Here is a 121896-nt window from a genome sequence, read left to right on the forward strand (position 1 = left end):
CTGAGCCTTAGCCTCTTAAAAGGAGGGGATTACATGGTCCCTGTAAGGATAAAATGATTTTAAGTTCTTTGTTCTTCTCCACACTACAAATATTATGACGGAGTTCCTTTTCCGTAGAGACGTTGTAGGTTGGTGCTGTCCAGTAGAAATAAACCACAAGCCGCATGTGTGGTTTTAGATTTTCTAGTAGCCACATTATAAGGTGAAATTAATTTCAGTAGTGTATTTTATTTAACCGATTATATTAACATATTATCATTTCTATGTGTAATCAATATAAAAGTCATGAATGAGGTAGTTTACATTCTTTCTGTGTACTAAGCCTTCAAAATCTGCTGTGGAGCCTTATGGCACGACTCCATTTGGACTAGCCACAGTGAAAGTGCCAGTCCCCACATGTGGCTATTCTATGGCAGGGGTATAGGCTAAATAAATCACTGAATCGATAAATAAGTAAATCTTAGAGAATTAGACAAGTTCAAAAGTGAGAAATCTGTAGTGGGTTATGGAGAGAACCTAGGCTATTGGGAAGCATGTTCCTAAGCCTTTGAAAGTTAATATACAGTTGATCCTTATTATTCATGGATTCCATATTTGTGAATTCACCTACTTGCTAAACTTTATTTGTAACCCCCAAATCAATTTTGGTGGCAGTTTTGTGGTCATTGGTGAACATGACTTGTGCATGGGGTGAACCCTTTGAGTGGCCCAGTGCACGTGTTCCCACCTGGGGTGGAACAAGGTGATGTTTTGCTTCCTTGTATCAGTTCTCATACCATACACAGAGCCCTTTTTGTGGTCTGCTTAGTGCCATGTTTTTTGCATTTTTGTGTGCCTTTTGTGGCTGATGTCGCTGTTTAAAAGGGCCCCGAAGCATAGCAGTGAAGTGCTTTCTCGTGTAAGAGGGCTGAGCTGTGCGTGCTGGAAAAAATATGTGTGTGAGATAAGCTTCTTCTGGGCATGAGCTAGAGTGCCATTTGCCATCAATTCAATGTTAATGAGTCAACTATATATTAAATGAGGCGGCTTTAAGCAGAAACACACATAAAAGAAGGTTATGTATTGATCCAAAAATGTTGTGACCAGAGGTTCACAGCCAGGGGTAATGGCTCCGTGTTCACCAGTTCGTGTTCGTGGAGATTTTATAGAACGCAATTACCACAAATAATGAGAATCAACTGTACTTCATTGCTCAGAAGAGTTGTAGATTTATAAAAAAGTTGAGCCGATAGTATAAAGATTTTCTGTATACTGTCCTTTCCCCCCGTCATGGACACGTTATGGTAGTATGGTTCGTTTGTTACAATTAATGAGCCAGTATCAATACATGAGTATTCAATGGTGTCCACAGTTCATTCAGATTTCCTTAGCTTTTACTTCATGCCACTTTTCTTGGACATCAGGATACCATACGACATTTAGTTGTCACATCTCCTTGGGCCCTTCTCGGCTGGGAGAGTTTCTCAGATGTCCCCTTGTTTTGGATGACCCTGATAGGTTTCAGGAGGACTGGTTAGGTATGTTGTAGAATGCTCCCGTACTGGGATGTGTCTGATGTTTTTCTCACGATTGGGCTGGAGTTATGGCTCTGGGGAGGCAGATCACGGGCGTAGAGTGACATTTTCATTGTGTCATATTAAGGGTACATATTATCAACATGATTGATGATATTGGCCTCGGTCACCTGGCTGCAGTAGTTTGCCAGATTTTTTCACTGTAAAGTTAGTCTTTTCCTCCCCTGGCCGTACTGTCGTCTTTAGAAGGAGGTCATTATGGGTAGCCCACACCTAAGGAGTAGGGCACTGTGTTCACCTCCTCGAGGGTGAATATTTACAGAATTTCTTTGGGATTCTCCTGCACGGGAGACTGTGTCTTCTCCATTTATTAAGATATTCAGTCATTTATTTATAGCAGTAGAAACTCAGGGATGTTTGTTTTATACTTTGGTTTGGAACCCAAGACAACTTTATATATTTACTGCTCGAATTGTTCCAGCTTTGGTGACTGGGAGCTTTTTCAGTTGATCCTGGTGACCACTCAACATAGTCCATCACTCCACCATTGTGTGTATGTGTGTGTGTGTGTGTGTGTGTGTGTGTGTGAGAGAGAGAGAGAGAGAGAGAGAGAGAGAGAGAGAAGGGGGAGAAGAAAGAGCATTTCCTTACTTTCTGGCTCTACAAGATACTCCAGGCTTATTTTGTATATTTTCTGCCCCAATCCTAGAATCAACCATTTCTCCAAGGAGCTGTGATTCCTTTTATTAGACCCTAGTACACTAGTATTAGAAATGAGTGTCTGGGGGGGTACCTGGGTGGTTCAGTGGGTTAAGCCTCTGCCTTCAGCTCAGGTCATGATCTCAGGGTCCTGGGATCGAGCCCCGCAACAGGCTCTCTGCTCAGCAGGGAGCCTGCTTCCTCTTCTTTCTCTCTGCCTGCCTCTCTGCCTACTTGTGATCTCTCTCTGTCAAATAAATAAATAAAATCTTTAAAAAAACAGAAATGAGTATCTTGGAGGTAGGTTTGCTCATTGTTACTGGGGTGTTGTTTCTTTTAGGACCTCCCAGCTGACAGAACAGAGAAATAGAGGTGTGTACACTAACCCATACATTCATACATCTCTATAAATATTTCTGTTTATATCCATCTGTGTCTATATTAAGCTAACCCTAAATTCATACTGATGTCTCCAACTAATCCCTGAACACGTGGGTCATTCTAGCCTCTTCCCCTTGCTGATCTGTAAATTTCCACTCCAACAGTGAGAAACCTGGCTCCCACCATCTGCCATCCATTTACTTAATTGTTCAATTCCAGCGTACATATAGAGGTATTAGCTCTGCAGAAGTACTGTAGACTTTTATGAGATAAGTTTGTTTCCATTATAAAGCTAACATACGTTTAACAAAGAAAATAGGAAAACTAGATACAAATTGGGAAGGAGCATCCTAAGTATGTCCCATCACCTGAGTACAACCTTTGCTGATGTTTAAGGTTATTTCCTTCCCGTCTGTCTTCTCACTGGCCCTTTAAAGCAGCCAGAGTCTCCCCACACCCCCTAAAGCTGCTAGTGGCCATCTCTCAGGACCCTTCCTGGCTCCCCCTCCATGGCCCCTATCTCCAGTCCCCACACCCCGAAGCCGAGCTGCTCTGCAGCCTTTGGACTTGATGCTTTCCTTGGCTTCCCTCCATTTGGCCGTCGGCCCCCTCAGGGGCACCATCCTATCCTTACTTCACCTCTTGAAATGAGACCCTGATTTGTCTGAGGCCCTAGTCCCAGCCTAGTCCTGTTTCTAGTCTCTTTCCTCCTATCACTTAGGGCTCATTTTTCATAGCTGTAGTCAGGTTTTAGATAAGATTTTGAATATTAATTTTTCCATCTTAATACTATATCATAAGTGTATTCCATGTTATTATAGTTTTCCCAATCCCCATTTTCCTGGGTTGGTTTCATCAACAGGATTTACTGTGAGTTTTTCTTTTTTTAAAACCATATCTTATTGAAAACCTGAGCAGTCCCGATTTCCTGCTATTTTCAGGCACCTGCAATGATATGTTAGAGCCTTCTAGTCTTTTCTGCATTTAGAACAAATAAGACACATTAGAATATATTCAGAGTCACTCCCAGAAACTGAGTTATTAAGTCAAAGAGTATTTCAAATTTTCAATGCACATCAGTAAATTTCTTCAACACGTGTGGTACTAATTCCACTTAGGGTTAGTGTCAGAAGACACGGCCTCGGGTTTCCCAGTCCCTATCCCCATAGGGCTGCCGCTGGGTGTTCTTGGGAGAAAGAGAAAGGGCCCCAGGTTGACCCAGTGAGGCAATTCTTTGTTTTTCTTTTTTATGTTATGACATGAATCCAGATATACTACAGACAAATCAGGGCCTCAAGCCATTGTAATAACAATAGTAGTATGTATCAAGGGCTTCCTGTGTGACAGACACTCTTCTGACAGTTTAAATAATGTGTTAAATAATGTCATTCTCACAACACTAAGAGGCAGGCATCTGCTGATCTCCATTTTACCGTTGGAGATGCTGCGCCATGGAGAAATTAAAGGACTTGCCCAAGGTCACTTGGTTTGTACGTGGTAGAGGCAGGATCTGAACTCAGGCACTCTCATGCCACAGGCCATTCTCTGGGTGCCTCTGTGTGAGATGATGAAAGCTCTTCATGAAACAGCCACCTCCGTTCTGTGTATTATTTACTGTCTCCTAAAACCAAACCCATAAAGAGGGCTCCTTTGTCATATTCTGTGTCTTTTTTTTTTTAAAATTTCCATTATAGAAAAACTTGTCTTATTTAAATGGGTCAAAGAACAGTATGAATAAAGGTCACTTTCTTTATTGGCAAGCATCCCAAAAGAGAAATTTGCATTTCCACTAATTAAAACTGTATCACAGATACAGGTGATGGTTCAGTGTTCTAGCCAATAAGGAAGTACAGGGTGCCGAGCTGAGCTCCGCAACTAACTCCGGGCTGTCCTTGCTCTTCCGGGACCGGTCTTGCCCCAGTGTCTGGGGGATTCCTAGAAACAATCCTGAAAAAGGTGCATGACTCTAGAAAATGTTTTCTTATGTATAAAAAAGACCAGTTCCTTACCTTTCTACATAGAATGTCTAAGATTTGTCGTTCCTATATGAGTAAGGGAATTGGGTTGTGGTGGTCTTCAGTAGCTGGAAAAAGCAAAAAGAGATGATTTGAAAGATGACCTTTGACAAGTTTAAGATTCCCTCCATCAACACTGCTCTGTGTTCGTTACAGTAATACCAGAATCGCAGTAGATGAATCCATTAGCTGTTTATTTCTGGCTGATGTCAAGTCCATCGCTGGGGCTCTCGCTCAGCAAGTGGCCTTCCCTGGCCTCCTTTGGGGGCCCATTTCCCCCCATCTTGAGCTAGGTCCAGAGCATCAGCGGATGTGGAAAGAGAGTCTGCAGAAGGCACCCTTCCTTCTTTACCACCTCTGCCCAGAAATGAAAAGCGTGTTTGCACTCACGTTCTGCTGGTCACCAGCCAGTCAAAGGGCCTCCCCCGCGACTATGGGAGATGGACTTGCTGGCTACGCAGCCGTTTTCCAGCCACACCTCAGCGTCACAGAGGCAAAGGCCAGTCCTGGTGGCTAGGTCGTCAGCTCTGCCATGAAAACTGCTGATGGACTGGGTTCAAGTTCCTCAGGACAGTGGAGGACACTGGACACCGAGGAGGAGGGCGCTCTGTGGAAGGGTAGAGCCCCAACGCCACACTCTCTGTGACCTGCGCCCGTGGCCCTGGGCTGCCCTGGCTACGGAAATGTGTGGAGAGCTGTCTTCCTGCGTGCTGGACACAGAGGGCCTGGAGAAATCACAGTCCTTGATGGTTTGACTCTAAAGTGAGCACAAAATAAGGAAAGTTAACGAGGCATGTGGAGCAACCCCATCGAAGTGGGGGTGTGGGGTGGTTTATGCATGGGCACTGACTTCGTTAAGCAACAGAAAAACTGCCTGATGCTTTAGAACAAAACCAAACAAAAAAACCCAGATGCTCTCTAACTGTGTGGCCGTGTGCCTGACATTTGGCCACTCTGGGGCTTAGTTTAGGCAAAAATGATGATGTGGCCTGATTGTTTCCAAAGCATCTTCTATGATCCTATGACCTATGAACTCTAGAATGGTAACGAGCACTTCCAGAGCCCTGAGAAAAGCCTCCTGTTACAGATCTTGATCTGGCTGGTGCTTACACAGATGTGTTTACTTTGTAAACATTCACTGAGCTGTACACTTATGATTTGTGCACTTGTCTTTATGTATGCTGTCCTTCAGTTTTAAAAGTTTACAAAGGAAAAAGAAAAAACAACCCTTGTCATTGTATCCACCCCTCTTCAAATAAGGAGTCTAACATGGTTTTCAAAGTCCAATCCAGGCCATGAAACGTGCACAGGATAGAGACATCCTTTGCTGGGCTTCTCCTCAGGATCTTTCCCCCTGTACTCTGTGTCTCTGGGACAGGGTAAAGGCAACTACCTATTGCAAATGCACTCAGACTTTTCTAGAATCTCTGATTCTCATAGATATAAATCCAGGGAAGGAAGAAATAAGGCAAAACGTGGCCATACTCTGTAAGCCCACTGACTGGTTTTCAATGACTCCTTGGAAGACTCTTTAGGGGGTGTCTCCTTTGGTGCTGGGCATGTCACATCTCTGGCCATCAGCCGCATGTTGTAGATCCCTCTGAATGGTCCCCATCTTCAGGCAGTTCCTTAGTCAGAGGTCATCCTTCTGCTACCATGTGACCTCATCTTCAGACCACACCAGATTGGGCAGAGATGGACACATGTCCGAACAGCAGCACATCGTGATCGAAAGCCCAGCGATAGCCTGGAGTAAAAGTTCCACATAAATAGAGATGACAGATTAACTGGTACAACCTGATCTTCCTGGGGAGCCTGGATGTGTTACAAATACAGAGTCGGGCAGGTGGGTGAGAGCCCCGGAGGAATGGTGCCTAAGAGAAGGCAGGCAGAAAAGCCTTGAGGAGGAAGGCTCATGAGTGGCCATGACCATGAACAAGCTTTGCATAGGCAGAAGCCAAGAGATTAGCAGGCTAGAAGGTGAGGTGGTTGATTGGCAGGAGCAGACACAGAAATCCCAAGGAGGAGGACACTGACTGAGAGAAATGGCAGAGCCCAGAGAAGGTGGCCATGGAGTGTGAGCTGCCCGTGAAGAGGCCCTACATCTCCACTCAGGCTCGCTTGAGGGCCCTTGTGCTGCTGTTCTTGCTTTCCTTCTTGGTGTAAGTACAAGAACAAGATTCCTGTCACCCTTTATTTCATCTCTCAGTTCCCACATCCATAAAATGGGGATAATAATGCCTATGTCTCAGCATTTTATGGAGTTTAAATCAGTTGATGCATATAAAACACTTAGAAGAGTGCTTCCCACATACTAGGTGCTCAAGAAGCATAAGTCATATTCACGGGGACAACGGTGATGATTTTCACGCATGTTCTTAACCCCACAAGACCCAAAGCGATCAGAGTGACTGTTACTTTCATACAAAAGGCCCCAATTATTTTACCTGATATTTTAAGTTCCAAAATATGTGGCTCAATATTAACTCAATTCTGGCCTTACCTCTACTCCTAATTTTGCTTCCAAACACAGTCTGCTTTCCTGTCTTGGGGCTGTCCTCTAAAACACTTGTTTTCTGTCATACTTGTTAGTGGCATCACCATCACCCGAAGGGAGCCTGTGGATGTTTTAGGCACTAGAGAAACTGTGGTTTTCTAGAAGCATCAGGAACCTTGCAGCAAGTCTGACCTGAGCAGTAAGGAAGGAAACCTGCTGAGTGTGCCAGTGTGAACTTGGAACGCAGAACTAACTTGTAAGACGAACGGTAAACCAGAAAAGGTGTGTTCCACCCGGCACAGTATGCCACTGGATGTCATCCTCCACAGAAGCCCTGACATCTCGAAACCTGCCAGAGCATTCAGTTGCAAGGACCTCTGGGAGAAAATAATTGTCTGAGCTTGAGTTCCTCCGGAGGCCGACTCAGAAACAAGGTCTCCCATACATGGAGCTGATCTGGAACTCTGAGGAAACACCGGAGGGGAGCAGGCAAGTGAAACAGGGAAGGGACGGCGGCGGAGAAGGAGTGTGCTATCTAGCCGATGGTCCCTGTGGGCAACCGGCTTCAGTTCCTCGGCACTTCTGGCCTGCCACAGAGAAGGGCCGTGCAGACGTCAGGGACCAGAAAGGGTAAAGAAATGCAGGTTCTGGCAAGTGGGAGTCAGGCTGGAGCGCCCCGAAGTGCTAAGGACCAGGGGTGGGGGATGGGCAAGGCACCTGTCCGTGCCTGCTCCAGCAGCCCAGCCTGCCCTGAAGACGGGGCTGCACGTGCACTTCTGGGGATCGGGTGCTTGTCTTACAAGCCATACTGACAGCCTGCACTTCGTCATTTTGCAAATCATTTGGGTTGAGACAAATGGAATGGTTCTCCTCAAATGGTAATTGCGTTTTCCTGGAACTCAGCACGGGTTTGTTTATCTGCCCCTTGCACGTTGCGGCACGTAGCACGTGTGGATGGGGAGCATGGTGAAACAGCCGCACAGAGCCCCAGCATGAGGCTGCTCACAGACCTGCCCAGAGGACACCAGATGCTCTGTTAGGTCCTCCTCCTGACTGCATGGCACCAACAAAGGAGCTCTCCATGCTGGAGGTGGTGCATTTCTGTGATCGCGCAGCAGGCTGCAGACACGAGATTTATGTCATTGCAAGGTCTGGCAGACGTTCTACAGCGCGTCAGTGGCACGGGTGAACACTCGGGATGGGGAAGGTTGCTATTTTAATTTACATGCTATTGCTACCCGTTTTGGCTGGCTTACCCAGAATGCCCCAGATACCTATTTGCATGGGAAGCGTTCCATATTTGTAAGACAGACCATCTTGTGGAAATTGGTGTTTTGTCACTCTCCCAAACAGTGTGAAGTTAGGAAAATGGCTTGTGTGTCTTGTTTGTGTTATAAAATTCTAGCATTTTGTTCTTCATCTTTCTTTCTTATCAACATTTTTGTCAAGGGAGCTCACAAAAGCCAAAAGGATCCTTTTTACCATTTTTGTAAAAAACCATCCAACATGAAAAATAAAGCCTTCTGTTATGCCTTAATTATTGTTTGCAAAAATTCTGAGTTGTTTCATGCCACGATTTTTGTATACTACTGAGATGGCCTGGTAGAAAATTGAAAGCTTCCAGAAATCATTTTGAGAATTTCTTCTTTTTATTTTTCTCTTGGAATATTGATGTATTAGACAAAATTTGCTACAGACATTTATTTTTAAAAGCTGTATGATTTCTTTTATATCCTAAACTATTATTTTGCAGCATATTTCTATGCATTATTGAATTATCACATTTTTCAGTTTCATTTTTATTTGATGAGTTTTGTTTGCAGAATGCTCAAAATGCCATATATAATATACATGCATATTTAAAATGATAGATGCATTCAGAATTCCAACAAGAGTCTCATATAATTGCAGTGACATAATAGAATATAATGCAATAAAAATGCAATTTATCCCAAGGACATATTTGGCAGAATGCGGAGGTCACTGTTTTCTGACCCTCATTTTCAAGCTTCTGTCTGACATTTACATTGTATATCATTAAGAGCATACACAAGTATATCATGTCTTTTTGAGACTAATTTTACATAAATTATGTGTCTCTTTGATTTGTTTGCATAATGGGGTCTTCAGTCTATATTAGGAATGTCACGTAGACCAGCTCCCTACCATCACAAGAATGCTGGAAGTAAATCAGAGAAAAGAGAAGTTGGAGATTTCTTCTGAGACATTCTAAAAACAATCAACAGCAGACTTCTTCCAGTAATATATATATATATATATATATATATATATATATATATATATATATATATCTCCAGAATTTAAGTACATACATGGGCTCAGAAAAGGATAAAGAAGTCCCCAAGAGCCAGACAGGAAGAAAGGAATCGAAGTCGGAGCACTAAGGCCAAACAGGTACTCTAGAACCACGAAGATTTCATCTCAGGTTCTGAAAAGGAGCATGGCAAGCTTACCAGGGAAGCAACCCTGGCCGAGGGAAGTTATGAGGACACTGGTGGCTGGGCCCCTGGGCTGAAAGAAGTCCTCTATAGGAGACGAAAAGCCCAGGACTACCCTGTACTTGGTGTATAATTTGAATTCACATTTCCTATATGGCACAGGAAACAAGCAAAAGAACTAACATAAAAATGGATCTAGAACATTTTGAAAGCTACAGAATTCCCAACTGAAACAAAGGCAGACCTACTCTGCAGGTCCATTTTCACAGGTAGTGACTCACAGGACTCCAGGGGAAAAAACCAACCTGCCAAAGAAGAATTCACAATAAAAGTTTGATTGTATAGAATAATGCTCCCATGGTGAGGGTCAGTTAGAAAGTTCAGCAGACCGGAGAATAAGCATCCCAAGTTGGATATTATAGAATCATCTTGAATATGCCGTAAGTATATTTTAAATAGTTGAAGATATAAAAAAGAGAACCAAAATGAAAACCCCAAATAGTATGAAAAAAGACCGGAGAGATTTGACTGAGAACCAGATAGAGTTTCTACTAATGAAAAATAGAGTCATAGAAATCAGTGGACAGGTTTGAACAGTCGTGTAGACAATGGCAAAAGGAAACTTAGTTAAATGGTACCTGTGAGGAAATTACTCCACAGGTGGCAGAATGGGAGAGGGAGAGAAAGAGAGAGAAGTAAAGAGAAATGAACTATGAAAGTAATTTGGAGCAAGTTCCAACATATGTCTAATCAAAGCTGCAGAATGAATAATCAACGGGAAATGAAATGGGGGAGAAGCAATATTCCAAGAGATAGCGGCTGAACATTTTCTGGGGCCAAAAAAAGACATGAGTTTTTAGACTAAACAAAGCATGTCTTTTCCCAAGCAAGATCAATTAAATCCACACCTTAAAAAAAAATGTGGTAAAACTACAGAGCGCTCCAGTAAAGGAGAAAATCTCAAAACCAGAGGGAAAAGGAAAAAAAAAATAGCCTGCAGAGGAACCATACAGGTTATAATTCAATCACATGGTCAAATCTGACTGCAAACATACCTGGGAAATGTAGTCAGGCCATGTGTCCAAGAAGATGGTAACATGGCTTTCAGAGACGAGATGCCATCTCTGCCACAGTGTAATTATCACCTTCTGAGTGGTGAGCTCAGACCTATGGAAGAAGAAGGGAAGACGAAGGATGCTCTTTGGAGATTGAAGCCTTTCTAACTATCCTCCAGTCACACTACACAAAGCACTGGAACTTTCTTCTCTGATATTATCTTGGCTTTACTGTTGTAAATGGCAGGGAAAGAATTCCCCCACCCAGATGGAATATAACATGTTCTAGAAATGAATCTTGTCCAACCTAAACTCAGAGAAGGGTAATCATTTGGGTTTGTTTCTCAAACGCAGAGCTAGCCACTCATAGAATAATAAACTTAAGAAGATCTCAGTGAATCACCCAGGTTAGCCTCTGCCAATGCACTGAGTCATGAGGGTCTCATTTGCATGTGGCACACAACAGACTCAGCGAAAGCTTGTTGAATCCATTCACTGATTCTTGCATTCAGCAAAAACTTATTGGATGGCTACACTGAACCATTGTTCTATATCTGCACCGTCCAGTACGTTAGCCATTAGTGACATGTGGCTTTTTCAATTTCAGTTAACTAAAATTAGAAATTCAGTTTCTCCGTCACACTAGTCACATTTCAAGTGCTCAGTAGACACATGTGGCTAGTGGCTGCCACATAGGACAGCATAGGTAGAGAATATCTCCACTGTCACAGCAGTTTCTATTGGCTAGATACTGAAAGTACAATAGTGAACACGACAGACACATTTCTCATCTTCATGAAGCCTAGATGCTATGTCAGATGGTGATAAGCCTATGGAGAAAAATTAAGCAAGAGTGCCAAATAGGGAGTGGGAGTACAGGAGTAGAGGGGAAGTAGTTGCAATTTTAAATACAGTAGTCTAGGAAGGTCTCCCTGAAAAGATGACTGTATTAGTTAACATTATGCTAGCTGATATAACAAATAAGCCCTCAGGCCTCAGTGACTAAACACAAGAGTTTATTTCTTGCTTTAATCACCGGGCTGTGGGGAGGGACTCTGGAATCACGAGGTAGAATCTGTTCTGTGTGGTCCTTCAGGGCCACAGGCTATCAGAGGCTCTGCCGGCCACAGTGCAGAGCTTCCCAAGGGGCTCTGGATGTTAACATCAAGTCAGCAGATGGGAGAAATGCAGAAATGGAGTATGGTTTAAGAGGTCTCTCTGGTCTGTGGGGCAGGCCTGGACATGATGTAATCATTTTCACCAGCATTCAGCTGGCCCAAACTCTGTTTGCCGGGTATAGAGTAGATTTGTGACAGAGAGCAAGGAGAACTCAAGACAGAGGACTTAACCGAATGTGGTTAGAATGCCTTATTTTTGCCGATTTTGCGAAAGCACATGACATGTGAACATGTTGCCTGGGCCCCTTTCAGGGCTGGTTAGGGGTCTGTGCAGGTGAGGGGCCTCTCAGCTTAGGCTTCATTAGCTTGTGCCAGTTAACCTTTTTGATAGCGCTATCAAATTATTCAGCCAGGGAAAGGCCACAGACTGTGTAACTGGGTTTTAGCGAAGGAGTTAGCCAAGATCTTCATCATTTTTTTATAAACAAATTATGGCCAGTTGGATGGAAGTGAACAACTCACACTTGGAGAGAGAACCTGAGAAGATAGCCCTGGAATATCCTACCTCACGTCCTTATTCCAACCACACTGGCCCCCTTGCTTTTCCTCCTTGATGCCAGATGCACTCCTGCCTCAGGGCCTTTGTATTTGCTAAACTGCTCCTCTCCCCTCCCCCCACATTGCACGCTGGCCCCCTCCGTTCTCTGAGGGACCTGTTACTATGGTAGACAGCAGCTCACCAAAATGTGTGCCCCCAACCATAGGGTAGAAGCATTAGCAGTGCAATAGATGCATCTAGGTAAGGATATGTGCTAAGGTGGCCAAGTCATCCCAGTAGGCCTGGAACTTCCACGGTTTGGGCACTGGCAGCCCCTCAGCTCAGGAGATCATCTCCTTGGTACCGGCAGACTAGCTCAGTTAGTCACCCTACTCGGCAAGGTGCAACTTGGGAAGCTCTGTGTTGTGGACAGCAGAGCATCCTTCACATCTGGTGGCCCTCAAGTGGCCAGAGATGAGATCGGGCTATGGGGAATTTGAGTTGGGGGTGCATTTAATTTATGCTTAGAGGGAAATATTTATGTGGTTCACAGTGACTTGTGTGTATAGTTAATTTATTGTTAGTTATCCCAATCCAAGAGTGGCTCTGGAATCCTTCTGCTTACTTTCTATGCCAAGACATGCGGCACTGTGACAAAGACTTCCCTAGTCGTATTGAGATGCCAACTGGACCTATGGCGCCAAGTACCAAAGATACGTGCAGAGTGGAGGAGGAAGAAGGTCTGGAAAGCATACAGCTTGATGTTGTGGAAAATTCTTCCATCAACAGACACAAGGGGAGGATTCAGTTCTCACTGATGCCTAATCAAAATGGACATGCTCCTGGCAACGATATACTTGGGGTGCTGGCTTGAATAGTGTCCTCCAAAACTCATGTCCACCTGGAACCTCATAACGCCGACCTTACTTGGAAATAGGTCCTTGAAGATGTAATTTAGGATGAAGTCATACTGGATTAAAGGGGGCCCTAATCCCAGGGCTGGTGTCCTTGTAGAGGAGAGGGCCCACGGAGACACAGAAGTAGCTATGTGAAGATCAAGATGGAGGCTGGGGTCGTGCTGCCACAGGCCAAGAGAGGCCAGGAGCCATGAAGAGCTGAAAGAAGCAAGGAATGAGTCTCCCTTCCAAACTTTGGAGGGAGCAAAGACCCCGATTTGGGACTTCTGGCCTCCGGAACGGTGAGAGAATGTTGTATGAAGCCACCCAGTTTGTGGTCATTTGTTTTGGCAGCAATAGGAAACTAATACACTTAATAAATGCAACATTTATCATTACAAGCATATAATATGGTTTTTTTTCCCTTGATGAATTGCAACAGATAGGAATAGGATTCCCGTGCTCGTATGCACAGACTTACCGCAGTACTCTAGGCAGTACGGACAGTGTGTGTAGTCATGTGTTACAGGTACCCCAGCTAGCAGTAATAAAAAGATGAATTTCAATCAGTCACGATGGAGCTAAGGCTGAATTATTTCTGTTGTTTCTGTAGACAATCATAAAATGATTGTCACATGAAGAGGTTATCAGAGTATCTAGAAAAAAAGGAAAAATTATTATAAGTATATTTCAGGAAGCTAATTCATACGAAATACTGTCACTTTAGGATTTTTGTTTGGGAGCTTTGTCGTTCTTTTCTTTGAAATTTATAATTTGTTGCATGTTTTGTTCTTATTCTAAGTAAATATTTATATTTGTACCTAATTTTCTTATTTTGTATTTTTAAAAAGATTTTTAATTATTTATTTGACAGAGAGAGAGACAAAGCATGAGCAGGGGGAGAGGCAGACTCCCTGCCGAGCAGGGACCCTCCTGTAGGGCTCAGTCCCAGGACCCTGGGATCATAACCTGAATGAAGGCAGAGACTTAACTGACTGAGCCACCCAGGCGCCCTGTATGATTTTTTTTTTAAGTGGGTTCTACACCCACCATGGAACCCAATGTAGGGCTTGAACTCATGACCCCGAGATCATGACCTGAGCCGAGATCAAGAGTTGGATGCTTAACCGACTGAGCCAGCCCGGCACCCCTATTTTGTATGATTTTTAAAAGGACCCTCTCCCACCAGATTCTGCAGAGCTTCAGGCCCCACAAAGCCTGATCTGTCCTTGGGCATGAAAAACTGACTCCAAGGGAATTTTCCATCAGCATCTGTTCACTGCATGATTTTCAGAAATCTATGCGCAAGTTAAGCCCTCTGGAAGCTTGTATCATAAGTGAACCCAGTAATCCTAGATTTACAGCTATCCTGCACGAATAGGATTTTCACGAGGTAGTGAACACAGCTCTAAATCTGCTTGTGCTTCTCGTGGTTTTGACACAGCAGTTCGAATGGCAGCTTGGGCAGAACAGAAGTCTGTTGTTCCAGACTGTCCTGTGTGCTGCACACTGTTTGGCATCCCTGGCTTCCACCCACGAGATGCCAGCAAGGGGCTCCAGTCTTTGACATTAGAATCATCGCCAAACTTCTCGGCATTTCCCCCAGGCTTCTTGATGGGGTCGGGTACTGCTCCCATGGAGAACCACCTCGGCAGCAGATGGCCCTGAGATGTTCTCTGTAAATCCCATTTTATCAGATTAAAATTCAATTAGAACTTAATGCGAGGGCGAGGCCCTTTGCTTTGTACCCCACCTACAGGGCAGACCCTCCTCAGCTTTTCCACATCAGCCCCTTTCCCCCACAGGGGAGCCTGGGAAACCAATTTTGGAAAAGTTCCCCGTGAGATTCTGACATCCATGGAGACCCTGGCTCTCAGATGAGAGTGGTTTTGTCCCCAGGGGATTCTGGGGACGTTTTGGTTGTGACAACTCAGGAGTGGGTGCTATAAGCATCTCGTAACTGGAGGCCAGGGTTGCTGCTGGATGTCCTACAGAGCACGGGATAGCTCCTATGGAGAAGAACGATCCCGTCCCAAGTGTCACAAACACCAAGGTTGAGAAGCCCTGATCTAGACATTAGATGGATCCCTGAAATAGTCCAAGTGACGCCCATTTTAAAAAAATCAAATTCTCTTTTAATGTAACCAAGACTTTGTGTCCACCAAGTCCTAAGGTTTTCAACCAGGCTGACTTGCCTGGGAGCCATAAGCAGTGCGCCTGCAAGGTCCAGTCCTCCCCTGAATTGTTGGGAGCCCTCTGGCTTTGCTCCCCATCCCTTTCCCTCATCTGTCAGCCTGTCCCCAGCCCTTCTCACATCCGACAGGGTTGGTCTGAGCCCTCAGGGAGTCCTGGTCTCACCTAGCCTCTCTAGACAATTATGGCACAACCAGTCTAGAAATACTCATCAGACCTTTTCTTCCTGGGTTCACGGGGATCACATTTCCCAGCCTCTCTTGCAGTTAGGTTGAGGGCCATGTGACAAAGTGCTGGCCCGTGAAATGGGTGCAGCAGGGTGCCCTTTTCCTGGCTGGCCTAACACTGGGGTCAGCAGGGAGGGCATCCAGAAGGGCCCTCTCCGGAGGGAAGCCAACAGTAACCACAGTGCTGGCTGGTGAGCCCACCAGAGGAGGGGCTACCGAGGGGCAGAGTGACCCCGGGGCTGAGGGCTGCAAGGTGAACCTGAGGCTGGGGGCCCTGGAGAGTCCCAGCTGGACTTCAGGAGGATACACAGCTTGTGTAAGAGGCAGGAGAGCGAAAGCGGGGCCCTGAGTAGCTGGGAGTCGCCAGCTGTATACACTGTCAGCAGAGACAGCAGGGTGAACGGGGGCAGATGGACAGGGACGCCACTGCTCCCGAGGCCTGCCAGGACCCAAAGAATGTCATGAGGACGTGGCAGGTCTCGGCCTTTCTGCCCACACCCCTGTCCCTTGAGCTGGGTGGAGCTCAGAAAGGGACTTTTCTCAGATATTCCCCTAGATTTTTATTTTTCAACTTGTCAAATAGTAAGAAAAGTTGAAAAAGTAATGTAGTCATCACCTGGAACCTCTTCACTCAGAGTCACCTAACACTTCTCCTGACGTCATTCCATTAGTCTCTCAGCTCTGTTCCCCCTCTGCCTCCTCCCTCCCTCTGTCTCTCTCTCTCTCCCTCCCCCATCTTTTTCCTCCCTCCCTCCCTTCCTCCCTCCCTCCTTTTGCCGAAACCTTTGCAAGTATCATAATGTGTGTTATAATCCATCCCTCGCATTAATCTTTGTGATGGTTAATTTTATGTGTCAAATTGACTGCGCTAAGGGATGTCCAGACGGCTGGTAAAACATTATTTCTGGGTGTGTTTGCGAAGGTGTTTCTGGAAGGGATTAGCACTTGAATCGGTAGACTGAGTGGAGAGGAGCTGTCTTCAGTAACGCGGTTCGGTTCACAGCTCGGCACCATCCAATCCCTTGAGCGCCTGGCTGAGCAAGGGTATTTGCTCTGTTTGAGGTGAGACATCCACATTCTCCTGCACTCAGACATTAGTGTTCCTGGTTCTGGCCTTTTAGACTCGGACCAGTACTTACTCCGTTGGGCCTCTGTGGTTCTCAGGCCTTCAGACCAGAACTGAATTACACCAGCTTTCCCGGGTCTCCAGCTCGTAGAGAGTAGGTTGTGAGGCTTCTCGGTCTCCGTAACTGCGTGAGCCAATTCCTATAATAAATTTCCTCTATCTTTCTATCTATCTATCTACCCTATTGGCTCTATTTCTCTGGAGAACCTTGACTAGTATGGATTTTGGTACCAAGTGTGATTCTAGAGGAACAGAATTTTAAGGGTGAATTTTCTGAATCGGTTCTGCGTTTCTGGAATTGGCTCTTTAACCTGATTAGATTTCAAGATGCTAATGACTCTGTTTCCAGCAGTAAACAGAGAGGGTGTAATTTTGTTACATCGTGCCAACCCCCCCTCCAGAGTGGCTTTGGCAGTTTCTGCTTCCACCAGCAGCATGGGAGAGTGCCTGTTTTCCCACAGCCATGCCAGCAAAGGTTTTTGTCAAGTCTGTGGGGTTTTGCCCAACAGATGGATGGGAAATGTAGTCTCACTGTAATTTTAGCTTATTATGAGTGAAGATGAGCAATATATATACATATATTCTTATATTTAAGAATCATTTGAGGGTGCCTGGGTGTCTCAGTCTGTTAATGTCCGACTCTTGATTCTGGCTCAGGTCACGATCTCAGGGTTATGAGCTTGAGCCCCGTATCAGGCTCAGCACTGGGCGTGTGGAGCCTGCTTAATATTCTCTCTCTCCCTCTCCCCTGCCCCCTAAAAAAAGAATCATTTGTTCATTTTTTTTCTCCAGACAACCTTTTTATATTTGTCCATCTTTTAATTTTGCTTTTGATCTTTTTCTTCTTGATCTTTAAGAGCTCTTTATATATGTGACGGAGATGGGCCCAGAAAGGGACCCTTTTAAATGGAAAGAGAAGTTTTAAAACTGGGAGACATGAAGATATGACTGATTGAAAAGTTGAATCTGCTTTGTTAGTAAGCAAGGGGGAACATGAAGATGATTAGGTCATACACAGAAAAATAAGATAGTTTTCTCTTCTCTTTTTTTATTCTCATAGAAGTCTAGTGCGAAGAGAACTGTGATGTACCACATATGGCTAACACTCCAGAAGGATTTCAAATCAAATGGGCTTCCCCCCCGGACTTCCTGAAAGTGAGACCAGCTGCCGATACATGTAGCCAATTTGCCAACCATCTCCTTTTTAAAGAACAAGATGATGATGTGATCTCAAGGAAAGTCTTAAAGAAGAGGCCATAGTTCTGGTTTTTAAATGCTGTAATGGGTGCCGTGATTAGAGGAGAGCCAGGTATCTCATAACTAACAGTAACACACTCTTGGCCCTAATTTGAATTTGGGCTTATGTTTAAAGTCGAAAATAGCAATAGAAAAATGTGGAACTCAAACCGCTGTCTCCAGATAAACATCTTGTAGTAACGATGACTTGAGAATGTTCTGAGTGCGGCGGGCTTGAACGTAGTCACAGAGCATCTGTGCGGCATTCTCTTTGATGAGAAACGAAGAGGAGAGAAAAAGCCACTAAGCGCCCTAAGGGAACACATCTTGGTTCTTCCCTTGCATCTTTGCAGGGGCTGAGATGTTCTCCAAGAAGAGAGGACTTGGGCCGGACAGGTCCTGGAGAGTTCATTTCAAGTCCCATTCTCAGACTTAGAGACAGAGAGAGAGAGAGAGAGAGACAGGCAGACAGACAGCAAGAGCCCTGGACAGCGACCCAGATGCAGAGGCGCAGTGCATGAAGCGACCCTTGCGGGGTACTGTGGCTGCCCCACAGGATACCATGGAGATACCCACGGAGAGCAGGCTGCCCCAGCTGACCGTCTGTAAGCGGCAAAGGTAAGCGGAGAACCCGGAGGGAGTGACAGCGGTGCTTATAATGGCGTGATCGATAAAACCTGATTGCGGTGGGCTGGGAAAAGAGGAGAGCAAACAATGATGGCCAACACAGATGGCTCATTCTAGAAGTTTGAGTGCAAAAGGGAGTGAATGCATTAGGGCAGTCTGTGGCATTGGATGTGGAATTGAGGGATGTGTGTGCATTGTGAAGTGTCGGAGCTTTTACTTATGGCATGTTTGCACACCGGTCCAGCTTTCTCCAGTACGCACGGGGAAATTGAGGAGATAGTTGCTGGGCTTGGTCCTTGAGGAAGGCAAGTGATTGGGACTGGCTTCACGGGCCTGCGACCTGTGGAGGCACCCGGGGCCCCACGCTCTGAAAGGCCTGTTTAATGCTCTGTTGTTGCCCTCTGGAGATTGTTGATACTTGGACTTTTGTAAATAAAGTCCAGTGGAGCTTGGGAGGTGCCAGGGGCTTGGAGCCTCAGCTCATGCACAGTCCTGCCTTGTCCATCTCCCTGGGGCAGGTTCTTAGACACCAGCTCCCAGCTGCCTGGTGCCCCAGAACCCACCTGGCCTCCCCCGCATCCCTGCCCCACACCCAGAAAAACAGCTGGGTGGGAAGTGGAAGGTGGAAGAAGGAGGACAGGCCTGATTTGTGCTGTCAACATCCATTCCCGGGGGGCCTGCGTACCGGCTGCTTGAGCTTAGGTGCCTACACCCTGGGGAGTTTCAGGGCAGGCTGTGGTGGTAGCCATCTTGGCCCAGCATTGGCACTGCCACGGCACATCCAGGCAGCTTAACGGAGGCTGCATTCTGGTGGAGACAAGCTTCTCATCCACCCCAAATTTGGTACCTAGTGTGCCCTGGTGCGCAGGTTTCAAGATCCCTGAGGGCCATCTGTCGGCGGTGGACTTAGGAGACACACCCATGGAAGGTGGGACTCGACTTGCTCAGAGCTCACCCCCCGGTCTCGGGGCCACGGCTAGGCAAGGTGGCCAGTGGGAGACCAGGCCCAAGTGTGTGCAGCAAAATTTATGCTAGTAATCTAAACCTTTCAGTTTTCCTATGTAGCCTGACGTTAAGCAGCAAATAAAAGCCCCATGACAAGTCAAGAAACAGAATGAGAAAGACAGGAAATAGCTCTCTGTTTGAGTACCATTTCCCCTGCTTTTTAAGCAAGGTGTCCCACATTTTTAGTTTGCACCAGTCCCCGCAAGTTCTGGATTGAATTCTTCTTCTAGGCCAGGCACCGTGCTAGATGTTTTTATGTCCGTGATCTCATTTGACTTTCTGGGTAATTCTGCCCTAATGACCCTGTTCTTAGAACCAAGCAAGGGCATCCTTGAGCAAGCACGATCGTTAAGGAGGGATAGGAACTCAGGTCTGTTCTTTTCCTGGGAAGAACTCCGATATTCTCCAGGTAGCAGAAATGATGTGTGTCATGAGATAAGCTTTTATCTTTTTTTTTTTAAAGACTTTATCTTCATATCACTGCTTATCATCTTTAGTAGCTACTACTCTCTAAATAATTCTCTTTTTAATTCTTTCCTTAAAAAACATATAAAGGCTCAGATTTTTTTTTTTTTTTTTTTGCGAAGTGAGGGGGCTTTGCAGGGGACCAGTACTGCCAGAGCCAGAATGGTAGGTGTTTCTGGTTGGAGAGAGGATGGCCAAGGTGGCCTTATCTACCCTCCCTTCTCTCTAGTGGGCTGCTGGCAAATGGGAAACACCAGTTCTTGCTCAAAATCAAAAGCCTCATTTGCCAACCTTCATGGTGGAAAAAGCTCCTAACATGACGAGGAGCTGGAAGGAGGTACATGGCAGTGAATGGCATTCCCATTGTAGCGATGTAAGATGTTAAAACCCCTCGAGATCATAGGTGAGATAAAGTACAATGCAACAATTAATAAATGATTTTGTTTTTAATATGATTTATATAATTGTATGTTTATTCCATTTAATTCTTTATTTTCACATTTCAAGTTTTTATCTAAATTCTAGTCAGGGGTGTCTGGGTGGCTCAGTCGGTTAAGCATCTGACTCTTTGATTTTGGCTCAGGTCATGATCTCCAAGCTGTGAGATGGAGCCCCGCCTCGGGCTCCACAGAGTCTCTCTCTCCCTCTCCGTCTGCCCTCTCCTCCCCTCTCTCGCCTTCTCTAAAAAAAGATAATAAAAGTAAGTTCTAGGTAGTTAACATATAGTATAATCTTGGTTTCTGGAGTAGAATTTAGTGATTCGTCCCTTCCATATGCCACCCAGTACTCATCACAACAGGAATCCTCTTTAATATATTTAACTAATTGTTAATAAGGGCTGTATTTAAATCAGCCAGTTGACTCAACCCTGGAAATGGAACAGTCAGCTCTCGTGAGCTAGTGTGGGCCGGTGGAAGCTGTGTGGGCTGATTCGAGGCACCATGAAGCGGCACAGGCCGGCTCTAGCTCACCATTGCTTCTGAGGAGCTGAGCTGCAGAGTGGGGTGAAGGGTGTTTATGCAAGTTTCTGGGGACGTGGGTACCCAAGGAGCTAGGATGTGGGGTTCCCCGTTTCAGAGCTTCAGCCAACACCCATCGCACCCATTTTCCTTTCCAGTTGATCTGAAGAGCTTGCTGGATCTTTCTTGCTCAGCGTTTGCCCAGCTGCCCTGGCCGAGGCCCGAGGGAACCAGTTCTGCCCTGCCTGCAGCTGGAGTGGCTCTAGAGGAGCCCTGAGCCTGATCCCAGGGCCGAGGAAGGTGTCTTGTCCTTGAGCCAGTTGTCTTTCTTGTTATGGACATCTCAGGGCAGAAATAAAACCCCAGAGTAGGAAGGGCTCTAGGAAGCTGCTGGGCCCCTGCCCAGCTTACAGATCTGGAAATGAGTCCCAGAGGACGCAAGGGGCTTGTGCTCCGTGCACTGGATGCCTGTGGACCTCCAGGGTCTCGGCCACGCTGCCTGTCTCTCCCCCCAACGCAGTCCAGACAGTTTTTGAGAGTGGCTTCTATAGTAGGCCTCACGCTACGTGCTGGGGAGTCGCCAGCGAAAAGCCTGCCATGGAGGCCGTGTAGGGCCAGGGGACAGGGGTCCACTGCAGGGCGCGTGAATAAGAGGCTGGATCCAAGCAGACGTGGGTCTGGATCTTGGCTCTGCCATTCATTAGCTGCAGGACTGGTCACTTCAGTCCTCGGCGCCTCCATCCTTGTTTTCTTATGTGGAGAAAACAGTGCTTTCCTTGGGGGTTGTTCTGAGACTCTGATGGGGTCATGTACGTGCCCGGGCTGAGGTAAGAGTGTTGTGAGAAGAGAGGCGCCCACGGGAACATCCGGTTGTTGGTGCAGTTTGCCCTGCACCCTGGGCCGCCCTGAACGGTGGCAGGGGGGAGGTGCTGGAACCCACTCACCTTGCTCCGCCTGCCGGGGACTGCCAGCTCCTGCTCCCAGCTCCCCCGGGGCCCACGGTGGTCCATTCTCCTTCTGCCTAACCCAGGGCCCCATAGTCTTATTACTGGAGCCGGGCCTGGCACCAGCCATGTTCCGGAAGGCCCTGCCCATTCTCCTCGACCACACAGTGCCTGCCAGGGGATTCAGCCGCCTGCTTCCCTAGAGGCAGGCAGCCTGGATGGGGGCAGCATGCCCTTTGTTCTTGACCCCCTGCTAGGGCCCAAGAGGCCCAACCCTGTCCAATTGGGAGGCCAGTGGCCCCGGTGCTGAGTGGAAGCACCGTGGGTACTCTGCCTGTCCTTTGCCAGGCCTGGGAAACCCAGGAAGGCGAACACGCCAGCGTGTACTGTGCCTGCACCAGGCTCAGGACAGCCTGAAGGCCGGCTGTCTGGAAAAGCACATCCGGTCCTACATACACGAGAGACCCTGCCGTGTGCTCCCTTCCCCTCGGCATTGCCTTTATGAGCCAGAGCAACCTAGACAAGCACGGGCATATGCAGACACATCTCTGCTGCTCCCCACTGTCCCCTGAGGCTGATGGGGGTGGGGCAGCCTCCTAGAGGAGGGTCGTGAGTCTGGACAGACCCTCAGGACACAGGGAAGCTGATAGGACATCAAAGACATTCCCTTCTCCCAACACCCAAGGTACTGGGCAGTACCCAGAGTCCGCCACACATCGGTCCCTGGCTGCCAAGAGCCTCAACATGAATCCGAAGCTGTTTCCTGTCCAGCTCCACATTTAGGGGCTGCCAACAGGGAAGCCCCTTTGGACTCCGAAACATTGCTTTCCCGGGCTTCCTGTTGGCAGAAGATGCCAGAGTACAGGTCTCCGCCTGCCAGCAAGCTGGGCCGCAGCGGTGACAGCAGGCACCATCCTTGCAGAGGCCCTGGAACACCAAGGCCTCTGAGGGCAGGCTGCGAAAGTCCCCATCCCCCCCTCCACTTTGACATCTGAGCGCTGAGCCGAGCGGAGGAGTCACAGCGCCCTCTCCTCAGCCCCTTCCACCTTCACTCCTAACGACGGGCCTAGGCCCATGTTCTTTCACTGAGTCTCCACGCCGCTCGCTGCCCCCTCAGAATGTGTGCTCATCTTCGGAGCAGCTTGCTGCTTTCTGTCGAGAGCGTCACAGCGCAGTAAGAAGAGGGTCGGACCCCGCGGAAGCCTGGCCCAGGCGGCAGAAGCTTCTGAGCCCCAGACCCTACCCGGCCCAATGGGGCTGCCGCTTGAGCTGACCTTAGGAGGTGTCCCCAGCAGTGGCCCTGAGCCCGTGCTGCCACGGAGGGCCTGCCCTTTACCCTGATGGAGCTATCCTGACCCCCGCGGAGGGCCCAGATGGGAAGAGAAATGCCACAGGGGAGGAGGCTGCTGGCCAATGTGTATCATCCATAGAAAAGTGTGGCCAGGAGCGGGGGGCTGTTCCTGGGGGGAAGCGGCCGGCGTCCGGGCATAAGGTGTTCAGGAACCTCCACTAGGAAATGAAAAGCTGCTGCCCTGGAGGCAAGAAGAGGAGGGAGGTAAGAACGGGCAGTGGGGTACAGCTGGACCCCCTCCCCGGGAAAAGGCAGTGGGGCAAGGGGGGGAGGGGAAGTGGCTGCACCCCGGCCCGGGGTCCAGAGGACCTCTGCTTGTGTGGTGGCATTTTCCATCCTGAGACCATTTCTGCTGGGGAAGATGGGGCTTCAGGAAAGTCCACCAGCCCAGGAAGTCTCCTTGGTGGCTGAGTGTCCCAAGCGGAAGGAGAAAGTCGCCTGCACGGGAAGTGGTGAGCAGGCCGTTGCGGGGGACAGAGCCAGTCATTTGCCCCCATCCTAAACTGCAGAGACCCCCCGGCCAGCCTGGGCAGTGAGAGTCCTCTGATTCCTCCAAACGGGAGGCTGGAGCCAGAGTATCAGCGGCCATCGGCACCTGGTCTTTTAAAAAAAGGGGACCTGGAAGCCCTGCGGCTGGTTTTGCCAGGCCCCAAGCAGGAAGGAGGCCTCCACGGTGACGGGAGGGAAGGAGATGGATCGGTGGGTCTAAGACATCTCCAGACTGTCCAGCTGTAGTTCCAGGAAATTCTAGCCCCTGGAGGATAAGCTCCCCTCAGAAAGGAAGAAGTGGAAGTGGAGTTGCTGAGCAGCCGGGAGAAACTAGACGTCCCCGGACCAGGCGGTGATTCTGGGGACAAGCCTGGGAGCCGTACTGGTGTGCTGACCACACGGCGTGAGTGCGACGGGCCAGCGGATCGGCCCTGGGAGTGCTTTGGCGGTTCCTTAGCTTCTTTGTGCATTGTCCTGAGGCACGTAGGGCTGAAGGCAAAGGAACTCCCCATTCAGTGTGTGGCTGTGGTCACCAGGCAGTGTCTCAGGACCCTGGATAGAAGTGGCCCCCTGCTGGCTGCCTAGCCTTGGTTTCCAGGGTTGCTCGCTTCTCTGGAGGGCAGCGCCTCTTCCCCAAAGTACCTGCTCAGATTACCTCAGTGGGAGACTCACTCACCATGGCCAGGATTCTCTCTGTGGCAGAAGGCGGCCCAGGGAATAAGGCATCCTTTCCGGGATAGCGTTGCGGGCTGGTTTCCTGGACATGTGACCTGTGCCGTCCCTCAGGGCCAAGGCATCAGAAGGGCACCCTGCTGGGTTTAATGCTCTGCTGTTGGTATCTTGGGGGTTCTGGATAATTTTTGAATAAGGGACTCCACATTTTCATTCTGTACTGGGCTCCCCAAATTATGTAGCTGGTCCTACAAGTGCACATGGGAACCAGTGCATAAGTTACGGGTCAGCTTTAGCTAAGAACAGACAATTCATTTGTTGTAGAGGAGGGAGAAAGCACAGTCACAGGGAGGTTGGTGGGTGTGGTGGTGGGGACCTAAGGGACTGTTCTCTGACTGCTAGTGCATTTCCAGTGGAGTAAGAAACAAGGTCATCGGGTGACAGTGCAAAAGAGGGAGAAGTGTCTGTGGTTTGAAGAAACAAGATCGTCTATGAAGGTGGACTGATTGGGTCCTTCCCAACATCTGGGATGATTCACGGGCCCCCTCGGGGAGCACTGTGTTTAGAGGGTCTGAGAAGGTCAACCGGCTAAAAGGACTTCCATCGTACCCAACAAAGAGCTGCTGGAGCCAGCCTTGACAACAGTTGTCTAGTGTGGGGGAAGAGCATCAACAACAGCCCATCCAGCTAAGGTGGGAGCTGACAGAGTCGTCCCAACAGCCCCCACCGGTCCCTGAATGGGAAAACCATGATGGTCTCTGAACTGCAGGTGGCCAAAGAGAAATCAGTGAACCTGCTCTTATGAAGGATGTTAGTGGTCTCTATGGTGCCTCATCCCTTGGCCAGTCCTTGGACCTCGTCCTACTTGACCCATCAGCAACAGTGACAATGTTGATCACCATCTCTTCCTTTAAACTCCTTGTTTGGTCTCTGAGATGCCACCCTCTCTTGGTTTGCCTTTTTCTTACTGGCTTCTCCTTCCCACCCACCTGCACTATACTTCCTTGTCTTCCCAACCTCTAAGCTTTGGAGTACCCCCAGACTTGGTCTTCATGTTTCTTGTCATTGCCTCTTACTCCCTAGGTGATTTTATCCAAGCCCATGGCCTAAAACACCACCTGGATACTCATGCTTCCCACATTTGTATCTCTAGCTCAGACCTTTCTTCTAAATTCCCTACTTGTGTATCTACCTGCCTAGCTACTGGACATCTTGATTAGGAGGCCTAACATACATCTCAACTTAACATATCTACAAGAGAGATGCTGATACCTCTCACACACCTTCTGCCCTGCACACTTCTTCCTTTCAGTGAACACCCAAACCCTGCTACCCCTGCTTCCCAGAAAGATAGGCCCTTCTACCACCATCCACCCCTCAGCCAACTCCCCACTGAGCTTACTCACTCCCGCTTTAAATTCTGATTGGTAGAGCCTAGGTCACATGCCTGCTCCCCAGCCTCAAGGGAGGCTGGGAGAATGAATTCTGACTTTGAGAAGGGAAATTCTCCAGACAGAGAAGAGTTTTCAAAGATGCTGAGTAGCGGGGCACCTGGGTGGCTCAGTTGGTTAAGTGTCTGACTCTTTATTTTTTCAGCTCGGTTCCAGATCTCAGGGTCATGAGACCATGCCCTGTGTTGGGCTCTCCACTCAGTGGGGAGTCTCCTAGAGATTCTCTCTCTCTGACCCTCCCTTCCAAGATAAATAAATAAATCTTTAAAAAAAAAAAGATGCTGAGTAGCCACAACTTAAAATTTCCTCATATTTTTAAGGAAATATGAGTACTAACTCTCTCTAGAGTTTCTGATTTTTCTCCTAATATTTCATACCTGAATCTACTACATCTAGACAATTAGCTTTTTTTTTAACCTCCAGCAGTCTGCCTTAGTCAAGTTTATCCAATAACTCTCAAGCTTTTTATTGTCTTTTTTTATATCGATTTAGGTCACATCTAATTAGGTTATAGAGGTCTAATAACAACTATAAGCATAAACAGGTTTGAGAACAAATTTACCTCACTCTTGGCTAAATATTCAACTCAAGCATGACAACCTGACATTTGACAGAGTAGCCTTTTAGCCCTGAGCAGTTTCTGGCTCTGGGTGTCAGTCTTGCTTCTGGTGGCGAGTATTAGTTAAGGCAAGTCAAGTAAGCAGAGATGGGTTAAGAGAACTTCCATAGCTTGCTTACTGCTCTTATGAGAATGGTGACTTCACATTTAGTGTCTACCTGGATTCCCTTTTGACATTAAACACCTTGGGCTCCTATGTGTCTCCTGCCCCTCACACTCAGGGAAAGGCTGGTTCTTTTCTCTTCCAGAACCCTTTGTTGACACATCAGTCTGTTGCTCTCTGGAGAAATAATGTGCACCTTTAGCCCAATTCTGAAACCATTTGACTGCAGGGAAGAATAAATTTTATAGATAGACTGATAAATAGCTGGATAGCTAGAATCAAATATCATATATCAAGCATTAAAAATATATTTATTAATATTAATAATTAACTAAAATTAATAATATTTATTAAATATAATACTTATTATAGCAATATGTAAATAAATACATATATCTCAACTAATCAGACACTTTTGAAAGTAAGTAAAGGGAGCACTATAAAAACTAGGATAGGACAACAAGTGTAAAAACCAAGATGTTTTGTCTTGGTAAAGTGAAATGCCCGATAAGCCTGATGTGTAGGTGCTCATGCAATGGCAGTCTTCTCCAAAGTTCCCAGAGAGGCTTACAGGGATTGTCAACATGGTGAATTTTGCTTATTGTATGTCGTATGACTGATGCAGTGATTTTAGGGATTGAGATAAATGATTTTTGCTGTGGTACAGTAGCATTCCAGAAGGATAGACTGCCCGGGATAGACACACAGGGATAATGTGAGCCTATCTGGTAAGATTCTGTTCCATATCTGGAAAACCAACATCTGGTTCTGGTTCCAAACCACTGAATTCTGGTATGTACTTAGACTGTGCCAGCTTAGAGAATTGAATGGTGATGGATACCACTTTATTTATGCTTTAAAATGCCATACCCTGCAATTGCATTGTGTATTGTATAACTCCAAGATTGATGAGGTGTACCTGGACCAATGATGCTTTGAGTCTTCCCAGCCCAGGTGCCAAACTCTGTGAATGAGTGAGCTTTCAGATGATTTCCACCCCAGCCATCTGCATTCATCTGAGAGATCCTGGGCCAAAACCTGCCCAACCGAGCCAATCTCAAGTTCCTGACCCATAGAAACTGTGAGAGATAATAAATTATTGTTACTGTTTGAAGTCACTAAGTTTATGGGTGATTTGGTAGGCATTAATAAATAACTAGAACAGGTACATATATGTTCTCTCAACAGAGTGTCCAACAATCAATGGATTTTATGAGTTGGAGTTTCAAGGGAGGGCTCACTGATGAAGACAACAATTTAGGGGAGAACCTGAATATATATGGTGGTTAAAAGGGCTGAATATGAAACCAGAGGCTAGTGCATTCATGAAAAAGATGAAGGAGGGACCCTCCAAGAGTTAAGCCTTTGTTTCCCAAACCCCACTTTCTCATGGCTCTCCTCTGTCTCACTGGCCATTGCCTCTCAGTGTCTTTGCTATTTTCTCCTCATATATGTGGTCTCTAAACTTTGGAGTTCCAGGCCTCAGACCGGACTGCTTCTCTCTTAAACCTATATTACCTAGGCAATCTTATCTAAACTCATAACTAAATACTATCCACATGCTGATGGGTCCTTCCTTTGATTCTCCAGAGCTAACCTCTCTTCCTAACTCTAGGCATATGTATCCAGCTGCCTGCTCTACATCTCCACTTGGAGGTCTACTAGGAATCTCAGACTCAATCTATCTAAAGCCAAAATCCCAATTTTCCCCCAAACATGCTCCTCTTTCAGTCTTCCCCATTTCAGTAAATAATGAATCCATCATTCAAATGGCCCAGGAAACATCTGGAGTTTGGATCCCTCCATTTATTTCACTGATTCATTTATTCATTTATTCATTCATTATTCACAGATGCATTTATTTGCTGATGTTTGATCCATCAGCAAATCCTTTTGGTTCTGCCTTCAAAATACACTGAGAAACAGCCCACCTCTCATCATTTTTACCACTTCCTCTATATTCCAAGTCACCATCAACTCCCATCTGGTAGATGAAGGTGATGAAGAAAGATAGTGGTACACTCAGAAGATAACAATTCAAAACGGGAGTTGAAAATTTTTCTTAATTAAATTAAACTTTTTATTTAAGATAATCATAGATTCTCATGCAGTTAAATAATAAAGAGAGGTTTGGGGTTTCTCCCAGTGGTAACAAAATCACAACAAAGATAATGACTTTGATATGGTAGAGATACAGAACATTCTCACCACCACAGGGATCCCTCTGTTGTCCTTTCGTAACCACACCACTTTTCTCCCACCCCTGCCTGCATCCCATCCATAACCCCTGGCAACCATCCCTCTGTTCATTTCTAGAATTTTGGTCATTTCAAAAATGTTATACAAATGTTATCATACAGCTTATAATCTTTTTGGATTGGCTTTTCCTCCACTCAGCATAATTCCCTGTAGATTCATCCAAGGTGGTTTTGTGTCTCAATAGTTTATTCCTTTTTATTGCTGAGTAGTACAATAGCTTGTGCAACAATTCACCTGTGGTAGGACATCTGGGTTGTTTCCAGTTTGGGGTTGTTGTGAATAAAGCAGCTGTGGACATTCATGTATAGGTTTTTGCATGAACATAAGTTTTCATTTTTCTGGGATAAATGCCCAGCAGTGCAATTGTTGAATCATATGATACTTGCATATTTCATTTTTTTCAAATAATCATCAAACTATTTTCAGAGTAGCTGTGCTATTTTACATTCCCAGCAATAGTTTGAGTCAACCAGTTTCTCTGCATCCTTGCCAGCATTTGGTGCTGTCACTGTTTTTAATTTTAGCCATTCCGATAGAGGCAGTAATATCTCATTGGGGTTTTTTTTTTTTGAAGTTTTTATTTATTTATTTATTTGAGAGAGAGAGAGAGAGAGAGAAACAACAGTGGGGGGCAGAGGGAAAGGGAGAAGCAGGCTCTCTGCTGAGCAGAAAGCCCAATGTGGGGCTCAATCCTAGGACCCTGGGGTCATGACCTGAGCCGAAGGCAGACGTTTAACCAACTGAGACAACCAGACACCCCTCTTGGTCGTTTTAATTTGCATTTTCCTAATGGTTCATGATCTTGAACACCTTTTCTTGTGCTTACTTACCATCTGTATATCCTCTTCTGTGAAATGTCTGTTCATGTCTTTTCTCATTTTTTAATTGGATTGTTTGTATTTTACTGTTGGTTTTGAGAGTTCTTCATGTATTCTAGATGCTGTCCTTTGTTGAATATGTGCTTTGCAAATATTTTCTCCCAGTCTATAGCTTGCCTCTGCATCCTTTCACAGAGCAAAAGTTTGTAATTTTAATGTCCAATTTATCAGGTTTTTTTTTTTTTTTTTTTTGAGAGAGAGAGAGAGAGGGGTTTGGGGGAAGAGGGAGGGCAAGAGAGAATCCCAAGCAGGCTCCATGACCAGCACAGAACCCAACGAGGAGCTCAATCCCATGACCCAAGGTCTGACCTGAGCCGAAGTTAAGAGTTGGATGCTTAACTGACTGAGCCATCCAGGTGCCCCTATCCTTCTTTTGAACTGTTTTTGTACCTAGATCCTTTACCTTTCCATATATTGTAGAATAATTTTGTCCATATCTACAAAAAGTTATGCTAGGATTTTGATAGGAATTTCAGTAAACCTATATATCAAGTTGGTGAGCGCTGACTTTTTTTCAGTGTTAAATCTTTTGATCATGTGCATGGTATGTCTCTCTATGTGTATCTTGTTGGATTTCTTTCATCAGTGTTTTGTAGTTTTCAGCATAAAAGTCCCACACACATTTTCTTAGATTTACACATAAGTATTTACTTTAGGGATCATAAATGATATTGTATTTTTAATCTCAGTGTTTGTGTGCTCATTGTTAGTATACAAAAATGTCATCGGCTTTTGTAAGTTCCTCTTGTATCATGCCACTTTTCTCAAACTTACTTATTTGTCCTAGGAGTACTTTGCAGATTTCCTGGAATTTTCTACCTAGATAATCATGTCATCTGCAAATAGGGAAGGTGTCATTTTTTTCTTCCCAAACTCTATGCCTTTCCTTTCTTTTTCTTTCCATATTATACTGGCTAGAACCTCCAGAACTATGTTGCATAAGAATGGTAAGAGCAAATGTTCTTACTTTCTTCCTGGTCTTAGGGAGAAAGCAGTCAGTCTTTCATCATTAATATAATATTAGCTGTAGTCTTTTGGTAGATGTTCTTTATCAAGTTGAGGAAGTTCCCCTCTATTCCTAGTTCTGAGATTATTCTTTTATTGTGAATGGATGTTGAATTTTATCAGATGTTTTCCCTGCATTATTTGACATGATCATGTGATTTTTATTCTTTACTGTTATCGTGGCAGACTACACTGATTGATTTTTGAATTTGAACCAGCCTCGCATCCTTGGAATGAGCCCCACTTGGTCATGGTGTATAGTTCTTTTTGTATCTTGGTAAATTTATTTGATAAAATATTGTTAAAGATTTTGGTTTCTATATTTATGAAAGAGAGGGGTTTTGTTTTGTTTTGGTACTCTTTTTATCTGGTTTAGTATCTGGCTAATACTAGTTTAATAAAATGAACTAAGCAGCGTTTCTTCCTCTTCCATTTTCTGGAAGAGATTGTATAGAATTGGTGTTAATTCTTTAAACATTTGGTAGTATTCTCCAATGAAGCTATCTGGGCCTGCAGATTTCTTTCTGGAAAGTTTTAAAATTATAGATTCAATTTCTTTAATGGTTATAGGGCTATTCAAATTATTTGTTTCATATTGGGTGAGTTGTACTACTTTGTACTATTCGAAGACTTGGTCATTTTCATCTAAGTTGTCAGATTTAGGTGTGTAGAGTTTTCAGAGTATTTCCCTATTCTACTGTTGATGTCTACAGAGTCTGTTGTGGTAATCCCTGTTTAATTCCGGAGAGTGGTAATTTGTGTCTTCACACTTTTTTGTCATTTTTGCCAGAGGTTTGTCAGTTTTACTGATTTTTTTCAAAAGACCAGCTTTCTGTTTCATTGATTTTCTCTATTTTTATGTTGTCAATTTCATTGATTTTGTTTGTTTGTTTGTTTTTATTCTTACCTTCCTTATTGAGGTTATTGAGGTGGGCACTGACAATACTGATTTGAGACTGTTCCTCTTTTCTAATGTAAACGTTTTATGTTATACATTTCCCTCTCAGCATTAGCTGGGCCTCATATATTTTGATGTGTATATTTTCATTTTTATTCAGTTCATCGTATTTTTAAATTTACTTTTGAGACTTTGTCTTTAATGCATGGATTATTTAGAAGTGTGTTTAATTTCTTTTCTTTTTTTAAAGATTTTATTTATTTATTTGACAGAGATAGAGAGATCACAAGTAGGCAGAGAGGCAGGTGGGGGCGGGGAGCAGTCTCCCTGCTGAGCAGAGAGCCCAATGCAGGGCTTGATCCCAAGACCCTGAGATCATGACCTGAGTTGAAGGCAGAGCCTTAACCCACTGAGCCACCCAGGCACCCCTAGAAGTGTGTTTAATTTCTAACTGGAGATTTTCCCATTATCTTGTAGTTACTGATTTCTAGTTTGAATCCATTATGGTTGGAGAACATGCTTTTTGTTATTTCAATTCTTATAAATAAGTTGTGGCTTTTTTAATGCCCAGAATATGGTCTTTATATATTACCCGTGGACAGTTGAAAATAATGTGTATTTTTCCATTATTGGGCAAAGTGTTGTATAAATATCCTGTTGCTTGGTAGTGGTGTTGGGTTCTTTGACATCCTTCCTGATTTCCTGTTTAGATGTTCTATCAATTGCTGAGAGTGGGGTACTCTAGCTTCTAAATATGATGCTAGATTTGTCTATTTCTCTTTTCAGTTACATCATTTTATTACTTCACAGATTTGTCAGCTCTGTCATTTGATTCATACACATTTAAGATTGCTATGTGTGCCTGGTGGGTTGACTCTTATTGTCCTGTAGTGTCTCCCTCTGTGCCTGGTAATTTTCTTACTTTATAGTCTCACTTTATCTAATATCAATGTAGCCAATTCTGTTCTCTTTTGACTGTTTACATGGTATATCTTTTCCCACCATTTACTTTCAGCCTACCTATGTCATTATATTTGAAGTTCATTATAGTTGTGTCACGTTTTTTAATCCACTATGCCAATTTTAGTCTTTTAATTGGTATGTTTAGACCAGTTACATTTAACGTAATTATTGGACTGTTAAGGCTTCAGTCTCCATTTCATTTTTTAAAATTTGTTCTCTGTGTGTATCATGTCTATTTTGTTTTCCCTGCCCTCCTGTGGGTTATGTAAACATTTTTTAGAATTTAATTTTGGGGTAGCTATATAGAGTCATTGAGTGTATCCCTGTATAGCCTTTTTAGTAGATGCTTTAGACATTGCATTATATATACATAGCTTATCAGAATCTGCTAGTCATTTTTACCAATTCTAGTGAAGTACAGAAACCTTAGCTGCCTTTACTCTCCTTTGTTTAGAGTATAATTGTCTTAAATATTTTTCTGCATACATTTAGAAACACATCAGATAGTTTTATAATTTTTGCCTCAATTATGAAACATAATTTAGAAGATTAAAAAGAAGGAAAATGTATTTACCCACACTTTTTTCTTTCTCTTGTACTTCCTTCCTTCCTGATGTTCTGACTCCTTTTATCATTTCTTTTCTGTTTAAAAAATTTACTTTTGTCACTCTTTTAAGATAGGTCTGCTGATGACAGATTCTCTTAGTTTTTCATCATCTGAGAATGTCTTGATTTCCTCTTTTCCTCTTCATTCTTGATGGATAATTTCACTGGATATAGAATTCTGGATTGGCAGTTCTTTTTTCTTTCAGTACATGAAAAACATACCGCTTTATTTTAGCAGTTTAATAATGATTTCTGATGAGAAACATGCTGTTGTTTGAATTATTTCCCCTCATAGGTAGTGTGCTGTTTCTCTCTCACTGCTTTCAAGATTTATCTTCACCTTTGGCTTTCAGAAGTTTTACTATTATATGACGTGGTGTGGCAGTTTCTTTGGTTTTATCCTGTTTGAGGCTTGCTCAATTTCTGAAATTTATAGATTTATTTATTTCACAATATTTGGAGAGTTTTCAGCTATTATTTCTTTAGCACTTTTCCAGCCCCATCCTCTTTCTCCTCTCCATCTGGGACTCCAGTGACCCAGATGTTAGACCTTTTGTTATACTCCTGTAGTTCCTTGAGACTCTGTTCATATTTCTCTGTCTTTTTTTTTCTCTTTTATTCAGATTTGGTAATCTTCATTGTTCTTTCTTTAGATTCACCAGTTCTGTCCTCTATCCTCCTTTCCATCCTGCTATTGAGCCCATCTGTTGAGTTTTTAATTTTGGTCACTATATTTCCATTACATACAATTTATATTCCATTACATACAAATTATATACATTCCATACAATTTCCATTTGGTTCTTCTTTACATCTTCTCTCTCTTTGCTGAGACTTCCTATTTCCTTGCTGATACTGCCGGCATTTTCATTGCTTTAGTCTTGTTTGTAATTGTTCCTTGAAGCATTTTTATGATGGCTGCTTTTGTCTGTGTCATATCATTCTAACAGCTTTTCCATCTGTGTTGGCATCTTTTGATTGTCTTTTTTATTCAAATTGAGATTTTACTGGTTCTTTGTATGATGAATGATTTCTCTTTTTTACTGAGACCTGGACACTTCTGCTGTTGTACTCTGGCTCTTACTGAAACCTTCTGTTTTAGCTGGCTTCCTGACACTGCTCAGGCAGGAGAAGCAGGAGAGACACTTTATTCCTGCTTGGTGAGTAGAAATTCCGGTTCCCCACTTAGCTTCTGTTGTCATCCTAGGGGAGTTCCAATTCCCCACAAAGCCTTCCCTGACACTTGGGGTGGTTGTCTCCTTACCACTGGATAGTGGGGAAAGTCCACTAGGACTCCCAGTGGGGAGGAGAGAGAGGTGCCTCATTCTGGCTAGGTGGAGATAGGGTTCCAGACTTCCCACCTGATTTCCACCAACACTGCACGGGGTGTGTGTTTGTTACCACCAAGTGGGGAAGAAAGACATGGCTCCCTACTTCCCTACCGAGCTTCCTCTGACTGCTCTGGTGAGAGGGGGGCCCAGTTACAGCCATGCAATGGTGGAAGTCTAGACTACAGTTCTTTCTGTGGTGTTTGGCCAGAGTAAAGTAGTTATTTTCTAAATATTCCATCTCGTGAGACTGTCCCTTTCCTGGTACTTTGACTGGCAATAGCAGTTTTTTGTTTGTCGTTGTTGTTTTTGTTGTGTGTGTGTGTGTGTGTGTGTGTGTGTTTGTGTGTACCCTGTCTGTGTTCCAGACTGTCAGCTTCTTCAGCTCCAATTCTGTGCTATAGGAGGCAAAAAGAAACTTCACAGACTTCATGACCTTGTTGTTCTTCAAGGTCAGAGCTCCCTAGCCAGTCTGCCTTCCTTTCTCCACCTTTCAGAGGCTTTTTATGTTTGTTTTACATTTAATGTCTAGGGTTGTTAGTTGTACCTAGTGGGAGGAATAAGGAAAAGTATATCTACTCCATCTTCCTGAAAGTGGAAGTTCCCCAGAAGTTTTTTATATAAAGGTTTTCATATAAATATGGGGGAGGAGAAGTGAATGATGGTATCATCTTCATGAAATGCAGTAGAATAAACAACATCTGTCTAAGGGAGTTTTAGGAAGTAGGGAGCTTCATCAGAGAGCCAGGCTTCAATTACCACTAGATGGTGAAGGAACAGGCATCTGCAGGGTTGCTTGCTATGGAAGGGGGCATCAGAATTCCAGCGGACACTGTGTAAAGGATTGGGAGGGACAGGAAGAGTAGGAGAGGTAAAAAGCAAAGCAAAAAAAAAAAAAAATACCTGGGCTGACAGTATGGGAGGGGAGAGAGGATCTGTGGGGTTTATATTTGAGAGGTGACACAGGTGTGACAAGCAGATTGACTGCTTTAGCAATCACAGATAAATTTGGTGTCACATCAGAACCTGATCACAGTACACTCTTAGTGGTCGGGAAATGGGGTGCTACAATGGGGAGCAGGTAGGTAGGAGCAGGAATGGCACCTGCAACATTTGGGTTCCATTTTCCCAAAGGCGCAGCTGGACCCAATACAATAAATGTATAAATGTATAAATACAATAAATAAATAAAATGAAGAGTTTAATTTCCAAAATGTTCTGGAAGAGTGATGGACCACTCATTAACTCAATCTCTACCCCTTATTTTCCCATTCTAGTAAGGTTCTCAGACAAACCAGTATAATTCCTTTGCAGCGAGGCATTTTCTGGTATGAATTTTTGGAAGATTTGAATATTAAGGTTGTCACTTTAAAATAAACTGTTGTTGTTATTGCAACAAGCATAATACTAATAAATTTATTGAGTGCTTATTAGATGCCATGTAATGTTCTAAGTTTTCGACATGCTTTAAGTCATTTAATCCTTACAACCATCCTAGAAGGTAGATACTAATTACTATATTAGCTCCATTTTATGCATGAGAAAACTGGGGATGTGTCAAAGGAATCAGAAATATGTTCAAAACCTTCACTGAATTAAAAATTGGCAGAGCCACCTTCTCTGTTACCACATTCATTTCACAAGAATCACAAAGAATGATGTTTTCCAGTGCTTTCCTAAATAATTGCTACAATTTAGTCCCTGTATTTATTTCAGTTGCTGGGATAAAAAGTAACGAGTGCTAATCTCATTCATTTCATCTCTGGCAAATCACTTGATCCATTATCCTTATTTTCCCTGCCTTTCAAATTGGGACAGTCATACCAGGCCACCACCCCTCTAGCCACAGAGAACAAAAGCAGTAAGATTTTACTTCAAAACATTTTCAAAAAAATTGAACTTGTGCTAAATTATTATTCCACCCATAAGGAGCTGGGTGGTGGCTAAAGAATGAGAAAAGCAGGAAATGGCAGAAAAATCTCAGAGGAGAAGAGGGTTACCTAGCAAGGTGTAACCCAAGAGAACAAAGGTGGAGGAACATTTTGAGATGCCAGAGGTTTGCTTTGAACTGTGTCTGCCCCATGTTGGCTCTAGGCCCCTTCAGACAGGGCTCGTGGGCTTCTCTTGGGGCCTCCAAGATGTCTATGTCATGTTGTCATGTTAAGTGATGACTTGAGTTGTCGAAAGAGCTTCTTTGGACTGTTTCCCAAGTCTTCACCCTTGTCTCTCGGCTCCTCTTTCATCTGCCTTTCCAGAGGCTCCCAACAGATGGTTTTCAGGTTCGCCCATATTGATTTTGCTTCATGCAGAAATAGGCCGGAGCATCTCCCTCAGGGCAGAGCTCTTGGCCAGTACGATGTGGGCTGGGTGCGTCCGTGCACATGCCCTTGGAGCGCCGTTCTCTTGCCTGTTGTAGAATCAGTGTCCCGCACTTTGCATTTATCTTCACAGAGCAAGGAAAACAAGAACATTTCAATGTGGTCTTATTATAAGCCATTTAAACACTGTAAAGTCCCCCCTAGTGATACACTTCCAGGGTGGGGCAAATTTGGATCTCTTTTGAGTCAAGACTATAAACAGAATATTCCTCACTCCTGGGTTGAAGGCCACCACAGATCAACTTACTGCTTGAAAATCTGCAGATTCTCCCATCACATTGGCTCAGATTCTGAGCAGACTTTAATATTTCCATGCTGTCATTTTTAAGGAAAGTTTGAATAATGGAAGACCAAAACTCAAATGCCATTTGTTTGCCTCTGTCTTCTTTACCAAGAGGAATGCTGTTCCAGGCTTCTTATCAAAGTATAATCCCCCAAGAAGTACTTCTTTTCTCACCTCTGTTTGGAAAGAATAGTATACAAGATCGATGTTTCAAGATTTATTTATTTATTTATTTGAGAGAGAGAAAATCTCAAGCACTCCATGCTGAGTGGAGCCCGGCATGGGGCTCGATCCCACAACCCTGAGATTATGACCTGAGCCAAAACAAAGAGTTGGATGCTCAACTGACTATGCCGCCCAGGCACCCCTATAAAATGGACTTTGAAACAACTTAAATTCACAAACTTTTATATTTTTCTGTCCATCTCTTCCCTTCCCCTGCTCACACAATGGAATATACTGTAAACAAACAGTTTTGAAATAAAGTTTCCATCATAATCATGTCACTACTCAAATATATTCAGTGACTTCCAGTGGCCTACAGGATAAATTTCAAAATCTTCAGATAGGCCTTACATTCTTATCTCGCATTCTTCTATCTATAATCCCTTCACTTCAGAAGCCTTCTAAATATGTTTTCTACTTTTCCCTGCAGAATAAGGTACCACCTTCCTCATAGCAACTCCCTGCTCTTCTACATATCTAAAATCCTTCAGAGAAATGGTTCTCAAATGTGGTCTCTAGACCAGCACCATCCACATCATCTGGGAACTTGTTATAAATGCAAATGCTTAGGTCTCACCACAGACCCAGGGAATCTGAGTTTCTGGTGAGTGAGGACCTACAGTCTGATTTAACAGTCCACGTGATTCTGGTATGTATTCAAGTTTGAGAATAATTTTTAGCTCAGATCTTGCCTCTTTCTGGATGCTTCCCTGATCATCATAGCTTTCATCAAAGCCATTAAGATGTTTCCATGTTTGTCCACTTCATTTGGTAATCACCATGTACAGCCCTGTCTACGGTTAGCTACATTTTAAGGAAGCCTGGGATGATTCCCATTCCTTCCCTCCTCCTCCTCCTCTCCCTTCCTTCCTTTCTAACCTACCACAGGCCCTGGCACAAACATCAAGTCAGCAGTTGTTCATTGGCTGAGGTTAGATGGCTAAGCAGAGTTCATATGTTTTGGTAGTATCTTTACAGCTTAGTCTTTAAGAAAGATGTATCCTTCCAAAACTTGTCCTTTTATTTCCCTGACATAAAAAGAATACTAGGGCAGATGGCTCATGGCCCTAACTCTTCTAGTACTTCCTGAAGCAAATAATCTGGAGACACTAAAAATCAGTGATATAGACCATCGATGTGTCAAGTATCAATGACTAAACAGGTCCCAGAAGAATCTTGATTGCATAAACGTTGTTCGTCCAGTTCAGGCTACTTAAGACAAAGGGACCCCAAACGGTACGTCAGAAAGATCAATCTGATCAACCAGTAGGACCTCATGGCTCCCTACCCACTCCCACCCTACTCCTCAGGGGAAGTGGCCCTTCTCACCATGGAGGGCAGCATGGTCAAATGTCATGAGAGGTAGCTCATCCTCTCTTAGGGTCCACTGGTAAAGTGAGAACACTGTCCTTTCAATACCATCCTCCTTTATAATTTTCTCCCTTCCCTGCCCACCATGAACCCTACATTTTGACATTTTCCTGTACAAAGCAAATTGCTTTTAAATGTCATCATGCCGAAAGAAAAGTTAAGCAACCAAGTTGCTAGGAGTCTTGTGAGAACAGAGAGACACTCCTTTGTAAGATACTTCTGGGCAAAAAAGAGGTTTAATAATTTTTATTCTATGACTCTACTCTGGTCTGGGGAATTTCAACAGGATTTGTAGTTAGTGCTCATAAACCATTCTGAGATTCCAACTCCCCTTAAAGGAGTGAGCTCCAAAGCTTTTTTTTTTTTTTTAATAAAGATTTTATGTATTTATTTGAGAGAGAGTGAGAGAGAGAGAGAGAGAGCATGACAGGGTGGAGGGTCAGAAAGAGAAGCAGGCCCCTGCTGAGCAGGTAGCCCAATGTGGGGCTCGATCCTGGGACCCTGAGATCATGACCTGAGCTCAAGGAAGATATTTAAATGACTGAACCACCCAGATGCCCCTCCAAAACTTTTTTTGATCCAGACCCCTATATCAGTAAAAATATTTGGGGCATGAACCACTGATAGAGATATATTTGTTTCTAAGTTATATTTGTGTACTACTAGCTCAAGAAACCATAAGCAGTCACAAAAAGGTTAATTATGGTGGCATACTCTATCAGTGCCCAATCCAGAACACCTTGGCAAATCCTAGCAATCATCTGCAGAAGGTTCCTGTACAAGTAACCGCTTCCAATGTCTGTCCTCATGAAAGCATTCTCGGACTATTAAAGTATAGTCAGTATATTTGAGAGACGCCAAAGTGTGAGGGACCTAACATACCCCAGAAATGACTCTTAACCAACGAGGGACAAGAGTCAGTGGATAAACACTCCAACTACCTTGCACCTCAGAGGGACAGGGTTGTTCCACACAGCCTCTCAGAGGGTCCTGGGTGCCCACAGTAGTAATCCGTTCATCAGCATACCTTTGATTGGCTTTCCTGCCTTTGTATGTCCCTTCCCTACTCCCTCACTGTCTTTCCCAGAATCACCTCCCAGATAAGATACTTGCATCTAAATCCTTGTCTTGGGGTCTGTTTTGGAGGGGACTCCAAACTTAAATAATTACTAACAACATATTTCTCGATAACTTCAATTTTTAAGTACTCTGATTTGAATTCATTATTTTATATAATATGGCTGAGGCTGAGCTACTAGGGTAGAAAAATTGTTACTGCTGCCATTTCTCACTTTTGTGAACTTGGGTTAATGGCCATACCTTGATCTGTGGTTTCTTTGCAGGGATTCTTTAAGCTACTTGCCAAATTTGAGAGTTATTAGTTAAAACTGGGTAACATAATTTGCAATGCCACCCAACCAGGAACACATCAATGGTAATACTTGGCAATATGCTGAAAGAAATGATCACATGAGGGCTCCATTGTCAACTATTCCCAGTGTGGAACATTCGCTCCTTCCCCCAGGAGACCTTGAAAAACATTGGGCTCTCTCATACAGACTGATGGAGGGCACTGGGGGTGATCTTTATATTAAATAAGAATAAAACTGCATCTGTCTATCTACTGATTCTGACATTTGCTCCCTACACCTGACGGTAATATCTCACTCACCACTGGGGTGGGACCACCGCATTTTGGAGACCACTTCTATAGAGAATCCAAAGCCATGTCGAAACAGCCAAAGCCAAGTGGAGGATTGAAGGTAAAGAATATACTATCTCACAGAGAATCACTTATCACTGGCAGCAGAGAGGTTCGGTCGGGTGCACAACATTTCTCTGAATTGACGTCCATGAGCCCTTGAGTTCTTGACTTTTGCATCTGAAGAAAGAAAGAGGAGTTAAAAAATTTTTATTTATTTGTCAGAGAGAGAGAAAGAGAAAGAACAGAAGCAGGGGAAGGGGCAGACAGAGGGAGAAGCAAGCTCCCTGCTGAGCAAGGAGATGTGGGACTTGATCCCAGCACCTTGGGATCATGACCTAAGCCAAAGGCTTAACTGACTGAGCCACCCAAGTGTCCTGAAAGAGGAGTTGGGTGCATATAGTGCACAGGTAGAGAAGGGTAGAGAACTGGGAATGAGGACAAGAGAGTAGAAGGCAAGATGGTTGTTCTTGCCTGGTTTGATACAATGGTTCTGAGCCTTGATGGAGAAAGGTATTATTGATATCTAACATGGGAAAAATTATTTTATGAGGCATCCTGATGAGACTGAACACACATATTTTTGCTTTGGAGCTCAGGTGACAATATGACCAGTGGAGAAGAGAGATATTCTCTAGACTGCTGGCCCCGAGTGAATGTCTCTCTGCTACTGCACCATGGACCATTTAGCGAGCATGGTAACGGAGTGCACTCCGTGGGAAACTGAAGTTCCCACCCTCATCAGCAGCCCTGGGAAGAGACCCTCACTCCACTTTTGAGTAGATGACACTGACAAGGGGAAGCCATTGCAGGAGAGGAGAAAAATTTGATCACAGTGGATGTGCGGAGGCTGCAGCTGCCATACTGGTCCCCGAGCTCACTGTGAAACCCCTCCAGGGACATCCAGGAATACTTGGTTGGGTGGGGCTTTTCCAGAAAGCTCTTTGGGCTGTTGTAACAAAAGTACCCTAAACTGGGTGACTTATAAACAAACGTTTATTTCTTGCAATTCTGGAGGCTGGAAGTCCAAGATCAGAATGCCAACATGATTGGATTCTGAAGGTCCACTTCCAGGTTACAGACTGCTGATTTCTTGTATCCACACATGCTAGAATGGGTAAGGAACTCTGTGAGGTCTCTTTCATAAGAACACTAATCCCAATCATGAGGGCTCTACCCTTATGACCTAATCACCTCCCATAGGCCGCCACCTCCTAATATCATCATCTTGCGGAGTAGGATTTCAATATATGAATTTGGGGGAGGAGGGGCACAGATTTCCAACCATCGCGCTGGTGGCTGTGAATAAGCAGGTGGAGTTACGATCCAGGGAGCTTGGATTAATTTGACTCAATCCATATCCCCCAGGAGACATTTGGGTTGCAATAATGATTTGGGATTTTTTAATTATCAAATAAGCAAATGATTATTTAACATCAAATAATTATTTCTCCAGTGTGCCTTGGCACTGCTGAGCCAGGCACACTGCAAATAAAACATCAATGGCTTTTTACCTGTTCACTACATGGGAGGGCAGTTTTTGGCGCAGGGGAATATTCTGGAACGTTAGTTGATGATCTTATGTTGAAAAAGGATGAGGAGGAGAACCAATAATATTAGTGTTTCTAGGCAGGTTTGCAAGGGCAGATTTGCTTCCTCTTGCCCCAAGTTGCAGGATTATAGCTGTTAGAGCCTTCCCTATAAAGGAGTACATCACTCTTCTTGGTGAAATCATTTGTACATCGTATTTTGCGGCTCTGACCCTTAGATTCTTCCAAGTTGAGTCATAATTATACTGTTGGGTGAGTTCTTGCACCTGTAATTTATAAACCTGATCGTTCGTACTCCAGTCCTTGCCATCTCACCTGCTCATAGAGTCATGATTTAGTAGCTCAGCCATGAGTTGAGGTCTGAAGTTACCAAAGCATCATAACTTTTACCACAGATACTCTCAGACATGCAGGAGGAAGCTAAGACCCTTGAAAGCAGTTGTACCTCAAGCAGAAGTGTCAGCTCACTGCAAGACAGACACTTCTGGAAGCTTGGTTCACTTTTTCCGGATGCCTAGAGGCCATTTCATGTGTTGGAGGAAATTCAGGGTAGGTGAGATGGCATCCCAACATCTTGAAAGTGTTAAGAGATTTTCCAAAGATACCTTAATCTATTTCCAGTGAGTAGTTTCCCATGCCTCAAAGTAACAAATAATCACAGCCCAATTGCACTTGCCAAAATACATAAACCTTCTGTATCGGGTAGTGAATTTCATCCAGAATGCTATCTGCAGTTTGGTTTCATTTAGAGATAGTTTTCCTGGAGGATTTGGGGGGAAGGATGTCTCTTGTCTTAAATTTCTTTAAAAACAAATGTCTTGGGGTGCCTGGGTGACTCAGTCGGTTAAGCGTCTGCCTTCGGCTCAGGTCACTGAGGTCAGGTCACCCGGGGTCCTAGGACTGAGCTCCACATTGGGCTCCCTGCTCAGCAGGGAACCTGCTTCTCCCTCTCCCCCTGACAGCTGCTCTGCCTGCTTGTGTTCTCATTCTCTGTCAAATGGATAAATAAAATCTTAAAAAACGAAAAACCTCACCATTAAAACAAAAAATAAATTTCTCTTTGGAAAAAGACTCCTAAATATTATAAATTTATATATATATATATATATATATATATATATATATATATATACACACACACACATATATGTATATATATTTATATTTGTTATTTGAGTCTTTCAGTGGATTTCTAAAAATTGAACCTGAAAAAGGCAGGGATATAGATATTGTTGTATAAAAAGATCTAATGAAAAACTGAAACACATTTAATTAGTAAGCGGTCAGCCTTTATCAGGAATCCTGCATATACTATTGGGACCAAAGGTTTAGCTTATATGAAAGTGATCACGGGCAAAAGAAGCTTGGAGAAATGTGAAATATTAGAAATTGTCACAGATAAATTTGAGAAATCAGACGCTTAAAGAAAGACATAAGAACTGGTTTTACAGACTTATCCAAATGCCAATTATAATTTAATAGTCTCCATCTAACAGTAAGCACTCCATTGGTAATTATTACCTTGAAATGAATTCATGAACATTAAGCCCCCTCCATGCAGGGCGCTTAAGAGAAAATTAATAACAGACATTTAATACTAGTCAAATTTAGTAAACATTTGTTCCTTTTGAAACCTTCTGCTCATTTGCCAGATAGGCAAAAGGTACTTGGCTATTGTAGTCTGTCTTCTAGAAAATGTTGTGTTTGGAGTTTCAAAGTGGCACCCTGGGAAACAGTGTGCTGTTACCATGGTCTTGGAATGTCATAATCCTGAATTCTGCAACCATCCTGCAACCTAATGCTTCAGATGCTCTTGTTTCTAATCCCATCATAAAGCAAATAAAATAATAACCTCTCTCAGCTTCTTAACACTCTTTCCACCCTTGGCTTCAAGGCTGTTCTCCGCAGTCTTTCTGATCTCTCCTTTTACTTTGCTCACTCTCAGTGGCATAGCTAGTATATTGTACACCTGGGGCAGATCATTTTTTAAATGCCTTGATTTCTATACCAAAATTATTTCCAGTAGTAATCGTATAACAATCAGAATGATACTTTCTTCAGTTGTTCTTTAGTTTTAAAATAAACAGTTAAAAATTAGAAGGCAATTTTGTTCTGGACAAGATGGCTTAGACCCATTTCTCCCTGCTCCTCCCTGCTAAGTGCAATTATAAACCCTGGAAAGGACTCAAGCGGCAACCAAAGGAACACTCCAGAAGGTGGGAAGAGAAAGGCAAGCTGGTTTGGAATCCTAGGACCATAGGAACAACACAGCAGCAGGATGTCTCACCACCCAACAAAAGAAGGCAACCCAGGCCTGGCATTTTCAGACCCTCAACCTAGCAACACAGGGCAGGCCAGGTGGGCTCATTTCTTCACCAGATCAAATAGTACGCCTTCTGACAACACCAGGTGATCCTGACAGTGCCGGCAGGGGGTGTTGATTAGGAGCCCCACTAAAAGCAAGCAGCTAAAGGAAGTGCTCTCCTCCTTTGCCAGACCTGAGAGTCCTCCCTTGCCAAGAGACACCAAGTGCTAGGTTGGCACTGGCAAGAGAGACTCTGATCTACGCAACAAGCCACCTGGCCCTGGAAACGTTCTTCATCGCAATGGTCCCTTGATTCCCTTCCTCTACCTAGAGACGTCAGGGGGCCCTGACTGGGGCAACCCCTTTGCTCCCCTCAAGCAGCACCACAAGGGACCAGTGGGAGTTCCTGCAGCACCCGATAAGCCAAGTTAGTCCAGAAAACACTGCAAAGGCTTTGAAAATTAAGTTGTCAATCAAGCCACACCACAAAAAATAGGTCGGGACCTGCATGCTAAACCTAAACAGAGAACTACTTGCTGAAATAAAAGATTTAAATAGGATCTAGAGTCTCATAGCATAATAGTAAAAATGTCCAGGTTGCAATCAAAAGTCACCCATCGTAAAAAAAAAAAAAAAAAAAAAAAAAAGGAAAAGAAAAGAAAAGAAAATCACCCATCATATTAAGAGCCAGGAAAATCACAAGTTGAATGAAAAAGACAAACAACTGAGGCCAACACAGGGATGACTCAGATGTTGGAATGATCTGACAAGGAGTTTAAAGTAGCCATCACAAAAAGCATCAACAAGCAATTATAAATTCTCGTGAAATAAAAAAAAAGAGAAAATCTTAGAAAAATATGTTATGAAAAAGATTGAAACAGGTATCTTCTAACTGAAAAAAAATACCGTACCCCAAATTTAAAAACTTGCTAAATGAACTCAGTACTAGAGTAAATATGTCAGCAGATAGAATCAATGAATTTGAGAACAAATTAGTAAAATTTACCCAATCTGAAAAAGACAGAAAATAGATTGGAATAAAATAATAAACAGACTCTCAGGAAACTGTGGGACAACAGGGAAATCATTCGAGGCATTGGAGTCCCAAGAGAAGAGGAGAAAGAGAATGGAGCTGAACGAATATTAGAAAAAGTAACATCTGGGGGCACAGGGTGGCTCAGTCAGTTAAGGGTCTGCCTTCAAAGCAGGTCATAATCCCACAGTGCTGGGATTGAGCCCTGTGCTGGGCTCCCTGCTTGGCGGGGAGCCTGATTCTCTCTCTCCCCTGCTTGTGCTCTCTCTCTCTAATAAATAAATATAGTCTTTTTAAAAAAGAAAAAAAAATAATGACTTAAAACACTCCAAATTTAACAAAAGAAAACACACAGATACAGGATTCTGAGCAAGCCCCAACAGGCTAATTTTTTTTTTTAATCATGTAGAAACATTATAGGCAAACCTCCGAAAGCTGAAGGCAAAGATAAAACCTTGAAAGCAGCAGAAATGACACATTACCTATGAGGGAACACCAATTTAAAAAGCAGTGGGTTTCTCATCTGAAACCAAGGAAGGCAGAAGGAAGTGGTATAGAATTTTTCAAGTTCTGAAAGGAAAGAATGTCCTTTAGGTGTGAAAGGGAATCAGACATTTACAGATAAAGAAAAATTAAAAGAATTTGTTGCTACCAGACCTACTCTTAAATAATGGCTACGGGAAGTTCTTCAAGCAGAAAGGAAGTTGTAAAAGAAGGAATCTTGAAGCATCAAGAAGGAAGAAAGTTAATTTTGTATCCTGCAACTTAGCTGAATTTGTTTATTAGTTCTAGAGGTTTTTTTTGTGGAGTCTAGGTTTTTCTATATATAAGATCATGTAATCAACAGAGACAATTATATTTCTTCCTTTCAGTTTTAGGTGACTTTTATTTCTTTTTCTTGTCTAATTGTTCCTGCTAGAAGTTCCGGTATTATAATGGCTAGAGGTGGTGAAGGTGAGCATCCTTGTCTTGGTCCCAATATTTCAGGAAAAGCTTTCACCTTTTCACCCTTCAGTATGATGTTAACTAGGAGCTTGTCATATATGGCCTTGGTCATGTTGAGATACATTCTTTCTATATCTCATTTGTTAAGAGTTTTTTTTTTAATCATGAAAGGATGTTGAATTGTTCTACATTTATTGAGACGATATGGCTTTTATCCTTCATTCTGTTAATGTGATGTATCATGCTTACTGATTTGTATATGTTCAACCACCTTGCATCCCAGGGTTAAATTCCACTTGGTCATGATGTATGATGATTTAATGTGCTGTTGAGTTCATTTGCTGGTATTTTGTTGAGGATTCTTGCATCTATCTTCATCAAAGATAAAGGCCTGTGATTTTCTTATAGTGTATTTGTCTGGCTTTGGTATCAGGGTAATGCTGGCATAATAAAATGAGTTTGGAAATGTTCCCTCCTCTCCGATTTTTTGGAAGTGTTTGTGAAGGATTGGCATTAGTTCTTCTTTAAATGTTTGGTACAATTCACCAGTGAAGCCATCTGGTCCTAGGTTTTCTTTGTTGGGAGTTTTTTTTTATTACTGATTCAACCTCCTTACTCATTATTAGTCTGTTCAGATTTTGTTTTTTCATGATTCAGTCATGATAAGTGTACCTTTCTAGAAATTTATCCATTTCTTTTAGGAGGTCCACTTTGTTGGCACATAATTTTTCATAGTAGTCTCTTGTGATCCTTTTTGTTTTTGTGGTATCAGTTGTGATGTCTCCCCCTTCATTTATAATTTATTTGAATCTTTTCTTAGTCTAGCTAAAGTTTTGTCAATTTTATCTTTAAAAAAAACACCTCAGTTTCATTGATTTTTTTATTGCTTATCTGGTCTTTTTTCCACTTATTTCTGCCCTAATCTTTGTAATTTATGTCTTTGAACAATAGAAAGGGCAGCCATATGGCTGAATACAGTAGACTATCCTTCTCCCAAATTTTACAAATCGTATTTTATAACTGAAACAAAAGTTATAATACCATCTGATATCCAGACAATAATGGCTGGAAGCAATGAGAGTAAAGGGACCTAAATGGAAGTAAGAGTTCCACACTTTACTTGAAGTGGCAAACTGTTGATGTAGACTGTGCTACATCACATATTTTTGTTGTAATATCCAGAGTAACCACTAAGAATGCTATATAAAGAGACATTCAGAAACACTATGAATAATGCAAGATGGATTCCCAGAAAAGTTCATGTAATCCACAGGAACACAAAAAGAGAAAGAAGGAACAATTAAGAAACAAATAATAAAATGGCAGACTTAAGCTCTAATATATCAGTAATTATAGTAAATGTAAATGGTCTGAATACACCAATAAAAAGACAGACTCATTGAATGAGTTAAAAAAACAGGAACAAATAGGGGTACCTGGGTGGCTCAGTCAGTTGGGCAGCTGCCTTCAGCTTGGGTCATGGTCACTGGGTCCTGGGATCGAGTCCTGCATTAGGCTCCCTGCTCAGTGGGGGAGCCTGCTTCTCCCTCTCCCTCTGCCTGCTGCTCTGCCTACTTCTCGTCTCTCTCCATCTCTCTAATAAATAAATAAAATCTTTTTTAAAAAAAGGACCAAATATATGCAGTTTATCAAAAATTCACTTCAAGGGGCGCCTGGGTGGCTCAGTCGGTTAAGCTATTGCTTTTAGCTCGGGTCCTGATCCCAAAGTCCCAGGAACAAGTCCCACATTGGGCTCCCAGCTCCACAGGGAGTCTGCTTCTCTCTCTGACCTTCTCCCCTCTCATGTTCTCTCTCACACTCTCTCTCCCTCAAATAAATAAATAAAATCTTAAAAGAAATTCACTTCAAATTTTATGTTATAGGTAGGTTGAAAGTAAAAGGATAGAAACAGATTGACTATACAATCACTAATTTAAACAATCAGAAGAGGCTATATTAATATCAGATAAAGTAGACTACAGATGAAAGAAAATTAACAGAGACAGAGAGGGATATTACATAATAATAAAAGGGTCAAAACATTGATTAGCTATAATGACTCTGTGTATGCACCAAACAGCAGAGTCTTAAAATGAATGAAGCAAAAACTAATAGAGCTGAATTTGGAATAGATCAGTTCGCAACAGTCAGGGACTTCAACATATGCCTCTCAGCAATTGAAGAATTAATTATTAGGCAGAAAATCAAAGAGGATATAGAAAATCTGAACAACATAATCAACCAACAGTATCTAATTGGCATATATAAAACACTCTACCCAATAATAGCATCCATGTAACAGTTACCAAAATAAACATCTAGAGGCATAAAGCAAAATACAACAAATTTGAAAGCATCGTGATCATACTTAGCATGTTTCCTGAGCACAGGTAATCAAACTAGTAACCAATAACAGAGGAAAAAAACAAGAAAATCTCTAACCACCTGAAAATTAAGCACTCCTAAATAATTCAAGTGACAAAGAGGACGTCTCCAAGGAAATAAAAAATACACAAAAGAAATGAAAATAAAAACACAACAAGAAGAAAATATAATGGAGGCAACTAAAGCAGTCCTGAGAGGGAAATTTATAGCTGAAAAAAGCTAAGATCAAAAATCAACAACCAAAGTTTCCATCTCAAGAAACTAGGAAATGAAGAGTAAAATATACCATAGCAAGAAAAAGGAAAGAAACAATAAAAAGAAATAAATGAAGTTGAAAATAGGAAAATAATAGTAAAAATTAATGAAATAAAGTTTTGGTTCATAAAAAGTAAAACAATATTGATAAAGTTCTAATACAGCTGAAAAGAATGAAAATAGAAAAGAAATAAGTCACCAATATCAGTAATTAAACAGGGGATATCACTACAGATCTTATTAATTATGAAAAAGTTAATGAAGGAATACTACAAATGGTTTACACCAATAAATTTAACAACTTAGAAGACATGGACCAATTCTTCTAAAACCACAAGCTACCAAAACTCAACCAAAATGAAATAGGTGATCTGAATAGTCCTATGACCACTAAAGAAACTGAATTTGTAGTTTTAAAACTCCCCCAAATAGAATTCTTCAAGTCTAGTTCCATAACAGCATTCTACCAAACACCAGTTATACAAAATCTTTTCTAGACAACAGAAGAGGAGGAAAATTTTCTCATTTATTTTATGAGGCAAATGTTACCCTGACACCAAACTAGAACAACTGGTACCCCCAAAAACAAATTTGAAAAACAAAACATAAAAAAACCCCTACACACCAGTACTGCTCATGAACTTAGACCCAAAAGTCCTCAACAAAATATTAGCAGATCAAATTCAACAATGTATAAAAAGAATACACCATGACCAAGTAGAATTTATCCCAGTTATGCAAATCTGGTTCAACGTTCAAAAACGTACTAATGCTGATCTTTGACAAAGGAGCAAAAGAAATACAACACGGTAAAGATAGTCTCTTTAGTACATGATGCTGGAACAACTGGACATTCACATACAAAAAAAATTAACCTAGGCACAGACCTTATACCTTTCACAAAAATTAGCTCAAACTGAATCATAGACCTAAACGTAAAATGCAAGTATAAAATGTCCAGAAGATAACATAGGAGAAAACGTAGATGAACTTGGGAATGGCAGTGAGTTTTAGATAACACTAAAGGCATGATCAATGAAAGAAATAATTGGTAAGCTGGACTTTATGAGAATTAAGAAGTTCTGCTCTGCAAAAGACAATGGCAAGAGAATTAGAAGACAAGGCTGGGAGAAAAGATTTTCAAAAGACACATCTGATAAAGGGCCATTATCCAAAAATACAAAGAACTCTTAAAATTCAACCATAAAAAAACAACCCAATTAAAAAATAGCCAAAGAGGGGCGCCTGGGTGGCTCAGTGGGTTGAAGCCTCTGCCTTCAGCTCAGGTTATGGTCCCAGGGTCCTGGGATCGAGCCCCACATCGGGCTCTCTGCTCAGCGGGGAGCCTGCCTCTCTTCCTCTCTCTCTGCCTGTCTCTCTGCTTGCTTGTGATCTCTGTCAAATAAATAAATAAAATCTTTTAAAAAAATAGCCAAAGACCTTAACAAACACCTCACTAGAGAAGATGTATAGATGATGAATAAGCATATAAAAATGTTATGTGTTTATCGTATGTTATAAGGGAATGATAGCATATGTTATAAGGAAAATGCAAGCTAAAATGACAGTGAGATACCACTCCCCATGTATTAGGATGCCAAAATCTGCAACACTGATAACACCAAATGCTAGTGAGGATGTGGAGCAACAGGAACTCTCCTACATCGCTGGTGGTAATTTGAAATGGTACAGCTAATTTGGAAGATAGTTTGGTAGTTTCCTATAAAACTGAATGTGCTCTTACCTTAGGATTCAGCAATCACATTCCTTGGTATTTACCCAAAGGAGCTGAAAACTTAATGTCCACACAAAAACCTGCACATGGATAGTTATAGCACCTTTATTCATAATTGCCAAAACTTCAGAGCAACCAAGATGCCCTTTAGTAGGTGAATGGATAAATAAACCATGGTACGTGTAGACAATGGAATATTAATAAATCAGCACTAAAAAGAAGTGACCTATCAGGCCATGGAAAAACGTGAAAGAACCTTAAATGCTATTAATAAGTGAAAGAAGCCAATCTGAAAAAATCTGCATACTTATGATTCCAATATATGACATTCTGGGAAAGGCAAAACTATGGAGACAGTAAGAAGATCAGTGGTTGCCAGGGGTTGGGGGAGAGAGGAGGAATGATTAGCTGAAGCACAGAGGATTTTTAAGACAGTGAGAGTGCTCGGTATGCTATTATAATGATGACAAAATGTCATTATACATTTGTCAAAATCTGTAGAATGTACAACACTAAGAAGGAAACCAAAGGCTTTGGGAGATTATGCTGTGTCAGTATAGGTTCATCAATTATAACAAATGTATCAGTCTTGTGAATGATACTGATATGGGGGGTGCTGTGTATGTGGAGGGGTTGGGGCTATATGGGGAATCCATACCTTCTCAATTTTTCTGTGAACTTAAAACTGCTCTAAAATATAATAAAGTCTTAAATCAATGGAATCTATCATATCAACAGACTAAAGGAGAAAACTCAGTTAATCACTAGTAATTGATGCAGAAAACACATTTAACAAGATTCAGTAGTCTTTCATAATAAAAAAAACTCTCAGTGTCTTCTCCTTTCCCAAGATTGCTTTGGCTCTTCAGGGTCTTCTTTGGTTGTATGCGAGTATGAGGATTATTTCTTCTATGTCTATGAGAAATGCCTTTGGAATTTTGATAGGGATTGCACTGAATTTTTAGATTACTTTAGGTAGTATGGACGCTTTAACAATATTAACTCTTCCAATCTAACAACACAAGTTACCTCTCCATTTATTTGTGTCTTCATTGATTTCTTTTCATCACTGCATTATAGTTTTCTTTTTTTTTTTTAAAGATTTTATTTGTTGGATACAGAGAGAGAGAGATCACAACGAGGCAGAGCAGCAGGCAGAGAGAAAGGGGGAAGCAGGCTCCCCGCTGAGCAGAGAGCCTAATGTGGGGCTCGATCCCAGGACCCTGAGATCATGACCTGAGCTGGAGGCAGAGGCTTAACCCACTGAGCCACCCAGGCACCCCTGTATTATAGTTTTCAATGTATAGAACTTTCACCTCCTTGGTGAAATTTACTCCAACATATGTTATTCTTTTTGATGCTATTGGAACTGTGTTTTCCCCCCAAACTTCTTTTTCAGATGGTGTGTTGTTAGTGTATAGAAACACAACTGGTTTTCGTCTATTGATTTTGTATCTTGCAACTTTACTGTATTTGTCTATTAGTTCTAACAGTTTTTTGGTGGAGTCTTTAGGGTTTTTTCTTTTTTTAAGTATTTTTTTAAAAAGATTTATTTTAGAGAGAGAGAACATGAGCAGGGAGAGGGGCAGAGAGGGAGAGAGAGACTCTAAAGCGGACTCTGTGCTGAGTACGGGGCCTGACACGGGGCCCGACCCACGACCAAGAGATCACAGCTTGCGCTGAAATCAAGAGTCGGATGTGGATGCTTAACTGACTGTACCACCCAGGCGCCCCTAGAGTTTTTTCCTATATAATATCTTGTAATCTGCAAAGAGACAATTTAATTTCTTCTTGAGTTTGGATGCCTTTTATTTCTTCTTCTTGCCTAATTGCTCTAGTTAAGACTTCCAGTACTATGTTGACTAGAAGTGAAAAGAATGGGCACCCTTGTGTTATTTCTAATCTTAGAGGAAAACTTGTAGCTTTTCACTGTTATGTATGATAATAGCTGTGGATCTGTCATATATTGGCTTTATTAGGTTGAGGTATATTCTTTCTATACCTAATTTTTTGAGAGATTTTATCATGAAAGGATGTTGAATTTTTTTCCAATGCTTTTTTTCTATATCTACTGAGATGATCATATGGTTTTTATCCTTCATTCTGTTAACGTGGTACATCACATTTGTTGATTCGTGTATGTTGAACCATCTTTGCATCCAAGGGATAAATGAAACCACAAGAGACCCCAGTTGGCCAAAACAATCTTGAGCAAGAAGAACAAAGCTGGAGGCATCACACTTCCTGGTTTCAAATTATATTTCAAAGCTATAGTAATCAAAACAATATGGTATTGGCATGAAAACAGACACATAGATCAGTGGAACACAATAGAGAACCCAGAAATAAACTCACACATATATGGTCAACTCATCTTTCACAAGGGCGCCAAGAATATGCGATGGGGAAAGAACAGTCTCTTCAAGAAATAGTACTGGGAAAACTGGATATACACGCATAAAAGAATGAAATTGGATCCTTATCTTATGCCATATACAAAACTTAACTCAAAATAGATGAAAGATTTAAATGCAAGACCAAAAACGAAAACTCCTAGAAGAAAACACAGAAAAAGCTCCTTGATGTTGGTCTTGGCCACGATTTTTTTAAATATGACATTGAAAGCACAAGCAACAAAAGCAAAAAATAAACAAGTGGCACTACATAAAACTAAAAGGTTTTTAGGAAGCAAAGGAAGCAATCAACAAAATGAAAAGGCAACATATGGAATGAGAGAAAATATTTGCTAACCATGTATCTGAGATATAAAAGAGGTTAATATCCAGAATACATAAGGAACTCATATAACTCAATAGCAGAAAACCACAAATAATCCAATTAAAAAATGGGCAAAGGACCTGGATAGGTATTTTCCCAAAGAAGACATATAGGTAGTCAACAGGTCCATGGAAATATGGTCAATGTAATTAATCATCAGGAAAACACAATTCGAAACCACAATGAGGTAACATTTCACCTATTAAGACAGCTATTATGAAAAAGACAGGAGATAACAAGTGTTGTTGAGACTGTGAAAAGAGACCCCTTGTGTACTCTTGGTGGGAATGTAAATTGGTACAGCCCTCATGGAAAACAGCATGGAGCCTCCTCCAAAAAATTAGAAATAGAGGGGCATCTGGGTGGCTCAGTCAGTTAAGTGTGTGACTCTTGATCTCAGCTCAGGTCTTGATCTCAGGGTCATGAGTTCAGGCCCCTCATTGGGCTCCACGCTGAGTGTGGAGCCTCCTTAAAAAAAATTAAAAACAGAAATCCCATATGATCCAGCATCCCTACTTTTGGGATTTGTTTGTTGTTATTGTGACTTACATTTACGTTGTATTTAAATAAAGGACACATATACACAAATAAGATGCAAATACTCTTATTTAATTAGTAAGTGTGTGAAAGCAATAAACTGACAAAGTATACAAATATTCCTTAGGTGTACAAGTAGAAAGCACAAAAATGGCCCACCTCCCTAGTAATCAGTGAATATAGTTTAAGACAAAATAAAACAAATATTTTGGCCTAGGCCAGTAAGTACTCATAAGGCAAGTACTCTCAGAGCTCACACTTGGAGTTAGTGGAATATCCTTTTTAAAATCATTTTGGCAACATATAAATGTTTCTGAGTCTGCCCCAGAAATATTACAGCTGTGTATTTATTCTGAGAAATAATTATTAATGGGAACCTTGATATACACAAAGAAAGTAATTGTAGTGTTCGTTACAATAGCAGAATTTGGAAATAGCCTACGCTCCCAACAGTAGGGAAAAAGCTAAGTATATGGTGATGAATGTACTTGATAAAATTATTCACAGAACCATCGAAAATGTCTATTTTGATTATGTAATATCAGGATGCTATGGGAAATGCATATTAGTTGAAGTTATTAAGAGGCAAAAATAAGAGTAAAATCATATCTAATATTATTTCAGATGGGTAAATGCTATAGAGAGAAAAACCTGAAGGGAATATATAATCATTGAGAGGGATTATGATTGAATGTTTATACTGAAGATAGAATAGGCTATTTCAGTTATATATAATTCTTAATGAATGTTACAATGAAAAATCATCTGAAAAGAATAAGTTATATGTATTCTAAAATATTTTCATATTATGAATTTTTTCTAAAGCAATACTGTAGTTTTCAAAAGGTCACCTTATCTGTGAGTAAAATGTGCTTCAAAAAGACAGAAACAATCACTGTAAATCTGTAATGAAGACGCAGCTAATAGGAGTTCAGGAGATGGTCCAGGGTGGTGGCAGTCCACAATTCATGCAAATACTCATGTCAAGATTTGGGGCATTCCGCGGAAGGCAGGATGTCAGCGACGGAGAAACCACCTCTGTCCCGTGCGGACAGCCATCTGGCCATCCCAGGCTGAGGGAGTGGGATCAGGAGGCGGAGCTCCACGTTCCGTGGAAGGCCTGAGAGCCGCGCAGAGAAACAGACCCGCAAGCCTCATCGTAGGGCTGGGGCCAGTGTGGGAGGGGGTCACGGAGAGGATGACCGGGGAATGCCGGGACTCGGGCCGAGCGATGGCTCGGGCACACAAGGGGCTCCGACGGGAGAAGCCAGCTTCGTGTCGGAGCCGGCACACTGCTGGTGTGGGTCGGAAATCGGGCAGGCGTCCTCGCGGGGCCCGCGAGCCTCGGAGAGTCCCCTGCGAGGGGACGGGGTGGGCAGGGGCTGACGGTGAGCCGCCTCCCGACAGCTCCGATGCTGACCCGGCCCAGGAGCCACCAAGGCAAGGGACAGCGACGAAAACTGCTAGCCGTCCTAGCAAGGGACACCTTACTGTCATTCTGTTTTCCTCCTTCTGTGACGTTGTGCCTACAGTGCAATGATTGGAGAAATTGTCTCAGCTGAGGACAGACAGCACGATTAAAGTCCACTCCGTGCTACACACTGATGCGCTCTCCCAAAATGTAGGACCTCGTCGAGTCCTCTCACCTCCTGAGCTTAGTACAGCAAGAGAAATCTTGTCAGTCACGTTGGAGAGACTTGCCATGCGGGAATCGGGACAAACCTGGGGGGCCGGACAAACCCCGGCACGGGAGGAGGTGGCAGGAGCACGCAGTCATCTGGGGGCGTGGCCCCCTGTGAAATTGCGGGCCCGCGCCCGTCTGTCGGTGGCCGGTGTGCTGGCCCGGTCCCATAGGTGTGTCTGTGAGGGAGGTCATCGCTCCCAACAGCCTGTGGGTTTGCCGCTGAGAAAGCCCCCGTGGCTCTTCTTCTGAGAGATGGCAGAGAGGGACCCTTGCTGTCACCACAATGCCTGGCGCGGGGGATGCTGGTTTCCAGCCATCGGGATGTTTAAGAGCCGCTCCTCGTCTCCTTTCACGTCCCCACTCCTCTCGGGGAGCGTCTCAGCAGGTACCTGTTGCGAGTGCTTTGGATAATAGTCTGATTGTCAGCGCTCATTGACACCCCAGGGCAACTTTGACGAGCTTCCCTTTCTTACCGAGAGATCAATCTGGTTCGTTTGTGAATAAATTTTTAAAAAAGGAAAGGCAAGTCTGGCACCTGGAAAGAGAAGAAGAAAGAGAGGAGGACTTGGCTTATGTAAAGGGCGTGTGTGTGTGTGTGTGTACGCGCACACACGTGTGCATGTGTGTTTCTCTACTGAACATCATTTTCCCCGTCAGAAGGCTGGGGTGCGTGGGGTCATCTCTGAGCCAGCCTATTCTTGGTCCTTTATGGGCCAGTATTTCAGACACACTCGTGTTATTGCTGCCATTATTTTCCCATCCAGCAAAATAATTTAGCTCTCCAAAACCAAATTGGAGTCTGTTTTCCACTTAATCAAAATCCGCTGCCTATTATTTCATGCCCCGTGACTTCAGAATTCTCTCCCGGTTTTAGTTTTTGTTTCCGGTCCTTTTTTTGCAGATAAACATGCACTTACTTTGTCTCATGCAATCTGGCTTCTCGCTTCGCTTGTACTGGGCTCTCCACTCATTTGGACAAACGCTGGTAGCCTCTGGTGACACACGGCTCCGAGCCCAGTCCATCCACCTGTTCCTCCACATGGAAAAGGAGGTTGTAAGACTTGCAGTAGGTAAGGGGTACTGAAGCTCCTTCGGACTAAGAGCCCAAAGCACGAACGTGAGAGGAGGTAATCCTGACTAGCTGTCACTTCCTGAGGGCCTCCTACCTTCACTTCCAAATCAACTTTCTGCTCTTGAATCCCTGTCTCGGGATTCTGCTTCTGGAGGACAGATAGCATTCATCAGCTCCAGTCCCAAATCTGCTTCTCTTCCCAGGATGTCTTTCTCGGTGCCTACCCCCCCAACCGCATCACCCAGTCCAGAAAGCCAGGTACCAGTTACCCTAACTCCTCCTGTGCCCTCCATCATTGAGTCCTGTCAATCCTGAGTACAACTTGCCTCAAGTTCCTGCCGGTCATCTCCACTGGTCCTACCACGATTCAAGCCCTGATCATTGCCGCAGCCCCTGTCACCTGGTCTCCCTGCTGCCAACGTCACTCCCTCTGGTCAGCCCTTCACACCTACCAACAGAGGGAGCATTCCTCCACCCAAATCTTTCTTGGTCACCCCTTGCTTAAAGCCTTCCTTGGCTACCCATTGAGTGCAAGAAGCTCCTTTACATGATGGACGACAGAGGAGGGCCGTCAGCTGCCCTCCAGCCTCCCCCCCCCCCACCCCTGTTATTCTCACGGCCTCCACACGCAGTCTCACAGAATATTTGCAGTCTCCAGAATGTGCTTTGCATCTGAGCTTTGGTGCCTGCTGTTCCTTTCATTTGTAATGTCTTTCCCTTACTTTGAAAAGCTCCCATTTATTTCTCAGTGCTCAGCTCTTGTAGCCATGTCTGTGCAGTCTCCTCTGACTGCTCTGCCCCATGCCACTCTCCACCCTTTCCCAACGCAGGGCTAGCCCCAATCCTTTGGGGCTCACCTAGTCGATGTGATAAAACCTCGTGTACCACATAGTATCACACTGTATCGTTAGCAGTTCCTTTATTGGCCTCTGAGCTCCTTGGAGTCAGCAACCATATGTTAACCCTTTCTCTAACTATAGCCCTTAGCTTAGTGACTGGCATACAGCAGGTGCTTAATAGATGTTTACTGGATAAATAAATGAATCATCCATCTGACATGTATGTAAAAACTCGATTATGAGGAGATGTTATATTAGAAAAGCAAGGTATGGTTCAAAGATTCAGATCTGAGATGGGAAGTTTCTTGAGTCCTTACTTAAAATCACCAAATTTTCAAATCAGAGATCTCGAAAATCACCCTGAGCAGACCTGGAAGATTTGGGGGGGGGTGGTTCTTTCCTGCTATTTGGGCATACTGTTTCTTCCCTCCACTTTCTTGGGCATCCTTTTAACTGTATGAATACGATTCTTCCATAGTAAGGTCTTATTTCTGTCCCCAGATATCTCCTCCCCTATCCAAACCTGCTCTATAATTATGGACTTCTTTGTTTTCCTTCTCTCTGCAAGGGCAGTCACGATGAAAATACAGAAGGGTGCCACTGTACACTTCTGTGGAACCATAATGCCTGTTTATTATGCATTAATCTGAATTAATATAGTCTTTCCTGAAAACATAAGCCCCTCAAAGGGCAGCAAATATGAATCACTACTGCCAGCAAGGATCAAACATTAGCCCAGGCTTGTGATGAGGCCAACAAAAGAAATAGGCTAGTAATTGCCTTCCAGGGTATCAATCCCTACCTTATACACACATACCCCCTTGGCACACACAAAACCTTTATGGATCTTTCATCCATGAACTTGCCCAATTATAGTTGCCTAGCTGTGTCTTTAGTTGTATTCAGGCTAAGTCCTGGCAACACAGACCTCACATACCTGATCCAAGGATTCAAATATTTGTGAGATCTTGAGAGGAAGTCTTTGGCTACTGGAATGGCTGAAGACACATTCACAGACAAATACTTCCACAGGTATCATTAATGACTCGAAGCTGATTTAAGACCCCAAGAGCCTGACTGAAACAAGTAGGAACTGGTACTTTCTGTTGATACTTGTTATTATCAATTCTTAAAGTTATATTGTGTATCTTTCCGCCTCTATGTCAACTGAGTACTTCTTAATTTAACTTGTTTTTTCCCGCAAAAGAGGAAATTCAGAATCAAGGAATGGTACCACCAGAGCTTACTTCTTTCTTATGAGCAGTGGGCACTGTGCATGTAGCTCACAATACTTTTCAGAGGCCACAGAAATGTTTTCATGTCATTTAAAATCAAAAGAAAAATTGATCTTCTAGGTTGAAGGAAATGTACTAACACATAACATTAATACATTTGTCTTTACACCAATACAACTGTAAAATATCACTTTTAGGTATTTTTTTAATGGAGAGGGGAAATCACAAAGGCAGAATTGTCCACAAAAGTCATAATGTGGCCCCGATTTCTACCACATTATGCTTGCAACACAACAAGGTTTGACCGGAACCTCTCAAATACAAGTTCAGGTTCCCATGCTAATTATAAACTTGCCAGGCTGATCTCTAGGTCTTTCACACTCTGTGTGGCCACCCCAAATTCTACAAGAGGGAAGTCATGGTTACTAGTCACGCTGTTGAGTTGGAGGACTGAGCATGCAAAGCATAGCTGGATTCAGACTGTTCTCTGCTCTGATTAAAGTAACATCAGCTTTGCCATTCTTTCTCCACTACCTTCATCCTGATTTGATTTCCAGGAAAAAAAAAATCTTTACCTCTGTAAGGATTAATTAAACCAGTGCAATTGCTTCATTCGCTCTCTTAAAACATTCATAGAATTTAGGTTATTTTATTTTTAAATGACCAATAGTACTACTAATACCTACTACTTATTTACTGATTAGCAACCATATTCAGTCACCTCTGTAACCCCAGGTCTTAGCCCCGGTGTCTGGCAAAACACCAAGTGCTTAAGAAATGTTAGATTAAGAAACAAATCACCTCCCAGGCAAGTTTGTGGAAATTAGATTCTGCCCGTGGGGCTAATTTTGCCTTTAATAATCTTACACCTTGAGAGAAGGATCTTCTACCTGTATCACATTGGCATTTTAGGAGGTCATCGCTGGGCCCTTCCCACCTCTCCTGCCTCCATCAGCCAGCCACTTCCTTCCTCCGGGGCTCTGTTCTCGCTCTTCTTCATCCTGGGGTCTGGAATGGTCCCCAGCCCGCCACTTGGCAGCGGGATCCCCGCTCCGCGGGCCCTCCCCAATGTCCATCTCCCCCCTCCCCTGGCCCGAGCCTCGGGCGCCCCTTCCTCCTGCCACCCTGCGCCGCCCACAGCCACGCCCTCCCCGTGGGCGAGATCACCTGTCCCTCCTCCGCCGCCGCCTCCTCGGGTACCCTCTCGCCCCCCTCCCGCTCCCCCTCCTCCGCCACCTCCCCCAAGCCCTCCCCTTCCCCGCCTCCTCCCACCCCTTGGTGTATATAGTAAAGGCCGGGCGCCGCACGCAGACACACACTCGCCCGGACACAGGCGCACACACACTCACGCACAACCGGCAGCGGCGGCGGCGGCGGCGGCGACAGCGGCTCGGTGACAGCGGCGACGGCGGCTCCCACCGCTGCGCACCCCCTTCAGGCGGCGGGCGGCGACGCCAGACCGGAGAGTTCCCGCACCCGCGACCACCCCTTGGCTTCCTGGAGGCGGCGGCCGCAATTGCGAGGTAGCCACCGCGGTGCCCCAGTGCGGGCCGGGGTCCCCTTCCCCCGCCCTCCCCGTGCGGACCTGCCACCGGGACGCAGGGGGCGCGCCGGGCTGGGCGCGCCTGACGGGGCCCGGCGCCCGGGGAGGGGCCTGCTCCCGTGGGCAGGACGGCGCCCGGAGGCCGGGGCCAGCTGGGAGGGCCGGGCGGGGGCGGGGACGCGGGCCGAGGCCGCCACCCGTGCGGCGTCCCCGGGCCCCGCTCCTGCTCCCGGCGCCGCGCACTGGCTGGCGGGGCCGGAGAGGCGGCGCCGGCCGGCGGGGCGGGGGCCCCGAAGTGGGTTTCGGGCCGCCACCAGCGCTGGCACCCGGCACAGAGGGCGGCGCGCGGCGGACTCCGCGCCCGGGCACCGCACCGGGCCGCCGCCGGCTTTGCCTCTCTGCCCCGGCCCGGAAAACCCGGCGCCTTCCAGGCCCTTCGAAAGATGGATTCTGTTGACGTATCTGGCGGCCCTGGCGAGCCGGATGGAAAGTTGGGTTTTGCCAGATCGCGCTGGGCTTGTCTTTGTGACGCTCGGCCAGCCCCGCATCCCCCCGAAGCCGGGTGAGTGTGCGTCGGCGTCCTGGGAGCCTTCGTGCCCCCCAATGCCCAGACCCGGGGTGGCCGCACCAGCTCGGGCTTTCTGCCATGTTAGGCATCGAGCAGCGTTCTCGCAGCGTTTTTGCGTGCGTTTCAGCGGTGCCTTTTGCTGCGGAGGGAGTTACCGCTTCTCTCGGCGTTGGCTTTTTCGGGGTTGGGGTTGTGCTCTGTGTGTTTGCTTGTTTGCCGTTTAAAGCCCGACTATTGTTCAGGATAAGCTCCGCCTGGGTGGGGAAATGGCATCCCACCACAGTTGCCGGCGAGGGGTAGAAATGTTGCCAAACAGCTGCTGCTTTGTGTTTCCCTATCAGAAGTCCCTGGAGTAGGTTTGGGGCACGACGGATGGATGGAGAGAGGGATGGGGCACGGAAGAAGAAGGTGGCTTTGGAGGAGCGAATTGTCACCCACCCCATGGCATGCAGTCAGCCTCCCTTTTTGCCTGCCAAACTTTTATGAATATTCCTTTTGTGGCAGGGGAAAGCTTAATGAATTCAGCCCAGTTTTCCAGGGAAAAGCAACCCGGCTTTAACAATGGTTTGAGAACTTAATCAATGAGAAAGGCAGGGAGGGGAGGAGGAGGCGCTGACACCATATGGGGGGGGGGGGCTGCTTCTTGCAGTCAGGTAGGGGAGAGGTGGGCAGGGCAGAGCGCAGCTCCTGGGTGGCCGGGTCCCGGGAACTGTCAGTGGCTCTTACCTGTGCCCGCTGGAGCCACCTCCTGTCGTGCCCGCATCTCACGGTCTGCCCAGAACCTCGGCAGTGGGGCTTGAGGGGCGCCCTGCAGCCAGCCCCCCTCATCTGGCGTTTTTAAGGATGTGTAAATATTTTGCTGAGGATAAGTGACATCAACAGAATGATATTCCGCAGAGCCCGGGTGTGCAGCGATGATAAATAGATACGGCCAAACAAAGTTTTGATAACCGCGGATTCTCATGGCTCACTCTGTTTCATTTGGGTCTTTGTTTTTGTTGGTTTAGCATTATCTCTCATCCTCTGGTGTGACCCCTTTATTTAGCTGATTTTGGAAGCTTCTCTTTAGAACAGAGAGAAAGGCAGCCAGCAGGGAGAAAACAATTCTTAGCCTTGCATGCAGGGTTTTCTTTGCTTCTCCCAGGCGGTCTTTCCCAGCGTGGTCTAAATGCCTCTCTTCCTCCTTTTGAGTCTTCAGAATCGTTTGTTGATTGACCAAGAGACTTAGGATAACTTTGCAAGTGTATTGTGATGTGCTTTTGGTACAGCGGAGGGGTGGCAGTGTGGGAGGGGGCTCTGGGGAGGCTAGCGGGTGGGAGCCACTCACCAGGGCAGCATTGTGGCCCCCGCCCCCGCTGTTTTGTCATTTGCCTTTTCTTCTCAAAGAGGAGGGGGGGGGAGCTGTGCCACTTTCAGGAGTCGGGGGTGGGATGGAACGCACAAAAACACACACCTGGTGCCATCTGAATTTCCCTGCCCCTTAGAAGCCCTGAGAGGCCGCCTACCCACCCCCGAATCCACACCCCGCCCCCATTAACTATCCTATAAATGGCCACTTGTGTCTCATCCTGACTGATGCCCACTAGAGGCATTCCAAGGCAGCCCGGGCACAGTGAGCCAAGTCAGACTGGAACTTGGGGTGTCGGCCGCTTTGGCACCAGCCCATGGAACACGGGGGTGGTCCTTTATCAAGCAAAGAAGCACCAGACTTCCTGTTGTTGAGGTTTGGCCCCAGAAAACCTGCCCATCTCAGGAAAAAAAAAATGAGAAAACAGAGTTCCAGGTGATGCCAGTCGCCAGTATAAGAACTTGGTCGGTGGGCAGTTGGGCAAAAACTCGAAAATAAATAAAAAGTCTTGTAGCCAGAAAACAGCCTCTGAGACAGGGCATCTGGAAAGCAAGAAAGAAAAAGAAAATGCAAGAGGTGTGTGATGAGGTGTTGCTAGGAGAGCTGTAGGACCCGGAGAACTGACAGAGCTCTAGCTCCAGCCCCCCCAAAGCTAGATGAGACTGGCCTCCCCAACTCCATCTGATCCTGAATGGAGGTTATTCTGGATGTGGCCATCTCCACACACAGCATCCTCTGAATGTATAATAAGAAAAGAGCCAGTGTCTGTTCTCTGGCTCCTTCCCTAACCTTAGATCTGGGGGGAGGAGGGTAGTGGAGGGAAATAAATAGGGAAAGGAATTAACATTTGTCGTTGCCCTCTGTCTGCCAAACACTTCACATGTGGGAAACCATGATGTGATGGAGGCATTATTTTCCAGATAAGGAATCTGAGGCTCAGAGAACTTTCCAGTCGTGTGTCTGAGTCCCGACTTTGGTGGTTATGAATTAAAGGAGCAGCACATCCCTCTAACCCCTCTTCCAAGTCTCTTATTTGTTTCTCCCAAAGGCCAGAGTCCTCAGCCCCGCCATGTTCAAAAACTGGTTCCCAGCTTGGGGGCAGGGAGCCTACCAGTGAGGCAGCCCAGTCAGCCAGGGTACCTGCTCACGTGCCAAGTGCATAGACCCCAGATAGTCCCAGACTATTTCAGATGGAAAGACTGTGTCTCATCATCTTGGAATTTCCAATGCCCAACTGTTGCTTAATAAATAGGAGTTGAGTGACTAAGTGATGGAACTGATGGAGCAAATGGTGGGGGGGAGGCAGCTGTAAGTCATCATCAAGGGAGACTCAGCAGGGAGAAATCCAGAGATTTTTTTTCTTTGCTTGGGGATTTGGAGTTCCTGGTGTCATGCTCCATTTCTAGCCTGTGGTAGGTCCAAGTCGACAAGTTTATGTGGTATGGGCAAGAGCGTTCCCATTTTTACAGGTGAGGAAACTGAGCTTAGACAGGTTAAATAATTAGCTCTCCATGGAAGGACCAAAGGATGGGTAAAGTATTTCTGACTCTAAACTGTCTCGAATAAATAAATTCTCAGTAAAAATGAGATGAGGTCTTACCACGCACATGCATCATGTACGCAAGTCCCTTAGTCCCTTTCCAACAAGATGGTAGCCTTTAACCCGCTAGAAATTCTGGAGCCACTGGGAGAACCAGGATTGGAATCCATATGTGATTCTGCTGCCTCCCTGATCAGAATATGAAGGGGACCTCTGAGAATGAGACTCTCGAGGCTCACGGAGGGCAGAAGTTGGCAAATTATCCTCTCCCCTGTACAAAAGCGTGCGTGGGATTCTGAATTAAGCTTGGTTTGGGGATCAGGGTGCCATCCTTGCTATAGAGTTGGCAGCTCTTGTCTTCGGAGATAAGATTACCACTTCTTCCTCTCACCTGTTCATCTGCCTGGATGCCCATCATCTCGTTCTTTCTAAACCCAAGGCATCTCCTTTGTGGCTCCACCTTTTTTCATGAGCCTCTTGAGTCTACCTCTCTCCTGCGTTCTGATGGCAACTGGCGAGGAGGTGATTTTGGTGGTCGCATTTGTACTTCTGGGTTTTGCACATGACCCTCCTTCCCTCTCCAACCAAGAACACACACACAAACACACATAAACATGGGCAAACACAGGCGCACATAATTTGATCATGTTTCTTTATCTGCTTCACCAAATTAGATTGCAAACCCAGAATTGTTATTGAAAGAACATACGTGACTTTGGCGATCTTCTGTCCCAGCCCCTGCCTGAAGCAGATCAGAAGAGCTAAGATGGGGGCGGCTCAACCCGGAGATGCCTTGACCAATTATTATACTTGCTGGCTTTCCCACTGCTATGGGGCAGCACACCCCTCCCCCCCCCAATGTAGGCATGGGCCCTGGGATTCTCATAAAAGCCCATTTTAATCTCCCCTTAATAGTAGGTCTGGGCTTCTAGAATATCCCAATATCACCCTGCTCTGACCTGTCACTCTTTCTTCCCACAGCTTTTTGGTCTTGTACCACACTGTCTAATAGAACCTTTTACGATGATGGAAATGTTCCATTATCTGTACCATCTCCTACAGTAGCCGCAAGTCACATGTGGCTATTCGTAGTCGGAAGGTGGCTTAGTCCAGAGTAGGAGGCGCCAGCGGGATAACGTATGCACGTGATCTCTAGGACTCAGTACAAAAAGAAAAGAATGCAAAATAGCTCATTAATAATTTTTATATTAATTACGTGGTACAATGATAATATTTTGACTGTATTGATCAAATAAGTTACAGTATTAAAATGAATGTCACCTGTTTCTTTTTCTCTTTTTCATGTGCTTACCAGAAAAGTGACAACATATTATTTCTGTTAGGCAGTGTTTCTCTAGAGCCAACTAACCACCAGCCTGCGCCTTCAGCCTCGTGGTACTTTAAGGGACATGAAGACCCTCTGTCTCCATGGCAGATGGGAGGCACAGGCTGGCAGCCTGGTCTCGGGCAACTTTGATTTTCGGTAGCTAAGGTGTTATTTGGAGGGGAGTTGCCTCATCAAGGCTATCCATGAGCATGTTTGCTTGGTCAGGTTCCCCCGAGGAATGTGGGCTCCTGAAAATTCGGGGAGCTCAGACAGCAAGGCAGGGCTGGGAACGGGCAGGGCTGGCTTGAGTGAAGTGACCCCTTTCCTCTCCTCTCCTCCACCCCACCCCACACCACCCCAGGCTGGTATCTTTGTCTAGTGGAGAGCTGTCTCTTGCCTGAGCAGCTGATTTCCTTGACACCTTGTCTAGGAATATCCTTCCTGGGGATTTGTGCTTGGAGAAGAGTGTCCCAAGTAGACACCCTAATGGTGAGAGTGGGTTATTTGGGGCTGGAGCCAATCTTATAGAAAGGAAAGGGAAAAAGAGGATGCACATAGTTATTTCCTGACAGCTTGATGAAAACAAGAGCAAGGAGATACATACAGTTTCTCTGAAAGAGACAGAATAAATGTAAGGAAGCCCAGTTTTACACACCCCGGTGGTGCAGACGAGGAAATCTGACAAAGGGACGGTTGCTGGGGATGGGGGGAGGCTCCCAGCCAGCTCTGTGGTCTTCCTGGGCCCTTTCCTGGGAGATGGGCATGGCCCAAGTAGATTGAAAAGGCTGGACTAATGAACTTGGGGCTGTGGTGATTTATAGGTCAGGCCCTCTGGCTCTGGCCCCTGAGGGGGCTGCCCCCATAGGGGACCCTTGGCTGACCTCCTTGAGCTCCTCGGAAGGAGCTGGTTTTGTTTCCCATGGCAGAAGCAGACTGTTTACTGGAGTACAGGAAGAATCCGACATTCTGGCGAAAAATAATTCATTAACAGCCAGGGTATTACCAGTTCCCTGGAAAAGCTCCTCCAGCTGCACTGTAGCAACTGCTCTTTTTCAGCAGCAGATTCGGGCCTTGCTGGCAGCCAAGATTGGGTGTGTTGGGGGCGTTTTTGTCGTTGTTGTTATTTTTGCCTTTGTGCGTATGGCCACTTTGGCCCTATAATTCAGAGAAAGGAATGGTGGCCTGGTGGGGTCGTGATGGTATATCTGTCAGCCATTGTTTCCTTCCTACTTGAAGCCTGGAAGCTCTAGGCCAACTCTAGGAACCTGCATTTCTCCTGAAGAAAGCCCACCCCCACCTTAGGGGCACCGTAGAGCCACACAGAATATTCTAGAACTGAAGGAAGCTTAGAGAATCTCAACACCTGCTCTTAAGACGCTCTGGAAACAATTGGCTGAAGGATGCCCCCCCCACCCCATCCCAACTTCACGCTCCCACAGACACAGAAACATCAGGCAGAAAGTCCTGTCTTGGCTGTGTGGGATTCTTCGCTTACTATTAATTGACACAGTGGGGCCAAAGTATATGATTCATCATCCCAGTTTTGAGGGCATTTGGAAAACCAGGCAGGCATAACCAAGAGAATGGGCTGCACGTTTTGCTCACTAAGAATGATTGAATCTACAATAAATAAAATGGAATGATTCAGGAAGCTTTTTATGCTCTGGAAAAATCTGCTTAAAAAAAAAAGATTTTTGTCTGTTTGTTTGTTTTCTATGCCTCATGTTCAGAAATGTGTACCCAGTTAGCAAGAAATGGAAAAGAATGGCATTTCCTTGTTTTCGTTTTTTTAAAAAGCTCTAATTGCAGGTTAAGTAAGATACGATGTATTGATTTTGGTTTTGTATGGAACATAACTAGATAATCATTTTATTTTATGGGATATTAATTTCCATCCATTTAGACTGATGAAATATGCATTTAAAATGCACCCTTTCTACCCCTGCCATCACTGCGGTATTTCTTTCTTTCTTTTAGGGGGGGAGAGAAAGGGGGGGAAGAAAATGTGAGTGAGCATGTAAGCAGGGGGCGAGGAGGGGCAGAGGGCAAGGGAGAGAGAGAATCTTAAGCAGGTTGCATACCTAGCACAGAGCCCAACGTGGGGCTCAATCTCACAACCCTGAGATCATGACCTGAGCCAAAATCAAGACTCAGGTGCATGGGAGCGCCTGGGTAGGGCAGTCAGTTGAGCATCTGACTCTTGGTTTAGGTTCAGGTCATGATCCCTTGGATTGTGGGCTTGAGCCCTGTATTGGACTTCGGACTTCCTGTTCAACAGTGGGGGAGGGGGGCAGAGTCTGCTTGACTCTCTCTCAAAAAGATAAGTATTTAAAAAAACTGAGTCAGGCACTTAACCAACTGAGCCACCCAGGCACCCCTCTCACAGTATTTCTTTAATGTTCCTAGGTCCAGACTGAGAACCTATGGCACTTATTTGGAAAGGAATAAACATGTCCTTAGCTAACATATATGTAAACCAACCTTAGATGTCAAGGGAAATGACATCTTCTCCCTTTGAGGACTGCCAAATAGATGAATATTAAAGGCTGAGCATTTTGGCTTTATCTAGCGCACAGTTTCTCCACCTTGGCCCTGTTGACATTTTAGGCCAGATTTTTCCTTGTTGGGATCAGTGGGCCTGTGCGCTGTAGGATGTCAGCAGCTTGTCTGGCCTCTTCCCACTGGATGCCAGTAGCACTGTTCCTGGCCACCACAGTTGTGACAACCCACAATGTCTCCTGACTTCGTCAAATGTCCTCTCTGGGGCAAAATCGCCCCTGGTTGAGAAACACTGGTGTAGACCAAGGTTTAATAAGTAATTTGTGGGTTTTGGCGAATTGATTTTGAAATAGCAAAGGACACAGTTTATCCCCCGGACTTTTATATATACTGTTCATGGGGGCGAATAATTAACACCGAGAGGTGTGTCATGTGCCTGATTTCACTCTAAGGTTGGTGGATGAGTCTGTAAGATTGTATAAGCACAGAGATTTTTTTTTAAGGCAGGCAACTAAATAAGATGTAGGTAATTAGGGATACTGTAATAATTAGGGCTTTTTTGGTTTTTCATAAAGAGAGCAGATTTATTCCTCCCTAATTTCTTTTTCATGTGCACCTGATTCCAGGCATGCCTTCAAAGCCAGCAGGCATCTTTGTCTACCCTACCCCCTCTCCACTGTCATTTCTCCTGTAGCATCTTAAGCCTGAACCAATTAATTTAGCCCGTTAGTGTACTTGGGAGAGCTCTGTGCATAACCCTGTAATAGACTCATTTCGGATCGTGGCAGCCCTTTACCCGCCACTAATGTCTATGTTTTCCAGGGCTATTGAGGGAGAATGTCAGTGGTGGGCAGATGGGGTATTTTCCAAGATGCCGGGACATTCAGATCTAGGTGGTCCTTCTCAGCCCTCCCAGTTCTCTCTCGCACACATTCGCATCCCCGAAGCAGCTCCGCTTCGGAAACAGGATGTCAGCAGCGCTCCTGCAGGCAGCTCAGACCTGGTAATGCCTGTGGTCAGCAGCGGCAGGGGGAAGGCTGCCGCTTGGACAAGCCCTTAGCTGTCCTCTTTCGGAGGGTCCCTTGAAAGGCTAGAGAGAGGGGTTATGCATTCTCAGGGAAGGCATCCTGGGGCTAAAACATGGAACTGGGATGAGCGCTAGGGGGACAGAAGGAGAACAGAGAGGTGGGTCACATGTTACCCAGGCGAGCATCCTGAGGTCAGTGTGTCCTGCCGGTCTTTGGAATGCAATGGGCCATGGGCGGCGGTCGGTGCCGACCTCGGTGGGGGCAGTGTCATGGTGTGGCCATCGAGGCAGGCTGACCTTTCCCAAGGAGTGTCTGAAGGCATTCCAAGGGTCAGGCTCTGCCAGTGAGGAGAGATGGAAAAGCTGAGCACATCGGGGTGGGCCAAGCCAGCAGCACACCTGCGTGGGTGAGTTCTAGCCTCTCCTGGAGAGCAGTTCGATCCTTCCTTGTCATCCTGGAGGAAGAGGCAGTGAGCTTGGCAGACATCCACAGTGTGCCAAGTCCAGGCAGATAAATAATTGACTCGTAGCCCAGGACACTTGGTCATTCTGAGTAGCCAGCAGGATTTGGGTGATGGTTGCAAGACTGGGAGAGGAAGCAGGATCATAAATCTGGGCTTTGGAGGCCAGTTTTGTGGCATAGAGGCCACTGGGGCCACCGCTGTGTGCCGCAGAAGCAAACAGACAGGTCCAAGTGGTGTGTGGTTCCTCAAACTAATGGCAGTGGCAGTGGCTGTGAAACACATTTAGACCCTTGTCATAAAAATGCAAACAGTCCTCCTGCTATAGGGAAAAGCTAAATAAACTCCATCGCAGCTGTATTAAGTAGAAACAGATTTGAAAATCGGGTGTTTTTTTTCCTGAGACACTTATTTATAGCAGGTTGGGCAAAGGCTGCCACTATCTTTCGCGACTCCGGAAGAGTGTTTTCCAGATGGTCCTTGCTGTTTTTCTCTTTATTAAGCTTAGCTGAACACGGCCTCACTTGGAAAGGTTCATCAAAACTGATGTTCTTTTTTTCAGATTACAATGGCCATTGATTGGCCAACAAATCAATGGATGGGAATGGATTGAGCCCGTGCTGATGAATTTCCTTTTGCATTTTAGAAATAAGAAAAATATCAAGGAAAGCTCAGAATAGGGGCGCTCATTCTTTGGCTGTATACATCAGCACTACGGAAATCATCCGGGGCTATATTTTCTATTAATTTACATTTGCTTTTTTTTTTTTTCTAAATTAATGCCCTTCTTTTTGCTAAACCTCTCCAACATCACTGTTTCCTTTCCAACATCTAAACAATGTCCAGATATATTTCAGATTGAGCAATTAGCTCTGGCTGCAGTTTCCTTTTAAGAAAAAAAAAATCACTAACCCGCTAGACTAAATATGAAATTATTGAATGCGAAAATCTCAATCTGAGACCATTTGTTCTAGGATCCTTTGTGGTTTATCACTTGCATTTTAAGAGGGCAAGAAAAGGCTGATCCTGCCTTGCCTTTCCATGCTGGACACACCCACACCAAGAAACCTCAAGCTTTGTTTTTGCTCTTAGGAGCCGGGCAGCTGGATCTGGGGTCATGAAGTCTGATTCTTATAGCCCAAACCACGTAGGGAACCATTTCGGAATGTCACATAAACCATTGGTCCCCACAGACCAGGCATGCGACAGAATGTCTGCCCATTCACAGTGTAATGAAAGAAAAGTGAAAATGTGGTGAGTTTCCTTCTTAAAGCCAAAACTTTTCCATTTCACAGAACCGCCCTTTATTCTAAAATGGCCTTCCTACTTGTCTTGCTGTTTACGGCTCTTCTATGAATGATCAAGATAGTCCTTGGCATTTGCAGTTTAACGTCTTTTTTGACAAAGTCGGAGGTTGTCCAGCTCATGTTGGATCCTCCATTTTTTCCAACGTTGCTCATCCAGGAGACCTAACCGGATCATGAAGGGAAGACTTTGTTAGGATTCTGAAGCCAGAAAAACCAACCAGAGCAAGAGTCTTGCTCTGAGTTCCCCTACTCGATTCTTCTGACCCATCAGCCACAGGCCGCTGGCTTTGTCTGGAGCCCATGGGCAGCACGGAGTCGCATCTCCAGAGGAGTTTGAAAGGGAAAACTGGCATCTTGGACGTGGCATCTGAGCATGCATCCTGAACTCTGGGAGCCTGGCCTTTTATCCCTGATCGTGTTTTCAACTCTGTGGCCAGCTCTTACAGGTTCCACCCACCTTCCTTCTCTCCTCAGCCCTGAGGAGTCACATTCTGTGACTCCCTGTTTCTTTAGTTAAAAGAAAACTCCACATATGAAGCCCTCTTCCCATTTTCCCAGTCCATTCTCCCCCTCATGACTGGCCTTCGGTAAGGATAATGCCTCTGAGTTGTACAATTATCTGGGGGTTCGTTTGTTTTCTTATCTGGAGGAGATCTGCAAGAAGGTTACAAGATCTCTTGGGCATCTTTCTAGATGAAGAACACTGAAGCCCTGATTCTACCGTAATGGACCATCCCAGGGATTATGACATTCGTGTTTGGAGGCGCGGGAGGAAGGAAGGAAGGAAGAGAGAGAGAGAGAAAGAAAGCAAGCCCCACAGAAAATGAGGCTCTCTGGCTTCAAGAACTGTAGCCTTACCACAAGTCTCTTACGTACTGCTTCTGGATGGGGAGGCCACCTTTCTAGCCGGCCGACAAATGGGTATTCCTTCAGGATGGTACTGCTGACTTGTGCTGCTGAAAATAAAGCCACTTCCACAGGCGCTGAAACTTGCAGTCGAAACACAGCAGAAGGAGTCTGTCCTAGCCAATGTAGACTGTCCATTCCATTAGCAAATATCTCCAGGGGTTGCTCATAAAATCATAATAGCAACAGTATGACCTATCATTTCTCAAGCTTCTGCTATAGCCTGGTCGGTTGTCAAGGTGATTTACATTTTATTATTTTATTTCCAGTTTTGTAACCCCCTTAATAAGATAGGTGGGTATTATTTCTCAAAGGAGGAATCAGGGCTCCGAGAGTAGCTTACACAAGGTCACACAGCTCGTAGGAGGTGGATCTGGGATCCTATACCACCAGATTCAGTAGAACTTCCATTCTACACTAGAAATACACTCTATGGTAGGACGTTGGCTGTCCAATATGGTAACCGCTAGCTGGAAGTTGCTGTTGAGCACTAGAAATGTGACTAGTATGGCTGAGACCTGACTTTAAAATTTTATTTTTAATTAATTTTCTTTTTAATTTTTTTCCTTCAGCATTTCAAGTGTATAGTTCACTAGTATTAAGGACAGTCACACTGTTGCACAACTGTCGCTAGCGTCTACCACCAGAACTCTTTTCATCTTGCAAATGGAATCCCTGTGCCTGTTAAACACGAGCTCCCCAGGTCCCCTCCCCGAAGTCCCTGGCAACCACATCTATGTTCTTTTTTCTTTCTTTTTAAAAAACATCTCCTTTCCCCCCACATCTGAGCCTCTGGTAACCACCATTCTACTCTGTTACTATGAGTTTTTTTTTTTTAATTCCACATTTAAGTGAGATTGTAGATATTTATCTTTCTTTTTAAAAAAAATCAAAATGTAAATTGCCACCTGGGGCTAGCAGCTACTGTCTTGGACAGTGCAGCTCTGGACAATGCCCATCTCACGGTGCCTTTCTGCCCTTCTGCTCCCAGCTTTCCTATAATGTCCTCCCAGTCGAGCATAGCTCTTCCCTTTCCCAGAGGCCTGCGGATCAGTGGTTCTCAACCTTTGGTGTGCATTCAGATCAGCTGGAGGGCTTGTTAAAATACAGGTTCCTGGGACCAACCCTGGGAGCAGGTCGGGAGTGGGGCCCAAGAATTTGCATTTCTAACAATTTCCCTGGTGCTGCTGGTGCCAGGGTCTTTGGTTGAACATTATCTACCTGGGCTTAAGGACTAATTCCTGCATCTTAAAGTGGTATGGCCTGGGGTTCAGCTGTTTGCTTCTGGTGCACAGAGAGCAGCAGGGGTCGCTGGCTCAGGTCCTTTGGGAGAAGCTTTCTTCTTGCTGCTGTCCCGGAGACCTGGCCCTCTACCAGTCCCAACTTTATTTGGGCCACAGTTAGATTTGGTCAATCCCTTGGCAATTGTTCTGGAATGCATTCATTTTAATTTGGGGCTCCTTGGGAGAGGAGATGGAAAGGCGGGGGCAGGGCGGTGTGTGTGTGAAGCAAGAGGTACTATGTCTAGGAATTGTCTGAGCGCCCAGGTGATGGGCAAGTATGGACACGTAAGAATATTTGTTGTCCAGCCTGCTGTTCTCTGCCATTAAACGGTGGCAGAAACGTTAAGTAGGAAAGAAAAAAAAAAGGAGGAGGTGAAGGGACAGGTGACAGATCCAGGTCCCCCAACCATGTATCTTCATCCTAATTAAAGCCTTTGTCCCTTTTAGAGGGCAAAGGCTATTTGCCGTGGGGCAGTGTTAGAGGTGAGGCAGTGTCAGTGGCCAGGGGGCCTGGAGAGGTCCCTGGAAAGGGGACTGTCATGTTGGAGACCTTGACTCTTGATCTAGCTTTCAGTGGTGCTGAGAATGTTGTTCTTGTTTTTGAAAGAAAGAAAAAAAAGGAAAGGAGAAAGGAAGGAGGACAGGTGTAAAGAAGTAGCTGAAGTTACTCATGAAAGTAGCTGTTAGGCTGTTTTTCTTATGAATATTTATAAAATGAAAGAGCAATGTGGAATCACTTTGGGTCTAAGTGTGCACAGATCTTCTGTGTTTTCTCCCATGGAGCCTGTTCTTTCCTCTTGCCATTCTCTCTCTTTGTTTTGTTGTTGTAGTTGTTTCATTTTTGGAGAGCAGGAATCATGTGTCTTTTTTTGTGGCTTGGTCTCAAACCAGCCTTCAGTCTCTCGAGCCAGGCAGCACTTCCTAAAGTTCATTTTAATCACCATGTTTAACAACCCAGCCCTCCTCGGCTCCTGGCACTGTACTCTACAGCACTTAGACGCTGGTAGTAACACGCTTCATACAAAAAAAGTACAAACACACACATTTCTTCCAGTTTATCTGTTTCCAAAACCAAGTCTTCAAAGGCATGAACTCAAGGCCCATTTCTGCTACTGCAGGGGTTCCGTCCCTGTTGATCGGTGGTGGAAATGTCAACTTCCTGTGCTTTGAGTACTTCCATCATCTCACTTAGCTCTGGGCCACCGCCCTAGGAGAGAGCTCAGCAAGTCGGAGCACACCCGTGGGGCCCCACCCTCTTCCCTCTCGTCTCTGTCTCCACCCCTCGGCAGGGGTAAGACCCGCCTTCCTCCAGTCCACCAGACCAAGCCTCAACTCCATTTTGGACATTTAGAACATGCAGCTCATCATCTGCTACTTGTATGGGATGTTGCTTTCCTTCCTTGAAATCTGTAGTGACTAGTGCCAAATGTCCTATTTTTTTTTTTAAGATTTATTTATTTATTTTAGAGAGGGACCATCGTGCGAGCCAGGGGTTGGGGCAGAGGGAGAAGGAGAGAGAGAATCTCCAGCAGACACTGTGCTGAGCGTGGAGCCTGGCGCAGGGCCCGATCCCAGGATGCTGAGATCACGACCTGACCAGAAATCAAGAGTCGGAAGCTTAACTGACTGTGCCACCCAGGCGCCCCTGACCTCTTCCTTTTTATGACTCCTGTGGATGGCACGAAAGACCTCAACTTCTCCCAACCCACAATGGAGCTGAAGCACCTGACCAGGAATTTAATATACATGCTCTCACTTAAACCACAGAGTAATGTTTAGAAATAGCTACTTTCATTTACAGCTGAGGAAAGTGAGCTTATGATGCTGAGCAGAAAAGGTAGGTGGGGTCCAGATCAGAATGAGTCTTGTTAGCCTTGAAAAAGAACTTTATCCTGAACAGTTTCATAGGGGCCAGTGACATCATCTAGTCTCTGTGGTTGGTTTTTTGGTCTTAGTGGAGACTTTTCCTCCTTAGCAGGAGGCAAAGAAGACCCAAAAGGGGGCTCTGTTGCAGTAATCCCAGAGAGCAGTGACCTTGAACCGAAGTAGCACAGTGGCAGAGGCAAGTGGTTGGATTGTAGAAGTGTTTAGGAGGCTGCCCCTGGGATTCGGTAATGGCTGGTACGGATTAGGCCCCTTGATGGGTCAGGGAACTCAGGAGAGGGGGGAGATTGGGTATGCAGACCCTCCCTCCCTTTGCAGTCCGGCGAGTGGGCAGATAATCTTGGCATTGGCCCATGTAATCATCTGGAGCCCCCAATCTTGAAGGGAGTGTGTTGAAAACAGCGAATGGGCCAAAAAATGGGGGAGAAAAGGAAAACCTGACAGACATAGTCAACAGCCCGAGCACCTTCAGTCGGCAGCTTTAAATACACTTTCCAAATGCATGTGCTTTAAATAGGCCAGAATTTGTAGGCAGTGGGGGACACGGAGTAATCCTGCCAGTTCAGGCCTTTACTGGGCTCAGCAGGAAGAGAGGGGTTTGGCTGGTGGCCTGCTACTAGGTTGACCAACTGTCCTCATTTGCCCAGGATTGAGAGGATTCCTGAGACATGAGACTTTCCGCTCTAAACCTTGGGCAGTCCTGGGCAAACTGGGATGCGTTGGTCATTCCACTTACCAGGGGAGCTGTCTCGGGCCAAGCAGTGAAGACCCAGTTCTTCCTAGGGACTCGGTATGGCGATGCCGCCATAGAGCAGAAAGGGGGCTTGGAAATGGAGAAGGCAAGAATGTATCCCAAGCCCTTTCAGACAGTTTATCTGGGTCCAAATGAAAGTCTTCTCTTAAAGGGCCTGGGAACTCCATTCTGCTTTCCCAGAAACTAGCCTGTGTCGCCACCTTCTTGTAGCGCCCCCCACCCCCACCCCCTTCCAACCCTAGGGAGTCACTGGAACATTTTGGGTGAATTTCAGGTGAATGAACAAATTCTTTGATTCTGCCAGGATTTGGGACCTGCAGGTCCTTAATCGGATGTGGGAGTATTTTAAACTGGATCCGAGGTGGGAGAACAGTTTCTTTCCTTAATACGTTCCTACATCTTTGAAATCGCGGTTAGAAAAAGTCTTTATTTATTTTTTTGAACAGCAGCAAAACACAAAATCATTTGTAGCGGTAGACCCTTTGGATCTTCATATGCAAAGGAACCGTAGCTCTCCATTATTCATAAGTCTTTTGAAACCGAATGACAAATTTTTTGTCTTCAAAAGCTTCCCTTCCCCACCACCCCCCACCACAAGTATTTCTCTTGCAAAATAAACCTCAGTAAATAGCAGACAACATGTTGTAAAGGGAGGACAGAGGGGCACTTGGAATGGAAAGCTAATGAGATGGCTTTTTCCTGCCTCCAGCTCCATCCAGAAACGCAGAGAGAAACAAAGGGGTGAGGTGACAACCCTCACCTCGCACCTGTGACACCAGTGACCGGGAGAGGCATCAGAAGGAGAGGGTCAGTGCAGGGAAACAAAAGAGAAAGGGAAATAGAGAGGGAGATGTGAAAAAAAGTAAGGTTTAGATTCTTCTGGCCACATGGCTCAGGTAGTGAAGGAGCGAGAAGGGCGCCAAACGGCACTGGGGTTTTTGGAAAGAGCCTCCCAACAGTACGCTGTCCTCTAATGAGTCTGAGAGTGAAAACGACCTTTGTCATTTCTCTGCGCCCTTCTGTACCACTTTATAAGGAGTGGATGTTAGTTATAGCGAAATCGCCTGCGGTATATTCTTAACCAAGCATAAAGGACATAGTGGGTAAAAGCTTAAATAATAGTATCAGCATTTTAAAAGGGTATTTACTTCACATGAAATAACACACCCAGGTCACCAGCACCCTGATGGAGACGGGGGGCCACACCAGCCCCCCAGAAGCCCCTCCCCACATCCTGTCCATTACCTCTCCCCAGCAGTACCCACTGCCTTTCAACAGCGTAGATTAGTTGTGTCTCACACAGAATTTTTCAGTCCTAGCCTTATGGATGGATAACCCCCCCACAAAAAAAAAGTCCTTGTAATTTTTTTTTAGAGGGGAGGGCAGAACTTTTGTAATGGTTTCCTTTCTCCGGCTGCTGTGAATTCGGCCTGTTCAACAGGAAGTTTCTGAGCTGGGTTCCTGCTGGTGCAGGATTTGGGGCAGGCTGGTCTGTGCTGCCCAGGACGATGCCCAGGCTGTGAGCCAGTAGCCTGCCCTTGGCATCCCCTCTGCCAAAGGCAGCCACCACGCTTGCCTTATCAGGCCCATTAAAGCCGCTATCAGATCATGCAGACACGTGTCTAGAAGCACTGAAGACAGGACAACAAAATGGCTGAGAGTTCCCCGAATGTACTGGCCTTCTGGAAAAGAAGGTCAGTCACGACCATTAAAACAGCATAGCCAACGAGCTCGTTTTTTTTTTTCCACCTTACAAATGAGAGTGCGATTGATTAATTTCGCTTCCTCTCAGGCTTCGTCGAAGCTCTCGACGTGCTTTCTCCCCCCTTTTCTTGCTGCAGGAAGCAAGGAGTACGAATGCGGGAAGAAAGCTATGGAACATACCTCGTCCTGTGTCTGGAGCAGCATCAGAAAAGGACTTATTTGTTCTCCTGGGCTGTGTAGTGCCGAGTGATTGAATGCTCGCCAAGCTGTCAGTTTTATGAAACAAATTCCCTAACCCCCTTGGCCCAGAGCTTTGCTCAGCCTGAGATGGAAAAGAAATAACTTTTAATAGAAAACTCATTGCTAAAATCTACGATAAGATTTCAGAGTTACTTCTCTCCTAAGAATGAAATGAAATATTGAAGAATGCATTTGATGAGGGATTCTTCGGGAACCTTATTTCTCCGTTCTTGCTTAACAAACTGTGTTAATAAAAATATTTAGACCTTCATGATGCATAATGCATTTTTATTCCTACTGAGCTAGCCTGTTTGTATACACAGATGTTTCCTGTGGTCCTTCTATCATTGCTTCTGCTTTTTCTGAAACAATATTTCTAGCCAGAAACAGAACCTTATGTTAAGAACCTAAGCCCCTCACAGACCCTATTGGTTTGACCAAGGGTATTTTTATTGCTAGATTTGGGGGAGGGGGTGGTGGGAATCTTCTTTTATTCAAAAACACAGAGAACGCTTTGAATAAAAAGATAATGCAATGAATCCACTCTATGGAGACATTATTGGAACATTCTTCCTTGGCTTCTAAATTAGACCTGGCCAGATCATCCAGGCACATTCATTACTGAAGGGCTGGCCGGCTTTTTAGTCTCCGTTCTCACTGTCAAAGCCCCATGAGTAATGCCTGCCCTTTCATACAAACCTTAGGTGTGTTCGACTGGGTTTTACAGATTTTTCCAAAGCATTGTTCTCCCAGAGCGGCAGTTTCCTTTCCAGCACCAGGAACATGGTGGCAAACGCAGCTCACCAGCCCAGTTTCTCTGCCACTCTTAGGAACACATGGAAATCAATTAAAAATAAAATCCATAGGCCGGTTGTGCTAAGGAAGGAAATGAGGTTTTTACACATCAGCACTTTTCCAAAAAACAAAACAAAAAAACCGATCTTAATTGAAAAATGGCACAATGCCCTAATGAAAAATTAAGCTTCAGGATTCAGTCCTTAATATCTCAGTGATGAGTGTGTATTTCCTCCGGTGGCTGCCGCCGTGAGTGAATTCTGAAATATTGAAAGAATCAGGCAGTGTGTTGAAATAAGATATCACTCGGCGTGACTGTTGGAGTGAGGCATCGCCCTGTCTGGAGGACTTGTCAGTTGCTGCCTAAATGCCAGGAGAGGAGGGTTCTGGGTCTCTGGAGTTTTCTTGCCTTTGACGTTTTGGTAAATTTTGCTTCTCTATTGTAATAAAAGTAGTACATACCTACTTGAGGAAATTTATAAATGTAGAATGGCAACAAGAAATGAATAAATACCATTTGTAATCCTGCCACCCGGAGATCACCGCTAGCAATGACTTTGGTCCCTATCGTTAAGGGTCTTTTTTGCCTACGCCTGTCTCCTTTCTCTTCCCCAAGAGTTTGGAAGGTACAGCCCACCAGTTGGCTCCCCCCCCCCCCCACCCCCGACTTCTGTTAACATACATTTCTGTAATTGTCAGCATCAAGAATGAAAAGGTATCTCTTTTATTACCTCTCATGTGTGACAAAAACTTGCGGGATATTTACTCCTCCCTCTTTCACTGTCCCCCCACGCTCCCCACCACCAAGTCTCATTCACTGCCATATTCCCAGCACCTGGAACAGCATATGGCACCCAGCTATTGCTTAGGAAGTACCGCCAAAGCAATGTTGAATGGTGAGACTTTATCCTCACATGACATCCCAAACGTGAGCACTGACTCATGAGGCCAACCCCTTTCCACCTTCCTTTGCTGCCTCTCCCGAGAAGTCCGACAAAGCCATGGGTCCCACTGCTGTCTGCTGAGTGCTTTCCCTGAATTTCCACGTGGGGAGGCAGTGAGAGGTAAAGCACCCAGCCTTGAGTCAAACAGACCAGCTTCCCAGGTCTTCAGATGACTCTGTCACTGGGCAGGTGTCTTCATCTCTCTGGGCGGCAGAGTTGTCACTGGGAAAACGGGCAGTGGTGAGACTTGCCTGGCAAGAAGAATGTCAAGTATGCACGGTGCCCGGTACTCGGGAGGGATCCAAGATCTGTAGCTAGTAATGTTGTTCCCACCTCTCTCCAATGACAGCATAAGTAAAGAGCCCCTGGGGAGTCCCGGATGTTTTCTTTCGCATTTCCAGTCATGTCGTCTAATGAGTACAGGAGAGTTTCTCATGGGTAACTTTATGCTTCTGTGCCAAGTGAATCAGAAATGGCAAAGAATCAGGTGGACTTCTAGTAATCTCTGCATCCCCTGCCACACGGGGCTCATTGTGTGGTGACTGTGTATCCGCAGAGCTGACTCTCCATCTATGCGGCGAACGCACATGCCATCTTGGTGTCCTCAACCGGAGACCCCGGCGCTGTAACTGAGGCGTCACTCACTATGAACTTGCTGAATGGGTGAATGACTGAATGAATGAGTACACATGTTGTACACACCTTGCCTCATCGCGACTGTTATCTGTGGGCTTTCTGCTATCTCCTAGATGACAGAAGCTAACCAAACCGTAGACTTCAGTCTCTAGCCTTCTGAGTGTCTACGTTAAAATGGAAGCTTCTGATAGATAGACACATAAGTATTGGTTCTGAAAAGGGCCAGCTTGAGGGGGAAAGATACTCCCTCTTAGTTCCTACCGCCAAGTCCATAGGTTCATTGGCTGGCAGACCAGGTTCCTGGGGAGAAGAGGAGTGACAACGTGTGCACAGCAAGGCTCCCGTCTTCAGCTTTTACTTTGAGTTAGATGTGTGTTGGCATCTCTTTCACACAGAATCTGATGAGTTGGCATTTATTTTTTGACAGCATCTCAAATCTTGTGAAAGTCAGAGCTGGGGGCTGGTGTTTTTTTTAGTAATATCTCAGATGGTGGCAGGATAACCTTGATAGTAAAAAAGAAAGGTTTGAAAAGATATCCCCTTAGAGTTCCCCCAGGAAACTAAAAGCTCAGCAAAGAAGAGCTTCAGAACTTCTCAGAGTGAAGACTTCCTTGAACATTGGCTTTTTGTAGGCTGCACACAAATAAAGACACAAACGCACAGTTGCTGAGGTGTGTTTCCTCCTCTCATTCACCATGGCAGCAACTGCTGGTTAGTCCCCCACACGTGTTTTGTTCATCTTCCCCGACCATCCCCCCCCCAGACTACATTTCCCAGCCTCCCTTGCAGCCTTACATGTGGACACGTGACCAGGTTCCACCTGATAGGATGTGAGTGGCAATGATGTGCGTACTCTGGTCCAATCATAAAGACTTTCCAGGTTTTCCTCCATGTTCTTTCCTCATCCACTGGCTGGTTGGGTTGGAGCAAAGTCCCAGGGTAACCTTGGAAGCTGGCAGAGTCCCCTCTGCCTGGGGAAGATCATTGCATGAAATGAAGTGCCCCCTCCAGAGCCCCCACCTTAGACTATTACAGAAGCAAGAAATAAACTTCCATTGGTGAGCTATTACAAATGTGAAGCAATTTGCTAGGCAGCCTGTCCTAACTTAACAAAGCCATACTCCTTGGATGTTTTAAAAAAAAATGTAGCTGGACAGTTTTCAAAGCCCTTTTATGTGCCAGGAATTATTTATGTTAATAATAATCCCCTCGGTAGACCTATGTCACCCTCGTTATACAGCTAGAGACACAACTCCCAAGTGGGAAGGGGTGAGTATTTTGTCCACCATGGTGGCTCTGGGGTTGGCGCAGAGGTTGGAATTGAGGCATGTTGATGATTGCAGAAAAGAAGGCCCAGTAAGGTGGTCATATGCCGAGGGCCCGCAGCTGGAAAATAGTGGACCCACTGTTTCTTCCAAGTTGACCTGGCTTCGAGGTCCAGCTGCCTCTGAGTACCCATAACCCGAGATTTCAAAAAGAATGAGTGAGGAATCAGTGATGGGCCCATAGAAAAAACATTTTAGTCTCTCGTCCTGTATTTCTGAATGGACAGAGTAACATATTAAAAATGATAACATCAACATTCCCAAAACAAAGAAAGGAACAACTCTCTGTAAGCTTATCAGAGAAAACTGGTACAAGCTTGGTTTTATCCTGTAAGTTCTTAGCATATATACACATTCAACAAAAATTAGTTCACTTTGTGTGTAGAAAATTCATATTCTCACCCACCACATGATTTTGTTATTACTTTCCCCTTAATAATTTCCCTGGACATTATTTCCATGTCACGACATACCATTCTGTGCCGTCCTTCGCAACAACAAGTACTATTCTGTGTAAGGATCTGCGGTAATTAACCAGTGTCCTCTCAGTTGTCATTCACGTTGTTTCTAGCCTTTAGGACACAAAAGAGCTGCGCTCATGTGTATCTCTAGGGTAGGATCCTAAGAGGGCAGTCATGAGTGTGCAACAGGCATATGTCACTGTCCTCCATATGTGGACACCTCTTACTGCAGGAAGTCCAGATGGTGAGCAGATACTGAAATGGACTTGATGGGTTTAGTTCTTAAAGTTAAGGTAACAAAGAACAGTGGAAGAAAGGGTTTCTCACACCTCATTCAGAGTGTTGCAGATCGGCTCCATGCCGTGGCAAAGAATAACAGTAAGGAGGCACTGGCGTCCTGCCTGGAAGAGGTGTCTCCTTCACACTCTTGGCTGGTCTCACTGCAGCACCCTCACAGTGAGGGCAGTGTTGTCGGGCAGACTGGGGCTGACCTGGGCCCCCAGGAAGACACTGTCCCACACTAGGAAGTGACGCAAGGCTTCCTTCCAGAGGAGGGGGCAGTGGCCAGGAGGCCAGAGAGAAAGAGGAGGAGGGTGTCTGGATGTCACTGTAGGTTCTTGCTGGGGCTGAAGCGGAAGGTTCCAGGACACTCACTGCTCGCAACCAGGCATAAGCCTGACATGCCTGGACAGCTTTCGGGACAAGCAGGCAATTCCAGGCAGATGTCTCTGTCTGTGGGCACAGCTGTGTGAGCTCTGAGATGTTCCTCTCCATGAGGGATGTTTGTGGGATGATGGCGATGGCGGTAATGATGATGACAGTGGCCATGGTTGGCAGCACGAAGAGGGAGATGATTACCTATGCAGACAGTGCTGGAACACTGAGAGCTGAACCTTTGAGAAGAGCTGCCTTCTGGGTGTGTGTGTGTACACATACACATTGTGATGTGGTCATGTATGCGAATGTGACATACATATGTGGTGTGCACTGAATGTGTAGTGTGTGCAGGGCTCTGTGTTGTGTGTGACCGTGTGGGTGTGTGCTGTGTGTGGAAATATTTGAGGGGAGAGGGCGCTGATTAAATCCCCCGAGGCCATGATGTGGCCTACCAGAGGCTTTACACTGCTCACGTCGCGTTTTCCCTCCTGTATTCCCTGTGTCCAGTGGCAAAAATGCCAGCTTCACCCAAGACAACCCTCTTGACCATTTTCTCCCTTAGGGGGCCAAGCTCTAGGGAAACACTTTAGCTTCCGCCCATCATTTCATTACCTGGCAGGCTTAGAGAGACGGCAGCAAGCATTCTCTAGAGCTACCTTATATTAGCTCATTATTCTTTTTTAAAAAAATATTTTATTTATTTATTTGACAGACACAGATCACAAGTAGGCAGAGAGGCAGGCAGAGAGAGAGAGGAGGAAGCAGGCTCCCTGCTGAGCAGAAAGCCCGATGCGGGGCTCAATCCCAGGACCCTGGGATCATGACCTGAGCCGAAAGCAGAGGCTTTAACCCACTGAGCCACCCAGGCGCCCCTAGCTCATTATTCTTTTTACTTATTTTTCTATTTTACTTTTCACTGAGGTCCACATAACACGTACAGCAAAGGTGCGTGGAACGTACAAATCTTAAGTGCTGATACACCCATGTAACTGCCTCTCAGTTCAAAATAGAATCCATTTCCAGCATCCCATAAAGCTCCCTTGAGCCCTTTCCCAGGAGATATCCCCCAAAGACAACCACAACTCTGACTTCGGTCTCCGTAGATGAATTTTGTCTCTTCTAGAACTTCATATCCAGGGAACCGTGCAGCATCTATGGTCTTTTGTGCCCGGCTGCTTTCCCTTACCCCAGTGCCTCTGCGATCCATCCACGTCCTGGCGCGTATCCGCAGTTCGCGCCTCCTGCTGCAGGGTAGTATCTCATTGTGGGGATGGATCAGTTTGTTTATCCGTTCTCCTGCTGACGGACATCTGGGTGGTTTCCAGTTCGGGGCTATTGCAAATAAAGCTGCTATGAACATTCTTGAACATGTCTTTGGTGGCCATATGTAGAGCTGTCTTAATGTTGCCTGTGATAGCATTTGACAGACAACAACAGAACCCCCAACTTACTCCGGCGAGTTTCGCAGAAGAATGAAGCAGTTGACTGGAAGTGGCTTGTCTTGAGTCTGACGGCTTCCCTTCCTCTGGGGCAAAGGGCATCCCCTAGGGGAGAGTGGCAGGATCTCTGGGACTTTTAGCCCTCCTGCAAAACAGACATCATCTCTGAGGATTGCCGTATTTACGAAGCCAGGGGCCGTTGGGAGGGCCATTGGCTACTGCACTCGACGGCTCATGATTTGGGCTCCAACGCCAAGATTTTCTCACTGGGAATCCCAGTAAGGCTGGGTGCACACAACTTGGAAAGACGCCCAGTTTTCTTTGAGCGAGCTCAGACTTCAGGAAACTCCGGCCTCTTGCTGGACCCTGGGACGCCAGGACGGATGTCGGGGAGTGAAGAAAGAGGAACCGACAGGCTTGCGCCCGCGTTGTAGTCGCTTTCAGACTCTTTGGTGTCTGTAGCACCTAAACCCTTGACTTTCTCTCTAAGGAAGCTCTGGGGACTGACCCCTATGTCCTTCGTACTCGTTCCACCGGCTTGTGCCTTCACTGCCACCTCTTCGGTTCTTGGTCATGAGACTCTCGTGCTGACCCTGGGAGCGTGCCTGGTCCAGGCCTTGGGCAGGCAAGAGGTGCTGGTGTTTCTGCCCCCATGGGCAGCCCCTAACCAGTGCCCCAGCAGAGCTGGGGGAAGGGCACCGAACTAACCCCCTTCCTTGGCAAGGATAGCTCTGACGTTAACTCCCAGAAGAACTGATGCCTGGGTGCCTATAGCAGGCACCTGCTTGTTTAAAGTGCCTTTGAGGGGCGCCTGGGTGCCTCAGTGGGTTAAAGCCTCTGCCTTCGGCTCAGGTCATGATCTCAGGGTCCTGGGATCGAGCCCCGCATCGGGCTCTCTGCTCAGCAGGGAGCCGGCTTCCCCCGCTCTCTCCGCCTGCTTCTCTGCCTACTTGTGACCTCTGTCAAATAAATAAATAATATCTTTAAAAAAAAGTGCCTTTGAAGCTTTGAAGCGCCTTCTGGGCTCACTTCCCCACCCCCACACTGGAGCTGCCTGACACCCTCTCCTATGCAAACTGTCTGCACTTGAGTCTGTCTCCGGGTCTGTTTTTGCAGGTTTCCCAAAGGAAGCCATGCTCCTCCCCAAGAAAAACACTCTTTGGCACGTACCTTTGCTTCTGCCTGGGAATTTTGCAAATTCCACGGCACCTTTTGCATCATCCGCTTGGGTCTTCAGCCAGGCCTCCACCAGCTATATTTGCTGTGGAGGAGTTTGAGACCAGTGGCTGACCCACGGGAGGATGGTAACAAATAGTATTTAATTGTCAAGCTGTGGTGAAGACAGACAGCCTTGGTCCCATTGCTTACTGTCAGTATCGGTCCCAATACTGCATATGATGGACGGGATACTGCGGGAAGGTGTAAGGTAATGAAACCATTTAGGACACCCACTGTGGGGTGGGGGGAATGTACGGTCGGGGAGTGGGATGAGGGTGGGCATTGCTCTGAGCCCTGAGGAAAATGGTTTATTATAAAATAGAACGTGAAGAAGAAGAGACAAAAAGTTTCTGTCTCCCATGGTAGGTGTTTCCTGAAAAGATACAACAATAATACCAAATAAGGAGTTTTGATTTGTTGGGGGTATGTGATTCCTGAATGAATGTTTCCTTCTGTTTTTGACTTTCCAAAATCTGATTGTGATGTAGGTGTGATCATTTTGAAAAGAATTCTAAAATGAATCCTTTGGGGGAGCAAAATCCACGCACAGAGCACTTTGCCCAGTGTCTCTCTCGTCTCTGCTCGGAGGGGTGGGTGTCTTTCCACGGAAGTCAAGCAAGGGAACATAGAGGACTCTCATTAGATAGAGCACTTGATGATTTGCATTCAAATTTGCGGTTCTGGAAGAGGAAACACAGGGACCCATCTCCATGGGGCTGGGGCATCCGCAGGCCTCCAGCATTTGGTGGGGGGAGTGGGTCGTCTGCCTGCAGGTGCAGGGGGCAGCTCACCTGTGGGGAGGGCGCAGCTGAGGCAGCACAGGTGTGTGGGGCGGTTTTGAGGGCGCAGGTGAACTCGCTCTGCCAGGATGGGTCAGGGTGGCGGAGCCGGGCATTTTGGGTTCTGAGGACTGACTCCCTTTTGTCTGTTTCTCCTCACCACCCCGCATACTTAGAAGCACCCAAGATGTTTAAGTTAATCTTTCCCCAGGGCTGGATTTGCTCGGGTTGATCACTGCAACATCGCACGCCTTTTCGAATCATTTTTGCTGTTTCACTGATCGCGGGATTAGAAGCCTCCCTTGTCTGGTGAAAGTAGGTCAGGGAAGTTCCTGACTTCGCTAGGCGGCTAATAGATTTCTGAATGGCAGCGTACAGGGCGCCTGCATGTGACATTTGAGCAAAAGAACAATGGTGATCACTCACTGACGCTCTCGAGCCTGAGTCATTCTGTTCTGCGGCAGGAGCGAGCTCGTGTGGCCGAGGTGTCGCACACCACAGGTGCTGGAACCCTGTGCCGGGGTGGGGGTGGGGGATGGTGAGCGCCTCTATCAGGGCCTTACCCTTCCGGGTCTCCTCTCCCAGTGGCCCTCTGCCATTGCCCTTCCCTGAGCCTCCACCGCGGAAACCTCTTCTGTCCCTCCTCCCGTGGAAGAGCCGAGTACCAGCATCCCGCGTACACAGGCTCCCCTCCCAGGAGCAGCCTCGGCTTGGCGGGTGCACCTGCTCCCAAACTTCCTTCTTCCTCCTCTCGCTGTTGTACTCCTTCCCTGTTATTTCAGCTTTATGATACTGTTGGTTGTGCAGAACCCACAGAAAATGAAACTGCATAGCCTTACAATAAAACAATGAAGCCTTTAGGTTGCCCCCAGGAAAAAGCAAATGGAATCAGATTATTAAGACCTAGACATTGTCAAATTCACCAAATGGCTTTGCTACTGTCAAATAATTACTTAGATAGGGCATGCTGTGGGTGTCTCTCTGGCTTGCTGTCTCTCCTTATTAAAATTTCTTTTCTTCAATCTTCAAGATGAACAGTTTCTCTGTAGACCCCTTCTTTCTTCTAGCTACAGACAATGGCAATCATAATCATGTCTGACCAAAACATACTGCTTGTGTGTGTTCATGTTGAATTTGAAAAATGACAGCCGTGATTTCTTTGAAGTCTCCTACTCAGCCAGAGCTACCTCACTATTGGAATATCCTGGAGGAGGAGAAAGAATAAATCAACATAAAATGATGTCATAAAATCCTCTTAAATAACAACCAGGTAGTAAATTAACATATACACGACCTTTGAAATGTTCACGTACAGGGAGAGATACAGCTGCTGGAAGATATTGGAGAGTGGGTCCTAGATGCAGCGGTCTTTTATAAAAAAAAGAAAATCAGAACCTTCGTTTGACAGACCCTAATTTCATTGAGATTGACAGCATTGCCTTTGTCGAGCATACATTTAACAAATGAGATTGAACAACTACCCCACTCAGTTTCATCTAATTTAATTTGACAGCCAAAGCAGGTAGGTAGAGTAGTGTACTTACAGAGGGGGTAGGAATGCTTTCCCGGGGTGAAATGAGCGGCTTACCTCCTCGGTTGCTTGTGTATTTTTTATTTTATTTTGCCACCTATACGTGGAATTTTTTTTTTAATTTTTAATTTTTAATTGAAGTAGAGTTGTATGATATTGTCTTACTTTCTAATTGACATATAAAATATGTCTACTCCCTTGACATACTTTATACGTCACTTAAAAGCTGATCTTAAACGTGCCATTTAATTAATTTTTGCCACTATGTACATTTGTACAGCCACCATCTAAGTCAAGATACAGGATATTTCCGTCCTGCAAAAAATTCACTTTCCAATGAATATAACTCCCCTCTCCTGCTTGTAGGGTAACCACTGCCATGACTTCTAATGGTTTTTGTTGCCAGTTTTTGAATTTCATATAAAGTGCACCATGCAGTATGTCCTTTTGTGTCCGTTTTCCTTCACTTAATGGGAAATTTGTCCATGTCGCTGCATGTATTAGAAATTCATTCTGTCACTGCTCTGTAAGATTCCATTATAGGAGGATAGCACACCCTGTATATTACTGATGGATGTTGGGTTGTTTCTGGTTTCCCCAATACCTTCAGTTTTAACTTCTATTTCTAGAAGTCTTTAGAAGGGCATCCTAGAAATAAGCAAGAACGATATGCACCCCCAGGTGAACTTCTTCCAAACTGGTGGCAAAATGCTCTCACTACTGTTTAAGCAAGTGTTCTGTATCCTGAATGAGGGGACTGTCTTGGGTCTTTCTCCACGGAGAATGCAGCCAGCCCCGTGTTCCCTCATCCCATTCCCCGCAGAATTGTTGGGCGAGGGGGCTGCTTCAGGACCTCTCCTCCTTTAACCCTGAGATGGAGGAGAGAGAGGTGAGCAGGGCCTGCGACTGGTCCTGTTGGTGTAGCTTAGCAAACAGATGGGAAGGTGGGCCTGGGGTGGTTTCGAAAGCAGCTAGGAAGGGAGGGGAGCAGTTTCCCTCCGGAGTGCCTGTGTATCTGGCACCATGCCTATCTTCGGGCAGACTCAGGGACACAGCTTAAATTTGGGCATCCTTCCTGATCATTCTGACACCTTCCCATTTTCTAAGTCTGGGAAATAAAGCAACCATTATTAGCTCTCACAAAGAAGCTGACCAGGCAGTGTGGCTCAGGGAGGCATTTGTCACAGGGCAGAAACGGGGTTCAAAGCCTTGTCATCTTAGAAGGCCACCCCCTACCTCCAGCTGATGGGTAAGGCGAGCGGCTGTACATACAGGGGTGGCATGGCTGGGAACTTCGGGGAAGGGCAGGTCTGCAAGCCGCGTTTGGAAGTGAAGGGAGAGGGTAAGCTCTTTAACCCACCGTGGTCAGCCTGGGACTGTTACCGGTTGAGCACTGAAAGTCTCGGGTCCTGAAAAGCCCCTCAGTCCAGGATGGCTGGTTACCCTGAAGGTTGGTCACCTTTGCACACTCACTTACCTGTGCATTCCTTTAACAGATATCAATGAACTTCTATCACACAGTGGGCACCTTGCAAGGTTATGGGCTTAGAATGGTCATCAACAAGGCAGCAGCGATCTCTGCCCCACTTCCAGAGTCCTTCCTCTAGAGAGGAAGGTGGGATTTAAGGAAGTGATTACAAGCCGCTGCAGCGCTGGCTTTGATAGAGATAATAAGGCGATGAGTGCTTAATTGGGAAAATACTGGAGGCTGTGGGAGCCGGTGGGGAAGACAACCTGCTACCGGTTCTTTATCTCCTTAGCGCGTGCACGAAGTTCTAGACCTGCTCAGAAAGGCAATTTACAGCCGACTCTGATGCATTCAGGATGGCTGTGGAACAAAGAGGGTAGGGATGGGGGTGACAAGTAGCCAGATTTAAGTTCACTGTTGTAATCCTTTGTGCTGCTTAGCCCTCGGGCGCGGCTTCCCAGTGGTATGTCTTCTCCCATGAGCACCTCTTGGGTGATGCAGAGAAGCCAGTGGTGTGGTGAGCAGGAGATCTTGGAGGTGTCCATCTCCGTGCATTTGCATGGACAGGCATGCCCTGGCAGACCTTCTGGATCTTTCCAGGTCATGTAGATAAAATGGGGGGTTGCGGGTAGGGATGATGAGCCCGGGTTGGTGAGGCAGTATATTTGTGAGCAGGGCTGGGGGAGCAAAAATTTAGCACCAGATTCTTCTCTGTGTTTTGTTACACCAGAACAGCTTGTACTCCTCTCAGTATCAACCACTAATGGACATGTGCTCTTGCCTAAGAGGCCCAGTTATTGTTGGTTAAAAAAAAAAAACAAAAAACCCCAAAAACTTTTTTAATGCATTAGAATATATGGCAGCTGTTGTAAGATCTGAAAGGCTAGCCCAAAGCAGGTTTATTCGCTCATTCATTCCACAGTCATCTGTTGACATTAATGCCCCTAAATATTTTACTGTCCACCTAGACGTCACGTAGAGCCAACAAAACAAATCCCCTGAAAACTAAAGCCCTTCTCCCCAGGGGAAGGTCCGAAACTTAGACCAGTGTCTAAGACAGCCAAGCAGAATGAGTCTTGAATTTGAGAGTCTCTTTCTTGTACTCCTCAGCCTAGAGGGTGCCATTGGCCTTTCTAGAAGGCATAACCTTTCACTGATGTCTGTAGAAAGGATAGAGGTAGAGGATTTTTCTAGAGAAAGCTTTTCATTATGAGTTAGAAACAGCACGGCTGCACTGGGTCAGGTTTTTCCTCTTTCCCTACCTTTGCCATTGTGCAGTTATACCGAGATCCCTCCGAAGTATTCTTTTTTCTGTCGCATGGGAAGCAATGCGCTGCCCATCTACTCTGAGTACTGACTCTTTGAATGTTCCCAATGCTCATGCAGCTCTTTCTAGTCTTGGCATGTGACAGGTTAAGGCGGGATAATGACACCCTCCCCTAGATGACCTCCGAGCTTGCTTTCGCAAGCAAGGAAGCAATAATGGAGACTTAGCCATGAGGAAAGAAGTGCCTCTTCCCTTTACAGTCTGACAATGCCTTCCTTTGTAGCTCGTTCAACACGCTTGTCCAGATTTATGATTTTTTTGCCATCTGGTTTATTTCTCTTGTTGTTTGTATTGTTTTAAATATGCTCGAGGCCATCTTTCAGTCTTTTCTTTAAAAAAAAAAGAACAAATTAAAAAAGCAAATCATATGAGTGTCATTTGAAGGTTAGGGATGAAAGAGAAGTTTAAATAGGGCTCGGATCTTCCCTGTGAAGTTCAGTAGCTAAAAATAATTTTTTTTTACTTTGTTGATTACGTAATAGAACACGGTGCTCAGATGTGAACTCTATGGAATGTCTCAGTTGTTTGGAGAATTCTTGTTTGGGTTTTCTTAAACGGAGGTGCAGGCATTCTGTAAAATCATGGACCGGATTCGGTTAGTGATTGAGCACCTACTAGGTGCTCGTCCCTTTGCCAGCCGCTGCCCGTGGCTCACTTTCAGATGCTGATGGGTTTTAACCAGAGGCCAGACTTGCTTTGCACTTGGTCTCACTTCCTGTGCATTCCCTTAAGCCAGGTTTCTCTTTCTAGAGAAACATTTGTGCAGAAAGCACGGGGAGGGAGTCTTTTTTAAAAGAGGAAAGGGTGGGGTTGGGTGGGGCAGTCTTTGTTTCAAAAAGAGAAGGTACTCTGGGTGCTGTGTTCTGGGAAGCCATGAAATCCCAGTGACCTGGATAACTATGTTTCAACCATGCTCTTATTAAAACCAGCAGTGCTGGCTTTCCCAGACAAAGAGATTCTGAAACAATTTTGGAAATACATTCACAAGAGTGGAATACATAAAAGGAACGGTACGGGCCATCCGCTGCACTGTGTAGACATAAAATTGGATGGGCGAAGGGGGAATTTCACAAGTACAAATTCAAAGCTTTTAGATGAACTTGCCTAATTAGTAGCAGTGATGTAGAGCATCTTGCTGGAAGGAAAACAAATCTCATATCTAAAAACGTCCTCTTCGATGTAAAAGCAAATGCAGCTTCAAACAATGCTCGGGAAATATCTTGGTTAAGGATTTCGGAAACCATTTAAGGATCACGAGTTAGCGTCTGGCACTTGGTAGATTGCTCCACACGACTTAGAAATCTTGCCAAGAGGTTCCTAAATCCTATTCCATTGACTTTAGACTCACCTGGGGGTAGTTTGGGACCCGTGCAGCCTTGGCCACCATCAGATGCTTTCGGTCAGGCCCTTGGGTGTCAGGCAGAGGGCCCAGTCTGCCTCTGTTGCTTAATCCCCCTTTCCTGTGCTTCTAGAGGCTACCACCCCCTGTGATAGACTCATTCCGTCTTCAGGCACCTTATTAGTATTTGTAATCAGGTTACGCTTTGTCTTTTTGACTGAGGATCCGTCTGTCTCTATGAGGTGACAATGGCTGGTTCTGTTTTGCTCTTAGCTCATCTCATAGTTAAACTGTTAGAAAGTGACCTTCCTTCTGGGGATTTTGATGATTAGCCCAGTTTGAGAACTGCTGGCCGGGTCCGTTTCTCTGGACAGGATTCTGTCGATACCATCCCAGACAGTTTTCTGCCACACAGATGGCCAGGAAACAGCATCCTGGCAAACGCCATTGACTCTGGGTGGTAGGTTTATTCATTAGCTGAATCCCGATTTGAAAATCCGGTCAACTACGATTCCTTCAAATGACTTCAAACCAAGTCACGTACAATGCTTCTTAAGGTGGATTTTGTTTCTGATTATTCTACTGAGCGCTCCCGACAGCTGGTGGCTCCTGGGTTGTTAGGCTGGAGCCATAAATAGCTTTGGGATCCCACGGGTGTCAGGATGGTTAAAAGGATAAATGGCGGGGGGTACCTGGGTGGCTCAGTGGGTTAAAGCCTCTGCCTTTGGCTCAGGTCATGATCCCAGGATCTTGGGATCAAGCCCCACATCAGGCTCTCTGCTTGGCAGAGAACCTGCTTCCCTCTCTCTCTGCCTGCCTGTCTGCCTACTTGTGATCCCTGTCTGTCAAATAAATAAAAATCTTAAAAAAAAAAAAAAGGATAAATGGCGAAAAGAGCATAAAAGGATGAAGGTCGGTGGGTGAGCAGACAGAAGCTGGACAAGGCTCTGCTCTCCTCTACACACTGTGAGAGACCCTTTCGCACCATCCCCTGCTGACCTTCACAGTGTCTCTGCGGGGATGTCGCAAACCCCATGTCACAAGAGGGTGAGGCGGGCTTATAGTCCCAGCTCGCAGAGCCTTCAGAATTTTCTCCATCACCCGGTTGCCCCACTCTTTTCCATCCCTAATCTGATAGTGAGTTCTGCCTTTTACCACCTCTCAAGAGCATTTTAAATTTTCTTTGGGGCTGCCGTGGGGTCCAGCTTGGAAAGCTGGTTGAGCAGCAGCTGGGCTCACGGGGCCCCCTCCCTGCTGCAGAGGCCGCCTTCCTCTTCTCGGAGGAGTAGCGCGGTTCTATTCTGATGTGGCATGCTGGAAAGCAATCAAAGGTAGTACCGCTCATTTCTGAATTATACATGGGTTTCCCTTCATCTGTAGAACGTAATTAAGAAAAAGGGCTCGAGGAATACCAAATTCTGAGCCAAGCATCTTAAGAAGCTGCCACAGGAATTGGATATTAGCAGCCTCTGCTGTGGGTCCCGTGGGCCGGGGCTGCCCTTAGCTTCTCGGCAGGAGGGAGTGGCCGCCGTGCCAGGAGCCAGGAGCGACAAGCAGTGGGAGGAAAGGCTCTTGCCTTCTGCCCTGGAGATCTTGGAGAGGTACGGCAGGATCCAGGCTGACATTTCTCAGGGATTCCAAGACGGGCCCTCCCTTGCTGGCCTCACTGCCATTTTCATTAACTTCCTGCCAGGTGGTCTCTGGAGCACGGGGGCCCTTCACCCTTAGCCCTGCTGGCATCTGGAAGGACATCATTCTTGGTCATTGGGACTGTCCCGTGCATCACAAGACATTTAAGCATCTCCATGGGCCTCCCCCCACTAGCTGCCATAGAAACCCCTTTCCCCGAGTTGTGACAACCAAAAATGTTGCCCAGACATTGCCAAGTGTCCCCTTCACAGCAGGGACAGAGTCGCACAATCGAGAGCTATAGTAGCAGGAGGAAAGGAAGGAGGTGCTCTGTGGCTGGGGGAGGAGCCCCACAGTCCCCACTCCCCATGCCCTCCCTCAAGCCCATGGGGTGTGAGTCTTCGCCACCGGGATTCCTTTAAGGACCAAGTCCCCAGCCTTCCCACTTAACCTGTTTTCATGCCACCTCCTCTGCCTGTCCTCAGTGTGCAGGGCCGTGGCCTCGTTCATACCCCAGCTCTGCCACCGAGCAGCAAGTCATCCGTTCTTTTCGTGCCTTGGTTTCCTCATCTGTAAAGTAGCGAGAATAATAGCATCTCCCTTGCAGGGTTGTTCGTGAGGATTGAATATTTATAAATATTGGAAAACCTACCAGCACACGAGAAGTATTCCGTAGAAGCGTTTTGTAAATAAATCGTAAATAATCCAGAGGAAGACCCTCTGTGCAATACAGCCATTCACCCAACGTTACTGGCCACTGACCAGAGCCCCACCCCGGCCCTCCAGGTCTCCGAGTTTGGCCATGAGCCAACAGTCACTTAGGTGTGTGTGTTAGTCGGGACGTTAGTGAGGAGCAGCACCCTGGCCGGGCTCCCCTACACAGTCCAGGAAGAAAGCTCTCGACACCCCAGCAGACCCGCCATCCAGCCTTAGAGGCCATGCAGTGCTTTCTTACTCATCATCGGTTGAAGGCAACTTTACCTTGCCATGAACTCAACATTCCATCTGACAGTAACTCAACTCTGTAGAGCCTCGGCTATGGCCAAAATCCATGGAACCCCTCACCCAAAATTTGGAGGCACCTCTGTGAGGAGTCTGAGGTATACCGGTCTTCGAGTACCCTAGTCAGGAACACTGTACTTCCCCTCCCTCCCTCCCTCCTTTCTGTTCTCCCTTCTTACAAATGTCTATTCACTGAGCACTGTCCGTGGAGTGAGCATGATTCCAGTTGTTGGGGTTACTGCAGTGAACATGGCAGAGGAGGAGCTTACATTCCAGACAGGATGGAGGGAGACAGACTATAAATAGTAGACAGAGGGAAAAAAGATAATTTGCAAATAGGATAGATGCTGGAGGAAAGACACACAGAGATTGACGTGAGGGAGAATCACTGGATGGAGGTGGGGGCTTACAGGTGGTCATGGAATCTTCTCTAAGGAGGCTATTTTGACTTGAGACTCAAAGGCTGAGAAGGCACCCACGGAGGGAAGGTCATTCCAAGCTGAGGAAACTGCCAGTGCAAAGGCCCTGAGGCAGGAAAGAGCTTAATAGCTTCTGGGAAAAGAAGTATTCTGTCGGAGGAGGAAAGTGGTAGGAGAAAAGGATTGGAAAGTGTTGAAGTGGGGCCAGCTCAGATGAGCCTTTGTAGGGCTTGGCTTTTACTTTTACTGTATGATTGAGAAGCCATGGGTGAGTTTTACGCAGCTGAGTAAAACAATCTACCTTCAGATTGAAAAGAAAGAAGGAGTGGCATGCCCTGTCTTTTGGTTTTAGAACATAATGGTCTTCCCAAGGAATAGGCATTTTCATTTGAAGGGATCAATAATCCGATCACATTTCTTAACACTGCTTTGTCGGTCTTCAGGAATACCTGGTTTTCTTCTCTCCTCAATGATGGTGGTGACGGTGATGTCATCCACCACTGCCTGCCCCCTTCCATCACCTTAGTGATTTTCCAGGTGTGGGACAGTGCCAGCCCAGCCACACACAGCCCGTGAGCCGCGCAGGCCTGCTCTGATGGCTGTCCTCTGTGTGGCCTTGCCCTTCCAAAGTTCACACACTGCCTCAACCTTGCATGCACTTTTAAGCCCCAGAAGGGCAGAAAATCCCTCAGCATAAATCCGTAAAGAGGCATTTGACAAAGCATCTCTAAACTTACACTTGGTGAAAAGCAACTATAGAAAAAAGTACGTTTAGCACCAGCTTAAATATTACCATGCTTTTCATGCGGTCTCCCACAGCATTTTGGAACCCTGACATTTTTCCTGACTGATCGTTCCCTTTGATTTTTTTTTTCCCCCTACGCTGCTTTGATTCTGTAACACAAGAATAATATTTTTTCTGGACTAAGCTGCTTATAAGTGGTCTTACCCAGGGAATATTTTAAAATGTAAAGATGATTCTATTTTCTCTTAAGTACCAAGAAGTCCACACACATACAAACACACTTAATAGCTTCCGAGGAGAGAGTTTGACTGATTTTTAAAGGCCTATGGGAAAAATGTGCTCCTCGTAATTCCAGCCCCTAGTTCGGTGTCCCATCATTTTTATGCCGTTGCATGCATGCGGAAGCAGCTCCCCCATCTCCTGCACAGTACAGACCCTGGCCTGAGAGGCAGGCCTTGGTTCTTGACACATGGATTTATCCTAATGTATTGTGTCTTCAAGATGACTCAAAGGCGAGTCCATCCCATTTTTAGAAATGGAAGGGTTCTAACGCCCCCATGTTAAATACCCATGTTTGGTGTGTGGGACAAGGCTCCAAAATGCTAGCACCTTTGTTCTTAGGATTGGGTCTAGTCATTAACCCCATGGGGGCACATTTTGCAGTGAACTCATTCTCAGGAGGTGGGGGCCAAAAGAGGGCTGCTCTGCTCAAAATCCGACATCAGGCGTCGAGCACTGCCTGCCTAACTGTGGCTTTTTAATGGCTGAGGTGTAATCTTGCTCCTATCTAGAAGAATGCCCTTTGTGCCTCTGCCCCTGAACTCTGGGGTCCGAGATGAGTTCTTATCTTAAAGTCTGTGCAAATCCTGAACCTTAATGAAAGAAAAAAAATTAGCGGCCTTGTCTGAGGGTGCCCCCCCACCTCCCCATGGCAGTGGAGTCACAAGGGCACAGTTACCCTGGAGAGCCCTCTCTTTGGCTTCTTTTGCCCACGGATCTCTCTCCAACTGGAACTGCAGGCATGGGGAAGAGAAGCCAGCCGGGGCCTGCATTGTCCTGGGGGGATTCCAAGCAGTAGATTGTCTGGGTCAGTGGGTATGAATGCTTTTAAATGGCCCTTCAGAAAGTTTTTTAACTAATTTTACTTCCATATCAGCAGACATTTGCTTTCGTGCTGTTTTTACTCATCCGTCCATCCGTCCATCCATCAATACATTGATCTATTCATTCACTTACTGAGTCAGCGCCAAGACCGTATCCCAGGCACTGTGGCCTCATACACAAATACTAATCAATTTCCGCCCCGGATGGGGCTCAGTGGGTTCTCTCCGTCTCCGTGGGGAGAATTGAGGCTGTGTGTTTGGGCCTCATGAGGACTGACCAGGATAAGCCTTCAATCATGTTGGGAGGAAGGGGATCTGGACCTGAAGGTGGGGTTCTCAGCCCCGCTGGCACACTGGGATCGCCTGAGGAGCTCTAGCAAATCCCACCACCCAAGCCAACTGTGGAAGAGTCTAATGTTAGTGGTCTAGGTGTGGCCTGGACATCCGGGTCTTTCAAAGCTGTGCAGCCCGAATTGATTGTCCCTCCACAACCCTTTATTCTGGGGAGTCTGGCCTAATGAAAACCCTCCATCAGGTCCCCACTGCCTCTACTCTTGACCTTATATTTGTCACTTCGGATTTGGTGGCAGTTACTGTCCCCCTGCACATTTTGGCCACCATGGGCCTTGGAGGACCAGTACCCAGCCAGGCTTAAAAATTGCTGAGAAGAAAAGCCACCTCCTTTTCATCGTATTTATTACTTGTAGTTTAAAATGAAACTCTCACCTTATTTATTTAGCCTTCCACAGTGAGGGTCCTTTGGCTCCCCCCCTTTTTTTTAAGATTAAAAAAGAATTTTTTTTTTTTTTTTGAGCTAGACAGAGCAGGAGCAAGGGGAATGGCAGAGGGAGAGAGGATGGATAGGAAGAAGCAGACCCCCTTGCTGAGCAGGGAGCCCGGTGCAGGACTCAATCCCAGGACCCTGAGATCCTGACCTGAGCCGAAGGCAGCCACTTAACCCAATGAGCCCCCCATGCACCCCCCCCTATCTTTTTCAGTAATAATCACCAACCCCTATTGAGTGCTTACTGTATGCCGGGAGCTCTTCTAAGTGTCTTGCATGATAGCTCTTGCACCCTTTGACAAACAACCCTGAGGCGTAAATACTGTTGGCATCCCCGTCTCACACATCAGGACACTGAGGCATAGAGAAGTTAAGAAATTTGTTCTTGCCCCACAGCCAGTGCATGGGGCATCTCCCCCCGACCCATTTCATCAAATAGAGCTCCTCTCTCCAAGTCAGAAGGGTTTGGATTTGCTCTGCCCCTGCTCTGTATTTTCCTTCTCATATGACAAGTAGGGTGGATGAGTGAGGGTCCACCTGCGAGGTCACTCAGCATCCCGACGCTTTCCTAATGGCGAGGAGCGGCTTGGGACAGAGAGCTGAGCAAGGAGTCATCCTCTGGCTTCTCAGCCAACAGTTTGAGTCACTTCAGTCTGGTGAGACCCGACTGAAGTAACTGAAAGCAGATGGCTCTTACCTGCGCCAAGCACTGCCATTAGCACTCGCCCGCCTGCATACTTTTTCGGAATTGTCCTCCTGTCCGAGAGAAGCCTGGGCGGGATTCACCAACAGCCTGAATTCATCTCTTTGAAACTCCATAGAACTTCTCATCTGCTTACTCTCCTGGGGGAAGTCAGAGGCTCTCGGAAGTCAGTAATTGTGAGCCCTGGAGTCATCATTTTTGCAGTTGTAACAGAGCCCGGTGTGGGGACGCGAGATGGAAACAGCACGTGGGTTGATTGCCATAGACGAGGTGCAGAGTGGAGCAGCTAAAATCTCCTCCTGGAAGGAAGGGATTAGCCAGTCAAAGTGGAAAACAGATTTGAGAAATCCATTTACCCTTAAGGTTTAGTAGGGAATGCAGGTCAGACTTACTGTAATGTCTTTAGTCATGGCTCTGTCTCCTGGTTTTATCTTGAACCGGGCTCAGAGTTTCAAAAAGAAAGGGGGTATGTGAGCCTTGAAACCCTGGCCTTAGTACTTCCATCCACATTATTAGGAATCAAAATTCTTGTCATTTATCGAACTGAAGGGATGGCATTAAAATATATGTAAAATTATTAATTTACTACTTGTGTATTTCTCAGTTATCTGTAGGTTATTAAGGAAAAAGTCTTGCTTCTGCTTGTATGATCATAGAACCCAACTTAAATTTCACTAGCATATCCTTGATTTTTCTCCTGAGAATAAATATCACCTACGATAAGATAAGAGCTTGGAAATATTCACATGGATTTTGACATGGTCCCAGGCCATAAAAGAATGTCAAAATCCTAATTAGTCTTCAAATAATCTTTTTTGTGGCAAAAAACTTCTGCTTGGAAGAACACCATTTCAATATACTATTTGTCACCTCATTACCTGAAAGCCACTTGGAGGCATTTTGTGGAATTCAAACCCTTTGAAGGCCCAGAGGGCCAGCACAGCATCACGAAGATGCACGGGGCCTTGAACAGAGAAGACAGAATCCTAACTGTAAGCTTGCCCCTGACTAGATGTGCGGCCTGAGGCAAGTCCCCCTTTGTGAACCTCTCTTTCCTCGTCTGGAAAGTGTGTTGCACTAGATAGTCTTTGTAAAATGAAAATTAGAAGGCTGTGTGTGATCTAGTCCCTTGCTTTTCTTTCCCACTACACTCAGTCTTGCTCCCTCCCTCCTTGTAACGCGAGCGCGGACACGCACACTCACACGCGCACTGGCCCAGGTCTTCCTGGAACACTGGAATGCTCTATACCGTGGTGCCTCTTGCCTTTGGGGCTTTCCTCAAGGGACTCCGCCCCACAGAGCTTTCCCCCCCGGATTGCCCTCCCTGAAGTGGTCTCTTCCCCACCTCGTCTCCCCTTGTCACTTACCCTGATTGACTTTCTTCAGGGTGCTTCGCGCCATCAGAAGCTATAAGCCCCAGGATGCTGTTACGTGGTAGGTGGATGAAGGAACTAATGGAACACAGTAGAAAGTCCAACAGAGACACATGTTGAGTTGAGTGATGTCTTCATGAGCATTTATTTTGTTACTTTAAATTGTATGATCTTAAAAATAAAAGTTTCAAAAAGAAATTTTTAAAAAAAGTGAGCCGTGCATGGAATAGTGTCATGAACTAAAGATTGTGATTATACAGATTCTGTGCACCTGAGATCAAAAAATGTTACAGTGGATGCTCACTCAGTGGGAGGGGACTCCTTCTCCAGCTGAGAGATTGGCATAGGTGACCAGAAAGACCTCTGGAACCCAGCAGTGGCCGCCCACACCCCCATCCCGTCTCACTGGCTCGCTGGCGAGGGAACTACAGCTCAGAGAGGCCGAGTCCCTTTTCCAAGGCCACGGGGTTCTGAAGGGGCAGAGCAAGGATCTGGGGCAGGCCCCACTCACGAGCCCGTGCCTGGGTCACAACACCATAACGCCTCCCTGGGCTGTCTGAGGGCTGAACACGGCGGATGGCAGTGTTGCCGCAGCCTCTTCCCAGGGAAATAGAAGAGTCCTCTCCACCCTACAAAACAGGAGATCTTTGCCCTCACGGAACTTGGGATTTCTGCTCCAGCAGGACTTCTTCTGGGCGCCCCACAGCAGAGACCCGCAGAGGAAGTCTCGGTGGCAGCATTCTGAGGCCTCTCCCACAGGGCCCCTCAGCTGGGAAGCCGTTGCTGTCCAGAGACCAGCACGTTTTGGCTTTTGCTCGCCTCAGAGCTCCCTCCCCTTTCCCAAACACAAAAATATTGGCATTTCCTGGAAAGTGGTTTTGGCCCAAAGCCTGATAGCTATCCCACACTCTTGGGCCAGTTTTCCTTGGGGCCTCTGTTCTTTTATTTCATTGAGCATTTATTTGAGAGCTGGTGATGCTCCCTCCTGTGTTTATACCTGAGGTAAAGGGCCCCTGGCAGGTGCCCTGGGGAGCACCCCGCCCCCCCCCCCCCCCACCATCAGCCAGCTCTGCTCCATCTCCACTCCCTCCAGGACGCTAAGAATTGGTCGGAGTCACAGTGCTCATACACAGTACCTCTTTGGGTGGTGTTTCCCCTTTTTTGGTAGCTTGATAGTATTTTTAGCTTCCCCCCCCCCTTAAATCAAGGGTAATTAAAGTCAAATGATTCTTAAGTGGTCAAATGATTCAGTTTTGAGAATTTGTCGTACCTGTATAGTGACTGTCTGAAAGAGGCTATAAAACATTCCTGTCACCCCAGAAAAGTCCTCCCCCCCCCCGCAACTCCCCATAGCAACCACTGTCTGATCTCAGGCATACATTCTTTGGGCCTGTTTTTGGATATTGTGCCAATGAAATCTTATAGCATGTACACTTTTGTATCTGGCTTCTTTCACTCAGCACAGTGTTTCTGAGACTCACTGACATTGTCGCATGTGGCGGGAGGTCACTGCTTTTCATGGCTGAGAGAAGTCCACCGTGTGAGTGTTGCACGCTAGGTTTACCCATCTGCTGACAGACATTTGAGTTTCCAGTTCTTGCCTTTCTTGACCAGACTTCTGTGTACAGCTCTTCTTGTGAATATATGTTGTCATTTTTTTTAATTTAAAGGTTTTATTTATTTATTTGACAAAGAGAGAGAAAGAGAGAAAGCACAGCAGGGGGAGTGACAGTCAGTGGGAGAGGGAGAAGCAGGCTCCCCACTGAGCAGGGAGCCCAACCCCAGGACCCCGGGATTATGACCTGAGCCGAAGGTAGACGCTTAACCGACTGAGCCACCCGGGCATCCCTGTATTTTCATTTCTTTGGGGAGGATACCTAAGTGTGGAATTGATGAGCCAGAGGGTGGACAGTTGTGTAACTTCATTGGAAACTGCCAGATGGTTCTCCAAAGTGACCATACCATTCAACCAGCAGTGTATGAGCCCTCCAGTTGCTCCAAGTTTTGGTGTTGGTCTTTTTTATTTTAGTTGTTCTAATGAATGTGATACGATCCCTTAGTTTTTTATTTTAAAGGACATTTTTAAGAATTTTCAAGCATGTCAGTCAATGCCGGCTCAGACACTGAAAATGTCCTGGGAGAGGGGAAGACAAGTGTTATATTTTTATGGGTAGGAGGTTTCTGCTCCTCGTCCCTGTCCCTGAAGCACAGTCTCCAGCCCTGAGGGCATTGTCTGTGGGCTTCCACAGGGCAAGCTGAAGGCCAGAGTCCCCAGAGAGGCAAGGCTGGGCAGGAGAAGAGGCAGGCAAGAGAGCCAGGGTGGAGAAGGGAGGGACTCCTACACAGAGAGCTCAGAACCACACTGTGACAGCCCTAAGACCTGCCTCCAGGCAAACTGTGCTCTGCGCCTGCGCCTGCGTGGGCACACACAGGGGGAGAAACTAACATGTAAGTAACCAGCAGGCACAGACCAGTTCAGAAGCCTGTTCTAGGGAGTCCCAGCTGCTTATCTCCTGCTGCTGTGACCACACATGGTATGAAAGCTCCACTGGATGCAGATATGACAATATTTCTGAGGCCGAATTTTGGCAAGGCAACTGTAAATCCTCCAAAACCAATTGCCAGGCATGGGGCCGCCTTGGTCGGAAGCATCAGAAGCACCCCGGGGTGCTGGCTATGGGTTTCCTGGCTTCTCCAACTCTATGCACACAAGGTAGGGAGCACCTCTAAAATGTTTTCGCTAATCTGTATATCTCACATGTCACTATTTTACCCATTTATTACAGTCCTCATGCTAATTAGTAAGCTACCTATTTTACAACCTGTGAGTTCTAATATTCCCTGTGCTCTGTAGCCAAGCCTCAGGTATTGATGGAGATGAAGAGATAACCAGGACTCTGGTAGCACTCTGGGAACAGGTCTTGCTGATTAGAACTCAAGCTGACACACATCCTCCCCACCCGTGAGGTGTGGCCTTGATGACAACACTGACTGACGGGGTTAGGGTTTCACCTGAGTCTTAGACAGGAAATGTCGCAGTATAGGTGCTGGTGCCTCTTCTGTGTTGTGATCGGCTCTCTACAAAGTGTCAATGTCCCAAAGTCTTTAGACAGATCAGTATTTTGGAGAGGAACCCAGAAAGAGATCAGTAATGTTGAACACAAGGCAAGAGCTTGCTACAAGTGAAACTTCAGTGGTTGCTAGAGGGGAGGATACTATTGAATTGGTGGTGTCTGCCTAGGAAATCAATTATGGAGGGCAGGAAGGGAAAGCTGGCCCAGACCCTTGAGCCATAGACGATGAGTTCCCCTAAAGGAAAATCCACAGTGACCTATCCAATAAAGAATCTGATGTGACTGGGAAAATGGTAAAAATCCCAGGCCTTCCTGCTCCACCAACTACCCCAGCTTCCCAGGTCTCTTGGCCTGTGTCATGCCAGGGCCCTGCTTTGCCTCCCTCCCACACCCATACCCATTCACACGGACCAGGGCAGCCTTTGGGGTTCCAGGAACGAAGGCTGCTGAGAGCTCTTCTCCTCTGGCTCTGTGAAGGCAGCTTCACCCTCCTGTTCTCTCGAAACCCTGCCAGCTCTGAGTCCCCATGAAATGGACTCTTTCAGTGGCTCTTAATGCAGGAACCAACCAAAAAAATATCCTGAACCCACGTTAATAAATCGAGCCAAAAGTTCCCACACGTTTAGTGCTGAAAAGTTAACTCGAGGTAGCTCAGAATTGGGCTCTGAGTGCTTGGGCTATCTTGCCGGTCTGGTTTTCAGCTAGTGGGGTTCAGTGTGCTCTGAGGCTACAAATCAGTCTGTCCCCAGCACTCACTTTGCAGAGCAGGTCCCAGGAAGCATTGATGGTGTCCTTGAAAGTAATGCTAGCTGCTGTTTCAAATAGGTTGGAAGTGTGTTGTGGCTCAAACACGGTAGAAGTTTATTCCTCATTTACAAAAACCCCAAAACAGTTGTTCCTGATGGCAGGTGGTCCTCCTCCAAACTGTGATTCAGGCGTGCAGGCACTTCTATCTTGTGGCTCCACTGTCTCCAACAGGTAGCTTCCAAGAGGTCTCTGCGCATCAAGCTCAGGTAGAAAGGAAGAGATTGGAGCACCATGTATGGAAAGTTTATAGGACCCAGCCCTGGAAGCGGCACACATCACCTCCAACCACATTCTGTTGGGTAGAACTCAGGCACATGGCCACCCCTAACTGCAAGGGAGGCTGGGAAATGTAGTCCAGGCAGAACAGGAAGTGGGTATGGTGAACAGCTGGCCAGTCAGCCAGGGATGAAATATATCCCCGAGAAGGATGGGAATGAATCCCTGCCTGGGCTTCATGCTTGTGCAGAGGTGTAAGAAGGAAGAGCTAGGCCACAAAAGAAATGGGAGCTCCTGTGTCCTTCAGGGGCCAGCAGTGGCTGGCTACAGTGGTATTGATGGAGGGAGGGGCTCAAGGCTGCCCCTGCCCCAGGTGCAGAAGCAGGCCAAGGAATTCTAGCCTCCAGCCAGAGGTGAGACGACGCTTTCCCCTTCTCTCTCCCTTCATGCCCTCCCCCAGCCCCCTCTACCCCTACACATGATGCCAGGAACCTTTGCCCTCTCTTGTCCCGCCCTCCCTCAGACCTGCCTTCTCTGTACTAAATGTTGTTCACATTCTGGAAAGCTCTGGCCCTCCTTCCCATCAAGATAGTCATTCCCTGGGGATTCACAGCTCAGTTCCTGGAAGGAAAACACACACACACACACACACACACACAAAAAAAAAACGAACCAATTCACACCAAGGTGGTACTGATCTGCTGGGGTTTCTGAGACACTGGGATGAGAAAGTGAGTGTGAAATACCTAGCAGGGTGCCTGGCACATAAGTAAATGCTTAGTAAATAGTTTATTAGTATCATGTTGTGAGACTGCGTGTCCAGGGCAGGGGGGGGTGTGGGTGGGAGGGGGAGAGAGAGACAGAGAGGCAGACAGGCAGAAAAGGGAAGGAACTAGCAAAGCCTGGCAAATTAATCTACTTCTCTTTTCCTCCCAATGTAATGGTCTCCCTCCCGAATCATGGCATTCTGTTGGTCAGGATCAGTGAAGACATCAAAACTGTGTGGGTTCAGTTGGCAGTCCTTTGGGACATGAGGCAGCTTTTCACTCCCCGTGGAAGAGCCAGACACCCTCTCCAATTCACAGCACCCTGTCTCTCCCTGAAGCCCTCACCAGCCTTGGGCTCCAGCCCTGGCCAGGCCACACACCCTTTCCCCCTTGTACCTTTCCTCCTGCTCTTCTAGAACCCCCCACTCCATTCCACTCCCTCCTCTGTTGAAAGCTGCCCCCGTGTGACACCTCCAGCAATTAAGGTTCGGTGACCAGAACCCAGATGTGGAATAGGTGAGGACAAAGTAGATTCCAGTGAATTCTGGTTGGAGAGTTACAGGGACAACAGGTGGCCTCATTCCTGCTCACCTGCTGTGCAGTGTGTGTGTGTGTGTGTGTGTGTGTGTGTGTAAACACACGCATTCCAGAAGAACTCTTCCCTGAAAGAAAATGGGAAATAACACCTATAATCTTCATTGTCAACTAACCAAATGTTACACAGTAGCTTTTGCCTTCCCCCGTCCCAGCCTTGCATTGTTTATGCTCCATTAGCTGCGGCGACAAGGCTTGCTTTCGGAGAAATATAGTGAATTTCTAGGACTTCGAAAGGCTCACCGGCCCTAAGATTCTGCAGTGTGTGGTTCTGCTCTTGAAAGAGCTCACCTCCAGGCAGAGAGATGCTTCTGGCCGAAGGGAATTCCAGAAAGCAGTCTCCCTGTTTAAAAGGCGAGCATTCTCCAGCCTCTTCTTCCTGCATTGTCTGTGCACTTCTCAGGTCAAGGCTGCTATTATTTTTATTTTTAGGCGGGATGCAGCTGATAAAGTGAAGGGGCGTTTGTTTATTTATTGTTTTTTGGTCCCCGAGTTGGAACACGAGATCCCCAGAAGAGAAACTCCCTCTGTGACTCATCGCAGGAACATCTAGCCTTCCAGCCAGCACAAATATGATTAAAACAACTTTCTTGAGGGCCCCAGTTATAGTCTAGCAAAGGAACACATTAGCCAAGCTGACCGTCTCTGGACCATTGCGAAAACACCCTACCGTGGCGGCCTGAATTGGTGACATTTGGGTCTTCACATAAGAAGCACTTTTCAGGGTGTGGCTGGTGTAGTAGACGTGGTTTGTCCCCGTCCTCATGTCCCCTCAGACTGGCCTGTGTACCCTGAGGGCTGCTTACTGCAAATAACTGTGACTTTCTTGAGGACATCACCCCCGCCCCCACCCCGCCGCGGGGAGCACACTAGGCCACCTGCCGGGCTAGTTCGAAGGGCTAGAGAATTAACACATCATCAAGGGAGCAGCCCTTGACCTGTGACAGATGGGTGTTTGTCAATAAGCACCCCGATTCTGAGGCATGGGGTTTCTGCCACCTCCCAGCTTCCCCCAGTGGAATCGAGCCCTGGTTGCCCACAGTAGTAACTTAGCGGATAAATTGGCTTCCTTCTCTTCCATGTCTCTCTGCTTCACTCCTCTACTGGTATTTTCTGGGATCTTCTCCCAAATAAACTAGTTCCAGGCAAATCGATCTGTTCATGGAGCAGCGCAAACTCAGACAACTAGCTGGCTGAGTTCGTCCAAACCCAGCAGCCCTCCGCCCGCTGTATCCATCACCAGTGGTGGCGGTCAAGAAGTTTCCACCGCGACCGTGGCACTGAAGTAGCATCCTGTACGTGGGGTTGGGGCCCTCTGAGAACCCCTAATTTCTTCATGAAAACCTAGGAAGACAGAAACCAGACTTCCAAGAGGCAGCCAGTTGAACAGCAGGGCCCAGTACCGTGAAGTAAGGACAACTTCGGACAGTGCACCTGTTCAGTATTTCAGCTATGGTGGGGGCCAAGTGAATTTTGGTGGCGACCTCCCCGTCAGGTGCAACATCAGTTCTATGTCAAATGCCTTCCCAGGCCCTTGCAGCTGATTTAAAAATAAATCTTTGAACAAACAGGGTTTTAACTTGGGAGCTTACTGTGCAAACCCACTGGGAGCATTTGTAATGCTATTTAAGACCCTCCGAGGAAGGATTGAGCGGTGAATGTAAAGATGATAGCAGCGACGCCAGTGACACGGTGACGATGACGATGGCGATGATGATGAGAATGATGAAGATGGAGACAGCGATCCCGACGATTAAGACGATGATGGTGGTGGCGGCGGTGATAACGACCACGTTTCGTGCAGGATTTTCCACGTGCCTGGCATGGTGCCAAGTTCTTTACGTGGACTGTTTCTTTCAGCCATGACGACCACTGCAGCTCTGGAAGCCCCATTTTGCAGAGAGGGAGATCGAGGTTTCGAACTCACTTGCCCAAGGCCACACAGCTAGCAAAGCGAGGCAGCGCTGAAATTTGAACCCAGGCCTGAGTTCAAATCTTGTACTTCCGACCACTCTTGTGAGGGGGAGCCCAGGGCCCTGGGTGAGACTGATACTGCTTCTATGCCGGTACGTGGTGAGAGGCTCACGTGCATTAGGAGAAGGGAAAATCCGAACTCCAGTCCTTTGACTTTACAAGTCTACACCCCTTTCTTCCAGTGACCCCTCAAAAGGTCTATTTCTGGCACACTAGTCTCTGGAAAATGTCCGGCTAATGACACGGGATTATAAACAGTCCTTTTCCCAGAACAAAAATTTAACCTTTGTATCTCAATCTAATTAGAAGTATTTTCTCTTCCAGAGGCAGGTTCCCCCCACTCTTTGTTCCATAGCGAAGAGGTTTCTTTATTGCAAAAACAAAACAAAACCAAAAAAAAAAAAATCTCTCCAAACACCATAGCTTTTGAAGATGACAGACACAGGCCTGAGACCTTGGACGAGACCTGCGCTCCCGCACAAGGTGGCCACTTGGACACCAGCACCTGAGGGTGTTTGGGGTTTCTGTGTCCAGCTGAAGGGTGGGTGACCTTGACCAAGTGCGGGGCCAGACACTCCCTGACCCTCCCCGCCCACTGTCTAGGTGACTGTCCCCTGCCCCCAACAGCAGTTCTTCATGGTTTCTCTCCCTGGGATTCCGAGGTTCACCAAGACTTGAAGGGGCTGCTTCTTATCTTGTAGTTTCTGGACAATTAAGCATTTCTTCTCTACTTTAGAGACATCCTTGCCTTAACATCTCTTCCTGTTGCTGTCTTGGGACTGGTGTTCTTCCAATGAGACTTACTGCTTTACCTCTACAGGAAACAGGGGCCTTGAAGGAGCCCCGCTGGAAGCAGATAACCCTGAGGGGACATGGGTTGCTTAATCCTTTGGGGATTGAGCCACAACAGAAGGGAACACGCCTATGGAGGAAACAGTACCAGGGTAGAGGAATAGGAAAACATGCCTGGCACACAGTAGGTGCTCAGATAGTTTTTGAAAGAATGAAGACAGGAATAGAGGGGCACTTTGTTCCTATTCTAGCCCTCACCCAGTCCTGTGTGGCCCAAGGGCCACCATCGGTCCTTGTGAGCAGGCCAGAGGTAGTTGGGAGTATGAAATGAGATCACAGATGCAAAGACATCTGACACTCTCCACCTGGGCAAGAAAGGAGACCGGGCAACCCCATGGTGCCCTCCCCAGCCAGTCTCCCAGGTCCCTCCCGTACTCTAGTGGAACCCAGCAAAGGCCATCAACAGAAAACCGCCTCTGGGCCTCTGAGCTGTTAGCTCTAGTCGTGAAGTTTTCCCTGTAATCCTCAGATTTGTTCAGTTTTAATATTTCTCATTTTCAACCGAATGTTTATCTGCGAGGCCCAGCCTTAGCCTGAGACCCCACAGAGACCACAGAGTAGGTATGCTTGGTACTGGATAGGTTCTCTGCCAGTGCTGTGTCTTCAACCCACAGACGCTGCCTGATGATGGGCAGTTGAGTCCCAAGAGAGGCAAAGTGTACTCTGACTGAAGCCAAAAACAAAACAAAACAAAAAAACACAACAAAACTTCGTACCTTCTCCCTTCCCTTCAGCCTTCACTTCTTCCCTGGCCTGGTTTAAAGATGACCTGGAGGGGTGCCTGGGTGGCTCAGTTGGTTAAGCGTCCGATTCTTTTTTTTATTATTATTATGTTAGTCACCATACAATACATGATTAGTTTTTGATGTCGTGTTCCATGAGTCATTGTTTGCGTATAACACCCAGTGCTCCATGCAATCCATGCTCTCCTTAATACCCATCACCAGGATCACCCATCCCCCCACCCCCTCCCTTCCAAAAACCTGTTTGTTTCCCGGAGTCCATAGTCTCTCATGGTTTGTCTCCCGCTCCAATTTCTCCTCCCTTCATTTTTTCCTTCCTTCTCCTAATGTCCTCCATGCTATTCCTCATGTTCCACACGTAAGTGAAACCATATGATAATGGACTTTCTCTACTTGACTTATTTTACTCAGCATAACCTCCTCCAGTTCCATCCATGTTAATGCAAAAGTTGGGTATTCATCCTTTTGATGGCTGAGTAATATTCCATTGTGTATATGGACCACATCTTCTTTATCCATTCATCAGATGAAGGGCATCTTGTCTCTTTTCACAGTTTGGCTACTGTGGACATTGCTGCTATGAACATTGGGGTGCATGTGGCCCTTATTTTCACTACATCTGTATCTTTGGGAATAAATGCCCAGTAGTACAATTTCTTGGTCATAGGGTAGCTCTATTTTTAATTTTTTGAGGAACCTCCACACTGTTTTCCAAAGCAGCTGCACCAACTTGCATTCCCACCAACAGTGTAAGAGGGTTCCCCTCTCTCCACATCCTCTCCAACACTTGTTGTTTCCTGTCTTGTTAATTTTGGCCATTCTAACTGGTGTAAGGTAGTATCTCAATGTGGGTTTGATTTGAATTTCCCTGATGGCTAATGAAGGTGAATGTTTGTTTCATGTGTCTGTTAGCTATTCATATGTCTTCTTTGGAGAAGTGTCAGTTCATGTCTTCTGCTCATTTTTTGACTTGCTTGTTGTTTGGGTGTTGAGTTTGAGAAGTTCTTTATCGATCTTGGATATCAGCCCTTTGTAGTGTCATTTGCAGATATCTCCCATTCTGTGGGTTGCCTCTTTGTTTTGTTGACTGTTTCCTTTGCTGTGCAGAATAAGTGTCCGATTCTTGATTCTGGCTCAGGTCATGGTCTCAGGGTCATGAGTTCAGGGGAGTGAGTCTTCTCAATGGTCCTGGGAGTGGCCCCAGAAAACCTACCCTTCGTGCACTTCCCGTCTTTCCAATTCTCCTTCACACTTCCCCATGTTTCATGGCCCTGTAGCAATTCCCAGAAGGCTAAGTTTGACTCCTTCCCATCACGCACCACTCACTCGAGGGAGGCCTGAGTTAACTTCCTCCCCACAATGAGAGCAGGGCAGTACCCCATGTCATAAAAGAGGAAACTGAGTCCCAGGGACATAAAATGAGTTTCCCACAGTCATGAAAATTTCATGTGTGTGTGTTTGTGTGTGTGTGGTTTTTTTTTTTTTAAGATTTTATTTATTTGGCAGAGAGAAAGCACAAGCAGGGGGAGCTGCAGAGGGAGAGGGAGAAGCAGGCTCCCTGCTGAGCAGGGAGTCCGATTCGGGGCTTGATCCCAGGACCCTGGGCTGAAGGCAGACGCTTAATGACTGAGCTACCCAGGCACCCTTGAGTTTCTGTGTCTTGAATCTCATCTCTTCTGTTTCAATCACTTGACTACTAGGTATCACTGTCTCAGGAGCTTACTTCATCTTTTTGAATCTAGCTCCTTCGAACTATATTTGACATTTTGATGGTTGAATCAGACCATCCCACAGACTTTGGTGTTCAATGCTGGTTGTGTTAGAGAGGTAACTAGGGACCCCTTCAACTCAAGTGGACTTTGAAACCAAAGCAGTGGGCGAAGGGCTGTGCCTTTGGAGGAGCAGAGCTCTGGGAGTAGGTGCTCTCTACACCTCTGAACCTCAGCTTCCTGCGTAGCAAAATGGAGAGATGAACTGGGCCAGTGACCTCAAGACTTGTTCAGGCAAGGGGGACCCAGACATTTTGCTGGGCCTTGAGAACATCATCATCTGTCCTGCTGAGTTGCAACATTTTTATTCTTGCACTCCTATCAGAAAAAACTGCACAATTTCCCAACACACACACACACACACAGTTATATGTCTTCTTATATTGATTTACTACATATGCTATAAAATAGAAAAATGGGAATAAAAAGAGCGAGATGGCAAAATGAACATAAATGAGTTTTATGGTGACCTTGCCTCGCTCCCAGGAAGACCTGGGAGTCCCCTGGTATCAACGATGTTCAGGACCCTGCTTGCCCACCTCCACCATGTTTTTCCCTGTGGGGAGAGCAAAACCATTTTTTATGCAGCAGCACATCAGAGCTGAGATTTACAGGCTGTGCTCTGCAGAGCTGCCCAGAGCCACTGCCCATCTAACTGAAGGGGAGACTCAGTCCTGAACCCTGAGGCCACCACTGTTTCCATAAATGAAGTCTCATGTCGGGGAACTCCTTTCCAAAGCTCACCTGGGTGGTCATATTTCTTTTGGACGGCTGTGTGGGTCTCTGGATATAAAAGGCAGTCAGCTCTAAGGTGGGTGACTATTTTGTGTATTCTCTGTATTTTCACTAATTTGAGAGCACATTCACGTGGTAATTATGTTCACAGCACCAATAGATCGACTCTGTGCTGGTGTTTAAAGCTCAGAAAATTGGATCACTGGGGCAAGTAACTAACAATTATTACACCCTATGGGGAGAGCAAAACCATTTTTTACCCAGCTGGAATTGCTTCTTAGATACTTAGTGCATATCAGGTCCTGAATGGTGAAATCATATCCACGTTGTATTAAAGACGAAAATTATGCATTGCTCCTGTAATTCCTAGTAAGTGGCGGGTGATTTTTACACGGAATTAAGTCAGTCACTGGGGGTGTAGTTGAAGTACTGGATGGAAAGCAGAAAATAGACTCAGAATGGAGAATGCTTAGCGGGGCAGGATATTTAGCAGAGGTCTCTGCAAAGTCAGCCTTGCAAGAGGGAGAGACGTGCTACCTTTTCCCAGGGGCAGGAGAACTTGGGGGACACTGTGAGAGCTGGGAAGAAGTTGAGTGAGCTTGGGTTGATGGCTTTAGTTTTTTTTCTGTGAAGCACAAAGCCAGATCCGTCACTAAGAAGATTGGCCGACAGCTGCCTCGTCTTTTGGCCTCTGGATTAAGAGTTCCCAACCTGACTGCATGTTAGAATCACCTAGGGAATTTTTTAAAACCCCAATGCCCCAGTTGTGCCCCGGACTAATTAAATCAGAGTCTGGGGGAGGAGGGGAGGGACCCAGACATCAGTAGTTTTTAAAAGCTCCCAAGCGATTCTAATGTGCAGCCGAGTTTGCAAAGCAGCACTAAGCCTGAACTTGTCAGACTTTAACATGAGGTCCTCAAACCTCCCCAGGGAGAGCCTGCCAAGGTGCAGATTCTGATTCCGGAGGTCTGAGGTGGGGCCCAAGAGCCTGCATTTTTTAGCAAGCTCCCAGGAGATGCTGCTATAGCTGCATCAAGGACCCCACTTTGAGCAGGGAGGAGGTAGACAATCCAGGTTTGACCTGAAATAATTGATAGCTGCCTACAGGCTCCATAAAAATCAAAGCTGTCAATATTTTGTAATGGGAAAACACGCATCTTAAGAGAATTATCAAGATATGTTCTTTAAATGAATGTTTTAGAGGAAGAAATTGATCTTGATAGAAAAATCTAGATGAGGCTCATTTCAGTGGAAGAGGAGAGCAGGTCACATCTGCCTGTTCTTGGGGCTAAAGGGGGCATACTGAGACATAGGGCCAGCAAGCCCACGGTCATTAAGGTCACTTCCCCCAAGGCTGGGCTTGCCTTCCAGTCACCTCACACAGTGGTCCCTGGCTTGAGTTGCTTTGCTATGCTGAATAACCTCTGCTCCTCATGCCCAGGTACCCAGCTATAAAGTGTTTGCTGAGGGGCACTGAGCTCTGCAGACCAGAGCCTTGTGATCATCTGGCAGTTGTCTGTGCTGAAAATGTTCTAAATTCTCAAAATAAAACTAAGCCCCTCCCTAGAAGATGATCTGGGCCTCTGAGAGAGACAGCCTTTTCCAAATTCCCTGCTCAGAAACCAGACTGTACCTGAACTGGTCTTGAGGACTCTTGTCTTGGGTCAGTGTGGAGTTCACAACCACATTTTGAAGTTCCTTCACTTTGAGTTGCAGGCTCTTCAGGGGGCCCCATGGCATCATTTGGGATGTGGCAGAGAGCATTGGGGTGAGGGGATTTGGCTCTCTGGGAGTGTGTGTGTGTGTGTGTGTGTGTGTGTGAGAGAGAGAGAGAGAGAGAGAGAGAGAGACTGACTTAGTGATAAATGCCCATGATGAGGAAATTAGATGGACTTTAGGACCTAGAGACTAGTCTAAATAATTTGAGTGTTCAAGTGTTCTTGCTTTTTAAAATAAGCCATAAACAGGGGCGCCTGGGTGGCTCAGTGGGTTAAGCCTCTGCCTTCAGCTCAGGTCATGATCTCAGGGTCCTAGGATCGAGTCCCGCATCGGGCTCTCTGCTCAGCGGGGAGCCTGCTTCCTCCTCTCTCTCTCTGCCTGCCTCTCTGCCTACTTGTGATCTCTGTCTGTCAAATAAACAAATAAAAAAATCTTAAAAAAAATAAATTAAGCTGTAAACAAATCCTCATTATATAAATGTCTGTCTGTAAGGAGGCCTACAGAGTGACACGAGAACAACAGTCTGGAAGCAGGAGGCCTGAGAGGAAGGCATGGCTTGCAGCGGCACCTGGTGGGTGCCAGATGTGGGCTAAGTCCCTAACTGACTGCCCGGGAGTTAGGCCCCAGGTCGGCTTCCTCCCGAATGTACCTCCTTAGAAGGAAAGAAGCACATAGCGGGCTTCACTTCACTTTTCTTTTCCTGGGAGTGCCAGAGAAACACAGGAACCTGGGGTGGACTCCTCATGCCGCTGGCTGGTGAAGGGGGCTGCCTGTCGTGTTACCCTCTATGGTCCCGCTGGGGCCTGACCCTCCACTTTTCTCACAGCAAGAGCATGGTGACTTTTGTAATAACTGGTCTTGGGGAAGTTTGGGTCAGACTTTCTGGGTCACAGTTTCCTCATCTGTGAAAAGAGTCAGGAAGAGGATGGAGACAGGAGCTTGTCCACCCTGGCGAGCCTTGACATGCCGTGATCATGTACATGGCGAGCCGGCAACCAGAGGTTGGGCAAGAGAAGTGAGACTTGGGAAGTCCTGCTCGTTCGTGTGCTCCTACTATTCACCAGACAGAGAAAGATGAGGCAGTCCTTCGCTCCTGAAGAAACGAGTGACTAGGCAATCCCAGTATGGGGTGGGGGAGGGGGCACTCAGGACCAGACAAGGGCAAGTTGGGGTGCTGTAGGACCTTAGTGATGTGGGGGAGAGATCACCCCAAATCTGATGAATGAGCAGGAATTGGCTGGGTGAGGGCCAAGGCCCAAGAGGGCTCAGGCTGAGACACAGATCCTAGGGAGAACCTGCCTCTGGTATACTTAGATCTTGGTGATAGCTAGATGAGGGGTCCAGATGACAATTCTGTGACCCCCACAGCTCTCTGAGCCTAACTACTGCCCCAGACAGCCTCTCCTCACCTCCTCATTTGCCCTGGGCCCTGAGACTTTTCCCCAGAGTCTCCATCTAGGGAGCATGTGGCCTGTACTGAGGTGGACCCCAGCCCTCCAGCTCCAGCAGCTGACCCATGGCCAAGAGACTGAGAGTGACCCACACTTCCAAGCTGCCCACTTCCCATCCAGCAACACTGCATTTACAGACCTCCCCCCACCCCCGGGTCATGATGGGCGTAGGCAAGACAGAGACAGATGGATGACCTCATTTAAACCCATTTGCAAAAGATGTTTGGAGAAAACCTGAACAAAGTGTTCGCTGTCACCTCTGAAGAACTCCTGCCTGTCCACTTGAGGGCTGGTTGGTGGCTTCTGTGATTCCTTTCAATTTGAAGAGGTCCCTAGTACACCTGCCTCCCCCTGCTCGTCAGCAGGGAGGACGCCTTCTCTCTTGCCAGCTTGCTACTCACTCATCCTGAGGCCTGAGGGGACAGAGACCTGCCCTTTGAACCCTCCTCTCATGAGCTGGGTGGTCTTCGCAGAGCATCGCTAGGGCCTCCCGCCCCGGCTCTGGTAGCAGCGCCCCCCTCTGTGCTGGCACTGGGGGCTCCCAGTGGGGGGCGATGAACAACAGGGGAGGGAGAGCAGAGAAAAAGGGAAGAAACTTCCTGGAAGACAGGAGGGTGCACGGGGCAGGCAGGGCTACTTGTTCCTTTGCCAGTGTAGCCACAGGCAAGCCTCATCTCAGCAGCCCAGTGCCACTAGAGGGAAGGGACTGGGGGTGCTCATGGGGCCCACTATGGCTGAGTAGTCAAGCGGGTCCAAAGCTATGGTGTGGGAGGACGTGAAAGTGGGATTGGGCCCGTGCCTCCTCTCCCCTTTGCCCCAGCCCTGCTCCCACAGACTTGAGTCCGCAGCCGAGCTAAGGGCCTCCCTGTAACTCATGGGCGCTGAGCTGCCCTCCCACCCCCATGACAGCTGTCTCAGGAAGGTTGAGGCATAGGGGATGCCAACCTTCTTGCCCTCCAGTAATAGGGCTTTGGGCTGTCTTCCTCAAAGATAGGGACGCTGATGACCCTTCAGCTCCTTGCCTGGTGAGAGGGACAGAGGAGGACCCTGGTGGACAAAAGAGAATAAGCAAATAGTACAGTGGTTTTCTGGGAAGGACCCGGCCACCACTTTGAGGAAATCTTACACTCCAGTGCTCTCTTTTACACGGCTGGGCAGGCGCAGGTGCTCAGTGTGGAAGGGAAGGCTGTAGAGGACTCTTCCTGCCAGGAAACCAAATGCATGAAGGAGCGTGGCTCTCACAGCTCCCACTGGGAGAAGCAGCCTGGGATTAACCCTGAACTCTAATCCCAGCCTCAGCGTCCCTTATCCTATCATCTAATATTCTTAGGGGATCCATTTTCTCATCAGTAAAGTGGGCATAATCATAGGACCCCTCTCATAGGGTTGTTCTGAGGGTTAAGTGAAGTAATGCACGGAAAGTGCTCAGCATTCTTGGCAGAGGCCTGGCTCATCGCCATAGCAGATGCCCAGACAGCAACAGTAAGAGAAGACGCCCGTGGCCAGCCACCACAGTGGCTTCTGATGGCCGTCAAGGCAACTCCAATTCATTAATCGAATGAGTGCATGAAGGCACGCATGCCTTCAGGAGGGAGGGAACTGACGGTGCCTTGGGGGTATGATGTTTGGTGGGCTAAATCAGGGAGGATTCCCCTCGGGAAAAACCAGGCCCTTCAGTTAGGGCAAGCCTTCTCAGCTTTCCTGGGGTGGGCTGCCTCCCTACTCTGCCCTAAAAGAATTAATGGCCTGCACGCTGGGTCATCTCCTGGTTTTCGGAGGACACCCTGGTTCTAGGGAGTCGGGCTCTGGAGCCCCCCCTCAGAGGCCCCACAGTGTAACCCTCTACCACCCCTCGCCCTCCCGTCCTCCTGCTTTAGAGAAACTGCTTGTTCTATGCATTTGATGCATTTTGATTATCTGGAAATATCACACCTTTGTTTGTTGGTTAGAGCTGCCTTCCCGTAAGCGGGACCTCATGTGTTTATTCCCACTCCCATGGCCTGCTGGGCTGCATCTCCTCCTTGTTGGGGCAGATGTGTTGGTAATTTGGGGGTGAGGAGAGGACGTGAGGTGACTCCAGGACTAAAGTCTAGACAGCTCCAACAGGTGAGGCCAAGAATCAGAGTTCCCCAATGCCTGCCTGGCGAGCCTGAGGATTATTGAATTATTATCAAGCCCAACCAGACTCCAGGGCTGTGCAGATCCCTGAGTTAGACATGGTGCCTGCCTTCTCCATGGCAACGAGGCTAAATATGGACGCGTTTCCATGGAGAGCCATCTCGCGGTGGCAGCCCTGCTTCCTCCAGGAAGCACCAGCACTGGGTTCCTTCGGCCTCTCAGGAAGTGGCCAGAGGTGCCGACGAGATCAGGAAAGAGTAGCTCACCTTCGAGGATGTTCGTTTCCAACAAGTCTTCTATGTCTCCAGCCCTACAATCAGTAACATCCCCTCATGACAGTGGAAGTTAGGAGAGGTCACAGGTCGCACAGATGAGCCAATTAAGGAAAGCAACCCTGGGCCCCATGAGCATTCATGCAATTTTCCCATGTCGGCCCAGCTCCGTGGAGAGGATTTTCCTGTGATGGGGAGGAAAAGGGATGGCGTTTGTCAGAGAGAGTCCGTGAGGCAACTATGGGGACCCTTTGGAGATGCGCCACTGCTCTTCTCACTAAGCCAATTTGGGGAGAATTATTGCTACAAAGAGTTCTTACACTGTTTTCCATACCTGGGATGGCCCTTTTCCGTTTTCTTCGAATGTTCTAATGATGGGCGTTAAGGAGGGCTTGTGATGTAAGGAGCACTGGGTATTCTGTAAGACCGATGAAACGCAGACCGGTACTTCTGAAACCAAGAATAATTAAAAAAAAAAAAAAAGAACGTTCTAATGTGACAGGATTTTATTTTGTTCTCGAAGTAAAGTCGGTCTTTGCCTCCCGTTTGAATCCAAACAGGTCAAATGTCCACATACCCTAACCGCCCAGTACAGCAGTGTGGAATAGAACTTGGTGTTTGGCAAAAGCTAACCCTATAAGCTGAGTATTAGGCTTAAAAACACTCTGTTTAACCTCTCTTGACTGTTTAGTCCTTACATCATCTGTGTTTATAGCTTAATCGCCTGTTAAATTGGACCTCTGCGTGCACAGCTGATCACGTGGGTGTGTTTGTCTGTAGCGGTTAATATCTATAACGCGTATGTGTACATAGAGAGATGGGTGTGCTTCTCGGTTCACTGAGATGCGGAAACTTTCCAGAGATGCGGACAGGGAGCACTTCAGGCTGTTCTAAACAGTGTCTGACAGAAGACTCACGTGGCGCGTTCTGTGTTGCAGGCCCGGTGGCATCAGAGCCGAGTGATGGACGATCTGCGGTCCCAGAACCTCTCCGTGGACATGACTGAGTCCACTCCCGCCTTGGCCGGTAACAGACTGGAGAATGGCATGGCCCAGCTCATCACCACCGAGGCCTGGAACATCAACTCCACTGACCTGGTAAAGAAGGCCCTGGTGACCGTGCCGGCCCCGTCCATCCTGAACCCCCCGGCCGAGTCCCAGAGCGGCATGGCTCTGAAGGTGGCAGCCACCGTGCTGCAGCCCCTGTGCCTCGGGGAGAGCCCAGTGGTGATGCCCATTCACATGCAGGTGGAGGGAAGCTCCGCACCCGAGCTCCAGCCTAACGGCAATGCCGCCTATGTCATGACCACGCAGGGCCCCGTGCAGCTGCCCGTGGTGCTGGAGCAGCACGTCTTCCAGCACCTCAACTCCCCTCTGGTCCTGCCGCAGGAGGCCCCGTGCTCCTCCAGTGCCATCCACAACAACCTGTTCCAGGGAGCCGAGGACCCTGAGGCGCAGCCCCAGCTCCTGGACCTGCGCATCCCCAACCAGCCGCAGGAGCCCACCTTGCCGTTCGAAGCCGTGCTCCAGAATCTGTTCCCTTCTCAGGGCGCTCTCGGCCCCCCACCCTGCCAGCCTCCTCCTGGATATGCCCCTATGCCCCCCCAGGCCTTCAACTCCCCGCTGTCCCCGCTGGTCCCTCCAGCCACCCTCTTGGTGCCCTACCCAGTGATCGTCCCCTTGCCCGTGCCAGTACCCATCCCCATCCCCATCCCGGTGCCTCAGAGTCCCGAATCCAAGCTCAGCTCCGCTTGCCCCAAGCCACCGCCTTCCTTCGGCACGCACCCCTTCAAAGGCGCCCAGCCCCCTCTGGAGAAGGAGGAGCGGAAGCCCTTCGATATCCTGCAGCCGAGCGAGTACTTCCAGCTCAGCCGCCGCACGGTCATCAAGATGGGGAGCGACAACGAGGCCCTGGACCTCTCCATGAAGTCGGTGCCCTGGCTTAAGGCCGGCGAAGTCAGTTCCCCCGTCTGCCAGGAAGACGCGGCCCTAGACCTGTCGCTGGCAGCCCACCGGAAAGCCGAGCCTCCCGCTGAGACACTGTATGACAGCAGCGGGTCCGTGGGCAGCCCGGGTCACGCCACGATGGAGAAACTTCCCGGTGGCGTGGAAGTGTCCTTTGCCCCCGCCACGGCCCCAGGGGCCTCGGCTCTGATGGATAGCCACGTGGGCGGCAGCCACCCCACCCAGCTGCCCAGCCGGCCCAGCCAAGCCGGCAGCGAGGTCAAGGCTGAAAACCACATCGAGATGGTGAGCGAGTCCCAGGCGGCCAAGGTGATCGTCTCGGTGGAAGACGCGGTTCCTGCCATCTTCTGCGGCAAGATCAAAGGCCTCTCGGGCGTGTCTACCAAGAACTTCTCCTTCAAAAGAGAAGACTCGGTGCTTCAGGGCTATGACATCAACAGCCAAGGGGAAGAGCCCATGGGAAGCACTGAGCCCCTCCGGAAACCCGTCAAAAACCGGAGCATAAAGTTAAAGAAAGTGAACTCCCAGGAAATACACATGCTCCCCATCAAAAAACAACGGCTGGCCACCTTTTTTCCAAGAAAGTAAATAATGGCTTTTTAAAATTTTTATGATTATAATATGGGGAAAGGTGCATTGGTTTTATAAAAAGGCCTTTAAAACAAATTATCTTTGTTAATTATTTTGGGGAGTAGTTGGGAAGCAGGAAAGCAAATTGACTCTAGAGGCCCTGTAAGCTAGTATGGTTTTCTTTTTTAATTTTTGACTTTTCACAAATGAGTAAATAAGAGCAACCTATTTTTCAAGCAGATTGCACATTTTTTGCAGCTTTAATGGAATATTGGGTGAATCAGAGGGGTAAAAAAAGCTATTTTCATTGCCACAAAGTGCTTTGATGATGTAATACCTGACAAAGGGTAGGATGACTATTTCACAATAAATGTTTGTTTGCACTAATTGGTCGCAGCATTCTGTCATTTTTTAAAAATTTGCATTCCTTAACTGGTGTGGTTTGGCTCATGAAGCACGTTGCTCATAGAGCACGACAAGTTCTCTGTGCTTTGAGACCTGAGCTCTTCAGGCATGTCGGGCAGAGAAGAATTATATTGGCGTGTGCCCCCATAAATAGGCACTATGTATGACCCAGAGCAAGTCACTTCCCCCTCAGAACCTTGGTTTCTTCGTTTGTAAAAATGTGGCACAGAGAAGGGGTGGGGACGTGAGTTTCGAGCACCCCGGGTCCCTTCAAGTTCACGCGGGCTCTGGGTGTGGAGAATTCTGTGTCTGAGCCTTCTGTAGACCAAAACAGACAAATGTGTCTGAAAGGAAAATTTGCCTGCTTCCTCCCCGCCCCCTCCCAGAATTTAGCTGGAAAGGACCTTCTTTGCAAAGGCAGTATGAGCATTGTTCTGAATGACGGAAAGTCTTGCAAGTCAAAGGTATTACTGAAGACCACTCAGAACGAGAGGTACGTCCTTTGCTGGTGGATCAGGAGATGGCCCAGAAATGTTCCTGGCCTGGGGCAGAGACACCCGGGAGTGGGGTCGGGAAGGGAAGAGAGAGTCGCCCCTTGTTAGTGTAGCCCAGTGGTTTTCAACTGGGGGTGATGGTGCCTCCCCGAGGAACATCCGGCAATGCCCGGAGACACTTTGGTTGTCACAGCTGGCGGGGGTGGGATGCTACCGGCATCTGGTGGGTAGAGACCTGGGACGTGGCTAAATACCCCACAGGCACGGGGAACACCCCCCGCCCCCTCCCCTGACCACAGCAGGTGATCCGGCCCAAATGTCAGTGGTGACGAGGCCAGACACCCCTGTCTGAGCTATTTCTCGTTGCACGGAAGCGAGGCGCTGGAAGAAGGGACCAGCACGCTGCTCTTCTGTGACAGCACGGAGCATCCCACTCAAATCAGGAACCATGAGTGTATGCCGGAAATAGACCTGCTAGGTGCCACATCACACTTGGGTCTGAAGCCGTGCTGGCGAGAGACGGCTTACGGCGCGCCTGCTTTTAAACTTAGAGCTCTTTCTTGCACGTCTTTGCAATTAGCATGTATCCAGCTGTTACTGCGAACGCGAACAGGAGGAAAAGCAGTTGCGAGACTGTTCTTTTCTTACCAGGCTCGCTGTGGATAGGGTTACCGTTTCAGCGGGTCCTGGGCTCTACCCCCAGAATGGATTTTGTTTTTCCTGCTCTTTTCCCGTGCTGTTAAACTTAACTTTTCCAAGCGCACCGTGGTGGTAAGGGGCAAATAGATGCTGCTCGCCGGGCTTGACTGGTCCTGTTCGTGGCCCTGGCTACACCCCATCCCTTCGGCCTCCACACAGGGTGCTCCTTTTCCCCACTTGTACTGTCATGCTGGGTTTCTGGCCATGTTTCCTGAGCTTGTGTGTTCTGGTCTTGGAAACGACAATCCAAAGGTGCCCAGGGACTTGCTGATGTCTCTGCTCCCTGTGTTCGCGTGCTGGCAGGAGCTGCTGCTTCCCTGGCTCTGAGAGAACAGAATTCTCAGTCTGGCCTATAGAAGGAGCAGGTGCTTGAAGTCGTGTGACATACAGGTGGAAAGGAAGGCATTTGCGGCCTGTAATTACATTATAAACCTCAAGCCACAAATTCCTCCTTGATGTGTCTGCAAATGCCCCCCTTTCTCTTGAGCTGTTGGCCCTGGTTGGGTGAAAATTTACCCAAATTACGTGTGTGGCTCCACAGCCCACCGGGGTGTGGAGTCAGCATGGGCTTCCCCCCTCGCCCTGGGACAGATCCCTGGAATAGGCCTCCCACCCACCTTTGCCGCGCCCAGCCCCAGGACCTGCTGTTCGGGCATGACTGGGGGGCCTTTGGGGAGAAGCGCCGTGGCATGGAGAGGCCTGCCTCCTGAGGACTGTGAGGCCTACACAGAGTGTTGTCTAGTGACCAGGCTCAGGGTAGTACTAGGGGGGCAGTGACACCCTCTGCCTGCCCCCATTTCCAGCCTGTGATGGAAACTGGAATCCAGTTGGCTGCCCGCAGGCTGGGGGATGAGAACAAAGGCCTTGTTGCTGTGGCCAGTGTGTTCCTAGGGCTCCCTGGTGGTTCAGTTCCCTGCTGCCTTCCCACTCGGATGTTTACAGCCTCTCACACAACCTGATGTAAGAGTTATCAGCCTGGAACCACAGTTCCTAGCCTGAGGCATGTGACCCCCACCAGGGTCACGGAGGAGGCCACTGGCCAAGTCAGGTCCCTTCGTTTTTCTGCTTGATTCAGAGAGCTGCGGTCACTTACTCGCCCACCCCTCACAGCTGGATTTGTATCAGACTCTTTCTCGTGACTTAATTTCCCATTTCTTCTCAAAGGAAAAAAAAAAGTTTGGACCAACCAGCCGAAAGAATAGCTTTTCAGAGTCTTTTAGGAAATAAGTTTAGTCCCCAGGAATGTTGATATTTGCTCAGACTTGTCAAGATGGCTTCAGCTGGCTTCAGTTCAGAAATGATAAAAAATTGGAACAAATCACAAAGATCCATATTTGGGGGTAGTTATCCTCCTGGCAAAATAAAAACTGGATGGAAAATGAGAGACTTAAAGACGATACAGATACTATCCTAACCAAGGAGGTCCTTGACAGTGAGTAGAAAATTCTAAAGTGAGGTCAAAGATTTGTTTAGATTCAAATGCAAAAGTCTCATATTTTAAGCATGAAAACCGTTTGTCTGCGAGGGTGAAAACTCCAGACAAAAGGATGGAGGAGGGGGGATAGATGGAAGGAAGGAGGGAGGGAGGGAAGGAGGGTAAGAAGGAATGGAGGGAGGGAATGGTAGCCAATTACTGAGAGGGTATGTCAATACAGTGATTATCTTCATAAATACCATAATTAATAGAGCAGGAAAGGATTTAGATTCCATTTTACAA

General features: G+C 46.4%; 1 protein-coding gene across 2 annotated transcripts; it reads left to right on the forward strand.

Annotated features, from left to right (window-relative positions):
* The first annotated feature begins 60846 nt into the window (after window positions 1-60846).
* On the forward strand, window positions 60847-118962 carry LOC111150504 (retinoic acid induced 2). 2 transcript variants are annotated; one of them, XM_022507985.1, is made up of 3 exons: window positions 60847-60993; window positions 116986-117144; window positions 117295-118962. In XM_022507985.1, exons 2-3 carry the CDS (start codon window positions 117010-117012, stop codon window positions 118597-118599), a joined length of 1440 nt encoding a protein of 479 aa, XP_022363693.1. In that variant the 5' UTR covers window positions 60847-60993; window positions 116986-117009; the 3' UTR covers window positions 118600-118962. The 2 variants fall into 2 exon arrangements, with proteins under 2 accessions (XP_022363693.1, XP_022363692.1); XM_022507984.1 differs by having other exon boundaries at window positions 116986-118962.
* Window positions 118963-121896: the final 2934 nt, after the last annotated feature.

Source organism: Enhydra lutris, unplaced genomic scaffold, assembly GCF_002288905.1.
Source record: "Enhydra lutris kenyoni isolate GAN:26980312 unplaced genomic scaffold, ASM228890v2 scaffoldscaffold23, whole genome shotgun sequence".
Taxonomy (NCBI): Eukaryota; Metazoa; Chordata; class Mammalia; order Carnivora; family Mustelidae; genus Enhydra; species Enhydra lutris.

What these genes read in the sequence shown, in the direction of transcription:
- LOC111150504 (XM_022507984.1), top strand. Translation starts at nt 117,010, where the DNA reads ATGGACGATCTGCGGTCCCAGAACCTCTCCGTGGACATGACTGAGTCC.